The sequence below is a fragment of the Prosopis cineraria genome, unplaced genomic scaffold, assembly GCF_029017545.1.
Source record: "Prosopis cineraria cultivar Desert tree isolate PC_DT_omini unplaced genomic scaffold, ASM2901754v1 PC7, whole genome shotgun sequence".
In the NCBI taxonomy this organism is placed as follows: Eukaryota; Viridiplantae; Streptophyta; class Magnoliopsida; order Fabales; family Fabaceae; genus Prosopis; species Prosopis cineraria.
The window spans coordinates 35,613,761-35,753,856 of NW_026555338.1; the positions used below are offsets into that span (position 1 = coordinate 35,613,761).

Genomic DNA, 140,096 nt, shown 5'->3' on the forward strand with positions numbered 1-140,096 from the left:
GTGTGTGAGGGTTTTTGTCATCGAATAATATGCTAGGGTTAGAACACACTAATTACAACAAGAAGATATTTTATTTCATTAAGTAGGGTTGATTATATAAATTGTATGATATAATTATATTTTATTATTAATAAAGCTTTTATGAATATTATTAACGTTCAATAATTTTGATCAGTACCCTCTTAAAGATATTATTAACTGACATGATTATTAGATAGTATTTCACTATATCCGTTTAACAGTTATATGCCCAAAAAAATTTCCACTTGCATTTTTTCCCTTGGTGGTGAACTTCACTTGCATTTGACATTCAGGTATCCATTCGTAATGGTTGTATTAAAAATTTAAATTATTCAGTAATTTTTGTTACTTTTACGAATAAATAATATATCATCTCAAATTGGAATAATTTAATAAAGAGAAGCATGTTACAGAAGGCTGAACGAACGAACGAACGAACGAAATAACGATAAGGCTGAGCTAATGAATGAAATAATAAATAAACAAGTAAAAACCTATCACGTTATATCACGCCGGAAACACAAAAGGCATGTCATCCATGTCTAACACAGCAAACACGTGAATAAACTCCACTAGTCCAGCAGGGAACAGAAGCACAGTGAAACATAGGCAATAACATAAACTAACATTGCAGTTTGAAAATCATTTCATAAAGCTCCAAGAGTTCCCTCGCTGCGACTCTTGCGAATGGAGAGACTGTGTCCTAAGTTTAACAGCTTACCCACAACGTCGAGATGATTTCGGCCTTGGGAGGACACTTTGGCTCCAGTTGGTGGGAGGTGGACTTGTTTCCCCTTGGAGTGTTTCCATGATTCCACCGTCTGCACTCTACGAGCATGAGTGGAGGTGCTAGGGGTTGATGGCCTCCGAGATCCTCCGCCATGGTTGCCCTTCCTTGCGGTCTTGTGATCTAATCTAAGGCTGCGGTCGAACTGATGAGCGTTTATACCTAAACGCACTGACCGATCTGCACCATCTTTCAAAGTGCCGGCTTTCACAGGCTGCCGATTGTAGTAAGCAAGATAGGGAAGAAGGCCTTGTAGATATTTCTTCAGTTGTTCGTTTCCAACATTTTTCTGGGCTGGGTTTCCCTCCAAGCTGATTGCTTGCAAGGAGTTATAGTTAGCAGCAAGCTGACCTAGACATTTTGCTGTTGATAATTTATTGAAGCGAAGATCCAGTACATTCAGTTTCAAGAGGCGGTGTAGACCCTCTACTTCGCTGATCTTGTTTCCAGCCAGGTACAGCTCCTTTAGAGATGAACAAGAAGCGAGCCCTTTGATGTTGCAGGAAAAATTGACACGCAACAAAGCAAAAGTAGATGAAGAGTTCAGTTATCAAAATTTAAAGGTCATATTAGCTAGCGCAGAATTTATATTCTAGAATTGATCCTACCATGGCCAATTCTCAATATACGATTGTAGCTCAGGTCCAAAACACGAAGTCGCGTTAGTTCGCGTAGTCCCTCAATTGTTGATATATTGTTTTTCGACAAATTCAAAATGTGCAGTCCTCTAGGAAGAGCACCCGCTGTTATCCTGCCTGGAAATATGATTAAAACAGAGATCAGCAAAGATAACTTAGCCGTGTTTGCTTCAAGAGATTGATAGAGTTAAATGTAAGAAGTAACCCAAAAACAAGATTGTTACTAACCGATAGCATTTCCAGACAAATTGAGCACCTTCAAAGTTACAAACACACTAAGAAGCGGGATCACAACCAAACCGTAATTAGCAAGATGGGCCGTTGTGGCATTAGGACTCAGAGAAGAAATATATCTTTTAACAGCTTCCATGCTAGGAGTGACATTACCATCCACTCGGGTAGCAGTCACATTCTCTGGGGTACTAATACAATCACCGTTTAAGGGATCAACAAATTCAGACGACTCAGTTGTTTCCTCCAGAAGTCCATCATGTTCCAGACCTGTCACCCAATCCTCAATGCGCTTAATCCTAAAATCCTTGTTATCCAAGTCATCCAAATGCTGAACGGAGGACTCTCCTTCAAGGATTTTAGTTACATTCATGTCATCCATAACAGGCATTACCCAGTCTCTTGCTGAACCGCAGAGTGGATGAGCATCATAACCATCATCGAAGGAGCTATCCATATGATTTTCTTCAATTGTACCCATCTTGTTTCCTCTTGCTTGTCCCCGAGTAACTTCAATATCAGACTCATTGATGAACGTATCTTTCAGCCTCAAGCTCAAAACCTGAAGATCCTCAGAAGATCTTGACCTTGAAGCTGCAAGTTCATCGTAAGAGCATATTCCTGAAGATAGTGCAGAAGCCATGATATTAGGAAAAGAACAGGACTTTAGCATCAAAGCTGAGGCACTGGGACCAGAAGTATGGTCATCACCAGCATATCCACCGGATAATGGAGTGTCAGAATTTTCTGGGGCATCTTTTTCTAAAGGTGTTGGATCTTCAATTGAAAAAATCGAACCATTATTTCCTGGAACCAAGCTGTCATGAATCTTTGAGTATTGGTTTGTTTTCCCCTTATCAGCTGTGATTGTGTCACGATCCATTCTACATCCCAAAATCGCGGACTCGTTGTGGCTTTCGGGATCATTACAAGAAAATACAGGATCTGAATAATCCTCGGTCAAGTTGTCAGTGTAAAGTTTCCCCTCATGGTAAAGTCCACTTTCCACGGAGAGACTTTTCTTAAGACATCCGGTATGGAAAATTTCGTTTTCACAGTCATTGACTAACTTGCTTTTCAGATCCTCTGACCTCCATCCACACTCATTTGAAATCAAATTGCCACCCTTATCATTCAGTGAAATTAACGGGGTTGAGACTGCAGGCACACCATTACTTGTAGAGGCCTGACTTTGGGAAACATCTCGTAGAGTCTTCGCCATAGATTCAATAGACGGTTGAGCTACTTTCTGTTTGAAAAAGGAAAGCACGATCGACCAAAAAAAAAAACCACAAATTATAAAGAATCATATGATATCAACTGCGTGACATTGATGGCAGCGCAGAGTATATCCCACTTACCTTTGGCTTCTTGTGAAGATCGGAATGGAAACAGGAAAACCTAATCGTCATAGCACTGGTCTGAAGTGCTACATCTAGACGCCTAAATTTCTTCCACGCAGATATACAATATCAAGGACAATCCACACTGCTCATAAATTTTGCAGAAGCCAATTCCGAAACCCTTAATTTCTTCACTCAGTGCAAGAATAACGAAGAGCTTCTGGGAACACAAGAACATGTAATCTTAGCCATAATCAAGTGTCAAGCCCACAGTGACGCGGCACAATCTCCATATGTCAGATGATCTTGATCTCCGTAAAACACAAAGCAGAATTACTCGCTCATCATCGCCCCACACCCTCCTGGAGGTGCGAGAATAGTTTGACTGTTTTAGAGCGGCCAGAGTGAAAGAGATTCCTTTTCGACAAGTAGAACCCAGAGGAAATTATGCATAAGAGACGTATGCCTGGTAAATAGAACTGTAAGGATCAACGCGATCTGATATTGCATCCAGAGTACCATTTAATGATAATAACCACAAAACAACATGAAAAAATTCTAGCACAAAAAAAAAAAAGAACAAATAAATTGCGATTTTAATTACTTGCTTAAAGAGTAATATGATGAAACGTCTATCGATTATTTTGGTTCCAAATTGAAAGCTTTGGATAAATTGTTGCAATATTCTAAGAGTTTCTTTCTTTTTCAACTTGGTTATTTAGTGAAAATATTTGCGCAATCAATTTATGGAAATCAAGCGATTGTATATATGAAAAGCTATCATAAAACCTGCAGAGAACATTCCACCAGGTAAGAAGAGATAGAGTTGCTAAATTTTTAAAAGAACCAAAGCATGCAATTATCCATTATCTATGAGAGTTGATCAATCTCATAAAACCAAGGGTACATGAATGACGAACCTCAACCATGTCTATGTATTTAGCGAAGATTTCAAAACACCGGAAGAGCATTAACCAGAAATAATCTATGATTTTCAACCGACATGAATCTTCGAGCACAAACAAATATGATACCACAGTAGCCGCCTAGCCAGCATCTTCATAATGCGGCACTAATTGAAAGCAAATGTTTCATCGGCACGCAGAAACAACGGATGATTCAAAGCCAGAACAAAAGCAAGAATTACCTTTGGTAACTGCTACACAGAACAAAAATGATCCCGAAGGGGGGGGGGAACGGATCGCACGTAGGCTCAGAAAAAAAGAACCCGGGAACATAGAGGGAAGACGAATAGAGATCTGACCTCTCTCCAGCCAGATTGCGACGAAGGAAGCTGTTATATGGAGAGGCGTGCTTCTTCGTCTCGTGACTCGCCTGCGAAGACTCTCGTGCACAGAACCGGCCTTAATTGCAATCATTATGTTACTTAATGCGCATAAATACTCTCCAACGAAACGCTAACGCTTGGGTCGCAGCCGCACCACAGCATTCTAAAATGTGCGGCCCTGATTTCGTTTTTTGTTTTTGTTTTTGGTCAACTAAAAAACAGGTTGCAAAATTTTCAACTAATGTGATAACAGATCATAATATATCTATATATATATATAAATAATAATATTAAAAAAAAGTGAAATACTTGTGGTAGGTGAAACCGGGTAATGTGATGTGAACCGCGGTTGAAAATTTAAATATCAGCCAAAAAAACTAAATACCTCGCTGTTATTTTATTCTCGACATGAATTTTGTACTACCTTTCAATGTTTTCTTTATTCCTGACTTTTTTACTATTGAACAAGTTTCAAGCACCCATGCAATGCAAAATAAGGTTATTCTAATTTGATGCAATTGGTTGGTAAAAGTATTAATTTATTCTTTTAATTTTATTTATAAGTCACTTTTAACTACCTCCTTGACATAAAAAAAATTTAATTTAATTATTAATTATTGATGTTGTCCCAAAAATAAAAAAACAAAACTCTCAATTCATCATCCTTAACTGCATCACTTTTAAGAATAGTTTCTTTCTCCTATGGCATTTTATTCTCTATTCATTAAAAATTGTGAAAGAGTGTAATGGAAAGAAAATAATTAATGATCTTTTTTTTTATGCAAAGTGACTTATTTAAAGAATAACTTATAAATAAAATTAAAAAGAATATTTAGAAAACAGAGTGCGGAATAAAAAGAAGGGAGACACACAAAGGACGATCCGATGAGTAATGAGTGGGGCAAAAATGTGTGGATTGCATTTCAGATCGCCTCAACGCGATGACGTTCATTAACCAATCTGGACCACACACAATACGGGGTAAAATGTTCAATTTTTTTCGCGTTGTTAAATCTCGCGCATTATCATGTCGATCTCCCACATCCTTCCAAAAAGTTCCATCAATGATTTTCTCCCGCCGATTTCTTTCCTGACAGGGATAAAACCAAGTACCATTAAAATTAGAAAAGATTTTTGTTTAGATTCAATACACCACATTATTATCTTCTTTCCAATAAAAATGTATAACATTATATCATTTCAATTAAATAAAATTTAATATATTATTATTTTTAATAACTATATTTTTAAAATAATAAAATATTATTTTAATTTTTACTTGTATGTTCAATCTGTTTATTATTATCAATAATAAAATTAATTTATATTTATATTTATTGATGTGATATATTTTTATTAAACAGAATATAAATATTTTTTCAAAAATTTCTCTGAAATTATTTTGTTTAATAACCAAAGTGATAGCAATGCTTGTTGTGTACTCTCCTAACTATACATGCATCAAAGTGCACCCAATAATATTAAGACAAATGATTATAATGGAATTTTTATGTTTGGATTGTTTTTATCGTAAACAGAAGTTTTTTGAAATTGTTTTTCAGTAAAGTTTTTTAATTGTTTATGCATGTCGTTTTTTTCCCCCAAATATGATTGCAACACGATAAGTTTCACACATTATTATATGTATTATTTTCTAAAATCCTTTTTTTCTTTTGTTTTTGGTCAAATAAGATATTTTTCTTTTGTTATTTAAACATTATTATTTACCTTGCTATGCTATCCGTTAGAAAACACTTGTGCCATCGAGGGGGAGGACTACCCCTCCGATTTGAAAACATTCTGATCAAAACAATCTGTGCCCCAAAAACAAGGGAAAGTCTATCAAATGAAATAGGTTGATACATTTAAATTTTATTTGTATCTGATTTGATATTAAGATGAGAGTTATATTATATATATATATATATATATATTACTTTATTTTATTTTATGTAGTGAATGGCATCCAATCAACATTTTTAAGATATAAAAATAAATTCATTGAAACGTCTGGTTGGTCGCGCAGGTGAGGAGGTTTAAAGGTGCGATCAGAGCATCAAAGTATATAAAGAGCATAAATGATATGGATCCGTATTATGACATTACAATGCCTCCCATCAATTGCAGGCCACAACACAGCACAATAGAGCTATTAATAAGAGAAACCCACGATTAATGGGATTGAGTATAGTGAAATCAGTTAATCTCTCATAACGATTGTGTCTATAATAAAATTGCTTCTGATAAAAAAATGCCTGTGATAAATAAAAAATTGATAGATCCCATAGACTTTCTTCATTTGTTGAACGGTCATCAATAATCACCTTCCTCTTTGACAATCACATATACCATTGCTCTATGCGTCTAATGCTGAACTAATTCCTCTACCCCCAAAAAACAAACTAATTTGATGTTATAGTAGATCACACCATGCCTTAGCAAAAAAAGGAACATAGTATTTTTGAAGCAGATACATTTTCAGAGATAATGAATATCATTAATAATCATAAATCAATTGATATCAAATCCACATTAAATACAGGACCAAAAGCTTAGGGATCAAAAAATGGCAAGGAAAACAAGAAGGACTGACAAAAGGGAGGGAACAATTTATATTATCAAGAAGGGGCGCACAGAAATGGAACGATGTCTCGATCCTCTTTCAAACGTACCATGTGACTTATAACTACTAGCCACTTTCATGTGGGGGGTATTATTTGTGTTAAAACTAAAACGTTGTTTACCATGACTATAGCAGAAAATTGACCTAAAAACTAAAAAGTCAAGTCCAATAAGTGATCCAACAATAGGGCCAACCCAAATCATGATGAATAACCTAATTAAGTCAATTCAAGTTTATGAATCCCTTATGACTCGAAAACTTTAGCTAGACCGTTACCTCACGACAAAATATGATCTCAACAAGCCTCGAATTTTGCAAAATTATGGCCATTATCCACAAATCCTGATCTCAACAAGCTTTTGTTTCATCACTAAACGCTTAAAAATATTGAACAATGATCTCACGGTCAATCACCACTCATGCACTCACTACTCCATGCCCAACAAATTGATTGGCCACTAGGGGTGTGCAATATACCCGAAAACCCATCAACCCGCCCAAACCTGCCCAACTCGTTTATAAACGGGTCAACCCATACCCATTTAGTGAGGGAAGGAAAAAGGATAAGGGGGGTAATACCCGTATAAGTATAAATAGGTAGGTAACGAGTTAGCCCTTAGGTGGCCCATACCCGCCCGTGTATATTATATATATATATTTTTTCAAACTTCAGTTATCTGCTACCGTCAATTGGCAAAAAAAGAGCCAAATCAATCCAGTCCAAGATGGTAGCTCTAGAACCCTCGTCTCATCAGTCTTTACTCTTCATTCGTCTACCCGTGACTCTGCGAGATCATCTTCACCCGTGAGACCGCTTCAGCTGTTATCGGCGCCCTTCACCAGTGCCTTAGCTCTATCATTCCGTCCGACGTCCACCACTTTGCAAGTTCGCCTGGCCAATTTCTCCATTATTCGCTTAATCTTCATCGCGCTTGTGCGAGATTCTTGTCCTTCCTCTAGCTCCAGCTAGCAGACGCACGCTCTAGGCTTCCACCTCCAGTATCAACCTCAACTCTACTCTGTTAGCAGCCTAGCAGACACACGTACGCAGTAGCACGCTCCAGCTCCAGGTTCGACCTCCAGGCTCCTCTATTATATATAAATATTGTTTTGATTCTTAACTAATGGTCTAATGCTTTTGCCTTTTGGTTCTTAGTCTTACTGAAAATTACAAAATTAATGGAATGTATGAATATGAGTAGTGATGCAATGTATGATAATGAAACTCAAACGCGCTTTTCAGTATTTTGTTCTAGTGTTCTGAGGTTAGAGTTACGGACCTTATTTCTTGAATCATGTAAAAACCCCTTGCTTCGCTGCTTTGTTGCTTCTTCTTGCGAGCCCAGATATCCATATATATAGCCTTTAAGTTCCAACCTTGTTAGAAACTATCAAGTTTATACTTTGTTTAAACTTTGAAGTTCTGATTCTATCATGATATTGTCTGGATAAAAGAATTCCTTTAATGTATTTAGTTAATTTCTGCAATCAATTTTGAAGTTATAGTTATTGTTTGGTTGAAGGTGAGTGCTTGTGCCATTACTATTTAAGTGTTTAGATTTTATCTATGTTGTTGAAAACTTATAATTTTGTTTATATTTTAGTTAATGTGATATACCTAGTACCAAAAGTGTTTGTGATTGATTTGGTTTGACTGCTATATAGTTTTTACTTTTAAAGTTACTATGGAAAATGTGCAAGCTATGGAAGGGGCACATGAGTCTAAAGCTCTCAATAACACCACCGTCCCAGCAACACCTACTGAACCTAGAGCTTCATAAGCGGAAGATGCTCCACCTGTTAAATGAAAAAGAAGCACAACATCTTAAATGTGGAATCATTATGAAAAATTTATAAATAAAAAAGGTGAGCATCGAGCTAAATGCAACTATTGTGAAAATGATTTTGTTGGCCATTCTTCTAAAATTGAGACTAAAAACCTTTGGCGACATTTTGATTGTTTGAATCCAAACAAAGCCAAGGCGGGACAGTCCTTATTCTTTGCTTCTTTTAATAAATCAATGACTCATCACCCGTATAATGCACAATGATGCAAAAAAGCAGTTGTTGAATTCATCACTTTGGATGAGATGCCATTTCGAGTTGTGGAAGGGCAAGGTTTTAAAAAAATGTTGGAAGTGCTTGAACTAAGATTTACATGCCCTTCTCACACCACTATGGCTAAGTTATGCTACAAGATATATCTAAAAGAAGCAAAATGTTTGAAAAGGTATTCTAAGAAATCTAAAGTTCGTATGTCACTCACCATAGATTGTTGGACTTCAATTCAAAATTCCAACTACATGTGTTTGATAGCTCATTGGATTGATGAGGAATGGACATTACATAAATGAATTTTGAATTTTTGTATGGTGGAAAACCATAAAAGAGATACCATTGGAAATAAAATTAAGGGATGCTTATTCTATTGAGGTATTGAAAAAGTATTTGCAATTACAGTTGATAATGCTTCTTCTAATAATTCTGCCATTGTATTTTTAAAAAAGCGTTTGAAGGATTTAGGAGGTCTAGTTTGTAATGGAGAATTCTTGCAGATGCGGTGTGCTGCTCGTATTTTAAACTTAATCAGTTCAGAAGGCCTTAAAGATATGAATCAATCCATTGAACTTATTTAGCATGCAATCAAGTTTGTTAGATTTTATCTTGGTAGGCTTAAAAAATTCAAGGAACTTGTTGAAAAATTGAGAATTGATACAAAGAGTCTTCTTACCATAGATTGTCCCTCTAGGTAATTTACATTATTATTAAATTATGATTGTTTGCATTATGATATGTAATTTTTCCTAACATTTAAATCTTTTGCTTGTCTTAATAGGTGGAATTCAACATACATCATGTTGCAGAATGCCGTTAAATTCACTAAGGTCTTTGATAGAATGGAGGATGAGGATCAAGATTACAAGAACTACTTTAAAAAGAAAATTAAACTGTCTTCCAGCTTAAGCTTTGTTGATAGGATGGAAGAAAATGATGAAGATGAGCTTGGTGATCATGATGGTGATAAAGGTACAGTTAAACCTCCTAATGCCTATGACTAGAGTATGGAAAAAGAATTTCTCACCGTTTTGAAAGCTGTTCTATACTATGGCTTTTCAATTTTCTAGATCAAATTATGTCACATCAAACACATACTTTCAAAATATAGTTGCAATCAAGACACGATTGGATTCAATTATAGCTGAATCTAATTCTTTGTTTAGTGAGATGGCAGAAAGGATGCAAAGCAAGTATGACAAGTACTGGAGAAAGGCAGAAAACATGAATCCATTATTGGTGATAGCTGTGATTCTTAACCCTAAATACAAATTTTCTTATGTTGAAGTTGCTTTTAAACATTTTATTGGTGATTACATGAAAAGGGAAATGATGAAAAAGAAGATTATGGGGTTTTTGCATTGCTTATTTGATGAGTACTCTGCAACTCTTACAGCCAGTGGTAATGAACCATTTGAAACTGGTACAGAGGTGGGGGATAGTAGTGCTAGTGGTAGAGGGAAGCAAGTTCCTCTATCTTCCAAAAAAATTATTGATGTGGCAATGCAAGATTTCTTAGCCACTGTAATGAGTAGGCGTCTAAAGAAACTAATTTCAAAGATGAAAGAGTACCTAAATGTAGAGTTAGTTGATGCTTGTGATGATTGTTTTGACATTTTGGCATGGTGGAAAGTGAATTCTTCCAAGTATAAAGTTCTGGGTTTGATTGCACGTGATTTGGCTATGCCTGTCTCCACAGTGTCTTCAGAATTTGCTTTTAGTACTAGGGGTTGAGTACTAGATACTTTCAAGAGTTCCTTATCTTAAAAAATGGCTGAGGCACTTATTTGCACCTAAAATTGGCTATCATCAACATTATGCACCCTATTGGAAGAGATTGATATTGACTATTTTGATGAGACTTTATGTGCTGTTGATGATAATAATAATATGAATAAGTTATTTTAATTATATTCATTTTAATTCTCCATATTATATAATATATATTATTACTTACTAATCTAATTGTCTTAATTTGTGTTGTAGAGGAAGAGTCAATAGCTCAATATTCTGCTGTATCAAGTGACTCCGAAAAAGATAAATGAGTATTGATGAGAATGGGTTTTTACTTTAAAAATTAGAATTATTGATCCTTATTTATTTAGTATTTGTTGTTAAAATATTTGTCCTTGTATTATTCAGAGATTTAAACTTTTAGAATGATGTTACTCAAGTACTTATATTAAGTTATAGTGGAATGAAAATTATATGTTTTGATTTTTTTCTTTTTTTTAAAGAAAATAGGTGTTGTAGGTAAATGGGTGGTCTAGACCCGCCCAGACTCGTTTGCACCCGTTTAAAAATGGGTGTAAACGGGTATAAGCGAGTATGGGTGAGTGGCCACCCGTTTACCCATAAATGGGTGGGTAACGGGTACAACTACGGGTGGCCCGTACTTGCCCGTTTACACCCCTATAATGGCCACACTTTTAAGCCATATCTTACTCTAATTGTGCGTTGCTTAGCCAATCCTCCATTGCTACTCACCACGACGTCGTCTTGTTGTCTTTTTTATTTAGGGCATCTCTTGATCATATTGTCAAGACGGATTAAAAAAATAATGATAATAAAGGTATTGTGGTGCGGAAGAATGATGAAAATGAGTAAACAGCTTTAGAGAGTGAAAGTGGCAAGTGTAAATTTGAGTTGATTGATAATGGAGCCATAGAGGGGGATTAGAGGCGTGCTTCCTTACAAAATAAAAGCCGACATAGCTTGATTTCCACCTTCATTGCCATTTCCACCACCCGTACCTTTTATTCGAGCTAGCCCTTTGCTGTTGGCTTTCCCCCTCTCCTATTATTTACAAGCCACCTTTTCATTTTATTCCCTCCATCTCGCTCTTGTCCCATCTTTTTTATTTGATTTATTCCTTGCGTTTTAATTTATTTAATTTCTACATCTCATTTACAAGGCCGTCGTCTTTTTTACCTCATTTATAAACATTTAAAAATTATTTTTCATGAAAAAAAAAATTAATATGACATTACATTTTAAATTTGTTATATAGGGACATATTTAAAATTTTATACACTTTTATTCTTTTTACTTTTTTTACATTAATACTGATAGAAATGACTTATAAAAAAGATTATATGTATTGTTAATAAAAATTTATTTTATTTATATTTACTGTTTATTAAAATTTATGTTGTTTACGTTTAAGAAATATTTTATATTTATTAAATATTGTTAGGAAATTTATTAATTATTGTTAAATTCATTTATATAAATTTAACTCTTCATATCATGAAAGTACTGTAGACTTTCCAAATTCTTTTATTTTTTTTCCTAACTTCTTTCATTAATTAAAATTACATTCCTCTTAAATTTATACACCTAATAAATATTCTGTAATCTTATTGTTCATAAAAAACAAACAATTAATCAGGCGTGGTGTTGTGTCGTGAGGCTTGCTAGAGACGCGGGGTTTCAAGAGGATAGAAGAACCTGACTTTTAATCAAACGTGGGGGATCCGAGGTCTCTTATCACAGTTCACCCGATGTGAGAAGGTGAAATGAAGAATACTAATGTAGATGCAAAAAAGTATAGATGCATTAATTAAAGAAAAAGGGTGGCGAGCTATGCCGGCTGTACAATGAAAAATAAATACTAAAGCTACATGATAAAAAAATAAAGTAACAGACGTAGAGTCTGAGACTGATAATTTGTTGATGCTGATGATGATCTAATGATGACTGTTGAGAGAGAGCTCCTCTATTTATAGATAATCCTGGCTTGGTGCCTAAGCCCCATGATCGCCACTTTCCTTAAATTTAGGAAGTACTTCCTCCATCATGTTCACTCATCATGGGTGATGGTCTTGACTTAATGGCTAAGACTTCACGAATATTCTTTTTTATATAATTATTTTAAAGCCAATTAAGTTGAGTTAGGTCAAGGCTTTTAAATTCATAATTTGGGCAATAATGCCCCTCGCATACAAATTGGCTGGAGTTTTTGTAGGCCAATTTTGTATGGATATATCTTGAAGGACCGGCTCATTCTCATTCTGATTAATAGTTGATCTGATACTTTTCTTGAAGGACACCCTTGTGATTGAGAATTAAGGACCATGTGGTCCAGCTTAGGATCAAGTTTCTCAAGGTTTAGAACCTCAAGAGCTAATTTAGGAATTAGCCCTTCGAGTTTTTAGACTGTAAGGACTGATACTGTAAAATCTAGCTATTGCGAGGCCCCTATAAAGAAAGCCCTTTAGGAGAGAGCTCTTGTGGAAAGGACCCTTACAAAACTTGCTTTTCTGACTTTGGCCCCTATGGTGCCAACCCTTATGGTTGCGGCGCTTGTGACTTCAGCCCCTCTAATTTTGGCCTTTATAGTTGCGGCCCTTAGGTGCTAGCTTCTTGGTTGCGACCCCTATGACTTCCACCTTTGTGGCTTCGGCCTTGACAGTGCTGGCCCCAATAACTCTAGCCCTTGTGGCTCCAGCCTCGATGGTGCTGGCCTCGACATGGTATTAAAAACCGGACCGGACCGGACCGGCCGGGTCAACCCGGAAACCGGTGAACCGGTCCCCTGTCCGGTCTGGGTTTGCTCTTAACTCGGTGAGGGAGTAAACCGGTGTAACCCGGTCAACCCCCGGATAACCCGGTGGGTTGACTGGGTTAACCGGGTTAATATTTTTTCAGACTTTTACCCTAAAACGACGTCGTTTTTGATTTTTTTTTTATTTTTAATTTTTCAGAGCTCTGAGTTCAGAAAAAAGATAACAAAAAAAGTAAAATTGAAGTCAAAAAATGAAAAATTAGAGATAGAGCATGCTAAGTCCAAAAATATAGTATTTTATTATTGTTAGACTTTTGAGTGGTTAGATTTGATTAAATATTTTTATAATTAATGTCATTTTATTTAAATTGTATTATTTTAATCATGACCGGTTTGCCACCGGTTCAACCCCCGGTTCAACCCCGATTGAACCACTAACCCGTGACCCAGTGCCATGACCAGTTTAATGACTAGTCCGGTTTTACGTACCTTGGGCCTCGATGACTTCGGCCCTTGTGGCTCCAACCCCTCTAGTATTGGCTCCGATATAGATGCAGAAAAGCAGAGATGCATTAATTAAAAAAATAGGTGACAAGCTATGCCGGCCATACAACGAAAAGTAAAGACTAAAACTATATGATAAAGAAAAAGTAAAATAAAGTAGCAGGAGTTTGAGATTGCTAGTTTGTTGATGCTGATGATGATTTGATGATGACTGTTGAGAGAGAGCTTCTCTATTTATAGATGATTCTGACTTGATACTCAAACCCCATGATCGTCACTTTTCTTAAATTTAGAAAGCACTTCCTCCATCATGTTCACTCATCATGGGTGATTGTCTTGACTTAATGACTAAAATTTCATGAATATTTTTTTATATAATTATTTTAAAGTCAATTAAGTTAAGTTGGGCCGGGCTTCCAAATTTAGGATGCAAACACTTATAATATAATTTTAACGGACATGTGGTCGTAATTAATTTAGCTGAAAACGGGTAGAAAATATTTTAGGGTAAATGTCAAAAAAGGGTAAATTCCGATGTCGTTTTCACGGGTAATTTCAGAAAATCAGGAATGATAAAAATCAGGCAGCGATGGGAGGGAGGGGTATCCGTGCATAGCACCGCTTGTATTCTGTTCTTTAATTTTAATATTCCCTTCACTACCTCTTCTTTGCACCACATAACAAAATTTGAATTATTTAAATTTAATCTGACAGTTTAAATTTAAATTTTTTACTGTATATTTATTAAAATAAAAATTATTAAAAAAAGTTTAATAATTTTATTAGATCACCAATCTGGCTACTTAGATTTAACATTGCTGATCTAAATTTAATAGTAAATTAAAACGCACAGATACAATCTGTACTGTTGAAATTGATAATAATTTTTATAATTATTATAAATTGTTATTTTAATAAAAATAAAAAAAATTATCTGAAAACTTCAGATCTCGTTATGTGATTGTAAAGAAAGGGTAGAAGAAGGCAAACCCGCGCGGCACAGCGATGAAAGAAAATAAAAAATAAAGGAAGAAAGGAGCACCACACAAGCTCAGCGGCCCAGCGAATGTCCGCCACAACCACAGCCTTCTCCGTGCTTTTCTTTTTCTTGCTCAGACCCGTCCCACACTTGTTTAATCATTTTCGCTCTGCTCCAGCTGCGTCGGTTCCATCTCCGCGCTTCTTAAATTAAAATAATGTGATTAGACTCGCTTGCTCTCTCCTAACCACGTGTTCTCACCCCATCGTCGAGACCTGACATTGCCCATTCCTGACACAACCTCCCTCGTCCACAACCTTTCCTGAGGTCCATAAATCTCGCACGTATCAGTCATCACTGCTCTATTAAATTCTTCCTCTGAATATTTTCACAAAGCATATTTTTAAAAAAATATATTTCATCTCATTTATAAATTATTTCTATCAGTTCTATTTATAAATTATTTTTATTAATCTTATCAATATCAATAAAATAAAAATATAAAAAATAAAAGTAAATAAAATTTTAAATATAATCTGCTAATAAAAAATAAATTAATTATATAATATTATTTTTTATCTTTCTCTCTCCCATTTTTTAAAGATAATTTGAGAAATTTAAATTAAAATAAAATAATTCTACCAACAAATAACTTACAAAATGGATCAAATTATGCTTTTAGAAAGTAATTTATATACCGAATCGAAAGAGTATAGTATAATTTTTTAGATAATATTTAAAAAATATTTTTTATAAAAAGAAAGAAAATAATATAACATCACTTTTTAAATTAATTATATAAAAATATGTTTAAAATTTTATATATTTTTATTTCATTTTTTGGATTGATATTTATGAGAAATGTGAAAATAACTTATAAAAAAAATTAAAATACACATTTAGTACACGTACAGTTTCGTGATTGATTTATGCTTTTAAGGTTCTCCCCTCGCTTGATTGTGATGCCCGGCCAGCCGGTGACTTTTAAAGTAGCGATCATGCAAATCATTCATTACTTTTCTTCAATTAACAATCATAATTATCCAACCTAATCTTCTTCGGTCAGGAGGATAAGCTCCCAGAAATGTGCTCAGGAGGTCAGATCAATAAACAAATGAAAATCTCTCTTAAAATAAGCCGTAAATGATGCGAGATGGCGGACTGGCGAGTCAAGTTGCCAAATTAAAACGTCCTCCTAGGACTCTGAGCGTGGGACAAGCCCGTTGCATATGAATTATAAACTGCAATTCTTCTTCTACAAACCTTCCAGCTCTATCGTCCTATCTATTGTTCTCAGCCTCTGGCCCCCCATCCTCATTTTCTGTCTTCCTTGTTTCAGAATTGTTGGTTGCATCCTTTGACATCTTAATAGTTAATACAACTCAAACCTTTCACCGCTCGATAAGTTAGGAGATAATTTAATAATTTGGTGACCCTGGAATATGTTTGTTGCGCTGGTTCACCATGTCACATTAAAGAGCAACATCATTTCACTCGTAATGCCAGAGGTTTTCATAAAGCTTTAATTATTTTGACAGGAATAGTGAAGTATAATCATAATCAAAAACAAATCAAACCAGATTATTTGATTGGATGAAACGCAGTCAGGTTGCAGTCTCACTGAAAAAGAGTGCCATTTCAAGTAAAAATGTTCGTTCTTTTTTAAAAGAAAAAACGATTCACACTAAAAATGAAAGAAGGCAACGAAAATTTCCGGTCACTGCAAGTATTTCTTCATTTCTGGGAAGGATTGGGACACGAACGTTCATTAAGAACACAATCAATCAAATGGTCGAAAATTAAGACTGTAGTTAGACGAAGTTAGTCAATAGTTCAGTAATAATATATCATGCTACCGTTTCGATCCTGCGGCTATGATACTCCGAATTTCGCGATCAAACGGCTTCCGGCGTTTTGGCATCGCTAGATCCCTTCAAGGTCGCCGGCGCGATCTCTCTACCTCTCGGCGATTCCTTCGACGTTCCTTCACCGCCTTCACATTCTAACCATGCCACCCGCTTTCTCAGCTCCCCACCTTTCCGATCTTTATTACACCACCAATTGCAACCATCCTGTTTTGGACATCAGACATCAAAATACGCTACCCATCATATACGCCAAAATCTTTTCCCCAATCCATGAAAATGAATTTGAAATCGAGGAACAAATCTAAAATCTAAAATTATATTAAAATTCAAACCAACAAATGAAAAAGAAAAGGAAACCTGAAAATCAAGATCCGGTGCATCCTCACGCTTTCGCTTCAACGATATTGTACTCGCCGTTTCAGAAATAACTATATTGCTGCTATTACATCTGCTGTTTGACTCTTCGCTACTCGAGGAGTTTGAAGCCGGCGGAGGCGGCATGGAGGACAAGGGAACTACCTGATTATCTCCATCCTCATCGCCGCCGTTGTCGTCTCCGTCGTCGTCGAGATCCTCCTCTGTGTCTATGTCGTCGTCATTGCCACCTTCGCTCTCTTCCCCTTCTTCACCGTTATCCTTCATTCCGCTGGCACAACTCTCGCAAAGAGAAAAAGTGTTTCCGAGCCTAGCACCGGAGGCTTTCCATGGAGTCAGGGACTGACACACATGGCAGAGAAGAGTCCTGGAGTGCCTGGTTACCAAGAAGTTAGCTCCGTGGACCTTAGCGTCGCAGTCCCAGCACAGGCTAGCCTGGTCGGACTCGCAGTAGGTCCTCGCCGGGACCTTGCACAGCTCACAATTCTTCATCTGCTCCCATTAAAATTAAAACTAAGATAATGCTTGGTCTCCTGATTCTCTCCCTGTCTCGTTATTCCGGAATTCTCTCTTTTCTTTCTTGACGGGTGAAGCTTGAGAAAGGAGGAAGAGAAGGAAAATACAACGTTGCTTAACCTATAAAAATAATCCCTGATTTTCCGCTATATCTCGAAACTGCCCTTAAATTTACTGTACTTGATATTTTTCTCGGCAAAGCCAAATTAGCCAAGCACTCCCTACCCACCAGGAAGCCTCCCTGAACTGAACCATTAGATTCGCGACGTAAGGGGTGTGAAACTGTTTTTATTTTATTATTTTAAAAATTAATATTTTACAAATATATTTTAAAATAAAAAAATACATAAAAATAATAAAAATATATTTTTTTATTCTTTCTTATTTCTTAAATTAATAATTTCAGAATATATAAAAATTATTTTTATTTTTTTCTTCAGAATAATATTTTATTTTTTAAAATATTTGTTCAAAATATGTTATTGAATTGATTTTTTAATTCTCTTATTTTGTAGAACAAAGAATTATTTCTAAAATATATTTACAAACGGGCCCTTAATCAACATTTTTCTTTTTTTTATTTTCCTTACAAGAACAGTGGTTTATTTAATGTATTCCCTGTAAAATTTATTTAATCTTATTTATAAGTTATGATGTGAATTTTTAATATTTTAAAAATATTTTTAAAATTATTAAAAAAAATGATATAATATTATTTTTTAAATTTATTATATAAAAATATATTTAAAATTTTATATAATTTTATTTTTTAATATATTTTTTATATTAATATTAATGAAATTGATAAAAATAATTTATAATCAGGATTTGAGGAGTATAGCTGATCATGCTTGTTTTCCGCCTTTATTTGTCCTGACATCCTATCATCTCTGTTATTGGAAAAGATAGTATGGAAATAATGTTTTATTTTTTGAAAAGCAAATAAACTTTTTTATAAGTAAGTAAACTTTTTTATTAATTAAATTAATTAAATTAGAAAATTTTATTCATTTCCAAACAATCCTCGTCTTTCCCTCCTCGCTTCGCTATTCTTTAGACAACTACTGTATACTGGTATGGCCTTTAAAAGTTGAAATAGAATAATGTGCTGTCCGACTTTAACTCTAGGCATGATGATGAAGTTGAGGGTGAAAGAAAAAGAAAAGAAGGAAGAAATATTTTAGGGAAGTGAAGGACTTGCATTTAACTTGAAGAAAACTGTCTAGTGAGATGGAAAACGCATCATAGAAAAAAGAATCTTTCAAATACAAGAAGAGCCATTCATCCATAGTTTTGTGATGGCTGACCACGCGGTCTTCCGCGGATTATCTTTAGTTTTAAAGATTACACAATCTATCAGCACGGAAAAATTAAATTTTATATAATATTTCTAAACTTTAAAAATAATTGCTGAAAACACATTAAATAAGACCATGACTAATTAAATTAAGATAAAACAGAAAAAGAAAACAAATAGCTTAAGTTAGATGAAAAGAAACCAGGAATACAACTTACATCTAAACTAAAATAATAAGGTAAAGATGTATTTTATCTCTAAAGTATTTTTTAATAAGTACTCAGCACCCTAATGTGTTTGTTAGAGTAATTTTATTTTAAAATTTATTAAAATAAAGTATTTTTGTCCTTTTTATTGAATTTTTTAACTGTCAATGTTTGATATTAATGTTGAAAATTTGATAAAAAGAGAAAGAATGATTTGTTTTAGTAACTTTGAGAGCAAAATTGCTCTAATAAAAATGTTAATGAGTTGGATGCTTCTCAAAAAATACTTCATAAACAAAAATGCACCTTAACTCTAAACAATATACAGGCAATTTTATAAGAGTTGTTTTAATTGTGAAATCAGTAACTAATACTCCTCTGATCTTGTATATTAATCATCTTTTAAAAGTATAACATGGTCTACTTTATAAATCATTAATTGATAAAATTATTTTATTTTAAATTAAAATTCATAAACTACCCTCACAAATAGAGAGATAAAAAAATATTACATGATTGATTCACTTTTTATTTTTACTTAAAATTATATTTAAACTTACACTTACTATTATTCTTCATGCTTTTATTTTATTAATATTAATAAAATTGATATAAATAATTTATAAATAAATTCGGAGGGAGTGAGTTTTAAAATCCAACCCACCGAAGTTGTACTTGGCAAGGAAAGGAAGGAAGTGAAAGGGGTTAGAATTGTCATTTCATTAGAGGAAGGGCGGGCGTGGGGAGGAAAGGAGCAGAAAAGCGATGGGCGCGGTGTTTGTGGTGGAAGGGGACGCCAGGTGTCCGCTGGCGAGGGAATAAAAAGCTGTGTGTGGTCTATACTCCATACCGAAATCCTTTCGGTGGTTTCGATGGTTCGCGCAGGATATTTTTTCTAATATTTATTTCAGGCGATCCACGTGGCACATAAGCGTTGTGGAGATTCCGATTTGCTCACGTGGCAGGATTTCATTGACGGACGGAGACCAGGCCATCTGGGCGTCACCTGATCGGGACGCTCATCATTTCCACCCTCCAAACTCCAAAGTCCAAAGCGGGAGGACCGGGGGAGATATCATGCTTACTTTCTTTTTCCTTTTTTTTTTTGTTTTGACCAACACGTATACTTACTTATTCACACAACGCTGAAAACATGCTCAAATTTGAATCACACGCGCTCCCATCGAACCTGTCCTCCTGCCCTCTATTCCCCTTCCAACTGCCCTCTCTCTCCTGCTTGTTTCTCCTTCTTTTCGAGAAAATTAAAAAAAAAAAACTGTTTAAAGATAATCGAGCTAACACCCTGTCGTTTAAGAATCCTAACCTTTCATGTAACCGTCAGAAGTCTGTTGATCCATTAAATTTGAAAGTATATATTGTTGCGCCTGTGTTTGTGTTCTGCCAAAGCATGTAATAGTCTTCATTCAAGTCGCACAGGGGTTGTAAGAAGTGGACTGGGCTCAGGTTTGGGCTTTGACTGCAGGGAATATTGACCACGAGGAATCCCGAATGCATATGGATCATTCCCTCTCCAAATAAAACATCCATTCAAATAAATAACTGAATAGTATGCGTGTAGCTGATACGCTTGCACAGGAAGTGAATTTTGTTTGAGAGGCGACTTCCTGGAGATCGAGATTCCAGATATAGCAGTGAAGAGGTTGTCGCAGGTGTTTCCACGGGGGTTAAAGGAATTTTAAAATGAGGCGATTTTGGTTGCCAAAATGCCAGACTCGAACTCCGAAACCTTGTCAAACTTGCCGGCTAGGAAACAAATGTAGTTTGCATTTGCAAAGCGAGAATTTGAAGGCTTTCCTATGAAAAAAAGAAATCTACTGTCGAAATTTTAATTTTAATTTTAATTTATTAAAATGAAATATATTTATAAAGAGTATAAAAATTTAATAAATTTGATCAACAATTTAGAAAGTCTAGATTTGTATCACCAAATTAAAAATTCATAAAAATTTTAATATCTGAAGGTCAGTTTATTAAATTATAAAAAAATATTAATATTAAAATAAAATTGTTCAGATTAGATCAATAATATATGGATTGATTATTAGCAGACTTATTTAATTTTTTTATTAATTGATATTTTAATGAATAAAAAAATGTTAAATCTAAATTGATTACATCTGCATGGGATTAGTGGAGGTGCAGCGAATGAAAATACGGGGGACTAGGAAAGCTTGGGAGGGGTCTTTCCTTTTTTTTTCTTTTTTTTCCCTTTATCTCTCAACTTTTCCAATCTTCACCTTTTATTAATTTTATAATTAAAAACATTATTTGACAAAATGGTGTGAATGGTAAAGATCGAGTAAATGGAGAAAAAATGAGGGAAAGAAAAAGGAGAGACTCCTCCCTCCCGGAAAGCCAAGTCCTTTGCGAGGGAAGGGCTCCACGGGGAATATCAACGATAATGCATGATTATGGTTTCGGTGAAATGGGCTGGGGGGATAAGAGAGGCGGAGAGCACCTCGACGGAAAACAGGAGTTTGGAGGAACTTCGAGGGCAGGTATGGAAATGCATTCATATCACATGGGTTGCGTGAGGGAGCGAACGTTGGATGAAGCTGTCGCAAGTCATGAAGGTGTGAAAGACAGGTTACTCCATAATGAAAAAAGAGAGAGGGTTGGTCGGTGGAGGTGGAAAGGCACGGCGGTGACGGTGCTTTTCGGATCCAAAAGGAAGCCTCCGATTTGTTCCGCCACCAGTCAAATGCTCCTTGACCTCATCTTGTTTAATCCCCATACCATCATCTCCCACGTTTTTCTTTGTTGTTTAATTATTAAAGATCAAATAAAATTTGTTTGACTCAGAAACAAAAGCTTGCATGGAAGCAGGGAGGCAGGTGCGGTCGGTCGAGCAGAATCAAAGCCGAGGAGCTCATTAATTGCGTGTTTCTCTACTGTCATCCCCTCAGGGTTCATTTCTTCACTGTCGCTTCCTTCCCCCTTCCCTCCTTCCCCTCTTTAAGTATCACTCTTCTTCCCCACCACCTTATCCCATTTTTCCATGGCTGCTCTCCATTTTCAAGATTTCCTTCCCCTCATCGCCCACAAACGCGGACGCCACGGTCTTCTCCTCGAGCTCTGTAACGGGTTTCGGCTGCTCATGGACAGGCGCAAGGGACTCATCACCTTGGACAGCTTGAGGACCAACTCTGCTCTCCTTGGTGTGCAGGATTTCACGCGCGATGATCTCCTCTGCATGATCGCCAAAGCTGATCTCGACGGCGACGGCGCCCTCTCTCTCTTGGAATTCTGCGTTTTGATGTTCAGATTAAGTCCAGATCTAATGCAGCGCTCCTCGTTTTGGCTCCATCGCCCTCCTCAACCTCACCTCCCCACCTCTTCCTCTTGACTTCCTGTCCCGTCCTTGCATTTTCCTCTTTTCTCAATGTAACAGAGACGACGGCAGACCACGTCGTCTTCATGCTTGGTTTCCTGAATGCTAACATTTTCTTTTTTTCTTCATTCATCATCACCGGGTAAAAAACCAGAGCATCGCGGTAATCAAATCCATTAAGTGAAATCAAACTCAATTTAGTTAGTGGGATTACTTAAAATGAGGTCATCGTCCACAATCTAGATTAAAATGAACGGTCTTTAACATCCATAAAGAGTTCCTTTCTCAACTTGAAATGTCTCGAGACTGAGAAAGCAAAACAGAATTAAGCAGGCTCGAAGTCAAAGACAGGTTAGGAAGACGAGACGCAGAGCAAAACTCTTCAAAAAATTCGCGTAAAGTATAAACGCCATCAGAAATCATCCGGCACGTGGTTGGGAAATAGGTTATAAAACACGATAATCTAGTGAGAAAAGGCCGTGCTTGAACTCAGTCACATTTGGCACCTGGCATCTCACAAAAACATTTGCAGAGTTTGATACTTTAGGGATAGAACATAACATGATGGGAAAATATTTGCAGTCAGCATTTCTAAGTAAATGGTGTGAGGGTTTTAAATTTAAGGTGCTCTTTTTTTTAATAAATTAATTTTTTAAAATAGACTCTTTTTTAAAATTTATATTCATTATATTAATATTTTTATTGAGAAGTCGGTTTTACGAAAAGAGCTATCTATAAAGAATTTTGATCTATAAAAAATTGAGTGAAATGCTGTGAGGTGAAGTCAACAAAAACGTTAACTTTTTGATAAGGTGATATTACCATGAGTCCTTAAAAAACCTCATAAATAATATAAAATTTATAAATTTAAAAAACTCTCATAAATTAATTTTTTAACATAAACTTTCTCTTTAAATTTGTACTTACAAAACATTTTAGGATTCCTCTCTGTTTAATCACGTGTGGACGGCATCTATACTTGATTACGTAATGTACGGTTGGCAAAGAATATTTTAAAAAGAGAAGAGAAGAGAGAAAGTTGCGTTGATCCAGATGATGTGGACGTGACGGGCCAGAGTTGAAATGGAGCAGGACGTCTGGATCATAATCATGGTTTAATGGATTGTGGATAAAGGATGCGGGAATTGGGGTTTCTCTTTTTTTTGGGGAGGGGAGTTAAGTTGATTTTAAAATAAAAAAGAATTACAATCAACTCCGCTCACAAAAGAATTACGGATAAAGATTAATGTAGGAGGGATTATTAAAATGCAAAATGTAATTTTTTTTAATAAAATTTGTTATTGATTTTTGTTGGTGATTATTTTTTTTTTTGCGGGAGCGATTACTGTAATTCTCCCTTAAAACAACCAACTAAATAGCTGTTCATCATTAATTGGTGAACGTGTGAAATGGAGCGTGGACGGAACTTTCCCTGAACCATTAGCCCTTACCACGTGTCGTCTCCCTGTCTCGTTTCTCATTCTTTTATAAATCCTTCCATCGCACAGAACCACACGTGTACTGTAACATTATAACCTTGCAGGATTTACCTATCCATTCTTCCTTGCCAAAGGCTCAAGAGCGTTGTCCAAGCAGAAAAAACTTTTGTGGACCAACCGTCATAAAGCCCAAGTTCTTTTTCGGGGCGACGGCCCAATATTAAAATCAGTCGAGGGCGCTGATCCTCTTTTGAGCTGATTTGTTGGGGGTCATTCTTGTTCATGGCATGACAGATCCCTTCTCTATCAGCAAGTAAAGCTGTGGAGCATTGCCATTACAAACAGGGTAAAGCTGGGGAACAAAAAGCACTCGTGTGTATAAAGAATTAAAGGCGATGACGCTTTCAGTTCCATTACATTCGCCCTTTTCCGCCCCTCATGATGCAGTACTTTTCCTAGGATCTTACGCTGACAACTACTAAACCATGTTTTATCATTTCCCAGTGCTATACCCACATCTAAGAATAATTGGTTCTATTAATTATGTATGTATATTCCAGCATAAAAGTGCTCTAGCCCCATTTATAAATCACTCTCAACATATTTCATTAATATTAAAAAAATTTTAAAATTTATTAATTTTGTTTTAAAATTTCATCATTTTTAACTTTATTTTTATTAAATATACATACTTCAATAATATATTTTTTGTCTCTAATATTTAATGGAGGATAAAAAAAATTTATAATAAAAATTTAATGATGTGATTTATAAATAAAATTAATTTTTTTTTCACTTTACCCTATAAATAGCACGAGAGGGAGTACTTTTTTTTTTTTTTTCAGTTTCTTCCTTTCTTCTGTCTCTCTCTCCCTGTTTTTTTTTTTTTTTTTGGGGCCAAGCAGTACGATAGATTTAAGTATATTTAACATGCTCTATGCGCGCCCATTTTTTGCTGGTTTAGTGTGTGGGAAGAAGATCGGAGAATAAATTTTTGGATCTGTATGGTGGGCTAGAATCCTATTCCCACGAGTTTTGGGAATCTGATCCCATAATACACGATGAAGTTTCCTGAGAATCTCAACAAATTTACGTATTGAAATGTTCTCGTGGGTTTGTTGCCGGTCTCTTCAATATAAAGTAGCCTGTGAAAGGTGTGACTCGTAAACATAAAATCAAACACGACTTAATAAACTTCATTCACCTCCCTAATTTGAACCACGGGTGTTGTCATGTCCATTTTATTAAAGAATCATTGTTCTTCTCAAAGTATGTTATATATTATGAAATATCAGGTCATTCTAATAGAGTCCTATAAAACGAATCGTATGGTACATTTATCATATCATAAAATTCTATATGAAATCGTTATCAGTCATAAATTTCTTCAAAATAGAAGCTCGAATTAGTGCAGGTGGGGATAAGAGGAGTTTGTTGATGGGGGGGGGGGTAGGGAACTCGCAGCTCAACTCAAGCCGACGTGAGTTAGAATAGCTGATCCTGTGAAGTGGTCCACAGTTCTCATTGAAACAGACACGATACAGAGACAAACACATGCAGTTGGAAAATGTTGATCCCGTCGATCGATCAGAGGCCTATTAGAATACCCTGTATGCCATGAAGTTTTATGATCCCTTGTCCCACGTATTTATTCGGAGACCTAGATGAAAGAGAGAGAGTCGCTCCACACAGTGACTTCATAATCAAGTATGGGAAGTTGAAGACGTGTAAGATCAGTGTAATCATGTTAACCACATAATAAATTAAAGTGGCTCACAAAACTCCATGTATATATTAATTTCCTTTCTTCACGAAATTGCCCAAAATTGCACTTCGATCATTGTGATAATGTGGTCCAGCGGAGAACGAAAGATCAGGTCCCCTACCCTGATCATCCCTCTAAATTCGCAGGCTATGACAAGCGCATAACATACGCGTCTTTATAATTTGATATATCTGGATTGGGAATATACATGTGACTCGTATCCTGTGACGTGAATTAAGCCTTACCCCTTTGGTGAGATTAAAATTTGCGCAAGGGACAAAAGGGTACCACAAAGAAGAACATAATAATGTCTCTTCCTTACCTTTCTCTTGATCGTGGGGATAAAGATCAGGTAGACATAAACCCAGGTCTCTTTTTAAATCAGTGTGCAAAGGGACCCATTCCCTGCTACGCTGTGTCATCTACTTTTCATACCATTTCCCTATACTTCTTCATCATGTTCCTCCCCATTATTTTGTTTTCCTTTACATTTTCCAATCATAATTTCAACTTTTCCCCCCGAGTTCCCGAGCACTGTTGTTTCAACAAGCTATAAACATCACATGGCTATCTGCAACATCTGGGGATCGACACATGCACAGTGATGAGTACTGTTTGTATTGGAAAATTGGGTCATCCCTCACACCTTTAGCATCTGGAAAACAGACTTTGTTTTGCGTATGGCTACTCTCTCGTGTCGTCAACTTAATATGTGGTGCTCCCCATATTTCCTGGCCTTCTTTATCTATCTTTCTTGTTCCTCTGGAAAGTTAAGCCAAAAGGAGGAAAATCCTTCGGAAAAGTAATCTGGAAACGCAATGTCTCGACCATTTCATCATCTTTAGCAAGACAGTAAGTGACACTTCGAGCGTGCTTCTTGGTCAACCAGCTGAGGTTGGTTATGACCAAGAGCGAAGGTCCCACTTGTAAGCCAAGCTCGTTACACGAAAAGACGGGCAGAGTGGCTCAACGCTTGGCACAACTTGTCATCAACAAATTAATGAAAGGAATGATGAACCTATTTTTGTTCCGTTTGGTTGGATTCGGCGAATATTATTCAGTAACAATGGCCTGAGTTTTGTGCTTTGTGACGAAAGAAAAGATCTATAGGGATTCTAGGTTGGTTAACACACAAGTATCTAATCAATCTCTAGTCGTTCCCTTTTTGTCGATATACATCACACTGCCTCTGGTAATTGTTGATCTGTGACTTCAGCGCCATCATCACATTATCACAGAAAATTCAATCAATGCCGGTAAATAACCTCATGTGTGTTTCTGACATGAGCAGCTAAGCCTGCGAGTACCATGCCGACACTTGTGTCCTTTTTGTGAAACTACTACTTTTGAAGCCATGGAGTTTTGCACAACCCTGAGGGAACACGAAACTATATATGTGACTTTATCGTGCGACTGACTAGCTAATGGGTGCAAAGAAACCACAAAATATATCGATCATTCCAAGTTTGTTTGTAAGTAGAATAAATCATCACTAATGGATCAGGAAAACCAAACGCCGTACTCCATATATAATTGTTTACATATTGTGTGTATGCGCGCGCGCGCAATATAATTATAGGTTGGTTGCAGGAGTTGCAAATGGTTTCCGGAGTGCTCTGCACAGACATTTGTGGTGCTGTCTATTCTTAATAGTAATTAAGTACGGTTAGTGGGTTAAGTGAAGTTTCATTAACAGTATATAATGTTTTAGCAGCTAAAGCTTCAGCCACATGGGAAACATCTTTTTGTGTTTCCACTTGTAATTAGCTTCTAAATCTAGAGTCACTTTCCTAGCTACATATAGTTTTCAACGAACCGTAAACACGTTTACAGAGACGATTCTATCCGAGAAACGATAGGTTAGCGTGTTGTTTAGCCGAAAATGGGAACATGTATAGTTAGTTTTAAGATCAAACTAGGCTTGAGGGCACGCAAGACGACGAGCCTGATATTAAAATGAAGCGATGATATCAGCACACAGTATATATTATAACAAGTACTATTCTGTCATATCAGAAGGCTGAAGAGTTATGTTTTCGAAGGTTGAGGGAGGGATTGAAGGCTGAACGCGCAGAGCAATAAAGAAACGGTAATCCCGTAGTAATAAACATTCTTCAAAGTCAGTGAGTGAGGGAGACGTGAGAAGGTGGAAATCTCCAAAGGAGAATTACAGCCAAATCTTATATAAAAAAATTAATTATTATAAAGTTTATTGATAGTTAGACTAAACATTATATTAACATCTAATTATGTTATTAGTACAGTTTAATTCAATTATTAATAGACTTTATAATAATTAATTTTTTAATACAAAACTCCTATGTAATTCTTCCAATCCCAAAACCCCAAGCACAAGGCAAAGTCCCTGCCTCGGTGCACCCTCCTATGAGTCGCAAATTTGGAGCCCAAGAAAGCTTCATTCTTTAGGGACTTTGACCGAAGGAAAAACGGGTGAGTGTGTGGGAACATCTCACTTCTGTAAAACACGTGGCCTCTGAAAGTGACTCTACCACGCGCGAAGCAGACAGCCGGAGACATGGCCGCTCCGGGACCACCCTAAAGTCAACACCTCACTGTAACTCCCTAATCCTATACTCTCATCCTTCTCATAGACCCTTAAGCACTCCCCTCTCCCCCTATGTTCCATTCAACCACCCATTGCTCTTACTGTCTCTCATCATGCTTATTCGCTAACTCATTCTATGTACTGTTTACATACTCTCAACTAAAGTGTCATATAAGGATATTTGTACATGTTTGCAACTGACATTATCAGATAAGTTACACGTATCTTTCTACCATGTGAACACGATCAAAGGTCATAGAATTGAATATAACATGATTGGTTATATATCTGCATGAGCTCCTTACAGCTGCGGTGTTTAAAAGCATGTAGGTTAGGTTTCATAGGGCCAAGGCCTTTCTGGCCTTCTCCTCCTTCCCATCCTTCTTGCCTCCTCATTTCCCCCCATTCTTATTTTCAACTCAAAGTTGGATAACTCGTGGGAGATGCCTATATTATTCGTGAATATCAAATTAATTTTAAGAATTATGTCAAGTTTTGAAAATTCAAAACAACTTTATTATGAATCAATCAAAATAATTGAAAAAATTGATGGCGATTCTAATGATTAATAATTCGATATACTCAGGGTCACAAGACGTACGTGGCACATGACATTCATGTGGTCGAGTCCTCTTACAAGGTCGTAGTCCTTGCAAGAATTTCAACGAGGAGAAAAAAATAGTGGCACATGACATTCATGTGGTCAAGTTCAGTATGAAACTATTCTAACAGTATTGCTTGGATCGGAAAACAATGGTTCTCTGTTTCCAGTTTGATCCTCGTATCGTGTAGAATAAAAAAGCAGATTATTTGATAACATGGTAAAATATATAGCTGTCTTCCTCCTTTGCTCGTGTGCAAACCTTTAGTTTAATTAAGTTTATATAGATAATACTCGTCGAGAAGAACTGGACATAATGTCCCCTCGACTGCAACTCAAGTCAAAACCAATATATATTGGACTCCTCAAATATTTGTAACATGGAAGAAAGGATCGTTTAAAAGACGTGCAAGTAATAAACTATAGATTGGAATATATAAAGAGACTTAGCCCTACAGCTCCCAATAATTAATATGCGGGGAAAAAAGCTTCGAGTATTACGTACAGGCATGAACCTAATTTGCACCCACATTTCCGACCTCAAATTTCAAAATCATCGAGTTCGCCTGAAGCCAGCTTAGCCACGCGTAGCCATATAATTTTATAATAATATGAAACCTTACTGCACTGTCAAAACCAAAAAGCAGAGAGAAGAAAGGAGTGATAGAAACACGGACTTGCAAATTCAAAATGAAAGTAACCCCACATAGCAGTGGACAGAGAGAGTGCATGATCAGTGATGGCTGCGCAATGAATATGCAATTACTTAAAGTAGCACCAGATACCAAAGCTCTCATATCCACCCTCCTCATCCATCGCTTTTCTCATTGGAAAACTTTTTCTCATTCATTTCACTTGTATGTGTAGGTGTCGCTTGAACCCCATAGTTAGGCAGTTATATCGAGTGAAGCTAAAGCAAATACAGAAAACCCTACGTACAAGCATTCTTTTTCCGAGCCTTTTTGGGGGGAAAATATCACACAAAAAGTACTTTTGCAGAAACATCGATCACTCATTTTCCACTTCAACATCCTTGTATAATTAATTGCTCAGTTTGGATCAGTCTATGTTGACCTCACTCATCCTCCACCACTTGATGTATACATAAAAAATTCAACCTCTCGAGGGCAGAATTCCGACCTTCAAGAATTAAAATTTTTCCAAGTACACCAAAATGATTGAAATTATGAAACATCATTATTTACGTCTTTCACAAAACATATGTATGACGAAATTATATGCATATATATGGATTTAAGTGACGTTGAAGTTTGAGTATATAGAGAAGAAAGTTGGAGCCTCGGGTGAGGAAATTGGGGTGTTGGTGAATAAAAGGCGCGCGAGAGAGAAGCCGAGCAGCCGATTGGTTTTAATAAAAAATGAAATCAACTCACGGAAGCCGCTGCCGGTTTTGTTAACAACAGCCGTCCTACATGCACCCGTGTACCCAGCTCTCCCACCCTCCATTCCCTACGGTTCCCCCTCGTCCAGTTACTCTTTTTACCATTTCACCCTCTTCCTTCTTCTAACCTGTTCCCTCCCTTTGTTCCCTATATATACCCTCCTTCTTTCCCCTTCTTTTCCAACCCACTTCACCTCATTCTGCTTTCCTTCCTCTTCCTTTCATATATATGATTGTTGATTTCTCTTACAGTATACCCACCATGCCCGAGGCTCCTAATAACCCGAATGGCCTTGAACATGATGCCGCCAATGCTCATAATAACGCCGCCCAGGCTAGCCGTGAGAGAGCCCTGAAATACATCGAGGATGTCACCGGCAACGCCGATGACATTCAAACCAGTGTCCTTGCTGAGATCCTTTCTCGCAGTGCCCGTGCTGAGTACCTCCAACGCCATGGTCTTGATGGTCGTACTGACGCCGACTCTTTCAAGAAGCTCATACCCGTCGTCTCTTATGACGATTTAAAACAGGATATTGATCGTATTGCCAATGGTGACACGTCCCCGATTTTATGTTGCAAACCCATATCAGAGTTCTTGACTAGGTCAGTGAAAAAAAAAATATATATATATATATACTTTTTCCTTGCCTCGTTCAGTACTTCTTTTTTCCAGTTGCTTATCATGTAATCCGTATGGTATGCGGATGCTGCTGTTGTATTTTATGCAGCTCTGGAACATCTGGTGGAGAAAGAAAATTAATGCCGACGATCGAAGAGGAGCTGGACAGGAGGGCGTTGCTTTATAGCCTTTTGATGCCGGTGATGAGCCAATATGTTGAGGGTTTGGGCGAGGGCAAAGGGATGTATTTTTTGTTCGTAAAATCAGAAGCTAAGACTCCGGGAGGACTTTTAGCTCGTCCAGTTTTAACCAGCTACTACAAAAGCTCTCATTTTAAAGACAGGCCTTTTGATCCCCACACTAACTACACCAGCCCCAACGAGACCATTCTCTGCCCTGACTCCTTCCAAAGCATGTATTCCCAATTGCTTTGTGGCCTTTGTCAAAACGATCAAGTCCTTCGCGTTGGGGCTGTTTTTGCTTCTGGGTTTATTCGTGCTATCAAGTTCCTCGAAAAGCATTGGGTTTCCCTGTGTAATGACATCAGAACCGGTACAATAGACCCCAAAATCACTGACCCTTCAGTGAGAGAGGCCGTCATGAAATTACTCAAGCCAAATCCCCACCTCGCGGCTTTTGTAGAAGCCGAATGTGTCCAAGACTCATGGAAGGGTATCATTCCTAGGCTATGGCCTAACACCAAGTATGTTGACGTAATCGTCACAGGAACCATGTCTCAATACATTCCCACTCTGGATTACTATAGTAACAGTCTTCCCCTGGTGTGCACCATGTATGCTTCTTCTGAGTGTTACTTTGGTCTCAACCTAAACCCTTTGTGTGACCCAAGCGAGGTCTCTTACACCCTCATCCCTTCCATGGCTTACTTTGAGTTCTTGCCTCTTAACAAGAAAAACGGGCTTGCCAACTCAGGTTCTCACCCAGACCAACAACTAGTTGATCTCGTAGATGTGAAGTTGGGTCAACAATATGAGCTTGTAGTTACCACCTATTCAGGTAATAACTCAATTCTATACAGCAATGAAAGATTATTGTGGATAAAATTGATACTTTTCTTAAGCGTTTTGTTATCAAGTTTTTCAATAAAATTAATTTCATGCAGTATTATTCAAGAACTGAGATAATAAACGCACAAGTTAAAGTTTGGTCCTACTTTTTGTTCTTGAGGTTCTCATTGAATATTACCGCACTATCACAGGCCTCTATAGGTATCGGGTTGGGGATATACTGCGTGTGACTGGATTCAAGAATAAGGCTCCTCAATTCAACTTCGTATGTCGAAAGAATGTGGTTCTGAGCATAGATTCTGACAAGACGGATGAAGTTGAGCTCCAAAATGCTGTGAAGAATGCAGCTAATCACCTTCTTCAGTTTGGTGCATCGCTGACAGAGTACACAAGCTGTGCGGACACCTCAATTATCCCAGGCCACTATGTTTTATACTGGGAGATTGGCCCGAGTGAGCAAACCTCAATCCCTCCTTCTGTTTTTGAGGATTGTTGCCTTGCAGTTGAAGAATCACTCAACAGTGTGTATCGCCAAGGCAGAGTTTCTGACAAGTCCATTGGGCCTCTAGAGATTAGGATAGTGGAGAATGGGACATTTGACAAGCTCATGGACTTCTCTCTGAGCATGGGTGCATCCATTAATCAGTACAAAACTCCTCGATGTGTGACATACGCTCCTATTATAGAGCTTTTGAACTCCAAAGTTGTTTCAAGTTACTTCAGTCCGAAATGCCCAAAGTGGGCTCCAGGGCATAGGAAGTGGTGCACCCTCGACTGAAAACAAACGTTAACGTACGTTTGAGAAGGCGCGCGAGCTTAAATTAATAGACATGTTGAGCTTGATAATTGGTATTTAGTTGTGTGATCGACCGAGCAGTAGAATATCATATGTAGGGGCATGCATATGTATGCAGCCAGTGCTGTCTTTCAAGTGTTGATTTAAAATTCAGTTGAAGGTTTAAGGGGTTCGCGTGCAGTATATATATATTTTTTTAATTACTCTGCATGGATGAATAGTAACTTCATTCCATTTCAATCAGCTAAATTCCGCGTTTGAAATTAAAGCACAATTAGATTAGTTTAGGGATCTCTCTCTTTGCCCATCGCCTTTTGGATTGATCGAAACTCTAATTTGATTGTATTTGTGGACTCTAGGGCTAGATCCATGGTGAAGGTATGAGATGAACTTTTCTTCGCACCTGCTTCTCAATTAAACTATGTAACCTTGATAAGAGGATTGATAAAGGTAGGGTCAATTCTGTATCTTTCTAGACTCGTTTTCTTGGTCATTCTCCCAATACGGGACAGTGCATGTATCAAATCTGAATTACGTGTCATTGTTATGTATGGCAGACGACACCTTTAATTTTCATCGAAAGTCAATCGTTGCATGCGGCAAAGTAGCACTATCCCACTGGAGGGTTCGGTACCTGCTAATTCTCTCTCTGTTTTTTCCCCCCAACTTTATATGTGTTTGCCAGCTAATCCACATTGAAAGCAGTGTAAAATGTGGACTGTTTGGGACCTCATCAACTTACTGTACACATACCTCAAACCTTACTATTGATTGGGCGCATAGCTCCATCTTCAAGGGTTGGGGAAAAAAAATACAGTCTTCCCATGTTTCAGGGGCAACTTCCTCATTTAGTTTAATTTTTATCAGCCCTTCAGCTTATTGCTAATGAAAGGAGTCATCATACGCATCTTCCATGACTCGAATTAGCCTATGATTTTTAGTTGAATAAATAATCTGCATGTAAAAAGGCTTTCAAACATTTTTACCTTACACTCGGCTTGTCGCCATGAGTTAGTTATACATTCACAACGTACAAGTACTAAGAAATTACGAAAGCCTAGTTAAAACTTCCTTCTATTTAAACTCTACAATTACAAGAAAAGGCTCGAATTCGTGGAATAACAAATATATTGTTTGTTTTGCCAAAAAAAAATTATCCCCGCTTCATTCCGTGGGATCTCAAATGCAAAGACTTATTGAAAGAAAAAAGTTAAACTCTAACAAAATCAGGAGCACAAACCGAGAAGACAGCTGCTAGTGAAATGCCAGTTTCGCATTAGAAGAAGCCCGAGAAAACCCCATCATTTGCGACCTGATTTTCTGTCGTCTCAGAGAATCTCTGGAATTGCAACGTCCTCCGCATAATATCATTTCTTCTAAGGCCTTTCCGTGCTTGAGCAGAAACTTTGCTAACGTAACTTCATCCTCACATTCTAGAAACCCGTGAATTTTCACCACTTTCAGGTGTTGTAGAAACGACTTTAGTGTTTGGATCTGAGATTCCCAGAATTGTTCTTCTTCAGTGCTAGTCACGTCCCACAAGTCCCTATTCCATTGCTGAAATTTATAGTCGAGAGGCAGCATAATTAAACTTCGCACCAGCTGTGTACTTAATATGAGCAAGCATTTATTAAAACATAGAAAAAATTATGCATGAAATAATCAACTCACTTTTCTTTCAGTCTTATAATCATTAATGATCCTAAGAATCAGAGTATGCAGTGTAGGACAGCTTGTGAATACGCACGCTAATCCCTGGACGTTACTTTTGTTGAGAACAGTTTGCAACTCTAATGACTTAAGATTACAAAATGGCTGAAGATGCATCGCAAAAAATTTATTGTTCGACAAAATCTGCAATCAAATTAAAGAGAGGGACTCCAATTGTCACATGAATAAAGGAATGTAAGAACGTTCAAAAAAAAAAATACAATGGACATTGGCCAAACAAAATCTAAGGTTCTCAGTCACTTTGGCTAGCTAGGTGTTCATGGTCTCTTCAATATATATGTCGTAAATCTTGTAAGTTGTCATAGATGAAGCGCCAGTTTTGTCAAGACAGGCTAACCTAGTTTTGAAGCAATAAGCATAAGGAATATATATATAGGTTTACAAGCACACACATGCACTTAGATGCATACGTATAGAAGAGTTTAGAAAAATAGGAAATTAAGACTTGACTAACTTTATACCGAAAGAGACTGTTAAAAAATTACCTCAACGGACTGGCTTTCAAGAGTCAAGGAATGAGCTTGAGATAGTCCAGACAACAAATTGTGGACACTTAAAAGCTTGCCCATGCTAAATTCTTTAGGTAATATGAAGAAACCGATGGAGGCCTCACGCAAAAATTTCGAATGCTCAATAATCGTATTGTCAGTCACTCTATTGTAATCCCAAATGAAATGTTGAAGCTTCGGTGCGTTAATTCTGACCCAACTCTTCTCACTGTACGAATTAAAACAATCTACTACTCTAAGCCTTTCCAGTTTTGCACATGACACGTCCAAAGTTTGCAGATGAAAACAGTTTTTTAAGCTTAAATCTTGGATTGCTCGACATCCAACATGAAGGGATTTCAATCCAACGCACGCACGAAGGCGCAACTTCTTCAGGGAAGGAAATGACAAATCAGAAAACAGATCAGATAGAAATGGCTGGTTGTACAAAATAACGAGAGATAGAGACAGTGCTTGTAGAGACTTGAAGCCATCCCTCATAACAGAAGCCGGAGGCAAGCGAAAACCTGGATAACGTGATTTTAATTTCAATGTCCTTAAACTTTCACTACTAATCACACACCTGGGAAAGTTGAAATAATCTTTTGTACCCACCTCAACTTCAAGCTGTCTAACATTCTGCCTGATGGCGTTACGAATTAAACAATTTAATAGAGAGAAACTTATGGTGGCGCGAAAACGGAGAACCCTAATGTCCGTGTTTTTGTCACGAATAGAGAGTACTTGGTTGATGATTCGGGATTGTGTCGCGGTCAATAGATGAGGCTCTAAGTGTTTGATTGAAGAAACGAGCAAGGAATCGAGAGTCGTAAAATCGAGATCGGGATAGGTGATCCAAAGGGACCTCCATCTCTTGGATAGAACACTGGTTTGCGCGATTGTTTTGATTGGAAGGAGGAGAAGGATGTGATGAAGTAGAGCATCGGGTAGATCACTGAGACGATCGATCCTAGTTTCGACGTTGTCATTTCCGAGTAACTCTGAAATTTTCCTGCGTTTCGTGGATCTCGTTTCCATGGATCCATCTATCGCATTTCCTCCACTCTATTGCTTCCTTCCTTCCTTTATGCTTCGAGTCTCTCAGATTTGAACTTTTCAAGGAGAAAACTCGGTTTTGGGCACCAAGTCTGTTAAGACTCGAATATTTCTGTTTTGTGGATCACGAAACTCATCAAATCACTCTGAAGACTCGGCACCTCGATTTCTTAACTTTTTTTTTTTAAATAATTCATTCCCATGTGCCGGTTCTAGTTAAGATTAAGAAGGGCAGAGATGCAAATACGAGTTTCCAGATCCTATTCTAGGGAGAATTCCATTGAATGCTTTTGGACGTGACATAATTTTAATTTAGATTCAAAAAAAATTTAAAATTTTACCATGAGATCGGATGATTAAAATAAATTAAATTTTCTTAATTAAATAATTAGAATGTCCCTTAATTATAATAAGCATTTGATATAACAAGTCAACTTACATTTTCACAAGTAACTTTATTAAAATAATAAGTTAAGTTATAAATTTTACAAGTAAGTATCACTTAAATAAATATAACTTTTTTGTTTTTATTATTTTCAATGTCTCATAATATTACTCATAAAAATCGTAACTTAATTTGTTATTCTAATAACGTTACTTGTAAAAATTATAATTTGACTTGTTATTTTAATAATGTTACTTATAAAAATCGTAACTTGACTTTTTCTTTTATTAGTATTAGTATTGCTTGTAAAAATCATAACTTAATTTTTTATTTCAATTATTTACTTGTAACAACTGTAACCCACTCGTTATTCAAATAATGTTACTTGTAAAAACTATAATTTGATTTATTCTTTTAGAAATGTTACTTGCCAAAATTGTAAATTAATTTGTTATCCCAACAATATTAACTATGTAAAATTCTCCAAATAACATGTAAGGTTATCATTATTAATCCACATTTAACTCAAAAATTAAGGTAATTAAGGCACTAACCCCAAAAGGATTATTAAGTTTGTACAATTCACAGAAGTGAGATCCTGAGTTTTCAAAATTAAAAACACTCTCAGTAACAATTTATATCCAAAAATTAAGATTTTTACGACCATAATACTAACAATCACATAGCAAGGCAAAAACATTATTCATAGCACAGCATGTATTAACAATGATGCTTATATGAGGTCAAAATAATAACAATCATGTGCCTTTATCAAATCATGCCATCCATAATAATAACAACAATGTCATCAAAAATATTAAATGCATGATCAATGTCATCCTTATACTCTACTGATATTTTTTATATGAAACCGGTGGCTATTTAATGGTTATGTCCATAACTCGGATTAATCAAGCATTTTACTTGTGAGAAGCTACTTGGCCAAAGCTAACCCACTCATTTGTGATCCACAATTTTTTTCAATATTAACAATCATGGAGTGTCATATTCCTAATCTAGCCTCCTTATAAGCTGGTGGAAAACTTGTTAGGTTTAAGTCTCTCAAAGAATAAGTGAGACAGTCCTTAATCAATCACAAAATAATAGCTACCTCTCGATTTTAAAAATTGATAGCTAGTTAACTTTTGATTCTAATGGTAATAAGTTGTCATTGCCAAGTGGAATTTATACTACTCCTCTCTCAAGGCGAACTCCTGCCAAAATGATCACACCATACACACATTAGCACATGGTATGCAAAAACTAATGGCAACATCACATCATATCATAACAATCACAAATAATCTCCATCATACTCTCTTTATCTCAACATACACAATATCCCATGCTATTCATTTTTATATGTATTCAAATTCTCATTTAACGCCATCAATAGCACGTATACAACATACATGTCATTTTCTTGTTTTCAAGCACATTTCTCACGCAATATATAATTTGTCACAATTTGCATCAAGTGGATTTACAAACACTCAATAAGTTTTCAAATTATTAATTCAATAGTTAATTAATTAATAAAAAATTATAGAAACTAAATTTTTCTTTGGTTACCTTAAATTTTTTAGAGATTATAGATTTACCTCTCAAAATACAAATTTTTGGAGGTTAAAGGTTTACCTCTCAAGCTTAAATGGTATCAAAATTAATTAATCTACAATTCTATCACAAGGATAATCATTAATATCCTTATTAGAGTAATTTCAACACTTTACTCAACCTTTCTAACTCATAAAATACAATTTCTCACTTTTCAACATACTCATTGTATTTACTAGGTTCTTATAGCTCACATTGTTATTAATGAGCCATTAAACCACCTTTATAAATGCAAAATTTAGTCATTTATGATACTCACCAACCAAGCACTTATAAAATCTTTAATACTATGTTTAAACAACTTAAACAATTCTCATTAACGCTATTTGACTCACTAGGTTTAGACCCATAACTTATATAGATCGAAAATTACTTTTTTTCATTTTAACCCTAGCTCAAATTCTCATGAAAATGGAAAAGAAAGGAGGAAAGGAGTTTATGAACCTTACTTTAGGTATAGGATGGCTTGAAATTGGTCTAAAACCTACAAATTGCAAACCCTAACAGAGCGAATCCTCAATCCTTCATCCCTCCCTATTTCTTCCTCTTTCTTTCCCACTTTATTGCAATCTTATTTTTGCATATTTTCAACCATGCACTGTGACACATGGTGCAGAGAGGTCTCTCATTTGTGGATGGGCACCTGTGTCTCACAGTAGATGTGTTGCACATTACATTGTAACATGTGGCACAAAATACTCATTCCTTAGATGTCTCCTTTATTTGATGCCCAAGGGACTTGACTTCAATTTGAGCCCAAATTTAGGGCTAAAACCACAACCAAAATCATTCATTAAACCCTTTTGATCACACATCACATTAATTAACTCATTTACTCTCTTTTACTTTATTTAATCCGATCTTTAATTTTTGGAATGTTACAAATTATAATTGAAAGGAATTTTGGTCATTTCACTAAAAAAATTCATTTCAATCATTTGTGCTTGCAGTGAACATTCATAATTTTTTGGGCTTCAATTGAAATTTCGTTACATCAATGGCCTTTAATGAAATTCTCTTTTTTTTTTTTTTTTACTTCTGAATATGAATATGATATGAGCCAATTTAAATTTGTTTAACAGTTTACATTTCTTATTCTAAATTTTTAGGCCAACTTCTTCCTCTCTTTTTTGGCAACAATTCTGGTAAGTGGTAACATGAATGAAATCTTCATTTTCGAGTAACTCGAATAATTTGGGATCCATGCCTCCAAATGCCCAACATTCCCAAACCCATTCCAATCCCCATGGCCCATAGGTTACAACGAAAATTGTTGGCCCCAAAAGGTATGATGAAATTCGATCGAAGAAGTGAGCGTGGCAGAAGAGTTCTTCTTAATAAGATCATTCATTGCGTGTCCAATAACAAAACTAGATGGGCCAGGGTGTCTTTGATCGAGGACGAAACTTGATGCCCAAACTTCGGCCTGTTGAAAGGAATTAACTCTGTTGGTTCAAGCTCAGCGATTCTTCGACTATTGAAATGCTTACAGTTGCAATCGATATTAATCGCTTTTCCCTTGATTACTCAAGAGAACTTGATCTAATCTAACCTAACTATCCTCAACCAGGAAACGTTTCTATGAATTGAAAATACACATGTGCAAAGCAGAGAGTCGATTTGCTTTCCCTAGGTATTTGAATTTGCAAAGACATCTTTGCCAACTGTTGACCTTTTATCTTCATGTAGTGGTAAGCTCGTCCATTTTCAAAGCTTCAGCAATTCCATGAATTACGAACTTCTCAGAAATTGAAATGTCGGGCGCCACGATTTCCACGCCGTCAACGACCAACATTGACATGAACTCTGGAACTCCTTCAATTTCAAGATATTCGTCAGACATGAGTGTCTTCAACGAAGTCCTAGCCGGGAGAGAAGTGAGTTCTTTGTATGTAAATCTTTGTGGCAGTACATGTACCCTCACAGCTCTGTCAAGCAAAAATGATGGACATCCAATCAATGGCAAATCTGGAGGAGCCAAGATTGTGACAGAATCATAGCTCATTGAATCTGTTAGTATCCTGTCAAGAACAGAATGCAATCCGATCGAAAATGAAGCGTATCCATTTGAACTGAGCGACTGAACAATCCGATTCCAGCCAATCGTGTTCTTGAATTCATAAGAAGCAGAATATTGTCCAGAGTTCAAACGACAAGAAACTGGGGGAACAGAATTCCAGCCCTTACGCAGATCTTGAAAATCCAAGGAAGAAAACGGTGCAAGAACGCCATGAATTGCAATTTGGTTTCCCAGGTATATGTCAGGGCTTGATATCAACGCGTGATCAATCTCAACTAATCTTTGTCCGGGGTCTATCTTGGTGATGGCTACATTCTTGTGACGAAACAGGGTTGGGATGCAACTTCCTTGGGTCTTCTTTAAGAGGTCTTCCATCGAAGCCATGGAGGTAGAAGTATGGAACAGAAGCATCTTCTTTAATAGCAATGGAGGGAGAGAGGTGTTTCTGATAGCAGAGTCTTTGAAGGCAAACAAGGTTGAGTTTTGTGGAGGAAGGAAGAATGGAGGAGACCGCTGGAAAAGGTCGGCCATAACATTGAATCCCGCTCGGCGGAGAGCATTGGGGGCATTCACCGAGACTTCATGGGCAAACGAGATGGCATCTTGGTCTGACTTGCTGGAAATAAAATGCTCCGCCAGGGAAATTGCCATTATTGCCAATGTTACAGAGACGACAAAGTAGACTGAACACCAACGAGTACAACAGGACCCCATTGAACCTCAATGAAGATACTATCAGGGACAGAAGAAGCTGCAGGAGAATATAATTGTGGGATTAATATTCTGATTCTGATGTATTGTTCGTTTCTCTTTGGCGGGAAAAGAAAAACGAGATTCGGTATCTTGCTGGCACCGGGAGTCTGAAACGGAGAGTAGTATACAAATGACCCCCCCCCCGGTTAAGTTTTATTATGTCAATGATTGTATTGAAAAGCCATAATTAAGTCATATTAAATGTTTTAGGATGAATATTATTAAATTTTAGCGGTGGTTGGTTAGTGCAGAAACGGATGCTTCAACCGTCAGTCACAACTCACCATGGCCAGCAGCTGGCCGTATTATGAACTTGTAACCTCCTGTGCTTTACCAAAATTTTTTTTTTGCTTTATCAGAAGCCTCCCATTTCCTAATTCCCGGCATCTGGAGAACTAAAACAAAGGAGAGGGTTGAGCATGTAGTAGCCAAAGTAAATATTGGATGAGAGCATACTAACTCGCAGATATGAAAAGGGAAGACAGGGAACATGAATCTTGACTTCATATTAACATCAACAATATATGGGGAAGACAGTGTTTTACTTCCTAGACTAAATGTGAAGAGCGTATACACGAGCCAAGGTCAGTGAGCAGCGTCCCTTCTTCTGGTGACCCGTATATAGCAGAAAACAGCAGCAAAAATGGCAGTAACAAGGCCACCTATAATGACACCTCCACCTGCCATAGACTTGTCCGTGGAATGATGCTTTCCCAGCCGTCTAAAAGCCGGAGCCTCAGCTGCTTGGGATGACTCGGCAGCTACAGGAACCGGCTGATCCGCAATTTTATCAGTCTTGTAATGTGGTTGAGCCTCTGTCTCTGTTTTCAGCTCCAATGGTTTGACCCCAGCTGACCCACACTCATCTGCCATGGCTCGAAGCACCAAGATCAGAGCAGCTGGAAGAAATACCAAAGCAAGCCTGCTCCTCATCATGGAATTCGAGCTGAAAACGTATATTGGTTATGTCTGATGCAGGCTGCTGCTGGACAAACCTGAGCTTTAGGTTTTGAGAGGAAGAGTCAGCAAGGAACGAAAGTGATGCCCACCGTTAGTCTGAGGCGGTGAAAGGAATTTAAATGGAGGGCTTCAAAGTTTTTGCGTCTGTTGGGGTTAGCCTCAAATTTCTGGTGGAGGTTGCGCCTGTGTGTGCTTTATAGCAGAGAAATAGGTCCCATGCATTATTAGTGAGCTGTGAAAAGGGCAGGGTTTGGTTTTGGGATTAACTGTGACCAGCAGCATCCTCACTTGCCGTGTCTTCATGTTCAAAAACTTGAACTCTTGCTTGGCTTTTCAACTTACGAATCCTTTTTTTTTAAAAAAAAAACATAATAATTTTATGAACTTTTGCTTTTAATATTGTTTTTTCTCAATATTTTTAGTTGCTATGATTTTAATAAGATTGAGTGATGTTAACTCTTGAAGTTTTTAATGATGTTAAATTACAGGAATTATATAAATTAAAAATATTGAAAACAAATTATAAAAATTAAAAATAAAATTTAATAAAATTATAGACACTAATGATTTTGTTTTTCTTTAAAAAAAAAAAAAGTCTCACACACCTTGTAATGCATGTGTTTCTTTCCTATGGAAGGAAGTCTTTAAATCGCCCCTTTCAAAAAGTAATAATAATGCAGGCTCAAAAAAGAAGAAGAAGAAGGGATCCACTCCCAGTTTCCCCGAGTTCTAAGAAAAAGGAGAAATGCTTTCGCTACGAACTACATTGCAATACAAAGCTGGCAATGAGCAGGTGCATAAATTGACGTATTGGTCTATTCCTTACTCAGCAGAACAATTGTAGATGTTGATAAGACTGGATTTCGTTTGAACTCGTCAAAGCTAAAAGGCTTCAAAAGAGACATGGGATCTGTTATTAATTTTCAGGAAAGTTGCCTGCAGTCAATTCCGAAGTGACATGAGGTTACCTACTTACCTGCCACCTGCCTCTGTAAATTTTAAGAAAAATTGTTATTTGAGTAAGAACTTAAATGAATTACGTTTACAAATCATTTTTTAATTCGGTGTGAAAAATTGAAAAAGTAATATGCTTTTACTGAAATATCCTCTGTGAATGCCAAATTTGTTCATTTATCCCTCTAAAATTAGTCGTTCCAATTTATTGTTACCTAATTTCATTTAAACTAAACTATCTATCACTGTTTCAAATTACCAGATTTTTCCTTTAACAAAAACTGAATTTTCATTGTAATTAATAAAATAACAAAATAGAGCTTTGGTTTTCTATGGATTTCCTGGAAGAAATGGATCCCATGATATCCGGCAGCCTTGGCACCAGATTTAAGAAGCTTTATTTGGAGTTCCATGGCAGAAGGGATCCAAGTATAAATCACCGTATTTGTTGTCTTCAATCCAACATGGAGGAGGCGAGGCCAAATTGCAAATTTCTAAAGCTGAGTGGACGCTTTTAGGACTTTGAAACCTGAGGCGGCAGAAGCCAGCAGGTGAGCTATAATGAGGGGTTACGAGGGTCAACGAGGATGAGGTCCCAACAAATTAGAAGAATCTTTCAACGAACTTCGAGTTGTAAAAATGTCAAAATACCATGCAACCAAACTCGTATTCGACGTCGGTGGTGAATGTTGACTGGTTCACTTCCGCTCTTCTAGAAGTTGCCAGCCATTGTGCACTCAATGATTCGATAGTCAAGACTATACACTCGCTTTAACTGAGTCCCACGGTTCTCTGCAAAATCACCTTTTCGTCAAGCTTGCCGACAGTGTCATGCGAATCTAATTACTGAAGCAGTTACACTAAAAAAACAAATAAGGCTTGGATAACCTCGGATCATGCAAATGCACAATGATGGTGCTCGTGATTGTAAACCAATCTGATTGCTCTTAGCATTTCCATGTCTTCTAAGCAATCAGTTGCTTTTTCATTCATGATAAACTGCTCAGATGCCACCTTGTGATGCAAGTACTGGTTAGAATCTTTTTTCTCTTTTTACCAGAAGCAATCAAGTTGCTTGGACTGAGGTTTGGGGTGATGCAAGTACTGATTAGAACCTTTTTGTTCTTTTTACCAGAAGCGATCAAATTGCTTAGACTGAGGTTTGTGGCCAAGTTGCCCAAACATAGCTAATTGGATTCAGATGGTGACTGTCTCCTTAGGTGCCATTAATCCCTTTTACAAGCTGAAGGTGAGAGCATATTTTCGTCGGGTAAAGAATAGAGAAAGATTACACTCTTATAAGTTTTTACAAAGATAATTCATAATTAATACTCCCCAGGCACAAACACTTGCACGTTCTTACTTTCCAGCTTCTGGAGAGTCTTCAAGTTTCGTGGAAAAGCCAGCCGAAACCACCACCTTATGTACACTTCAGCAATTCACTCTTCATATCATCCCATCAGCAGGACGAAATCAATACGAGGCCAACGTTATCCAATTCAAGTAAAATAGATAGCTGCTTGAGAAAGTAAATTATATTTCACGTTAAGAAAAGGAGCTGGAATCCAGTGTAGCTTAGAAAATTTGGACAGTTTACATTCCGCAACAGCTAATTCCAGGTACAAGCACCAAATCCCAGTCATCCTATGTTAATCACGAACGAGTGGAGAAGCTACGATTTCTAGACACGTCCAAATAAAAATGTGCATAATATACATCATGAAAGCGTGGAGGAATTGATCCTCAATTCAACTTCCCCTTCCTCAACTTTTACATTCAAGGGATCAGGTTTTTTGTCGGTATCATCTAACTCATCTGAGCCAGAGTTCGTTGGGGACATCACAGACTCAGTGGGCACTGCAGAATCAGATTGATTTGCAACTTCATTTGAAAAATTGGAAACTGAAACATTGGGAAAGTTGAGGCGAGCAAAAGAGCCATACATTGCTCTTGCTGCATCATCGTAGGCAAGAGCAGCTCCAATGGCAGTAGGAAATGTACCCAACCAGAGCCTACTTCCTCTGTTTGGCTCTCGAATCTCAGCAACCCACTTGCTCCATGTCCTCTGCCTTACGCCCCTGTAGTTACAACGAGAGTTCTCAGGCCCTCCTTTGCCTTTCATGCATCCCTTCTTGGATCCTTTGGCAGGAACTTTCCGAATTGGCTTGTCTGCATCACTGCAAGAGTCAAGCCGGGCATTATATTCTTTCCATTTAGCCAGCGTCTCCGCCACGGACTTAGATCCCTCCCTTTTATTATGGCCTTTCTGTAATTTCTGCATGCAAGTTGCGCTCCTTGTACAAACAAATTATCAGATAACAACACCCAAGTAACAACCTGCCAAAGTCAGACCAGGCCTTCTGTTCATTTCAAATGTTATTGTAACCAAAATTTGCTTATCTAGCCATGATGGAAAGCATGGCAAATGGCAAAGAGGAGGTGAAAAGGGAAGCCCAGCATAAAGTGACCATCAACGCAGCGCTCTTTCCAAAAACAAGTCACATTACTCCCATTCCACCCAAGAACGAATACAATTTAATCGCCTACTGATCTAGTTAGTCCTGTTTAATTCTTCAACCACCATTTTTTAATGCTGGTTTAGAATATTTCCAGTGGAGAACAAATTATTTCCCCAGCTTAGTTGAACTCACCTCAAAACTGAAAAATAATAATGAATTCAAGTCGATAAACCAGGAGGAAAAAGGGACAGGGACTCAGAATAACGAAAAGAAAGCGCTGAAATTAACAGGGCGAGGTTGAAATGAGGCATCTGAAAAAACATGACTGGGGGATGGAAGATTACCTGTGCCTCGATGGAGCCAGGAGCGTTGACTCCCTAGACGCCTGTGTAAAAGTCAGAGTGAAAAGAAAATTGAAATTCAGAGAGAGAGTCAAAGAAAGAAGAAGAGGATGATACCTTCGTAAAATTCGCCGTCGTTGTGTTCAGTGTTTAACAAGGATGTCTGGGTATTCTGGACTGGGACATGAGATGAGATGAAAGCCGCGAAGATTGCCGGGAGTCTAAAATTTCGACATCACCGATGTTGCCGACTTACAATACTGCACCACTTCAACCCTAAAACAAAACACCGATTTTTTTGACTAATTGCCTGCTTCACACATATTTTTAAAGAAAAAAAAAATCTATCAGGAAAACTCAGAATCTGAGCAGCAACGGAAATACTTTTGGGCCTCTGAGAAGATTCCTTTTATTCTCTTAGGGCTAAGGCCCAGAGTAAAATTAAAGGAAACGGGGCTCTGGTTTTGGAGGGGTTTGCCATTGGGTTGGCGTTGCTGTTAATCGCACCATTTTTATTTGGAGTTTTGGACTGAATCTAAATGAGTTTATCATTTTATCGTCAAATTTAACCCGTGGCATGTGTAAACAAGAAATAAAAAGGTTCGACCATGGAATGTGAAGACTTGAAAATCATGTGATTTCTTTTGAAAATTAAGACATGCCGTATCATAACAAAATTATATATCATCGTGAAATTATTATTAGAAAATCGTGTACTATTTTTTTATTTAAAAAAATTGATCTGATAGGTAGAGCGAAAACAAGCGTCGTCCAGGATGGCCGCGCAATCACATGCATTGTGACTCCTTTGGTGTTATATAACAATAACAAATATGATATACAGCCTGTTTGGATAGATTATACAATAGATTTTTGGGATAAAATAATTGATTTTAGTAAAAGTTAACTAAACAGCTAAAAAACTGAATAATTGATTATTAAACTAGAATCCCATTTTGAAATAAATTCTGAAAGATTACTTATAAATTCAATTTTACTGTTAAATAATATATTTTACTGTTTTAAAAAAATTTAACAAATTTAATAATATTAAATATAACTTTATTAATAATTTAATTGTAAATAGCAATGTCTTTTATAATAATTTATATGGCTAAAATTAATTTTAAAAAAATAATACTTTATAATATAATCAATTATAATTAAAATCAATCATGTTAATTAATTATTTCTGTAATCAATTATATCAAACTGAAATTTAAATCAGCCAATATATATAGATTCTTGAAGGGAGGGGGGGTAAAAAAATGATCAATATTCACATACATGTGAAAGTTAAAAGTTGGGTTAACTAACCTTGAGGATGAATTACCCATTTCCCCTGCTACATGAAAAATAGTTTACCCACGTTGCATTTTTCAGTGATCCATGATTCGAGATTTCTTCACTTTTGAATGTATCTCAATTCCATTTTCCATTATCTTTACATATATTCTAAACCTATCTAATGATATACTTGCATGCATGCATTCTCATTCCGTGAAAACAATAAAAAGATCCCGTATTATATTTCTTTTATTCCGTTCCAATTATTTGATTTCTGGATCACATAAATATACAATTATTTGGTATGGATTTATTAGACACGCATGACTGAATTTATTTCAAGAAATTATTAGATGAATCGGGTACATTATGTTATCTATGATCTATTCAATCAAAACATGTATTAAATATAAATTAGTTCTGATATCGATAATAATAAAGAAAGAAAAGGCAACAAATTAAGTAAGTAATCTAATAATAAAATCATGAAAAAATGATGACACATAAAATTTTATTTAATTAAATTAATATAATTTGATTAGATGAATTATAAATAATATACCGCACTCTGTTCACTTAAGAATTTTTCAACTGAATCCTACTGAAGTTGGCGGAATAAAATACCAGGGATTATTTAAAAAAAAAAAAACTTTGAAGGACCATTTGCATTTTCATTTTTTAGTATTTAAAACAGATATTCTTCGCTTTTCAATTATGGAACAGCTTATCGCTGGCTCTCAGTCTCATAGTCATGCTTGGTAAAAAAAAAAAAATGTCAGCTTTATGTAAAAAGTAAATTACCCTCTCAACTAAACCGAAAGGCAAGGCTCCCATCATCATGGCAATTTCACCAGCCCTTTTATTTTTTTTAGTGAAATTTCATATCCTTTTTTTCGCCGACTTATTGTCCTGCTCCTTTGAACCTGTCTGCTTTATCATTAGGTTTAACTTTTGAGCGTTATGCCTGTCCTGTTTTGCTTAACTACAATCATTGGCTTTTAAGATACATGTTTTCTTTATGGGGAAAAAAAAAATCTCCTTTGGCAAGTCATCCTATGAGTATATATTTATTAATTACGTATAACATAGACTTACTTAGAGATGCCAGCTCTGAAATAATGATAACCATTGCTTATTAAACAAAATAAATTATTACGGAATTTGATTACATAGCAATTAGAATACATTTGAGTGGCAATCAGAGCTCAGTTAACATATGTATATGGCATGTTAACAACAAGACATGTATAGTTAAGTTTTTTAACATTTAAAAGAGAAAATACTCTAAAATTGAGATAAGAACAGCAGATGTCCCTGAGTGAATATCTCAAAAATAAAAATAACCCTTAACTAACATATAATGTGTTGCATGTACATATTTTGCCAAAAAAAAAAATTGACAGACACATTAATAACATGATAGTAACAGGACGGGTTTTTAAACGATTGGAAACAAAAAAGACTGTCAAATTTAGAACACCCATTGATCCTGCATAAATAATTCGAGGTCAAAAATATCCCTAACTAAAAAAAAAAACCTCCTTTGGCAAATGATCCCATGAGCACATATTTATTATTTACATAATACTATAACCTAGATTGGACATGCCACCTTAAAAATAATAATAACCATTGCTTATTGAATAAAAAAAGTTATTACGATCTTTGATTGCATCGCAATTAGCATACGTAAGAGTGGGAATCAGAGCTCAATTATGTGCATAAAGTCTGGTCTTTTGGAAGCTTTTCCCTCCTCTTTTGTTAATAGAGAATCCACCTTCCATCTTTTGATCTTGCTAATCGAACCTAATAATAAGCCTGGCAACAAAAAAAGGAAAAAAAAAAAACTAATAACAAGCGTCCGCGTAATTGATTGAAAAAAAAAAACCGTGCACTAATCAAGCGCTTGTGACACTGTGTCACTGGTAATAATTAACCCTGGAGGAGGGGGGGTCCGGTCAATGTCCACGTCAATTGATTGCTCCCCTGGCCCTGTCTTGCTTTCAATTTTGCTTGCTCTTTCAACCCCAAGCAACTTTTTCACCGATCTCTCCCTCGTTCCTCCTTTCTGGACGATAGAAGTTGAAACTTCATTTGTGTGTCTTGGACTGATTTCCCCAACTCGAGCCCAAAACTGTGTCTGTAACCTCGGCTTTTGTCCTCGTGTGCTCTGCCTTTTGCGTCATCCATGGGGATAACATTCTATTCTTTGATGTCTGATCTCTTCCTGGGCACAAGGCACAAGCCTATTCCCTTTGATAGACTTGGATGAAACATTGCTAGTGGCAGACACGAATTAGATAAAAGAGATGCTCGCTCCAATATCTTATTCATATATCCTGCTACACGCTCTGCAGATCTGCCCATGGATTTCACTGATCGCGAATGATGCCATGTCCACAAAGTAATCAACATGATTAAAGTTCACTTTTATAAATTTTCTTCCCCGGAACGATTCCAAGGTCGAACGCATTGTATGAGTGAAAAAGTTAATCTAAGTCGTCAAAATGGATGTGCCGATATGATAAGTTTCTTTTGGTATTTGCAATACAAATCAGTTCCCCTGCTTTTGCTTTTCCTTTAGAAATTCATCATGTCGTGTTATCATAGTCATGCAATGTAGGACCCACAAGTGAATCATTCGAATTGGCAAAAGGCTTTTAAAAAAAGGGGCCCAGTCAACCATTCCGCCATCACTCGTTGAATGAGGTCCATAGTTATAACCATAGTCTTTCCAGTGTGTAAATCCATAGTCACCCTTTCAGGTCGGCCTTATTAAAGAAAGAAGACTTCAATGCGTCAAAGCTCCGCGCAGTGGAAGGACCCAATCTTTCTTGCAAGGGATTAATTACGTGAATTCACATGTTTGTTGTCAAAGTTGAAAAAGTAAAACGCCTGATTTTAAGAAACAGTGGTCTCGAAATCTCCCCGTTCCATCACGCAAAACAGAGAAGGGTGCGATACTATTTCATAACTTGATCGACTACAAAAATCAAGGGGAGATGACATTGAAGAACTACAGGATCGAGTTACTCTTATTTAAGGATACAAAAAATTAAGAAAATCTCAAATAACAATGAAAGATATCCTTTAATGATTTGATTCATTGATTTATAAATGTTTTTACAGTAAAAATAATGAATCACAGTTGCAACTGAACGATTACAATTTTTTTTTTTTTACAAATCATCATATGTTTAAACAAGTTAATTTTTTCCATAAATTGACTAATCTCATTTGTAAATTAGTCACCACAAAAATTACAAATCAAGGAAGAGTATTATCATATCAAACCACTGAAAATAACCTTAAAGTTTTGCATTTACAAATCATTTAATTCTAACACTGAAGTATAATTCGATATTCTGAACTCATCCAAGCGGTACGTTTTCACTAATTTTTATTGACAAAGGAAGCAGGCACACAGTAAATCAAAGGCAACGAACGTTTCCTGAGTTCAATCAGCGCTCTTTTTCGTACTTTTCACTAATTTTTATTGACAAAGGAAGCAGGCACACAGTAAATTAAAGGCAACGAACGTTTCCCCGAGTTCAATCAGTGCTCTTTCCCGTTTATCTAAATTTTCGTAGCACCAAAAGATATCTTCTCTCTTCCTGGTCCCCAGGGCAACCCGTGAGCTTCGTGGTACCCCGGCCCCAATTCCCATTCGGAGGCATGTGTATTTGAATGTTTGATCGTGGAACCCACACGGTAAAGCGATTTCAGAGACCAAAGGAGAGTAGTAAAATTTACGAATTCAGTAGGTAGATTTAACAGGAAACGACTCAACAAATAGTGCCCATTCACAAAATAGGAGGAAAATATAATACACGATACAACATGAAGAACATGTTGGAAGATTTGGGTGATTTCATCAGTGATAGTGACGGTGGTGGACACATTCGGCGGGAGTGGCCGGGAACCTGGCGGTGTCAGAGCAATAGTCATAGACCATATGGTTGGCCTTCACCCACTTGAGCTGATGGCTCTGATGAACACTCAGCTCCGACAACGTAGGCTCGTCCCACCAATACTTCTTATCCTCGCTGCTGCTGCACCTCTTCGAGTTATCCGCCGTCGCCACCGCCCCTGGACACTCGCATGCATTGATTTCAAACTCCTTGTACGTCGCTACGAATGGCGCGTGGCTCCAATCCGTCTTCACTCGACCCCCCTGAGTCGCCCAGTCGTCTGCGTTCCAAATTGAGCTGTACACTCCCATCGCTTGGTCCTTCGGGAATGGAATGCCTTTGTGTTCCAAATTTGTGTGCACCCTTATCGGGGTCTCGTCCACTAAGAATCTGGTCACATCAACCGCAATATTAGAATTAGAATAATGGTAATGGTAACCGTAACCAAAATAATGGTAAAAGATACAGCTATCTCCCAATGAAATTGCCAGAAACAAAGGAAATAGACGTCTGACTCTCCCCCCTTTCTCTGCAATGTCCTGTAACCATCAGGGCATTGGCTTAAAATGTCCTATATATTCCTTCTTATTCAGGAGCTTGTTGCTATGTGACCCGATGGGGACACAACGCTCCAAGCCATGTCATGGCTGAAAGACCAATATTTTTTTTTTAAAAAAAAAAAGCAAGCATATTATCATTACAGCTTTCTCATCCGTATCCATGTGAAGATAGCCCCTTTTCTCTTTTCATTTATGGAACACTGGGAACACAGCCCATCTTCGTCGCAAACCAGAACGCACAACAGAGATTAAGATCTCAGTGCTTACACAACTTGGCGCTGATTCCAGAAGACAGAGTATGAATGGAAATCCTTGGTGGGGTCATACCAGAGGTTGAGTCTCTGCTCTCTATTACCCACACCATTCACGTACACGTTCGTCTGAACTGAGTATGGTTCACCCGTCGTGTTGCCCAAGAACTCGAAATCAAATTCATTGTGATTTGGGCCGTCCGATGACATCTGGATCAACCGAATAGGTCACAGCTGGGTCAGTCATTCAGCTACTATGGTCATTGACAAATGACAGAAAAAGGTCTATTGAACAAAACATTTATGCGAATCTTAAACAGACTACTTAGTTAAATTCGAACATGTATCCAGTCCGGGACTGTAGCTAGCGACAAAACTGATAAATGCTTGATTAATTGGATATAAAGTCATTCACGGGTCGGAACGAGTAGGCAGATGTATCGCGCTAGTGTAGGATAAATCCGAAGTTTATTTTGTCTGTTCCCGGTAAATGTTCAATGCATGCAGCTGAATAGTACGTAAGCTATTTAAATGATCGGTCCAAGAGCAATCAATACGTTGGTAGTGCGGCAGTAATAATCTCCACATAAAAATAGAAAAGGATTAAGCGCGTATTTTGAAAAGAAAAATATTAGCTGCTGGCATTCACTTACATAGAAAGCAGTCACAGTCCCAGCAGAGTCGCCCTCCACGAGCTTGAGCTGAATGCTCACTCTCCCAAACATATACTTGCTTTTAGAAGCAAAACCAGCACCTGAAATGTGCAAACTAGGAATATTATGAGATATCGATCCGGCAAAATTTTTTTACCAAAATAAAAAAAATACAAAAAGCACAAACACGCACGCACGCACGCACGCAGTTCGGCATTCAGGGATGATTTGTATCGGAGTGTTCAAGCCTCAGAATAGAGGTGGGTTTTTGTTTTCTTTATTTGGTCCAGGAAGGAAAAGGAAAAGGTAGATAATTACCGGAATAGTTGTCAAGTTTGAGTTTGACAAGGTCTCCTTCATACATGAAATGGTCTAAAGCCCAGCTTGGCTGGAAAAGTTCATCAAACTTGGCAGAGGAAGCCATCCCGGCCAACAGAAGACCCACCAAGAATCCCAAGAAACCACACATTCTAGACATGAATACAGAAAAATGCAGAGAGATGGACTGAGAAGGAGAATAGACGAATGGGAAAGCTTCTGCTGTATGAGAAGGAGCAGGGAGTGCCGGGTTTTATAGGCACCATCAAGAACTTCAAAAAAGGATCTTGTGCCGGAAGCCCCTATCCCAATAGCCACGTCATATGCCACGAGGGACAACAAATTCCGAGGAAAGAGAGAAAAAAAATAGCCGTTGATGGGGTGACCGGTGACCACAGATAGCTGGCGAAAGCTGTGAAGTGTCAGAGGTTGAGTGGGGGAGTGGTGGGGAATGAGAGATGATGGCAGCGAATAAAAGGAGGACACGTGGAGGAAGACAGCTGGAAGGTGGGAGTGTCCAGTTGGCAGTATAAGGATGAGGCGTACAAAGGTCCAGCTTTTTTGTCCCAAGCGTTTGAATCCTTAGAGGTTATGCAGATCCAAAGCCCATGAATGCTCGGTGTCTTGTTTTAATGATATCGGGGTGGCGTGGGACGTTCCCTTTTACGATTTAGATTTATGTGCTTTCATCACAGCATTTCCAGCTGGACGCCACTAGTGCTAGGCCCCACTGTTGCAGTGCACCCTTTCCCTTCACAGTAAATGCCTTGCAGGACCTTCCCCACCTTAGTACTTGATACGTATGAAATTAATATAATAATCATGGAAGAAAATAACATGCAAGACGTTAAACAAAGTTTTTTACTCTAATTTTGAAAAAGTTTAGCTTACACTTTATAGGAACATTCAAAAAAGCAGGGTTGAATTTATTTATTTATTTATGAGTTAAAGGATATTTTTATTTTTAAATTATTTTTAAATGAGTAATGTTAATATTAAATTATTCATCATAACAATAATATTCTTAAAATAATTAAATTAAAATAATGTTATTTTTGTTATTTAAATATTTGTTAACTGTAACTAATGATATCACTTTTTATAAAGTAAAGTGTAATTTTACTTTTAAATTATTCTCAAGGAATATCCTCCCAAATTAATTAAATCAGGGCAATGTTGTCTCATTATTTAATAGTCATAAATGTTTGTTAACTAAAAAAATAATAATAAATATTTTTTATGCTAATGTTATTCCATTCACATCCTTCCTAACATTCAATGTTCATGTGAAAGTATTTATTTATGTCATAATATTCTCTATCAACATTTCAATAAGTCATGAACTATATATTGAGAAGAAAGTTTAATTTTTATACTAATTTTTTTCAATGATAAACATGAAGATAGTTAGCATATAAATTTATGCTGACAACATTACAAAATGAGCTCTTCATCTAACAAAAAGGCATATAAACAATATTCTCAAGGTGAAAAAATCATTTCTCATTATCTTAAATGAATCAACCTATAAAGTTGACTATCATAAATAAACACATTCTCTCATATGCACTATAAACAAAAAAGCATATATGTAGGTCATCATAAAATGATTACCTAAAAACTAATTTAGCAATTGAAATGTCATAATCTACTCAAAATCCTGACTTGATTCAATGTTAATTGGAGAAAGATATTGAAAAGTAAGTTTCATTAGTTATAATTAATAGACGTTTATGATTTTGAAATTATGAGAACAATATCACTCCTTTGAGAGTAGTTTAAATGTAAAATTACATCTTAACTCATAAAAAGTGAATCCCATTAATTACAATTAATGAACATTTAAACAACAGGGGCAATATTATTTTGATTTAATTAGTTTAGAGGTAAAATTGATACGATAAGTGGTTTAAGAACAACATTGCTTATCTAAAAATAATTTAAGAATAAAATTATACCATGGTCCTTTATTTATTTTTGGCTTCATTTTATATCTTTAAAAGGCACGTGTGCAGTGCATTGTACCCTATATTGTACCCTATATTGAATATTAGGTTGATCACATTATATGTAATTAATATTGTTTATATAAGTGACGACGTCTATTCATTTGTGCACCTGACCATGAATAGATGCTTGTATTTTATAAATTTCCCATGTAATACAAAATTTATAAAAAATTGTAATATTCATAAATGATAAATAATACTCAAGCGTCTCACATTCCCGAATCCGGTCTTTTTGTTTGAAGAAGGAGGAGGAGGAAAACACGGACACCTGCGTGGATGTTGGGCAATGGAACAGAATATACAAACAAGCAGAGAACGTTTTGCATTTAAAAGGCATATCATATTGGATGAGATCTTAATGGTGATGGGCAAGTGGGTGTTCGCACATTTGGGATTTCAGAAACCATTATTATTTTTTTAATTGGACAGACAGAGACCCTTATTTTGGTTCTATTTTTATATTCGAATCCTGTCCCCCATCCAATCTCTTCTGTCCGGGGTTACAAATGCAGCTACTGAGATGAATATTTTCATTTAAACTCCTCGCCTACATAAATATTTCCCCAGTAAAAAGAGAATTAAAGTATTCCTAATTGATTGTCATCATTATAAAATAAACTAATTCTATTTAAATTAGCATTATATTTTTATACTTATTTTTATTTAATAAAATATTTTATTTTAAAATAATTATAAAATAACTTACTTACTTTGTTAAAAAAATATAAGGCATTTTTAACCAAATACTACATCAATAAAGTAATTATTTACTTTCAAACTAATTTTATTTTTTTATATTTATTTTTATTAAATATCTTATAATAAATATAAAGTTATTATCAATAGTGACATTTTAAAAAAATAATAATTATATTTTAAATAATTTAAAAATATTTCTAAATATTTAATTTTTTAAATAATATTTTATATTTTTTTAATGAAGTGAGTATTTTGCACAGACTGAGTATAATTTGTTGATGGGCGTGAAAATCCATGAATAAAGGAGAGAAGCAGGGCGGAGACAGTTTGCTATCCTTGATTCCGAATGCGTGTCGCAAAAGTTTCCCACAGTATCGGCTGTAAAAATGTGGGAACCCCAGACCCCAGTTAGATTGAGATATTTCTGTGGGGTTTCTCAGTGCACCTAACCTGCCAGAAAAGTGAAGCCATTTAAACAAAGTGAGGTGTGATGGACATCAGAGAGAGGGCACCCCAGTTCTGCAGCTGCTGCAGTTTCATTTCATGATGGTTTCTTGCTGCAGTTTGTGTTTTGTTAAAAGCTTGGAAGCCGGTGGCTTACCTCACTCCTCCCAAATGCCAAAATTCAGTGGGGGAAAAATAGGAGTGATCAAATCAATTTCAGTTTCATTCATTAGAAGTGGGAACGCACTGCTTTTGGAGGACCTCGAAAACAAGGTAAGCATTGCAAAAGGTTGGAGGCACCATGGACATCTCAAAAATAGGTTAGGTTCGCCTCAGACACTGATAATGCTGTCAATTTCATCCGAGCTATAATTTGTCATGGAATTAGAAGAGATGATAAAAATAATTGAATTAAAAAATTTTTAAATATCTCAATTATCAATTAAACACTGCAACAAAACCCTTAAACATTTTAAAAGAGCTTCAATTTTGTTAGAATGCTTGGTTTAATAAAATCAACATATACTCTGATTCTGCAGAAGCTTTCTCACTTATCCAATATAATTTTCTTGATAACCATTCTCTCTCTGGTATTATCAACAATGTCAGAAAATTAATCATAAAAGATTGGATTATTATCTTCAAACACATGTTTAGGAAAACAACTAGATGTGCGGATATGCCCGCTTATCAAACCTCTCAAAATAATCTTAATCTCATTGTCTATAATAACTCAAGCATGCAGATCTCTTATAAAATTTGATATGATTTAATTTTGTCCATCTTTTATATAGTTTTCCGTATTCTTATATTCAAAAATAATAATGATAATAATAATAAGGCGAGCATTAAATCCCATCACAGCAGGGAGACGTGAGTGTATAAATTCATTCATGGAGTTGGAAGCTGCACGGACTGGCATCCAAGGAAAAATGATCACGTGCGTGGGGATGGAGTTAAAGAGCTAACAAACCCACAATGTAGTAATATTGCATTATTTATTGATCACATCAACTAATCACTCTTTCTCTCTTTATATATATATATATATAAATCTACATACACAATTTTAAAAAGTTAATTAACTATAAAAAAATATCTGAAACTAAAAAATTCTATGTTAATAAACATAAGTATACTTTAATTATTTTTTTAATGTAAATTATAAAAGAGAATTTAAAAAATTAAAAATATATGCTTGTTAAAAAATTAAAAGTAATAGTTTCCCTACTAAATAGAAACGAAGGGAATACTATTTAATAATAAATTCCTTAAAAATTGTGACATGGGATTACTGTAATGTCTCTCTCTCTCTTTGCTTTTTTTTTTTCCCCTCTTTCCAGGATTGTCTTTATTTTTATACGATGTGTCGGAATTTTGCTTTCCAAGATCTGTGATTTCTTTTCTCGGTTCAGTCACGATGCATGAATATGGATAATAATGCAGAACATGTTTGTAATAGCGAGGCATGGGAAGGCACGTGCGACGGGCGTTTGAAAAATTGGAGTAGGTAGATGCTTGGTGTCAGTCACTCTACTCGAGCGAGTTTAAATATATATGTATATATAAATAATTAAAACAATAGGAAAAGATTCTACGGAATTAATAAAAACGAAAAGGCAACATGGGTCCTGATTTAGATCGAGCCGCCCCTCGCGGTGCTACCTCATCCCACGCACAAAAACGTGAAACATTGACATAATTACGGTTGAAAAGATCAATATTTCTTCATTATTAATTTGTTCTCCCAGCTACTCCAAGTTTCGCTGGCAATAATTCTAGCCCTGGGCTTTTGCGTCAGGTGACTGTTAATTTTTCCACTTTTGGCCAAAAATATAGCCTTGGGTTTGTTAGAAATCTCAAACACACACACACACGAATGTGAACCGGTTTTCTGGGGGATCTTCATATCTAAATCAACTTAATTTGTTCTCGGCATTTAAAAAAAAAAAAACTTAATTTGTTCTTCAATCGAAAAACTGAAACGGACACCCATTTGTTCCTACGTATACGGTCCTGTTCGCGTTCAAGGGTCAATTTTATCAAAGGAGAAAATCAACAGTAGGAAAAGATGCCATCGGACGCGAGTGGAGTGTTCATCAGGCATGAAGCATACCCAAGATGTTGATATTTTTTTCACACATGATTTGTTGGAACTCTTAAATTCTACATCTGGGCTTTCCGGACCTAGTGAGGTAAGATGGAGAGAAGCTCTTCCTTCTATCCTCTGAGAAACTCTTAAATTATTTAGGCTGATGGCTTTTTGTGCACACCCCCATCTATGAGGATAACCAAAAGCTAAACTAACTAAATTGAAGCGTAACTAGCAAGTTAGGTTGCACATGCATTACATTCTCAACACACATACATGACTAACTTCAACAACCCAGTTCTGTTGGATTAGTGGAGCAACCAACCAATTTCTCTACAGGCTCCTCTCCAATCCAAGCTGTGTCACCGTGCTAGCTCTTCGATTTGATTTCATAGCACCATCAGAGTTGATCTTGACCCAGTTGAGCGTTTGTCCCGCTTGACTGGTTTTAGGTCCATTTGTTTAAAATTAAAAAATAAGTTATTTTTAGATAGTTTAAAGATTTTATAAAATGCTTTATTTTGTAGAAATTTTATAAAAAGTATATCTTCTTTTATGTTTGGTTACAATAATAAAAAATATTTATTAGTGAGTTATTTTAAATTTTATAATGTCTTGATTTTTGTTTTATAAAAATATTTTATTATATTATTTTAACATTTTGTGATATTTTCGTGTATCCCACCTCTTTAAAATATTTTTTCTCATTTAGTACATTAAATTATTTCTAGATATTACTTTTAGAAGCTACTTAAAGTAACTTCCAAAATAATTAAAAATAATTTTTTTCAAATTCTGATTATTTTTAACAATTTAAACAAATATCATAAAAACTCATAAAATATTTTTAAAAAACTGATTTTTTTTTTTGAAAAAAGCTAAAACAAACGGCCATTACTCATCCTTTCTGGCTCAGGGCAGCTAAGATTGATTGGAGACATCTTTTATTTTTCTGGCCATAAAGACAACTTGGGTATTTTCAGTGGCAACTACTGGTTTTCTTAATTGATAAAAATACACTATGACAATCAGAAGCACTATTAGAGTTTACACGTTTTAATTCAATATAGGGCTAACTGAATTAGAATATTGTCTAACAAATGTAGTGCTCAAAGTTAGTTGTGGATAATCCAAAATTTTGAAGTAGATGTGACCAATAACCATGATGTTGAGTTAGACCAAAGAGCAGAGGAGGACGCAAGAATACAAGATCACAAGTAGCACCAAACAGACACAAATTCCCCAGCGTTCGTCGCATCATTAATAGAACAACAGGCTTGGTTGTAAAGCCCATGATAGTACTTGCAGCCCACAGTTTGAGAGAAAGCCTGTTTACTTTTAACCACTAAAATATGGTTAAATAAATAACCTGACCACTGATGCATTCGGAGCCCGTAAATGATTAGTGAATCAATCAGATAATTCGGATGCTTAATTTCTTGGTTGCCTCAGATATGGCCTCCGGGGTCAAATAACCAAGAAATTGACCAAAATTCCTCATGACCGGAAAGACCTTAATATGTACACACTCGTAATCTAATTTATGGAAATTATTCTCTAAATTTACTGTAATTATTTTCGTCACGAGTATTCACACACACACAGCCCCCTGTATTTATACACTCTGTATCTTTAGCACAAGTCTTCATACTCACTGTTTAGAAAAATGCTCATACTGTAAAAGATAGACCGCCCTATTGTCCACATGTGGAGTGCCTAGGTACTGCCGAAAGGGTAAAACTAAAAGCAATGTCTTATTAAAAACAGGTTAGTTGTTTTGAATAAAACTAACTTGAAGCCGACGTTAATCTTGTCAATTTTCTTACTTGAGACGTCTTGTAATCGGTGAAATGCCATGCTTCTATTGAAACTTTAAAGTAATCAATTGACTGTATTAAACAAGAGTTTTTGACAAGTTGTCAACAATCGAATCCGCATTACTCCTCAGACCCTAAATGTTATCTGTTTGCATTACCTGAACAATCTTTTACTATTTTCCTTTATTTGGATTTTCAATTCATCCTTATTGATTCAAGTATCTACAGCCTCTTTTTAACGGCACATGCTCATCATCTCCACAGAGCTGAGCCAAGCAAACCTGAACGTTACACCAGCCTTTCTTCATGACGAGCTTTGTGCATCTTGTTTTTCTGCTGACTTCAAATATACCTATAGCTAGAACGCCCATCGGTTGATTATTACTTATCTTATGGGAGTCAAAAGATTCAGAACATTTAGAATTACGAAATAGGGAATCATGTTTTCGTTATAGCTGCATATAAAGAAGAGATTAAATTAAATACTAAGTGAGATCTGTTTTTTCTTAAAGGACACTTTGCCCAATGTGTGGAACTGTGGGGCAGGGATCTGAATCCTCACTAGTCACTACTAAAAAATAAATGTCTCTAGATAGTGGATAGTTTTGCTTTTCTAAATACTTTCACCATCTATGGGTTCTTCATTATGATGGCCATAGCACCGAACTCGTTCTCTGCGCGGCTAACCCAACTTCAGGCAACTAGCGATGGGGTTTCTCTCACCAACATGAGTGGCCAATTTGGGACCTCTAGATCTAGTTCTCTTCCTCTAGGTGAAAGCCTGTACATGGTCGTTTATTTAATTTTAAACACTGGCTACTCCGACTTTTTACTCCCTCAGCCTTTAGGAACTAAATATGTATCCTTTTAAGTTTTAAGAACTAAATAATTGAGGATGCATCTTTTAGAAACGACAAAATACATTTCTTCTCAAAACTATCAAGAAAGGGAAGAAAACATTCACCACAGCTCCACTATATTTATTACGATTCCAGTTGCTTCCATGCTTAGCCCCACAACAGCATGTGCTGTGCGAATGTTGGTCAGACTAAGGGAAACAAAACAATAAATTTCAATCAGTTGTCAAAGCATCTATTCTAGACAATGTTTAATGTGGTCAAACTGAGTCCAATTGTTACGATCACAAGCCATATGAGTAAAACTCACTCTCAAAAGGCGCTTCATAGGAGGAGGGTGTCTAGTTAACTTATAAACCACACTCCACTAATGTGGTCTCCCAATATGAAACTCATGATATAGTCCACCCCTCAAGGGGATGTCTGCAATGGCTCACAATCCATGGCACTTCATTTGGCCTTCAGCAGGTCAACCCCTCCGTGAGTAATCCTTTTCGCGAATGGCAACTCTCAACGAGAACACTAATGTCACGACCACAAGCTATCTGGGTAGAACTGACCTCCAAAAAGCACCTCAGAGGAGGAGGGTGTTTAATTGACTTATAAACCACACTTCATCAATGTAGCTTCCTCATGTGAGACTCATCACACCAACCTCATCCACTTCCTTTCAGGTGGATTAGTCAGAAATTTGTTCATGCCTGTTACTGCAAGAGTTCTCTTTTAGTGACATTTTTTATTATTTGCTACTTAGGTCGTCGATGGACAGCTGCACTTCTTCTGGAGAGGTTTGGAATCTGACCTGACTCAACTTGAGCAAATCCTTAATCCCAAAGGTATTTAGGGTCAGTTCATATACTATAAACAAATTTGTTCATGCAATTGTTTATTGAAAGTCCTCAAGGGGGCAATCTCTGATAGTGGAGGTTGGTGATTACCTTAACGACGTTCGTGATCCTCTCTTCCTATATTACACACTTTATAATGATGTCTACCTCAAGAGAATGAATCCAACTACTACATTGTCTTCATCTTGTGGTAAGCGAACTAACCATAATTTTATTAGTTCAATAACGGCTGGAACCATCTGGCAGCTCCTCTGTTTGCTCATCAGCTGAATGGAAGTTTAAGTCAAGAGTGACCAATTCAAGAACCATGTTGAACATTGAGAAGGACAAATGTTAACATTTTGAATACATCAAATGTATCTAAAACAATAGACGCTGCCTATATGGGGGTGTTATCTATTCGTTCCTGTTTTTATATGTTCAAACTTAGTGGGAAAAAGAAATGCTGAGATATAGAAAATGCATTGATTGAGAATTAACTGTTGCTAACATGATATTCTTGCAAACTTGACTCTTATTTCGTGACTGTACAATCATTAGAGATTCCCTAAGTAAACATGATCATAAATATATATATATACACACACACACACCCAATCAACTTCAGTTGTGCAGGAAAGATGCATTAACAAACACAAGCCTCATTCCTCTGCTGTACAAATTTGACATTTAAGTTAGAAAAATAATTCAATCCCAAAAGTCTCTGTCACGAACAGAGCTTGGGCAAGGATCTTGCATAACTATTCCCTGATGCTCTTGATTTTGATATTTTTGCCATCTGGGTTTGCATCTTCCTACAGATTTTCTCCAATTCCATAACTCTCCACTGCATTCCTTGCAAACGTGCTCCCAGTTTCTCATTATCTGCTGAAACATCAAATTTCCCAGAATACAGAACAACCTGTTCGCCAGCTTTGTCCTTCCTTCCCTTTTTACCAGCATCACTAGAACTACAAGGCGAATCAGTGAAAGAAGTAGAACATGGAGTTGTTGGTGTACCATGGAGCAAGTTGTTGAGCTTGGACTGCTGAGAAATGAGAGCCTGAACAGCAGAATTTGAGGGGAAAATTGTGTTTTGAGAAAGGTGTAGGCAAGCCTCAACTGAAAGCTTCTCGTAATTTAGACCACAACTTATTCTCATCCTCTCTTCTTCACACAATCCAGCGTGAACCTATAATAAAACTCATTTAGTTCAAATTGTTCAACTAGATTAAATTTCTAAAGCAGTCCAGTCAACATTTTCTGAATATCACTAAGATGTCACTTTAACATGTCAGGCGAAGAATAGAAAAAGATCCAAATCTCTCCCTTTAATCAAATAGCTAACGATGTGACAGGAATTAGAGACTTCAAATTCAAAACGAAATTTGGAGTATGAATAAAGAAAGAATAAAAGAAGAAAATTTGGTTACCTTTAGATACATGTCCATTGCATGGTAGAGTTCATCATATGAGTCTCTTGCATAATCAGGCAGTGCTGTGGCAAGGGCCATGAACTTGGAAGGTTTCAAACAAGGATCGGGGGCTATTTCTGCTGCATACAAATCTACCAAGGCAGCTACCTTCTTCATTCGAATGGGAGTTACTAGACAGGTTCCCCCTTGACGTAAGAATGCTTTCAGAAATCTCAGAACAAGATTCACATCATATAAGTAGCTTATTCCATAAGGAGATGGAACGAGCAAATTGTCCAAGGTCGCCTGATCCAACTGGGAACCAATCATATTCTCTAACTTATTCCTTCTGCACTTGTTTATGTTCAAACCTAATGTGAGTCGGAGAATCCCAAACAAGGTCTTGCAGGACACAATACTCTGATCCATATTGCAATGCATATCTATCACCATTTCTATGATCTTGCGCTTCTCATCAGTTGTAGCAGTGGAAAACTTGGCCTTTTGATAAAACAACAAAAACCTACTTATCACAGCTTGGTCCAATTTTCTCACAAGCATTGATTGCACCAACTTTTCAATGTTCAAGGGGCTCAAAAATACTAGATCTTCAAACCACCACGTTGAATGAGAGAAATTTGTCTTGATACTCTCAGTGCTTTTAGAGTCGCATGAAAACCGAAACCCAAAACTGTCTGGAGAACAAGTAGATGGGCATGGACTTGCCTCGCAGGCTAAAACCAGCCTCCCAACAAGTGAATCCAAGCATTTTTCTAGCATCAAAGAAGAATCTGACACTAACCCTATACTCTGGCACTGCTTCAAGGCAATCAAAAGGTCAGACCATGTCCAATAGCTAGTCTCCTGGAGTGATTTTTCAGTTCGCGCCAGTAAATTAGAACCCCCAGGCACAGAGTCTTTCATTTCCATGAACTCAGCAGCACAATGAGCGAGGATCGAATTGGCAGGAGTTATGTCTGTTGTTCCATTACTATAACAGAATCTTAACATGAGCTCAAAACCTTCTGCACCACCTGGAAAGTCATGGAATATTACTTTAAGCTTTCTGGTGCTGCCACTGGTAGATTTGCCAAAAAATTTTGAGAATTTACCCGAATACTGAGCAATGACATCCTGCAAATTAGACCCGTTCCAAACAGAGTCACACGTGAAGGGGAGAAAATGTACGCAATGTCAAAAAATTGGATCAATGTCAAAATAACCCACCAGAAACATGGAATCGCTGAAAAGCAGACACACGAGAAAGAAAACGAGGGAGGAATATGAAAAGTAAGTCCACAACTAAAGGTCTTAAATCATCAAAAGAATTAATATGGTGATAGAGAGGTGGTTAAATTATACATTAGGGCAATCAGGAAGGATCACCATCGAATTTTCTCGCATAGCATCGTGGAGCAGGCAAAGAAATTTTTTGAAAGCAACCCTTGGCCCCTCTTAAAATACGTGAATAAAACAATTGAAAACTAAAACCATTAAATCCCCAGGACCCCAGCCAACCACGGCAGTAGCAATTAATATGATGTGCACCCAAAACAAAAAAAGAGAACCAAAAATAAAGAACACAAAGTGCCTTGTGCTTTGGGGTGAGCCTTTGAGATGATGATAATTGCTATAGCCAGAGAAATGATAAAATAGCAGTTACTGGACCCATACCCCACCTCCCACCTCTCTGCAATGTAGGTGCAAATTAATGATGAGCAGAAAAGTACGAGATGAAATTACCAAGGACAACTAGAAAACATGGGATAAAAATTTGCGGAAAAAGGAGAGGTAGTAAATCATTGGACCGTAATCATTTTCAACTTTCAAGAGTCTAGTCGGAACATTCAGCACAAAGAGAAATCTTCAAACAAAAAATTGAAAAAGTTGGGCCTTGTGTGCGTTCACTGTAGATCCTAAACAAACGAGAGAGAAAGGGAAAAGATCCATATTTTTACATTAGAGGACAAATGAACAGATGAAGAAAACCAGACCGTCTTGATAAAAAGGCAAGTTTGGCAAAAGGGAAAATACAATTTCAAAGGTGGAGCCAAAGGTCGGATTTCAAAAACAGTGTTGGAAGAGAAGAGGCTCACCTTGTCCACCATGAAGGTTTCTTGTCCATTTACATCCACTTCAAGAATAGAGCAAACTTCCATGACTAAAGCAAATAAAGAAAACCCGAAACCCACTTCAAATCAAGAGTCCCTTACTTTTTGAAACCTGCATAAAAAAGATTCAAGGAAGAGAGAGACGTGAGAAGACCATAATGGGCGGTGAGAGTGAAAGGCGACCCAACAGACCATATTCTTGGATTAGCAAGAAGACAAACAAAATAGGGACAGACAAGTGCCCTGTAAAGAGGGTCGTACAGTAGTAGTGAATTGGCGCACAAGCAATGCGATTCTCGCCACTGGAGATGATACGAAGACGAAGCTCGAAGTGTATTGGAAGCAACAAGGCATATAAAGACAGAGAAATGGCATATAAAAATGTATGGCCGGACCATGAGTCAGAGAGAGAGGTTCAGAGAAAAAGAACCAGAAATAACTCAAAAAGAAATTAACAGATCCTCTAAAGTTTAACAGCATAGCAACAACACTACCTCCTTCAGTCCTTCTGACATTCCTGCAAAAATAAGAGTAGGCGCCTCCTATAAAACTATGTAGTTATGTGAATAGAATTATTCACGTTGAGGGAGTCGTGGAAAAGACTTGGAATTCAAGCTATATCACAATTTCATCGCTGCTCAAGTCTCTAGATTTCTGCGCCCACCGCTTCCACCCACCCCCCGTTATTTTTGTCGCCTTCATCCTCCTTCCCTCTCTCTCTTTATTCCAAATTTAACATTTCGACCATTTTTCATGGGCAGGTGGCTGCGGGGACCAATACTCTCGGCATCCCCACCTCAGTTCTCCGCTGTAAGGTCTGCCCCCTCGTCAATTTTATGGACCATCAAAGATTTAATCCTTAAAATGCCATTACTCGGATTATTTTACAAGCTGATTCCTATAATTTTTTTTTTCTTATATTCCAAATTACTCTGCTCCCTAATTGCAACAGCGCGATTCTTCCACCGTCAAAGTAGCAGCTCCTCCAAGAATTGCAGGAGCTCATAATCCTGGAAGATGGTATTGACGAATATAGATGCCTGCGGCGCCGCACTTTGCCTGTAAATCGCATGATTAGATTTATGAAGGGGTGCCTGCCTTATTTGCTTAACCATAATGAAACTCTGATTTTGTAATGATTGGCCAGTCATCTTCGTTAAAAAAAACTTTTTTAACAAGGGGTTCAGTCCTTTTTTTGTTTTTTGGTTAATTGTTCAATAGAGTTAACCTTCCAACTGATGCTCAATTTTTTTTTATCAACATTTTGATATTTGCTATATTTATAGTGGATCACACATGCCTTGGGTCTAAGTGTTTACAATATTTAAGCCTGGACTTTTGTTTTAGAGAGTTGTACGTAAGTTCTAAATAAAAATTTGACTGCTTGTAAGAATTAATTAATACTTATAAATACTGAATTTTGACCCGTAAATACTGATTTTTTTATAAATAATTAAGCTAAAAATATAATTATTGTTTATCTGGGATCTAATTATATTTTTTTGGGGTGAATAATTAAGCTTGGACATTATTCAGAGTGTCTCTCATTATCTTACGTTGCCTCGGCGTTTTTCTACTTTAAAAAAAAATAAAAAAAATTGCTACTTCACATTTTTGTTTGCAAGATGTCGAGCATGCCAGCCTAATTTATACTTGTTACTTTAAAAAATATAAGATATTTTAAATTAAATTTTATCATGCAATAAAATGATCATTTATTTTTAAAATAATATCATCTTTTCAAATTTACTCCTATTTAATTAAATATTTTATTTTAAAATAAATATAAAATAATTGATTTATTAAGAGCACTTTTAAAAAAAACATAATAATTACGTTTTGAAATACTAAAACTATTTTATATTTCTTAATATTCAATCCCTTACATTTTTTCATAGAGAAGAAGTACTCAATATGGATATAAAATTTATAATAAATTATTTTGCTTAGGACAAACATAAACAATCGATTTTGTTTAAGCTTCTATGCCATACATAGAATATTTTTAATCAATACTTACACCTTTAAAAAATATAAAGTATTTGTAATTAAATTTTATTTCAATAAAATAATTTATTTTTAAATTAAAATTATTTTTTTATATTTATCACTATATAATATAGCGTTCACTTTAAAATAAATATAAAATAATTATTCAATAGAGATATTTTAAAAAAAATAATAATTACATTTTAAAATATAAAAAATATTTAATCACTTAAAAAATATTTTATATTTTTAAATGAAGAAAGTCATGTACACATATAAAAATGACAGGAGATCTCATGATTTCATTTTTTAATACTTTGTATTTAAAAAAGTGTTTAAAAATACTTCCAATTGAACTGGCAAACCGTGCAGCGCGCGGCAGCACCATCCTTCAATCAGCAGCGGCATTTTTCTTGGGGGACAAAAATGAGGGATATACGAAGACGGTAAAGTATTTCTAATTCTCAGTATATTATTATTTGACAGTGGTTTTTATTTTCCGTCATTTTTCAAAATCATAAAACAAATTGAATTCACTTATTTTATGGGCATACAATGTATTATTTTTTAATAATTATAAGACACTTTTAATTAATTTACATTTTTAATAAGTCAATTAATGATATTTAAAATTATGAGTACATTTTTTTCGTTATCAACAACATTCCTAATTAAGTGTATTTTTAAAAAATATTATTAATTAATTACATTTTCAAAACCCAAAAATATGTTATGCTGTTAAATATAATACTATTAAAAAAATGTTTATAATGCTGAACAAAGGAAAAAAAAAAAAAAAAGGGAGTGCTCTATAAATGTGACAATTCATAAATGCACGCGATGGGAACGTCATAAATGTGACATACATTCACGTTAGTTGCATGTGGGGGAGGGGTAAATCACGACACGGGCATTTGAGTAACAGAGTCAAGTTACCCCTGCCTTTGCATCAGGTCCTGCATGTGCTGTGTGCAAAGATAATGGATTAAACTCACAAGTGCCCTCTCTCAGTGTGCAAATAATGTAAATGACAGCAACTTTGGCCAATGATCACGATTCTCATTAACAGTAGCCTGTATTTATAAGTGTTTACCTGATGTGGATGGTTAGAGTTGGTTCTAAAGTAAAATAGGAAGACTTTTGTGCGGTTGTTACTGTGAACACCGTATTTTATCCGGGCATTTTTTTTTAATTTTAATAATAAAAAATTAAAAAAATATAAAAATAAAATTTAATCCTTTTTAGGATTATATTTTCAAAAAAAATCTTGCTTAATTTTTTAAAAAAAAATCTCTCTTAAATTATCCTAACCATTCAAAGATATTGGGAATCAATTTTTTGAGACTCAACTTTTTTAAATTTCTCTCCTTAAATTTTTTGTTTTCCATTTAAAAATATGTATTTTAAAACTAAACTTTTCTTTCTCTCCCTCAATCTAATTAACAAAAAAAAAAAGCATTAAAGAATGGCTAAAAAAAAAAAGAGAGCATCAGAACACACGCACACACATACTCTTTCGGCCATGTGCAGAAAAAGAAGAAAACAGCAGAAAAAGAGACACAAAACGCAGAGACACGAAATGCAGACACAGCACCCACACGCGAGTAGAAAAGCACAGCAAGGAGAACCAAGCATGCACAGAGCGCGCGCGCACATGCAGACGCGACAGAACAAGAAGAAAAGAAGCAAAGCCCAGACGCAGCAGAGAAAGAAAGTAAAAGGAAGCACGTAAACATACAGCCACACAGAGAAAAATGCAAAAAGAGATTAGACGCATGCATGCACAGTAAAACAGAGCACAAGGAATAGCAAGCAACTAGCATACGTACATACACTTTCGGCCAACAGAAAAAGGAAACAGAACCAGAAATGCGGCATGCAGAGCAATAAAGGGAGGAGAAAACTGAAAACAAAAGAAGGGGGAGCATAGGAGAGACCGAAAAAGAAAAAAAAGAGACTGGGATGGAGGAGGAAGAGAGGAGATTTTCTGCCATACATAAAAACAGAGAGAACCGAGAGGGGACGAAGGGGCTGAAAAACAGAGCAAGAAGGGAAGAAAAAAAAGAAAGACAGTGACAGCGGAGAGATGACCGAAGGTCGTGAAACAGAGAGCTAAGACGAGAAGAGAGGAAAGCTGGAAGGGAAGAGAGGAAAACTGGAAGAGAAGAGGAAAAAAAGAGAGGACAGAACGAAAGACCGAAAAATCAAGAAAAACAGAGCACGAAACACGGATAGGTTCGAGACAGAAAAAAAGAAGAGAACCGTGGGAGGAGACTGATCCAAAACTGGAAAAAGAGAGAGCCAAGGACGATAGGGAGGAGGAGACAGAAAGAAAAACACTGGCAAAGGAGGAGGAGAGAACCGGAGGAAAAAAGAAGAAGAAACAAAGACCAGAAGAAAGTAGAGAAGAGAGCACAAAAAAAATGAACAAGAGAGGGAAGGAGAAGAAGTTGGAGAAAGAAGAGAGACCGAGGGTGAAAGAGCACCGGTAGAGGGAAAGAGAGAGATCTTACATTTTATTACTCTCTCACGACAAGATCTATAGATAGAGAGGGAGAGAGATTCAAATGGTTTGGGATCCTCACCGTCATGTTCCTGATCATCTGGCTGCTACGTTTTCACGAGAAGATGGTGTATGATTCTCTCAATAAATTCTGAGTCTTCAACGTCCACTTTCTACTGATGTTCATGGGTTATATCTTCATGTCTGGTCAAGCAACGATGGCATACCATATGATACCGAGTGGGAGTCTGAACTGATGTCACACAAGTGCTGGATGTTTTACAAGCAACAAAGAATCAAAAACACGTTCAATACTTGAGGTTGAGGTGATGAAAGTCTTGTCTTGAGAAGAAGAAGAATGCAAACCTAGAATCACAAGTTACTCAGGTGATATTTAACTCGTGTCATCTCCCTTAATTTGGATTTGATTCATTGATGAATATGTATATATTGATAGATGCTAAGAGTGTAGACTGATCCATATATATATGTTTAGGCATTAGAAATTCATGAATCAAATATTTGTTTTAGAATTTAGAACATACTTGAGAGGTGTTTGACAAAATAAAAAAAGAAGAAGAAGCCTGTGAGAATATCGTTGATAATTTGTTAGGTGATTGTGGTTTGAAGCCGTATCTATCATGGTTATGATCTTGCTAAAGTTTATACCAAATATGGATTTTTTAGAATATATCCCCAGGTTAAAAGAATAGTGAACTGTCAAAATAATTTATTTCTCTATTCTTTCCATTGCTTTCATCGCATGAATCGTTTAGCCAACCATAATATTATACACTGCCTGCAAATGCAAATATCTTAATTACCTATTTGTTGTGTGAGATTTTAAGAATCTCCATAGGCATTTAGAATGATCCTCTATCGTGTAAATCAATAAGATTTCGCAGGTATGAGAATCAATCTTGTATATATTAATATAGGTTCGAAAGCCCATTATTAAAATTAATTCTCTCTTTATAATAAATATTTAAGTCTCATGTGAGATTTCAAGAATCTTCGTAGAGACTTAAATTAATCACCTTATCGTGTGAGATAATAAGTCCTCGCAGATATAGCGATTATCAATTTTTATAATATAATAAGTGATATTTGTAAATAATCATATAATAAACAATTTAGAAACTTAATTAACCAAATTAATGTATTTAAATTGTAACCATATTTACCGATTATATCTTTTAGTCATGTGAGATTTTTGAATCTCTGTAGGCTTCTAAGATCATCGTATTGTCGTGTGAGTCAATAAGACTCTGCAGATATAACGATTTAGTTTTTAAAAAATATATATATATACATATATATATATATAATTAATTAAATTTAATTCCTTTATCGTGTGAGATTTTAGAGTCTCCGCAGATATTTAAGATAAATTATATTACCGTATAAGCCAATAAGGCTATACAGGTATGATGATTAAAATCCTTTAAAAAATATATACATACTTAAGTAAAATTATTATTAACACTTAAAAATATACATAAGAATATAAATCAATAAATTAAATTGCCATACTCTTTTATCGGTGAGATTTTAGAATCTCTGCAGATATTTAGAGCAATTGCATTATCGTATGAACCAATTAGGTTCTGCAGGTACTGCGATTAAATCCTCAATCATAAAAAAAAATAATTTTAAACCCTTTCCTTTCTTTATTCCAAAAATTCAAAAATGAAAAAAATAATTAAAATTAAATTACCTTTTGTAATTTAAAACACACATATCAAAATTTAGAAATGGTTTTATTTGCAAAATGGTGAATTATTTCTAATTAATTTCTCTTCAAAAAATATTTTCATCAACAAACTTTTGAGCCCGAACTACGTGGACTTTGATCCCCATCATAGGGTACGTAGGCCTCAGAGTCAGATTCTGAGTCAAGTCCGTCCTCCCTCATAAATAAATAAACATTTCTCACTCAATTATCATCATTTTTATATCAAACACATGAATATAAAAGGGATAATTAAAATAATTTTAAAACCATATTAATAGAGCACAACAAACTTCAGGTAACCGTTCTCACGAACGGGTGTTGTGGGGTGCCTAACACCTTCCCCACACTCAACCGACTCCCGAACCTATTCTCTGATTTCGCAGATCACCCTTATCTTCCATTAATCGGTTTCCTGAGATTTACCTCAAAATCTTGGTGGCGACTCCTCGTTGATTCAGTTCCCGCCGCGAAGGTCGGGACCTCCACTCGCGCGCCGTCCGCGTCGCATTTTTCCGGGTGCGACAGTTACAATTTTCTCCTCTCCTGTTATAGCTACAGGGGTGCTTTAATTGACTCTCTATTTCGAGATTTCGCATGGGGTTTTGTGTTTTGGAGGGTTAAACGACAATGGTATGAAGGAAGGGAAGATCAAAGGCATGACGGTGTGTGGATCATGGACTCCGATGCCTCTTCTCGACTTTATTGGGCAAGCATGCACGTGATTTGCTTCTTGCATATTGTTGATTTAATTTGGATGCATTGTTGGAGCTGTACATGTCCAGCGCCGTTAAGAGGTGTTAGTACGTTATTGGTATAGGCGGTGTCGCGCCCGAATCGTGATCTCCCCGAAAAGAAGGATTAATAAATGTAGGAGTCACCACCAAAATTTAAAAGGATAATTTTGAAAACCTTTTTTTAAAATAAAATAATCTATAATAACTAAAATAGGGTTCGGGAGTCAGTTGTGCATAGAGAAGGTATTAGGCACCCCACGACACCTGTTCATAAGAACGATTACTCTAAGTTGATCGTGTGTAATTAATTGATCTTTTAATAATATCTTAGTTATTCTTTATTGCACATGAAAAATAAAGGTAAAAAATAAAAGAAAATAAATTATTTATTTATATAGAAGGACTTGACCTAGGATTAAAGCCTAGGGCCTACGTACCCTGTGACGGGAATCAAAGTCCATGTAGTTCGAATGTTATTATTTAGGTTTTTTAATTTTTTTATTAGTTTATTTAATGAAGAGAAGGTTATTTTGTGTTATATAATTATATTTATTTTTAAAAAATATTTGACATAAGGAAGTACCTTTGGATAAAAAGAAAATAACCAGTATCGAAACTTACGGTGATTTAGTATCACTTACAATTTGTTGGTTGACACTCTAAATGTGTACGGTGATTTAATATCACTTATGGCGAACCCTAAAGGAAATTTCAAGGTGAATTTGCTATAAAATAATTTAACTTTGAAGCTTTAAATATGAAATTAGATACTTGTGATGACTTAGTGTCATTCATGGTATTTCATTTGATATTTTTAGGAATCCATGGTGATTTAGTATCACTCTTGGGGTAACCTAAAATATGCTAAAAGTTTTATTATTTCATTATTTTAATAATGCATAAGAGAGGAAAATTTAACAAATATTGGAACTTACGATGATTTAGTATCACTCGCAGTCCACTAGCTGATTCTCTATATGTACATGGTAATTTAGTATTACTTATGACAAATCTTAAAGAAATTTTCAAAGTGAATTTTCTATAGAATAATTTAATTTTAAAATTTTAAATATAAAATTTGATACCTGCGATGACTTAATGTCATTCATAGTTTTTTTCTTTTGATATTTTTTAGGGATTTAAGGTGATTTAGTATTATTCACAATATATCGAATACTCATAGTGATTTAGTATCACTCATGGATCTTTCTTTGTTTTAAAGGTTTAGAAAAATACATTATCATTGAGACTCATTTCTCTTCTTTTCTTTTTAAGAAAATAAAAGTGAATGATTATCTAATCTAAAATAAGGATTGATACAAATAAATTAATGACAAACTCATTCTACCACATAATAAACTATCATCAAATAATTACCTTGACAGCCCACACACCACATGCTTAGTAGAATTGAACAGCCATACTAAGATCAATCACAATGATATCAATTACTACGGGTACAAGAACGCACGGGTAAAAGAAAAGTAAGCTAAAAGGAAATTATGAGCGGTATCAATTGAAGGAATGAGAAACGCATTACGCATAGGGAGAATTGACTAAATTGGAGCATGACATCACCGAGAGCATTGGCTTACCTAAGCAAACGTTTTGATCAATTCCTAAATGCTTGCACTGGAAGGATAATGAATTTTGATTGTCAATTTCTTTCCTTTCTTTCGTCCCCCTCTCCAATCTCTTCTCTACCTTTTTATAGGTGCTAATTAGAGTTCTCTTATTTAATAAGAGGATCAAACAAAAAAGGCAATTTTTATTTTAAATATTTTTTTATCATTTGAGATTTTAGATTAATTAAAAACAAATCTTAGTCAAGGCACAATTTTCTCAAATCAGATTTTAAATATTTTAAATTTTCATTTTTAAAAAAGTCAACTTTAATGGGATCATAATTAAGGAATTTGGGGTAAAAAAGTATTGTTATTATTATCACAAAAGTCCTTCCTTTTTTTATTCCTTTATTTGATTTATCATGTTTTGATTAAGTTTTAATTTATACTTGAAAGCCTAGACAAAATACAGTGTTTACAGGCGGTGATGCTTTTTTCCCATGATCATGGCTGTGTGGACTGTGAAGAATGAGAAGTTGTTTCGTGGTTAGCAGATATATGATTTTTTTTTTTAAGGGATGAGTTTGACGGGATGGTTTAGCCGATCGAATGTTTGTCTTCCTGATGCGTTGCCGTCGCTGATTAACAAACAGTTTGACCTAATCTCCAAAATCCGACAACACAGCGTGTGATGGCCGTGCAAGGTTGATCGCAATGCTGCTACTCTCTTCTTTCGTGCTCCCACCAAGCACCACCACTCATTCCTGCATTTTTTATTTTTATTTTCAATGCATTCATCTCCTCCTTCTCATTCTTAATTTATTTTTTCTTTTTTTTAACCTCCATTTCTTTTTTCTTTTCTAAGAAATCAAAACAAGGCACTACAGGTGAAGTTTACGTGTTTGCCCACAATTCAATATATATAACCTAAAAAGTCCTGAACCATAGGCAAGAACGAAGAGAAGGCTTCGAGGCGAGAAGGGTTTTCTGATTTCTCTTTTATAGGACTGAGAAACGAGAGGGAGAACTTTTGAGTGATGAGGCTGCTTTAATTCATTTTTTCAGAGAAGAAAATAATAACAAGATGTAGGTATTCAAGACAAGTCCAAACATATTCGAGCTTATTCAGAATTTTGTTATGTTTATTTGAACAGCCCAAATAAACTCAAGTATAGGGATTTTTTAAAATACTAAGCCAGCTTTAAAAATTTTTTGATTGACCGGTCGAGCTTAGCCTAAGTTAGTGCCTCACTGTCCTTGTTTTCTAGTGTGTTTATGGGTGTTTTGTCGCTGTTTGGCAATAGCAGTGTGGTTAGCTCTGTTTAATGGCTTAAGCTCGTGACATGCTTTGGTGTTATCATTTTGCTTTGCTTTGGTTGTCGTCTGTATTAGGATTTAGGGTTGTCATTTCAATTCATGTTGTTTAGGTTATCATTCATAATTTATGAAAAATATTATACTAAATCACACTTCCTTTGTCCCAATTTATTGTACACTTTGGATGTAAGTTAAACATTCTAATAAGACATTTTGACAAAATAAAATTTTATTAATGGTATTTTTTTAAACATCAATCTTCATATACATCCTTACTCTTTAATATTCTTTTATAATTGAAATATTAAATGAAAGATATCTTTAAAAATTTATATTTTTTATCTTAAAAAAGTAAGGTTATAAAGTGTATTTAATAAATATTATTGATATGTGTGAAATTATCTAAAAGTATCATGTAAATTAAAATGAAATGAATTTTTTTATATTAATGCTGATATATCTTCTTATATATAATTTTGTCGATTTATTATATATGAATGAATGCACACAATGAATAGAATTATCTTATAACATGATCTAATTTTACGAGTCAGAAGAAAAATATAAACTAATGTTGTCTTTTGTTAAAAAAAAAAGATAATATTCCATACAAACTATCGAACCTGATTTCTCTTTTTTGAAATTAATCAGACCGTACTATTGGATGATATTCTTGAATTTGAAAAGAAATAATATCTATGACTGTAATTTATATTTATTAATTATCATGCATGCATGATTTTATGGTAAAGTGTCTTTCCTCTTTCCTGTTTTTGTTAGGCTTTTTAAATATTTATTAGATGGCTTATTTTATCAGGAAAATATATCATTTTACCGAGACTCTTGAAAGGGAGATAAATCATATAATGACAAGAATAACACCACCCGACCTTAGCTCAGTTGGTAGAGCGGAGGACTGTAGTGGTTTCTGTCGGGTATCCTTAGGTCGCTGGTTCGAATCCGGCAGGTCGGAAGCCTTTTCTTTTTATCTGCTTATTAGCATAACAACATATATTATTATTATTATTATTATTATTATAGAGTGAGAATTATCTTTCAATACTCCTGTTTAAAAATATAAAATATTTTTAATTAAATTTTATTTTTAATAAAATAATTATTTATTTTTAAATTAATTATATCTTTTTATATTTATCTCTATTGAACACCATGTAATAAATATGTAGTGATTCATTCAATATGAACACTTTTAAAAATAAAACAATGATTATATTTCAAAAAAATAAAAATGTATTACATTTTTAAATGTCAAACTCTTAAAAAATATTTTATATTTTTAAATGAAGGAAGTATCTTAGCATAACAACATATTATTATTATTATTATTATAGAGTGAGAATTATCCTTCAATACTCCTGTTTAAAAATATAAAATATTTTTAATTAAATTTTATTTTTAATAAAATAATTATTTATTTTTAAATTAATTATATCTTTTTATATTTATCTCTATTGAACACCATGTAATAAATATGTAGTGATTCATTCAATATGAACACTTTTAAAAATAAAACAATGATTATATTTCAAAAAAATAAAAATGTATTACATTTTTAAATGTCAAACTCTTAAAAAATATTTTATATTTTTAAATGAAGGAAGTATCTCTGATAGTTTTGTGTAATGGAGTCGTGTTTGTTTTCATTTGTTTATATTTTTTTGTTTTTTTATTCCTGTTTTTCGTTTCAGCCTACTTGTATTTCCTGTCCAATCACTTGATTGGGCCATCTTTTAAATATATATGTAGTAATATTGTGGTTGTAATAAATAAAATTGTCTTTTTATCCCAAAAAAAAATGAATCCTGTATAATCTGTAATTCTGTATGCTTCAATATTGAAGATCACTAGTCAGCACTTCTCCATATACATATTTGATCCAAACCTTTACTTTTTATTCTTGCTTATTACCAAAATTAAGTGATTAATCATGTTTTAGCTTTTAATAATATTCTTTTTTTGAATTACAAAGTCACGGTAAAACTGTACAAAAAAATTAAAATTTAATTATATATAAAATCATGAGGTTTCTACATTCGCACAGTGGTACATAAAAAATGATATCCTTTCATTGTAGAGAGTATAGGTGACCTATCCACCCTCCCTTCTCATCATGATCATTGTATTTTATTTTAAATTTCTTGAGATATTTCATTCATTTTCAGGAAGTGAACATGCCTCGATATTATTCAATTAGTACGAATAATAAAGCTCAAGGTAAAATAATAAAGCCCAAGCACGTGACATTTAATTAAAGCCCGGTGCAATTAAAGCAACCTTCTGAAGGAGGTTCAAGATATGTTTTGATTGTTTTCAAATAATGATGATATTAAATGTTCTCGAATCCTCAAGGGCCGTAATCCCTGGAGATTTCTTGAAAAGGGTGTGATGAAATTTAAATGTGATGGTACCTTTGATTCTAATAAGGGTGTTGGTGGTACTGGGATTGTTCGCGGGGACAATGAAGGGAGATTCTTAATGGGTATCGGCGAAAAAGTGTCCGGCTCATCTGCAATAATAGCTGAGGCTTTAACTTAAAAAAGGCATAGCAGTGGCAAAAGATATGGGAGCTGCAAAGAATGTGCGTGGAAGGAGATTATGAAGTTTTGTTTAATGCCATAAACAGTAGTTATGTTGCAGGTTGCTATTGAAAATGCTCTAATGCTATCAAAGACGTTCAAAACTTTAGAAATTATGTGAAGACTTGTTCTTTCTCTCTACTTAGTAGAGATTGTGATAAGGCTGTGAATTTTTCTATAAATAAAACTAAAAAGAAAATGAAACTAGTTAGTATGATGTTTTCACATCAATCTACCTTGCATTGGATGCTGGATCTTTATAGAATTGAAGCTTTGAATTTTTTTTGCTAATGCCGGCACTGCTAAGTTTTGTAAAACAGGGGGATTGACATAATATATTTTTTATTGTTTTACACACACACACACACACAAGTGTAGATTGTTTTTCCTAATCGTCTTGTTCGGATACAAGAATGTGGACGAAATGTTTCCTCGTCGTTTTGGCATAGTCGTCCCGTATTCTTCTTTAGGTAAAGTCGAGTGGCCGAACCAAATTTCCTTGGGCTCCCAAATTTTCGTGAAATCGTCGTCAAATATTTTATTAAATGACATGACTCCATTTTAAAATATTACAAATTTATTTTATAATTAATAACTTTCAAAGAAGAAATCAACTGGCTGCTAAAAGAAAACAATTTATAACTTTCAAAGAAAATCTCATGCCAAAATACTCCATTTGTTTCATTATATTCTGTTTTAGAATTTTAAAAAGACTGATAACATAACTCCTAAACAATTGTTTTTTCCCCTAAAAACATGAATACAATAAAGGGGTGGGTTACTCCTGTTTTCGTGGTGCAGTTCTAACCCTCAAGGCTCAGGTCTCCACCCTAATGTATATTATTAAATTCAAAATACTAATAAGTACATTTATAATCTCAACAAAAATTATTATACATAAAATTAAGTCTAAAAAATAAATTTAAGTGAGTCTACAATAAATTTATAAAATTTAAACATTCAAAACCAATATCACAATAATATTATCAAAATTGTGTAATCAATTACAAGTATAAACGATAACCTTAACATTACCTGAAAAAATGAATCTTCAATATTCTGTCAAAACACACGAACCAGTATTAAAAATTAACTTACTAGCTATAGCAATTATTGAAATGCTAAGAATATCAACAATCACTCTTAAAATTAAAAATTGATATTAATTGTTCATTCACTAGTTTAATATATAATTCTTTTAAATTATGAGACCTAGTATTGATTCACCTAGACATCGAGAAAAATTATATACATTTGTATAAAAACCCTAATAATCTTGCATTATAATATGTAAAGAATTAAACAAATATTACTTAAATACTAATAAAATAAAATAAGATTAAAAACATTAATGAACTTAATTGACATGATATTTAAAACATAAATCAAATATATCATCAAAGGTAACTGTACTTGTCGATGAGATAGAAGTATAAGAAGCATTTGCTTTTTCTTTTTTTTTGCCCTTCTTACCTAACTTTTTAAAAAAAATATCCAGACTCAATTTTAGACTCACAGCTGATCTTTTTACACATGAAAATTCAGGATTTACATTCTATGCTCGTGACACCGTAAAGGTGATCTTGGCCCTTCATTTTATCTCAAAATAATCTTTACCATTAATTTAAAATAATTTATAAATATTATGTTTATAAAAATAAAAATTATAAAAAATATTATTAAATCTTGAGTGTCTAAAATATATATAAAGAGTCAATTTATAAAAATTATTTTTAATATTAAATTAGATTATTTAAATTATATCTGGACTGTCCAAAATATATTTGGATAATCAATTTATAAAAGATAAAAAAATTATATTAAATTGGACCATCCAAATTAAATATAAACTAATGAGATTAGTTATCAACAAATTTATTAAAAATTTAATCTTTTTTATGCATTTTTATCTTGATAAATATAACATAAAAATAAAATTTTAAATATGGATTGTCTAACTCTTATCAAGATTAGTGTGTATGAGTACTCATCATGTAATGAGCATCACGAGCAATCCAAATTTAATATGAAAATTTGTTATAGTTTTTATTTTCACAAATATAATATTTAAAATATTTAAAGATTAATTTAAAATTGATGACAGTGATCATTTTGGAATAAAATAAAGGATTAGGATCACCATTGTGGATGATGAGCAGGCCATGCTCATAAATGCGAATCCAAAAATTCATTTCTACTCTCTGATTCAACAATCCGGCCTTAATTTTTTTAGAGCTTTTTGTCACGGATGATATCTCCGTGACCGTGTAAAAACCAATATAATGAACGATCCGTTGGTTAGTCTAGCACAATATGAGTAAAGGGGGCGACATTGGCATTGGGTGCGTTCTGCCTTAGTCTTCGGACTAAGTGCACAACTGGTCGGGGGCTAGTACCGCCTCCCTGATGAGCCCATGGCAGGGCGAAACCAGTGTGATTCACATGTGGCAAGACTTGTCCTGAGGATTATGGGGTCCTCCAAGACGCCGCATGGGCGCCGTGTGCTGCGCCAGACTCTCAGCCCATGACAGAGTGGTATCAGAGCAGGACGTACTTTACTGCCATGTGCTTGTGGAGTCCCATGTTGGGACTAGTTGATCTCGGCACCGCTCCATAAAGGCCTCCGAGTAGGTGGGTCCAAAAATAGGGACTCAGGCGGAAAGGTTGGCCATGGTCGACTCCACTCCTGTTGGCTCGTGGGTGCGAGTGAGTCCAAAAAGTGCAGGACTCGGGTGGTCATTCAGTAGTAAGCTGATGTGTTTGTGGCAGTACTTGCACGTACGATCCTTGGGCGGAGTCTTTCTCCCCTAGCACGAGGGCGTGCTAGATTGGGTGTGGGAGAATGTCACGGATGATATCTCCGTGACCGGGTAAAGACCAATATAATGAACGATCCACTGGTTAGCCTCGCACAATATGGGTAAAGGGGCGACATTGGCATTGGGTGCGTTCTGCCTTAGTCTTCGGGCTAAATGCACAACTAGTCGGGGGCTAGTGCCACCTCCCTGATGAGCCCATCGCAGGGCGAAATCAGTGTGATTCGTATGTGTTAAGGCTTGTCCTGAGGATTATGAGATCCTCTAGGACGCCGCACGGGCGCCGTGTGCTGCGCTAGACTCTCAGCTCATGACATTTTGCTGGTCTTACTCTGCTGGCTCATTTAGCGGAGATTTGCGGATGATGTTGATGCAATCAATGACCAAAAGTGAAATGATAATAATAACACTGTTAAACATTCACTGCCTGTTTGGATATGTCATTATTATTGATTATCTGTCTGGAAACCACTTTTCCATCAAAATTATCCAAACACTCTTGTTTTTCCACAATTGATTATCTCACCTTAAACTACGTTTGGGCTTAAGCTGATCTCTCTGGCTTTTCAATATCAATTATTCAATAATACACGTTCAAGTATTCATTATTTGCCAGAATTTCTAAACTACCAAATACACCCGTTGCATTACGAGACTCATGGTAAATGGTGCTGTGTGATTTGTAGTGTCTTCCTCACATCCAAATATATATCTTTAGTCTTCATTTTGTTAAATAATCTTATATATGTCTGTTTCAAACATTTATCGTATATGTGATAAATAAATTTATAAGTATTAAATTATCAATATTATATTTTTAAAACAGATCAAAATAAATATGATAACATGGGAAAATTAATCACTTAGTTTCTATAATTTTAATCTAGTTATAATCTAATTTTTAAACTTTAATTTATTATAACTCGATTTTTATAGTTTTAACTCTATCGTAACTCAAGTCGTTAGTGTTTGCCCCTCTAATTTTAAAAAAAAATGGATTAAATAGAGCTTGAGAAAGATTATCACATCGATTAATATTTATCCTTACCATCATCCATAGAATTTTCATTAGATATGGTTGGTCTTCACATTGTCATTAGAAAATAACTTGTATATTATCAACCAAATATTTAGTTGTTGCAAAACCGATGTTTGATATCTAATAATTATTTCTTTATGCTTTATTAAATTAATTTAAACTTAGATATATTGACTTAATTTTTACATACATTAACTTATCAATGTCAATGTAATTTAAATTTTTATAATTAATCAAGTATATAAATTAAATAATATATTTTTCTTGTTAAATAAAATTGAACAAATTTATCAATATTAAATATATAATTTTATTGATATTTTAATTTTCAAACACAGTGTTCTCTATAATAATTTGTATATTTAAAATTAATTTTAACAAAATTATCTAAACATTTTTAATTTTATCAAAATTAATTTAAAAAAACAGTTTTCAAACGTGATAACATTATAATTATTATTATAATTAATTATATTAATTATTTTTTAATTAATTATAATCAATTGAAACCCAAACATACGCTTAAACCAATTGGATCACTCTGAACCTGAGGATAAGGACAAACGCTGATTGAGGACAGAAGTGGACAACCCGCCGACCCATCAGCGTTTTTGAGAGCCAGTACCCCTTCGATCCTTCTTATCCCACAAAATTCCTCACCAATCTATCTCCTCTCGCCCCGCCCATTGGATTTCACTGTTATGAAATTGTTTTCGGAATTTAGATCTTGTTACCGTCCGCATAACACTCCGGCATCGACGGCGCCGCCCTCCGACACCGATAGCCACCGCGTTCTGGATCCTGCTTCCCCGCGCAGCAGGCTCCAGCGCTCGCATTGGCGGCCTTCACTTTCGGTGATCATGGAGGATTCTGCGGATCAGCATCGCCGCACCAACCTTGATAAAAATAACAAGTCTGGGAAGAAATTGTCGGCTAAGCCCAGATCATCGCTTAACACTAGCTGTTCCTTTCACACCGACATCCGCCCGTAAGTGTATCGGTCGCTTGATTTCCCCTCTTTCGCTCGTCAGTAGATATGGTTAGTTGTTCTTGCAAATGATTTACTGTTTATTTCGTCGGGATAATTTTCAGGAGGAACTGCATCATGCCGCCGGTGATAGTAATCTCTCCATTCTCGGCTACACCGTACATGTTTTGAGCTTTGCCTCTCAGCCTTGTATATTCCTGCCACGCTATTTACTCACCGAATTTAGTTTTCCAATTTTGTTTGTTGGATGGAACATTGTTCTTGCCAGGGAGCCTCCCAATTGTGTGAATTTTTCTCTGAACAGTTCAGATCACTTTTTCAGTCTCTTTTCTTCCGTATCACTTTTTTTTTTTTTGGGGAAAAAAATATTTGAAGAACTTATATGTGCCCACTCTTTCTCCATAGACAGGAAAATCAGCCTCCCTTACCTGAAATTGTATGTATGTGTATTTTGTGAGTCATGATGGCTAAAGAGAGGTACTACTGAGCTTTAAAAAAAATTAACAATGTAACATTAAATTAAAAAATCTCTAAATAGTTTAAACTTATGTGAAAAAATATGTGGTACTGAAAAAATGATTTTGCGAGACGAATAGTTAAAAAATATTATCCTCTTGTTTTATGTAATTAATTATAATTAGATTTAATATTTCATTGAGTACGTATTCATTAATTAATTTGCGGTTCTTAAGTTTTAACTTTCTTATTGGGTAACCACGCCAATCCCTCCTCACTTTTACTTGTGTTCTCTCTTCTTTGTCTTCTCCGTCAGCACCAAACAACAACAACAACAACAACAACAAGCCTTTATCCCACTAGGTGGGGTCGGCTACATGGATTGCAAGACGTCATTGTGCTCTATCATTTATTAAGCTTTTAGAAATATTATTAATTAAGAGATCACGTTCAACAACTTCCAAGAGTGTTCTCTTAGGCCTTCCTCTACCTCTCTTAATCGGACTCAAAGTTATATGTTCCACTCTTCTCACTGGTGCCTCCCTTGGTCTTCTTTGTACATGCCCAAACCATCTCAACCGATTTTCTACCATTTTTTCCTCAATAGGTGCCACCCTCACTTTTTCACGTATGTGCTCATTTCGAATTTTATCTTTACGTGTATGTCCGCACATCCATCGTAACATTCTCATCTCTGCTACTCCAACTTTATGCTCTTGCTGTCCCGTTAGAGCCCAGCATTCACTACTATATAACATTGCCGGTCTGATAGCAGTACGATAAAACTTTCCTTTAAGTTTATTAGGCACCTTACGGTCACAAATAACTCCTTTAGCTTTTCTCCAATTAAACCACCCAGCTTGAATTCTATGTGAAATATCTCCACTGATTTCGCCATCATTTTGGATAATGGCTCCCAAATATCTAAACTTTTCCACTTGAGGTATAATTTGATCTCCCAATTTCACTTCCAAATTATTTTCGAATAGTCTTTTATCAAATTTACAATATAAATATTCCGTCTTACTTCTACTCAGACGAAAACCTTTCGACTCCAATGTCCTCCTCCATAACTCAAGTTTGCAATTAACCTCTTCTCTTGTCTCTGCTATAAGAACTATATCATCCGCGAAGAGCATACATTTCGGGATTTCCTCTTGAATATGTTCCGTCAAAACATTTAAAATCAAGTTGAACAAATAAGGACTCAGAGATGATCCCTGATGTAGCCCAATCTTTATAGGAAAATCCTTTGTTTGACCACTAGGCGTTCTTATACTAGTTTTTACCCCCTCATACATATCTTGTATGGCTTTAATATAAGCAATTCGTACTCCCTTTTTTTCCAACGCTTTCCAAAGCACTTCTCTTGGTATACGGTCATAAGCTTTTTCCAAATCAATAAAAACCATGTGTAGATCTTTATCTTTACAACGATACTTTTCCATTAATCCCCTTAGTAGATAAATCGCCTCTGTAGTTGATCTACCTGGCATAAAACCAAATTGATTCTCAGAAATACTTGTCTCCAATCTCAACCTGTGCTCAATTACTTTCTCCCACAATTTCATTGTGTGGCTCATGAGTTTAATCCCTCTATAGTTAGTACAATTCTGAATATCTCCTTTATTTTTATAAATAGGAATTAATGTACTTCTCCTCCACTCATCAGGCATTTTCTTGGACCGTAAAATCACATTAAATAACTTAGTTAACCATCTCACCCCTTCTTCACCTAAACATTTCCACGCTTCGATAGATATACAATCAGGTCCGTTAGCTCTACCATTTGCCATTTTCTTAAGAGCTTCCTTTACCTCCTTATCACGTATTTTTCGATAGAATGACAAATTTTGTTCTCCTTCACCAGTTACTAAATCCTCCAAGTTACTAGATGAATCCTCTCCATCATTGAAAAGTTTAGAAAAATAAGTCTCCCATCTATTTTTAATTTCATCATCTGTAACTAAAATTCTTCCCTCTTCATCCTTAATACACCTTACCTGTTCTAGATCTCTTGATTTTCTTTCCCTACTCTTGGCAATCTTATAAATATTTTGCTCTCCTTCCTTCGTCTCAAGGTTCTTATAAAATTCTTCAAAAGCTTTAGAACGAGCTTCACCCACAGCTCTCTTAGTTTCCTTTTTAGCCATACGGTACCTCTCCCAATTTTTCTCATTGTTACACAAATGTATGGCTTTAAAACAGTTCTTCTTATACTTGATTTTGTCCTGTACACTATTATTCCACCACCAAGACTCCTTATCTCTTGGACCAGGACCTTTCGATTCTCCCAAAACTACTTTTGCAACCTCCCGTATCTTTTTAGCCATATCCTCCCATATGATGTTAGCACTTCCCTGAGAATCCCAAATTCCTTTATCCAAAAGATTTCGCTTGAAAATATCTTGCTTCTCACCTTTTAATTGCCACCACCTAATCCTTGGTGTTACTACTTGTCGACGTTTTTGGATTTTACTCATAATACACACATCAAGGACTAGGACCCTATGTTGTGTCGTTACAGCATCTCCAGGGATCACCTTACAATTTTTACAAAGTTTTCTATCTGTGTTCCTAACCAAAAGAAAATCAATCTGCGACCTTGAGGCTCCACTTTTGTAGGTGATGAGATGCTCATCTCTCTTCTTGAAACAAGTGTTGGCAATCTTAAAATCATACGCCAATGAGAAATCAAGAAGAGTTTGCCCTTCATTGTTTAGCTCTCCAAAACCAAAACCACCATGCACCCTCGCATATTGACCAGCTTCCCTCCCAACATGCCCATTAAAGTCTCCTCCAATAAAAATCTTTTCATTCTGTGGTATGTGTCGAATCAACCCCTCCAGATCCTCCCAAAATAATTCCTTAAGACTGGCTTCTGTCCCGACTTGCGGCGCATAAGCGCTAACAATATTAACAGTCTCACGTCCAATTATCATTTTTAAAGAAATAATTCTGTCTCCAATTCTGCTAACTTCTACAACGTTCTTCTTCCACTCCTTATCTATAATGATGCCTACTCCATTGCGTGCACTTACTTTTCCTGTATACCAAAGTTTGAAACCTTGAATATCCTTAGCTTCTTCTCCACGCCATTTTGTTTCTTGCAAGCAAAGGATATTGATTTTCCTTTGAATCATAACCCCTACAACCTCTACAGATTTACAATTTAATGTCCCAACATTCCAAGTACCAAATCTAATTTTGCTCTTATGGACTAACTTCTTTAGCCGCGTGCGTCCAGAATGACGCGGTAGCCCTTGCTCATTTAACACTACATCCGGGCGCCGATGCAGCGGCTCTAACTCACTTATCACTGTACTCGAGCCATGCAACGCGTTACTTACGGGCAACGACCTAGCATTAAAAGGTGTTAAATGAGACGCAACAATGGGTTACATCACGCGGGTCTCAAGGCATGCTTAAACTGTTGACCATTTTGTGTAAGCGTGTTTTAAGAGGCGAAGGGAAGAAGTTCAAATATCGCTTATCTCCTGAACTGTCGCGTAGGAAAAGACGCGAAAATATTGAATGCTACAAGAGATTCTCTTTGTGAAGGATTCATTCTACGCGATAAATGTAGAAACAGTGTTTCTAAAGTACCCAGTTAAACCATGGGAATTAAACCCCTCGAAATTCCCATGCTTTCTCATCAACCGCATCTACGTATAATATTCAACCGGATCATCGAGTGATTGGGCTTTTCCCCTCTGCTTTAAGTAACTCCAAGAACCGCGTCGTCACTCCAGACTAATCAAAATGTAACAAAAGACTAGCAAAGCGTCATTCTGGGTTACCATTTCAAATGGTTCATTCCAAGTTCAAACGAGGTTTTAGAATCTATTATGAATATTGAAGGAGTCAATATTCACCCTGGTTCTTTCTGATCTTAATACTCAAGTCGAGCACCTCTGAGAGTTGGAAAGGAAATTTCTTCATTGGCTGCCCATTGACTGAGAGCTGACCATCCAGTTAGACTCTAACCAGGCAGAGAGTCTAACTGGATGGTCCTCATATTTTGTTATTTCATTCACGTGTCTAAAGTATCCTGCATGTACCGATGTGCTGTGACATTGGATTCCGTGAAGGAAAGACATGATTGAATGATCAAATCCCATCTATAGACGAACAAAGCTGCCGTTGGTACGCAGTGCGCCGATCAAAAACAGATTGAGTTGATGTATTTGGTGATAAGTGGTGAAATTCAAAATAAACATAGAGAGCGTGAATGGAGCGGAGGGGAGACAGAAAAATAAACGCGTTTATGACTGAGTGTCCTGGACGTGAAACGCCAGAATCATAACAGCTGTTATCTTTTATCCATTTTAATTCTGACCTCAATTTCTTCTCTGCACTTTGCATCTCTTTCTTCGAAGGCAAGGGGCATATATCGAGCCAAGTGAAAAAAAGAGACAGTGAAGAAAGGGGGCCGTCGCAGGAGTTAGTAGCGAAATATTATTGCCACATTGTCGGTCAAACTGTGAGGGAAAATGACACGTGGGATTGAACATGAATTGTTTGGTCTCTATTTTGACGGAGTTAGCAACAAGGAAAAGATCGAAACTAAAAATAAAATGAAGGACAAAAGTAAATTCTGGGGGTTCTGCTGTCTTTCTTTATAACCAGAAGGACCACACGGAGTATCGAAGCATGTTCAGCCCGGACTTGCCCAAAATAAAAGCCCGAATCAAGATTCTCGATTCCAAGCCCATGCATGCTCCCCAACACGAAGCTTTCGATTGGCAGACCCAATGGATCCTCCAAACTAGTTGGAACTGTAAGAGGAAGGAACTGCAACGGACTGCATGGCTTTATGGTCTATCCTTGATGCTCAAATAAACTTGCGTTACCTTGAAGGGTCCGTTTGATATGAATATTAGGAGACGCCTTGTGAATTGTGATCGGCCTCCTTCTTGCATGGATTTTAAGACAACCTCGGGGGGGGCTGTTATATATTTCCCTCATGCCTCGTTAATTATTTATGGCCCTGAGCTTCAAGAAAAAACGAGAGGGATGATTAGAAGCCGTGTTTGGGCTTCTCTATCTCAGAGCGTTGTTCTGCAAAGAGGTTCTCGGGAGCGTAGTTCCTCCGATCCTCTGCTTTTTAACCCCCCAACCCGCCCCCAAAAATAGTGCTTCTAGGTTCTAAATTCTAACTGCACACTTGTTCTTGAATTCGTTCGGCATTGTGTCTTGGTCGAGTGAATTTAATAGTAGTTAATTTTAAAAGTTTGCAAACGTTTGAATTGTAAATATTAATTATGACAGTTATAAATATGGGAGTTTTAATTGTAAATCAGTTTTTTTGGGCCAAAATATGATTTTATCCCAAATACAATTATTTTGGCTAAAAAGAATAATTTTGGTTAAGTCCACTAATGTTATAGTTGGATACACATGAATTTGAATTTGAATTTACCCCAAATTCAAATTCAAATTCTCCCTCAGTTTCTTTAAAATTTAAAATCTTTTTTAAAAATCTATTATTTCAAATTCTACCTTAAACTCTTTTATAATTTAACCCAAATGCATGAAGGTTTGATCAATCTACCAATGATAATTCGACTGAATTGCTAAAGTTGACGAAAACAAGTTGTCATTGTTGATTAGGGACCGAGTTGGCAGAGACCGCGGGGACTAGACGACCAACTTCCACTAGGACCGAACTGGCAGCAATAATGGGGACCGGATGGCTGACTTCTGTCAAAATTGGACCGACGGTGATGACAGGGACTAAACGGCTGACTTCTATTGGGATCGGATCTGCCGCAACGATGGGGATCGAATGACCAACTTCAATTGGGATCGAATTGATGGGGATTGCATTGAGGGGGACAACAGGAATTAGATAGCTGACTTCTACTTGGACAAGACCGAGGGGGATGACGAAGATTGGATAGCTAACTTTCATTAAGATCAGATTGAGAGGGATGACGAGGACTGGATAGTTGACTTCCAATTGGGACTTGATAGATAGTGATGATAGGGACCGATCAACCGACTTCCACTGTGATGAGATTGACGGCGATGACCGAACAAGATAATTGACTTCCACTAGGACCAAAGTGATGGCGACGACTGGGATCGAACTGACGATGATGAAGATGACAATAATTGGACAACCAACTTCTATTGGAACCGTATTGATGGTGATGATGAGGATCGAAAGTCTAACTTCCATTGGGTGAGGACTAAACAGCCACCTTCTGTCCTTATCGCCTTCAATCTGGTTGCTGCCAGTTCAATCCTATTAGAAATCAACCGTTCGATCTCCGTCGTTGTCATTGGTCCGGTCCGTGTGAAAGTTGACCGTTCGGTTCTCGTCATTGCCGTTGGTCAGGTCTCAGTGGAAGTTAGCCTTCTGATCCTCATCTTCCCCCTCGGTTCGGTCCCTGTGGAAATCGATCGTCCGATCCTTGTCGTTCCCCTTAGTCCGACCCCCATCGTCTCTGTTGGTCCAGTCTTTATTGTTGCCATCGAGCTAGTCCTGGTGGAATCCAGAGGTCTCATCCTAATCGTCATCGCTATCACAATCCTAATTGACTTTGTTTGTCTGATCCCGTTGGAAATTGACCATTCAAATCATTGAATTTGACCAATCTTTTAAATTCAAATATGATTTTAAAATTTAAAATTTTACTTTAGATCTAACCAATGAATTTTAATATTGTAATTTGAAATTTTTTATATTGTCCAAATAAAGAATTTAAAATTCATGAATTTTAAAAGTGATATTTCAAATATGAGATTTTAAATTTAAATTCCCAATTTCTCTACTAAGTGTGAGTGGGAGATGTTGGGTTATCCATTCTTAGTGAATCAAGTTCATGTATATAATAAGCCCAAATTGAGGAATGAGTTTTTGTCACAATTATAAAAAATGCTTGGATTCAATGTGCAATTTACTTAGGGTCTTAAATGCATTTTTCTCCATTTTTAACCTTTGAATTTGAGAGGGAACAATTTCTCAATTGCATTAGCACACATTTCTCATTTGGTTATAGGAGTAGTTCAAAAACTTCTTGGTTAACAAATTGAAGCCAATAACTCGCACTCTCATACTTCCTTCATTTTCTCATCCTCTCTATGTGCATTTGTTGTGCATCCAAACAAAGTTCAACCTCATATCTTTGTTTCTGCATACGTCCGTGCAAATCAACCATTGCAAGTATGTATTCCTTCTTAGTTTCTTACACTAATAAACTCAATGGTGAACTTTTGAACAAAAGTGGAAGTGTGATGCCAGATAATGTATAGCTAGACAAACATCATAATGAAATGGGGATATTGTTATCATTCTCTAAGCCAAGGCTTCAACAATCAAACAGTTTTTAAGGATATTTTAAACATATTAAACCAGTTAACATTTTTGAAAGTCAATTTAATTTAAATCAAATTACAATAAATCAAACAATCCAATAGATAGTAAACACTAAACCTTATTTATAATGGTTTTATCTACGTTCTTTTAAATTACTCAATTTAATTAGTTCTATCATGTTTTTATGAATATCTTTCAGCGTTGCTTGTGAATTAGCTTACAGAAATCAAACCACTTAAATCTCAATTTTGTAAAGTTTGTACCATGACGTTGATTCAGCTCCAGTGCTCAAGATAGTACGGATTGGTTTGCTTTTGCTTCACAAGACACAACTCATCCGCATTACGAGGAGACGAGTACATATATTCATTTATGCGCGGACTTTTTGGCCCATACTCAGCAATATAGTTATATGCGTTCAAAAGCCATACAAGCTAAATTGCGCGAGATTCATGTTCATTCTTTCCATGTTCACCCAGTTTGCCTAGAATCACATAATAACAACTTCTGTTCTCTTTGCTTTTTGTTTGCTCTGACTTTGTTGAATGGCTGCTCAGCCTTCGCCAATATGCGCGTGCGCGTTTGAATTGAGCTGAACTAACAATAATAAATAGACCAGCGGGAGGATTAAGGGGGGCCAAGTTCCATGCTAGTGCTGTCTGGACATGACTGACTGATTAAGCAGCTCCCTTGGGCCAGCTCTGCGACTCTCGCTAGAAAGCCTTCTCTCAGTTCGAAGGGCATTTTCGTATAAGCGGGATTATTTCTCGAGTTATCAACAAGAAAAACACCAACTATACGTAAAGGCGGAAAAAAAATTTGACACGAAGGTCGCCCCTTTCAATAACAAACCAAAACGAGAACACACATATATAATATCGCAGGGAAGAGGCGCCACAGACAAGATGTTCTAAAACGTTTAGGGGGGGGAGTGACACAGGATTATCAAGGACTATAACTTTTTATGCGATTCGCGATCTGGGCTTGCTGAACTTTCTTCTCCTGTTGTTCAATTTTCAGCGGCCGGGATTTGTCGTGCCGATCTGTTTCTTCACTTCGCTAATTTTCTTGGTAGTTTTCTCGTCCCCTCTTCCTTCTTGCTTTCAATTGTATTTCCTGATTTTTAATGGGGCTGCGTCCTGGGTTTAATTCAGCAGGTTTCATTGCGCGGGGTTTCATATTTATTCGTATGCGTCTGTATCCACTTTATCTCTATAAACCCCGCATTTAATTTGGTTCAGATTTGTGTTCTATGTTTTCTTCTGAATTTTTGGACTTTAGGGTTTTGAACTTGGGCGCCAATTGAGGAGAGCTGAAGCATTTGCAGTATGAGCATCGACAGCCCCGGGACAGGGGAGAATTAGGGTTTCGAGCTTCCAACAAGACGTGAGACTTCCATGGGCGATGGAGGCGTCGCATGCATGCCTTTGCAGCAGCAGCATATTATGGAGAGATTGCCGAATGCAGAAAAAACGCTTTGCGGAGGCACAAATGGGAATGGTTTCAATTCTAAGTTGCTCAAGTTTGCTGACAGTGATCGGAAGAAGAAGATGAAGGCGAAGAAAGAAGAACCAGCAAAGAAATTTCAGGTGGAAAGAAGTGAATTGGTATCGGATGGGGGAGACAAGAGCAACGATGAACTTGAGAATGACGAAACATACGTGGAAAAGGTACAAAAAGAAGAGATGGAAGAGGGTGAATTGGGCACTATGAAGTGGTCAAGAAATGACCTGGAAAATGGAGAATTTGTGCCAGAGAAGCCACGGAGAGGTGAAATGGAGAATGGAGAGATTGTTACTGGGAAATGTAAAAAAGGAGAGCTGGAGAAGGGAGAGATTGTTTATGGAAAATGGAGAAGAGAAGATGTGGAAAAGGGAGAGATAGTTCCGGAGAGGAGCAGGAGAGGAGAGGGTGATAAAGGGGAATGTGGCTTGGGTAAAGGTATTATAGACGACATTGAGAAGGGAGAAATTATTCCTGATAGATGGCATCGAGGAGAAGTTGGAAAGGATGATTATGCTTACGGCAGAATGCGCAGGTATCAATCAGGCAGGGAGAAAGGGTGGAAAAGTGAACGTGAACGCACGCCACCTTCTGGAAGATATACAGGAGGTGATTATATTAGAAAGAAAGAATTTAATAGAAATGGGAGCCAGCATGCCAAGAGTGCTCCTCGATGGGAGAGTGGGCAAGAGAGGAATGTAAGGATTAGTTCAATGATCGTGGATGAGGAAAAAAATGAACATAGCAATGGGAGGAACCATGCTCGGGAATACTCTGTGAGTAGTCGGTTGAAGCGGCATGGTAATGATTCAGACAGCAGTGAGCGCAAGCATTATGGAGATTATGCTGGCTTAAAAAGTCGAAGGCTTTCTGATGAAAGCTGCCGCCCTCTTCATTCAGAGCACCATTCTCATCGCTCTGTCGAGAGGTCTTTTCGAAATTCTTCATCAAAAATATCAGCAGACAAGTATTCTCGGAATCATGAATCTTCTTTACCTACCAGGACAACTCATGACAGGCATGGACGTAGCCCTGGTCATTCTGAGCGATCTCCACGTGATCGTTCCAGGTATTATGATCATAGAGATCGTACTCCAGTTCGTCGTGACAGATCCCCACATGGGCGTGATAAATCTCCATATATTCGGGAGAAATCCCCCCATGGCCGTGACAGATCTCCATATATTCGAGAGAAATCACCCCATGGTCGTGAGAAGTCGCCATATGAAAAGATTTGGGATAGAAGCCGGTACAATGATCATAAAATAAGAAGTCCAACTCATGCTGAGTCCCCACAAGACAGACGTCGGCATCATGATCGTAGGGATCAGACACCAAATTTGGGTGAACAACCCCCCTTAGATCGACCTAGGCTAAATAGCATTCGAGAAAACAATTCTAAAATGATATCAAGTGAAAAGCATCACTCACCGCATAGTTGCAAAGATCATGAGGATAAGCACATGCATAGGGAGTCAGATTGTTCTGGTACAGATTCTCATGGTGAAAAGAATTTGCCTGATGTAAATGGGTCTATTGAGAGAGACAACAGTGAGAAGCCTGGAAAGGAAAAGCAGTCCTGCAGCCCTACTGTAAGCTGCAAAGAATCTCCCTGCATTGAGCTACTTCCAGAAGAGCTGCCTTCAATGGAGGAAGATATGGACATTTGTGATACTCCTCCACATGTTCCTGTGGTGTCTGATTCGTCTTTGGGGAAATGGTTTTATCTTGATTATAGTGGTGTAGAGCATGGGCCTTCGAAATTATCTGACATCAAGGTTCTTGTTAATGAGGGCATACTGATGTCTGATCATTTTGTCAAGCACCTAGATAGTGACAGGTGGTTAACAGCTGAGAATGCAGCATCACCATTGGCAACACATGGTTTTCCATCCATTGTGTCGGACTGCATAACTCAGCTTGTAAGCCCTCCAGAAGCTCCTGGTAATCTTTTGGCTGATACTGGAGATATCCTTCTATCTGGACCTGAGACTTTTCAGCAGATGCCAGCTCCTTTGCTGCGGCCAATATGCCCTGATGACATTGTGGTTTTATCTGAAACTTTAGAGGAATTCCGCATTGATGAAAGGGTTGGAGTTTTGTTAGAGGGTTATGATGTAATTCCTGGGAGGGAGCTTGAAGCAATAAAAGGTATTTTGCTCTTTCAAAAATATTCTATGCGGTTTCTCTATGTATGAAGTTTTTCTTGAATACTACAATTTATATAATTTTTTTGTTTTTTCAGAATTTGATCTTTCTCAACATGTCATATTTTATTTATTGTCTTGCAGAAGCTTTGCAAATGAATTTTGAATATGCGAATTGGGAGGGATTGGGTGACTATGAAGGTACGTTATTGCTATACATTGCTTGCCCCTGTTCACTTTTTAGAAATGTTTTGTCTTTATTTGTCAATTATGAATTCTGAGTTTCTGATAATTTATATTTATTTGAAGCTGATATCTTTTTTTTCCAAAGGAGCCATATAATTATTAGTTTGAGTAAGCCACGTTTGAAGAGTTGCTCTCTCTCTCTCTCTCTCTCTCTCGTGTTGTATTCAAATGGTTTGTTGGTCCTTTTTCCTCCTGATTTTTTAACTCATTTTAGTAAAATTCAGTTGACCTCTAGTGATATTGAGGTGGTCTTGTTGAAGTTTTCAGTTATGGGTGTTTTGACTTGGTCTACAGAAGTTTCCTTTAGTAGTTTTGAATATTGCAAGTTTTTACATGTGTTTTCTTGATGTCGATGGATCTTGGTTAGGTGGTCAATGAAAATTGGAACTTGTATTATCTGTAATTTACGTGTATTTTAATGAAACACATGATTTATTCATATGTAAAATCCAAATTGTTATTGTAGGGTGTTGATCAGTGATTGTTTATAATTCATTTAATATTTCATAAATCATTTTAGTTTTGGAACTTTCATCCTTATGTTCTTTGTGCCTGAATTTTCCGTTTGAGTCAATCGCTTTATTCATAGTCAGTCATTTAATCTGGCTTAGTATGTCATGTTGGCCTTAAATTGATGAAGTGACATTATAGACTTCAATGTATTTGAAAATGGGTTTTGCAAGCATATTAGATGAATAATATTTTAAATCATACATTTGGACCCGTGAGTATGGAACTTGTGATTTTGCTCATCATATTATGTCTCAGAACTTAATTTGTAAATTTACGTTTACTTTTCATCTGGAGAATTAAAAGGTAAACATGGTGCACCTAGAGGCATGCACCTCATGGAGAATTTTTTCTGTATGTTTAGGCTTTCCTTGGCATGATAATTTTCCGAGAGAAGAATGTGATTCAAGAACTGATTTTGCATCAAGGGACCCTGACAGTCAGTCAAGCGTGCTCTTTGACAAGGACAACGGAGTTGCCTTTGGTGATTGGTTTTCTGGCCGATGGTCATGCAAAGGTGGTGACTGGAAGAGGAATGATGATGTTCAAGATAGATCTTCTAGGAAGAAACTTGTCCTAAATGATGGGTTTTCATTATGTGAAATGCCTAAATCTGGATGTGAAGATCCTCGCTGGCCTCAAAAGGATGACTTGTATTATCCTTCTCAAAGCAGGAGGCTTGATCTCCCTCTTTGGGCCTTTTGTGCTGAAGAGAGGGCTGACTGTAGCACTGCAAGCAGAACAGCTCAAACTAAATCCTTTTTGGCTAGAGGAGTAAAGGGAAATGTTCTTCCAGTGGTAAGAATAAATGCTTGTGTGGTCAATGACCAGGGATCATTGGTTTCTGAGCCACGACAAAAAATCCGAGTTAAGGACAGACATCATTCAAGGTCTACTCGCCCATTCTCTTCAAGCAGTGATAGCAAGAGATCATCAATTGAAGAGGATTCTCAGTCAAAAGCCATTAGTGATCAAATTTCTTGCCTGAACACGGAAATTGTCAACACTTCCAAAGACCGTCTCTGTACAGTCCATGACTTACAGTTACATTGGGGTGACTGGTATTATCTTGATGGTTCTGGGCGCGAAAGAGGGCCTTCATCATTTTCAGAGCTTCAGGCTTTAGTAGATGAAGGAATTATAAAAAAACATAGCAGCGTTTACAGGAAATGGGATAAACTATGGGTTCCTGTTACATCTGCTGCAGAAACTTCTGATGCCAGTCTCAAATGCCACCAAGAAAGTAGCTCAACAGCTGGAAAATGTTCTGGACTTCCATTGTTGCAAACTCAAGTTGTGTCATTCAATGAACCTTGTACAAATATCAGTTTGTTAGACCGTCTGCATCCTCAGTTTATTGGTTATACTCGTGGGAAGCTACATGAATTGGTAATGAAATCATATAAGAGCCGGGAGTTTGCTGCAGCTATAAATGAGGCTTTGGATCCCTGGATCAATGCAAGACAACCAAAGAAAGAGAATGAAAAGCAATTATATTGGAAATCAGGTAATGGCTAATTTGTTTTATTAGTTTACAGCCATCCTGTGTTCTATTTAACTGCAATGTTGGCTGCGCTGCCTTGCACAGTTATGCCTTGCCCTTTTCCCCCAAATCATTTGTTACCGAATCTTTATATCATCTCCCTTTTTTGTCTCTTTAGTTTTGCTTTTGAGAAAACTTGGGGCCTGTTTGGTATGGGGAGGGAAATGGTCAACTGGAATCCATTTTCCTTGAACCAAAAAAAAAATAAAATTTCAATTTTGTTTTGGTGGGACCAGGAGTATTACAAACTTATTATCTTAGCAGCATCCATCCATTTATATTACTTTTAATTTTTTGACGCAGTGGCACATTTATTTCTTATTTGCAAAATCACCCTTTTCAGTTCATCTTTCTCACCATTCTGTGTATTGCCTTTTAGCTATTGTTTACTTAGTTGTTTGTTCACATATATCTATGTGTATATGATAGGACCAATTCCAATAACAGATGAAAAAAGAAAATAACAGCAGATTAATAAAGAGAAATTCACTGGGTATCCTCTACTGTGAAGGGAAAATTTAGAGAATACAACCATGAATAAGGTCTCGCTCACAAACTCCTATCTCTAACCTTCAAACAATAACGGAGAACATAAAGAACCCTCCCACAGCCTGGTTTTCGAGAGACTAGGCCCTCTCTACTAAGATTATACTACTGCCTACCTCTACTCTGTCTTTCCCCGCCCCTTTTACATCCTCCACTGCCCTGACAGTGTCAGGTGTCGTTATTTACTGTGTTTTCCCCATTCTGCCCTTACCCGCTCTACTCTTGGGTATTTCCTTTGGGCCTCCTTGTGTAAACACAGCCCCACTTGTTGGGAAGCCCAACATTCCCTCCCTCTGCAAGCGACACCTTGTTCTCAAGGTGAAATTGTGCCTTAATCATTTCTGCATCTTCCCTAGTATTTTCATGGTCTAGTAAATCTATCCACTTGATTAAAAGCTGAAGCTTCCCATTGCTGGCCTCCCTTATTTCCTTGATCTCCTCCAGCTGAGCTTACAGTTCCAATTCTTCTGTGAGATCTTAGGGAGGGGCTGTGCAGTAACTGAGGTTTTTAGAGCCTTTTTCAGCCGAGAGATGTGGAATACATTGTGTATCCGAGCTGCTGCAGCTAACTTCAGCCTATATGCCACCTTTCCAACCCTCTCCAAGATCTTGTAAGGCCCGTAAAACCTGGGTGACAGCTTCTTGTTTGGCTTTTTAGCTAAGGATTTGTACCTATATGGTTTCAGCTTGAGGTAAACAAGATCCCCTACCTTAAATTGAACTTGGCTTTGATTCTTTTCCGCTGGATTCTTCATCCTCACTTGAGCCTTTTCAAGTTGTCTCTTGAGTTCATGCAGAATCAGATTTCTTTCCTGAATTAACTCATCCACTGCTTGAACATGTGAAGGCTGGTCCTTCCATTTTGATAGTGTAGGAAGGTCCCTCCCATATAGAACCTTGAAAGGAGTGGTCTCGGTAGTGCTGTGATAGGTAGCATTATACCAATATTCCGCCCAAGGTAACATCTTAGACACTTCTTAGGGGTATTTCCAGCCAAACACCTCAAGTAAGTCTCTAAAGTTCTATTAACCATCTTGGTTTGACCATCAGTTTTGGATGATAAGAACAACAAAACTTGAGAGGGAGAGGGTTTCCAGCCAAGCTGAAGAGTTCTTTCCAAAACTGACTTGTGAAGACACAGTCTCTATTGGATACAATGGAGTTTGGGATCCCATCCAGTTTAATGACCTTTGATCAACAAATCAGCCACTTCTCTTGGGCTTTAGGGGTGCGAGAAAGAAGGAAATGCCCATATTTGGTTAAGCGATATACCACCAAGATTGTGTCAAATTGGGCACTTTTGGGTAGCCCCCCAACGAAATCCATACTAACATCTTCCCATGACGCTTGAGGAATCGGCAAAGGTTGCAAAAGTCTGGCTGGACTGAGTGCTGCATATTTGTTGTGGTGAATATCCATCCTCATACCTCCCCAAAATACCGTTGCAGCAAGACACTTGTAAGTTCTCAAATGCCAAATGCCCTCCTGTGGGTGAATCATTAAATTCCTTTATCAACTTTATGAACTCTTTGAATTTTCTGGGAGTTTTTGGATAGCACAAGCCTCCCTTCAAAATAAATTACCCCTTGCTTTCACGGCATACCCCTTTTGGTGCTTCCTTCCCTTCTATAAGTTGCAACATAATCTCATGCAGGCGTGCATGCTCTGAAATTTCAGCAACTAACTCATCATTTCCCTCATATTGCCACATGGATATGGCTCTCAATTCCATGCCTACATCATGTTTGGACAATGCATCGGCCACATGATTTTCTCTACCAGGCTTGTATTAGATCTGGAATTTTATGTCCCATAAGTTGGGTCACCTGCTTTTTCTGATCAGGTGCTAATATTTGCTGGTTGAGGAGATACTTGAGGGCTTTCTAGTCCGTTTTTATAATAAATGGCTAATTGGACAGGCAGTGTTGCTACTTTTTGACCACTAGAACGGTTGCAATTAACTCCCGTTCATAAACAGAATTTTGCTGGTATTTTTCAGATAATTTCTGCCTCAAATATGCTATTGGGCGTCCCTTCTGCATCAGAACAACCCTTACTCCTTTTCTCAAAACATTTGCTTCTACCTTAAGTGATTAGCTAAAGTCAGGCATTGCCAAGACGAGTAAAGTGGTTGTGGTAGCTTTGAGATCTTTAAAGGAATCTTTTTTAAGTAGATGAGTCAGTGGAGCTGCTATCCGATTGTACCCCTTCACAAACTTTTGGTGATACCCCGTGAGACCAAGAAACCCCCTCAATGCCTTCAAGTTTTTTGGTTCTGGCCATTGCTACATTGCTGTGATTTTTGAAGGACTTGCTTCCACTTCTTCAATAGATATGATGTGACCCAAATACTTGATTTGAGTCCATTCGAGCACTTTTTTTTGAGCTCATCAATTGATGTTGCTCACGCATGACTATATCTGTATGGCGTTGTGCTTGCAGGTTGCGAACCCTCTTTTATCGTGTTAGCATGATCTTGGGTGCATCTTGGTGGTAGCCCTTTGATAGGATTGCAAACTATAGGGAACTCTTTTAAGTTTCTTGGCCTACTCTCCTTGCACAATTGGTTGAGTCACTTCCTCATGCTGCTATAGTGATGCTAATTCAATGATGTATCCCGCCCCTGTCTTTCTAATTGTCTTCTTGATCGATCTAAAAGAAGCTTGGGATTGAGTCAAGGAAGGGTCCCCCTTGAGGCATGCCCATTGTCGCCCCACCTTGACCTTCATATGGAGTTGTCTCCAATTCGTGCGTGTTTCCGCAGGTGACTCCAACCACTTAACTCCCAACACTAAATCCACGTTGCCAAGATTAAATGGATAAAAGGATTGTTTGATTTGGATGCCCTGTATATCTAACTCCATTATAGGACATTTTAGGTTCAAGACAACCTTCCTTCTATCCCCAACAGTGATTGCATACCTCCTAACGAATTGAGAGGGAATTTGGAGTTCGTTGACCAGTGTAGTAGCCATGAAGTTATGTGTGGCACCACAATTGATGAGCATCGAGATCTCATGCCCTTGTGTCTTCCTCTTCATCTTTTGCGTTCTTTTGCTTATCAATCCCATTGCTGGAGTCATCGACAACTCAAGGGATGTGGGTTCCCCTTCTTTGTTGGTCTCCTCACTTTTGGGCACTGTTGCCTCCTTCACATAGGCCCTCCTCTTCTTCATCCAACACAATAAGCCTGAGTTGTTTTGCATTTATGGTTTGGGCCAAACTTCTCACATTTGAAGCATAGGCCCAATTTGCATTTGCTGTTGATTTTTGCCTTTGAGAGTCTTTTTTGTGGAACCACGCTACTACTACTGCTGATCGATGAGGTATTAGGCCTCACCGTCTTTAGCTGCGATGTCTTCATTTCTTAACTAGTCTTTTCCCCTTGCGTTTTCATCCTAGCAGGTGACCCCAAGTTTTGAAGTGTCTCGACAACACTAAATTTAGGGGTTAGGATGTTGATGTCGCTCTATTGATTGCCCAGCATTATCTTCACGGATTTGCTTCTCTTTTCCTCTATTACCTTTTCCTTAATTCTATTTCTACCTCCACCTGCCTTACGTAATCCATGAGTTCCTTTACACTCTTGGGATTCATTAGTCGTATATGAGCCTTGATTTCTTCATTGTGACCATTCAAGAAGGCTCCCATTAGCATCTCTTTGGGTACTATGGCTATGTGAGACAAAATTTGTTCAAATTCCTCCTTGAATTTAGCCACTGTTCCTTCTTGCTTGAGTACTAAAAGACACTCATGTTCCCTACTGAGTTGTGTACAATGAAACCTGTTAGTCACTTCCATTTTGAACTCCTGCCATGAATCCACAAGGGTGGGCATTTCGAGTTATTGGAACCATGCCAAGGCTTTGCCGTTCAAACTCACCATGTTGGCATCTAATTTCTTTGTTTCTCCAACACCATTCACCGTGAAATACTGTTCCACCTTGAAAATCCATTGTAACGTGTCCTTGCTGTCAAGCAGAGGTAGCTTGAGTCAACGGTGCTTAAAGCCTTCGTTCTGTCCTATCTCTTCATGTTCCTTGGTATTGAAAACCTTCGTGTCTCTAGTTTCATTCCTTGGCTTGTTCTTTGATAGTGGTGAAGGTGGTGGGTTGGCAGCTTCATACGCCTCCTTGAACTCCTCCAATTGCCGTAAGATGAGCGTCGTAGAGGTTTCAACATTGGTAAGTTTTTCTGTGTTTTCCTCTTGTTTCCTTTGCAGCTCTTTAACAGCTTGTTCCAAATGCTCAACACTCCCCTCCTTTCTAGTATCAACTATACCCCAGAGCAGCCCGCTCTAATACCAAAATGATAGGACCAATTTCAATAACAGATGAATAGAGAATAATAGTAGATTAATGAAGAGAAATTCACTGGGTATCCTCTTTATGAAGGGAAGATGTAGAGAATACAACCACTAATAAGGTCTCACACAGAGGCCTATCTCTAACCTTTGAACAAGAATGGGGGAACATAAAGAACCCTCTCATAGCCTGGTTTTTGAGAAACCACGTCTTTGTCCACTAAGATCATACTACTTCCTTCCTCTACTGTGTCTTTACCCACCCTTTTTACGCCCTTCACTGCCTTGATAGTGTCAGGTATTGTTATTTACTGTGTTTTTCCCATTCTACCCTTGTCTACTCTCCTCTTGGGTATTTCCTTTGGGCTTCCTTGTGTAAACACAGCCCTACTTGTTGGGAGGCCCAACAATATACATTTTTTTGTCGTGTTTGTCGTTATCCAAATTTGAAAATTTCCACATTATGAAAAAAATCTTAAGAGTGCTTGTTCACCCACGATGTTTCTAAAATTGACTAATGATATTTGGTTTTACTCATGATTATCATTTTCAATATGTGATTGATAATAGAGTACTGTGCTGAGTTGCTCTTTGTGTAAATTATTCATAATTTGTACTCTCTCTCTGGTCCATAGTATAAGGCATCTTCTGAAAAAAAAAAAAATTGGTGGCCCTTAATACAAAACACTCAGTAGGGTATTAATTACATTTCTCCAATATTACCCCTATTTAAATTCATTAATTGTGAGACATAATGTGATGCAAATTTGAAATTTTTTCATTTAAATATGGGTAAAATTGGAAGTTTATTCTTTTTTTGAACTAAGTTAATGACTTAACCACTTGTCTTTAGTAAGGTGGTTAGAAATGCTTTATAATAAGGGCCAGAGAGAGTATATGTTTATATTCTATCTTCTTGCATATTCTGGTGTAATCTATTTATTTATGTTGCATTAAATGCTTGGTTTATGTCTTTAAAACTCTTTTAGTTATAGTGTGTCGGCTTTATTTCCCTTTAGAGTATTTTTCTATCTTGACCTGTATGAATGCAGTTTAATGGCTAGCAAATTTGCCTCCAAGGCTCAAACCAATATTTGTGGCTTCATTGTCTCGCACACTTATGGGTTCTATATGTTGTAAGGGACTATCCTAGATGATTTCATTCACACAGTCTCTTGATTAACTTCATTTTTTATTTTTCTGGGTGGCATTGTGTTTTGGATGCTGTAAACTTCAGAAGGTGATGCACGTGCCGCCAAAAGAGCTCGTATTCTGGTTGATAGTACTGAAGAAGACAGTGATATGGAAGATGGTTTGACTGTCCTGAGGAATGAATCCACTTTTGATGACCTATGTGGTGATGCTGCTTTCCATGAAGACGAAAGTGGTACAGCTGATTTTGAAGTGGGGAGATGGAGCTTGTTGGATGGTCATGTGTTGGCACGAGTTTTCCACTATTTAAGATCTGATTTTAAGTCCCATGTGTTTGCTTCGTTGACTTGCAAGCATTGGAGAGCTGCTGTCATGTTTTACAAGGAAGTTTCAAGAGAGGTCAATTTGACATCCTTGAGTCATTCTTGTACTGATTCTATACTGTGGAGCATTATGGTATGTTGCCATACATTTCCTTTACACATCTTAGAAACAGTTTAAATTTCTTCAATATCTAATCTGTTACTTGATTGCAGAATGGATATGAGAAAGACAAGATCAAATCTATGATTCTAATTGGTTGCACCAGCATTAGTGCGGAAATGCTTGAGAAGATTCTTCTTTCTTTTCCTTTTTTATCTGCAATAGACATTAGAGGATGCAGCCAGTTTAATGAGTTGACTTCTAAATTTCCCAATGTGAAATGGATCAAGGGCCGAAGTTCACGCATAAGCAAAACAGCAGAAGAGCCACATAAAACTAAAAGCCTTAAACAGATCGCTGAGCTAACTGCATCTGTTTCCAAGACCAGCAATCTAGGTGCCATGGATGATTTTGGTGAACTGAAGGACTATTTTGATAGTGTGGATAAGAGAGACACAGCAAAGCAATTATTCCGTCGAAACTTATACAAGAGGTCCAAACTGTATGATGCCAGAAGGTCCTCTTCCATTCTATCTAGGGATGCTCGTACCAGACGATGGGCAATTAAGAAATCTGAAAATGGTTATAAAAGGATGGAGGAATTTATTGTTTCTAGTTTGAGGGAAATTATGGAGGAAAATCCCTGTGACTTTTTCGTGACCAAGGTACCTTCATATATTCAAGCTGCCATTTTTCAGGTCTTCTATATTATTCCCAAAGTTTTATGTCTAATTTTGTCTTTTGTTAGCAGGTTGCCGAAATCGAAGCTAAAATGAAAACTGGTTATTACAGTGGTCGGGGGTTGAGCTCTGTCAAGGAGGACATCAGCCGGATGTGTCGTGATGCAATAAAGTAAATTTTAGTTCTATGTTCTTTTTAGTTGGAAGTTGATGAATGTTTCTGTGCTCTGTTTATATGATAAGATTTGACCCTTAACAATGAACGTTATTGAAATATTTCTGAGAAAACGTAGAAAGAACCCTGAATTTTGTTATTATTTTGCTAGTATCCTGATTGAGCACTAGATAACACGGCCAAAATTTAAGTTCTTACTGGAAAAGAAGTCATTGACACCGATTCTTGTTGTCATGAATGTTCCTCTGTTTGACTCTAATCTATATGCATGCTCTATTCCTTTTACATTTAATTATCTTCTATCCATGTACATCTGGGAGGCTTACGGTTGCTATCATCAAGTTCTTCTACATCCTGATATTATCCCTGAAATTTTGAAAAGCATAGCTGTGGTTGCCTGTGTTTATGGATTTATATTGTTAAACTGGGTATGATTCATGGACATTTCCCTCCTTCCAGTTTTTAATTTATCTATTATGTGTTCTTATGCTTAATGTTCACAGAGCAAAGAATCATGGTGATGCTGGTGATATGAACCATATTGTTACGCTATTCATTCAGCTTGCAACACGGTTGGAAGGAAGTTCCAAGTCTCTGAATGACAGAGATGCATCACTGAAGCTTGGGGAAAATGACTCACCATCCTTGTTTAGTTCAACTTCCTCAAAGTATAGGAAGAATAAATTGGTCTCTGAGAGGAAGTATAAGAGTAATGGGGCACGTAGTAGTTTAGATAATGGAGGCTATGTCTCTGATAGAGAAATTAGGAGACGTTTATTAAAGTTGAATAGGAAATCTTTTGATTCAGAAGGTGAAACATCTGACGACCTTGACATTTCTTCTGAAGACAGCAAGAGTGACAATGAAACCACAACCTCTGACAGTGAAAGTGACCAAGAAATCCATTCAGAAAGTCGAATTGCGGAGTCAAGAGGAGATGGACACTTCATGCCTGATGAGGGTTTGGATTTCATAACTGATGATCGTGAATGGGGTGCTCGTATGACAAAAGCAAGTCTAGTTCCTCCAGTTACCCGGAAATATGAAGTCATTGACCATTATGTCACTGTAGCTGATGAGGAGGATGTGCAGAGGAAGATGCGGGTTTCATTACCAGATGACTATGCAGAAAAACTGAATGCACAAAAAAATGGCACTGAGGAGTCAGATATGGAACTTCCTGAAGTCAAGGACTACAAACCAAGAAAACAGCTTGGAGATGAAGTTATTGAGCAAGAAGTTTATGGAATTGATCCTTATACGCACAATCTTTTGCTCGATTCTATGCCAGAGGAGTTAGATTGGACTCTTCAAGAGAAGCATGTGTTTATAGAAGACATGCTCCTTCGGACTTTGAATAAGCAAGTTAGGCATTTTACTGGAACGGGAAGCACTCCAATGAGCTACCCTTTGCTGCCTGTTATTGATGAAATTAAGAGGCTTGCTGAGGAAGACTGTGATGCGAGGATGGTTCAAATGTGTCAGGGTATCCTAAAAGCCATAGATAGTCGCCTGGATGACAAATATGTAGCTTATAGAAAGGTATGTGCAATTTTTTTGTATATTTCAGTTGTATTTTTTACCATTTTCTCAAGTTATTTCCCTTCTCAGTTTTTTTGCTCAGTTAATATTCCCTTCTGTTTTGTTACTACCAATTGGGTTGAACTGAGCAGGGCCTTGGTGTTGTCTGCAACAAAGAAGAAGGATTTGGCGAAGATGATTTTGTTGTGGAGTTTCTGGGAGAGGTATGGCTTTGGTTTTGTGGTAACTTGCTTTCTTTTTCTAAGGATTCATTGATGTGCATATGATGCATGTGTCTATCGTCTTCAATTAGATCTCAGGTTTCTATGTATCTGAACATTTTTTTCTACTAGTTAGGAAAGAACTGGAAGCTTCCTGGGGATATATAGTTCTACGTTGTTTAACATGATCAAAATAGCTATGATCTCTCCCCCCCCCAAAAAAAAAAAAAAAAAATAACTTTGACATTTAAACGTGAAACTAAATTGCTAAGCAGGCGATTGCATGGACATAACATATGGTTTTAAATGTTTATTCCTGTGAGGACTTTTTCCAACTGAGCCAAATAACATGATGATGTGAAAAAGGGAGAGGAATGGTGTGAGAGAAGAGAAAGAGGGAGAGGTAGACAGAAAGGAGGAAGAAAAATAGAGAGAAACTAAGGGAGAAAGGAACTTGAGGGAGAGAATGAACACAAATTCTCAACCTCTTTCAATTCATTAAAAAGCCTGCAAATGAAGAAACTCGGGGGCTATTTAGAGAGCCCTATCTTTAATCCTAAAGAGCCCTATCTTTAATCCTAGTTAAACTAAACTGCTATCACCCTAAAAGATAGGATTAAATCTTGTTCAAATTTAAAATAAACAAGATCCTTGATAAGATATAATCCTAGATAATATCAAATAATCCTAACCCAAACTAAATTTATTTAAAAGATAATCCAAATCCAAAGAAATATAAAATAAATAAACTAATAAGACAAAAATCAATCTGATCAAATCCTAGGGTTTCCTACTCCTTGCAGGAGTCTTCCATTTTTCATCACATGTAGCTAGTGCTGTCTGCTGTTCGCCTGTTCCCTGAAATTTTAGTGAAAACCATGTGCATATAAATAAATCTAACTCATTGAATTTCATAACTTTTATGCAGAAATGGTGCTTCAAGATTTCTCCAATGCAAATGCATGTGTCGATTTTTATGACATTTTCAGTGTTTTTTCTGGTTTGGGTTTTCTGGTTTTCCTGAGGGATTCGTATAGGAAGAGGAACCAACTAAACTTATGAAAAATACTCAAATTAATACCCATGTAGTAGACAAAGAGGAGATGGCATATTCCTTGGCTCAAATGCCTTGTCTCAAATAATCCTGATTTATTTTTAAATATCCCAATTAGTTAATTACAGATACATAAATCCCAGACAATAATTATAGAATTAAAAATAAAATAAATGACAATTTCACCATCTTGTAAGGGATTGTTAATTCTGGCTTTCACTAATTAATTTTTTTTATAGAAAGTCTCATGGCTGACTTCTATTACAAAGGGAACAATTAGTAATGCGCAACTATCATGAGGTGCTAGTTCAAGTTAATTGATGTCCGCTATGGTTTAGTATATCTTCTATGAATAATCTTGTCCAGTATACCTAGTCTTCAACATAATTCGCTTGCATGATATTGTGATTGTGAGGCATAATTCTCCCCCTTAAATTCCTTTTATAGGTTTATCCTGTGTGGAAGTGGTTTGAGAAACAAGATGGAATACGTTCTCTGCAGAAAAATAGCAAAGATCCAGCTCCTGAGTTCTATAATATTTACCTTGAGCGGCCAAAGGTGTGCTTATTACTTCAGACTAGAATTCTTTGATATTTATGTGTATTGTTCAATACTTTCTTATACTTCCAGCTCTCTGTACAATCAATATTGTGTTGCACATGGCAGGGCGATGCTGATGGGTATGACTTAGTTGTTGTTGATGCCATGCATAAGGCTAACTATGCTAGTCGAATATGTCATTCATGCCGGCCTAATTGCGAAGCAAAGTAAGCTGTTATTGTTTGCATTTTTTGTTTACCCGTAGTTAAAGCACTTGATTTTATTTTTCTTGTAAAAAAAATGCTTCTTATTTTAGTGCACTGCTTTTGTTTTGGGTTGTTGCACCTGTGTAAGAGATTCTGTTATACTTCGCCAATTGAATTTATTGTGCTTCTTATTGTACGCATTTTATCATTGTTTCCTTTGTTTTTTCTATTTTCCATATGAAGTATGGCACAGGCAACAGTCAATTGTTTTCTAAGTCTGAGGGCCTTGAAAATTGTAGTGCCTGCAATCTGCTTGTGGCCCAAAAAGGTTCTAAAGCAAGTAATTTTCTCTTGTGACTAGCTAATTTCTTATTGAGTAAATTTTAGTTTAGTTTTGGGAAGATCACTCTCTCTCTTCAAATTATTGACAAAGCAAGGGTTACCTAATGACATTTATGGTCTTAGAAATTTGGTTATAAACTGGACCATCAAATTAATGAAATTGATGGTGAAAAAGTGACATTTTGCTTCCTTGATGCAAATAAAATTGTGAGGCTGCTTTCTAACAAATTGGAAGTACTTGCTTTTTTTAGATTAGTTTTTTTCTTTGCCCTGGCTGTGGCAGCAAAGATGCTGTAGGACTAAAAGTTTAATCTAACTGATACTAAATTTTGTATCTGCATGTTTTAGCCCTCTTTGTAGACATTGATATTGACTCTGAGATTAAGCAATTGACAATCTGCCCCCCCTCTCAAAATGTCCATTTTTTTACTGTTTCTGTCTCGAGTTCTTAATGTCACCTGACTTTTTGTTACATTGTTGAACTACTTTTTAATTCCTGGTAATCATTTCCTGCCTTTTCCTTTCTCGTCCAGAGTTACAGCTGTTGATGGTCATTATCAAATTGGAATTTATACTGTTCGTAAAATACAACATGGTGAGGAGATCACTTTTGATTATAATTCTGTCACAGAGGTTTGTCCTCCTTTCCACTACCTTTTTCTACTTTAAAGAAGAACACTATCTATTGCATATCATGTCTGATAAATACCTGTTCATCTTACTGTAGAGCAAGGAGGAATATGAGGCTTCAGTGTGTTTGTGTGGGAGCCAAGTTTGTAGGGGAAGTTATTTGAATCTGACTGGTGAAGGCGCTTTCCAGAAGGTTTGGATTGTTGGGAACCTTCTTTTACTTAGGGTCACTAGCAAAGATGTGTGTGTGTGTGAACATCGCTGGGTTTCCTGCACACGTTTATTATCTTGCTAGTGTTCACATCCGCACTAAGCCTTTTCCTGGAGTTAGCAAAAATAAGTTGAATAATATTTGTTCTTTTCTAATTTGAAATCTTTGATAATTTTATCTGTCAACTGGGGTTTGTTGTCCATCCTCTTAGGTGCTGAAAGAGTGGCATGGAATTCTTGATCGTCATTATCTGATGCTTGAAGCCTGTGAATTGAATTCTGTTTCTGAGGAGGATTATAATGATCTGGGAAGAGCTGGTTTAGGCAGTTGTTTGCTTGGTGGCCTGCCAGATTGGCTAGTTGCATATGCAGCTCGCCTTGTAAGTGGCTTTCTTCCTTTTTTGTCCTTATTTTTCAAAAAAACATTTGCTGTGATTTTTAATTCTGCTCCAATGATGCTTGCGGTGAAGGTGAGATTCATCAATATTGAAAGAACTAAACTTCCTGAGGAAATTTTGAGGCATAATCTGGAAGAAAAAAGGAAATATTTTTCAGATATATGTCTTGAAGTTGAGAGGAGTGATGCAGAGGTTCAGGTGTGCTTGCTGTCTTTTTTCCTGCTTTGCTTTATTTCCTAAAGATATACATATTCTGGCAACCAAAAAAGAAAAAATTTAAAGGCAATTTGGAATTTCGTATGCCCAATTTTCCAACTCTTTTCCCATCAACCTTTTTTGTATGGCTCAGGCTGAGGGTGTGTACAACCAAAGGCTGCAGAATCTTGCTGTCACTCTTGATAAGGTGATGGTGCCTCCCCCATCTTTCTGTTTGTGTTTGTCAAAATTTTTTCTGGTTTAGAATGAACATGAGTATTAATGCTTTGATGCTAAACTGTGGACCCAAAAGATGGTAAAGGCTAACTTTTTTTAAAAGAATTTTTAAAAACTGTAGGCTGATATCCTTGTATATTGGAAGCTGGTTGGAATCACAGTTTATAGGTTTTTTAGAATTCCACGTAGCATGTTTTTATGTTAAGTCCTTCAAAATTACATGATTCCATGTGAATCAGAAGTTCATGCATTATGTTGCACTCTGCAGTGTACCAGGGGATCTCAATCTAGAGTCATGGTTTTGCAATTATTTTACTTTATGTAATTTTAGGATGATGTTAACCTTTAATTGACATTACAGGTAAGGTATGTTATGAGATGTATTTTTGGTGATCCACGGAAAGCACCACCTCCACTTGAAAAGCTCAGCCCTGAAGCAGCTGTTTCCCTCCTCTGGAAAGGAGAGGAGTCATTTGTTGAGGAGCTTCTTCAGTGCTTGACTCCTCATGTTGAAGAAGATACTTTGAATGATCTCAAGTTGAAAATCCACTCTCATGATCCTTCAGGTTCTGGAGATATTCAAAAAGAGCTCCAGAAATCTCTATTGTGGTAAGTGAATTGCCCCTTTCGTATGAATGTATTTTGCCTGAATGAATATGCAACCCTTACCATGTGTTTACTCCCACTTTTTAAAGGTTGAGGGATGAGGTCAGAAATCTTCCTTGTACATACAAAAGTCGGCATGATGCTGCTGCTGACTTGATTCATATTTATGCTTATACCAACTGCTTCTTTAGAGTACGGGTATGTTTTTCTACTGCAAATTCTGAGAACCTGCGGTTATGATTAAAAGTTTATTTTTACCCCTTGAATTCAATTTTATTGTCTAAAAAAATTTACTTTTCTCCTTGCAGGATTATCAAGCTATTACTTCTCCACCTGTCTATATTAGTCCACTTGACTTAGGTCCCAAGTATGCTGACAAGCTGGGAACAGGATTTCAGGAGTATCGAAAGACATATGGTGAAAATTATTGTTTAGGGCAGCTAATTTTTTGGTATAACCAAAGTAATGCAAATCCAGATAGTAATCTGGCCAGAGCTCGCAGGGGTTGCTTGTCATTGCCAGATGTGGGTTCCTTTTATGCAAAGGCTCAGAAGCCATCACGGCATCGTGTCTACGGTCCTAGAACTGTCAGATCTATGCTGGCAAGAATGGTTAGTTTCGTAAGCTTTGTCATCAAGTTCTCTAGTTACGACCTGCTCTGTGCTTGTTGCATGAAAAACAACTTGCAGTACACGTTTATCCATAACATGTTGCCTGAAAACCAATTGGTAAGCACATTATTTGGTACAATGCGTTTATGAAGTATGGATACTTCCAAAAAAGTAAATGCATCTGCATTCGATACAGTACTCATAGGATACTTTAGCATATGTATGGCATATTCTAACATTTGTAATGATTTTTTTTTCCAACAAATTTTTTCTGTATCACTTAAAAGCTTGAAAAAAAAAACACTTAATATTTTGGTTGATTGTTATAAATACCTTATATTATTTTAGAAATCCTTGTTTAAAAATCAAAATACCTATACCTATATCATAAAATGTTGAATTATATATTGTAAACATCCCCGTACCCATATCTTAAAATTTTGAAAAGTTGCCATATTGCCTTATCATGTGGTATCGTATCAAATACTCGTACTCATATCTGTGCAACCTAGAATACAACGTAGTAGAAGTGGATGACAAAGGGTATAAGTTCGGAGAGATTGCCTGCAGCTAGATGACAATGCTTGGGATTTTGATGGGTAGTAGCTGGTTAATGGTTTATGCTGGCTATTGTAGAATATTTTATTTTTTGATAACTGCCTATTGCATTTGAAAGAAGATATTGGATTGTGGGTGCTTTTTTTGAATAGATGTGCTTGTTCAGTTGTTCTGTGAAATTACATTTTGTGGAGGCTGGAAGAGATTGGACGTTTTCTTTCCTTTTACAAGGTGTAATTTTTTAATCTTGATCTTTTGTAAACTGCTTGTGATATACTCCTCTGATTTATTTATAAAGCACTTTCAACATATTTTACCAAAACTAAGAAAAACTTTAAAAAAATTTAATAATTTCTCAACTTTGTCCCTATTAAATATACATAACTTAATAACATATTTTCTGTCTCTAACATTCAATAAAACTCATATGGGAAAATTTACAATGAAAATTTAATGAAGTAACTTATAAATGAAATAAAAAAAAAATCTCTCTCGACTCTATAAATAGGACCACAGCGAGTAGTCAAAAGGATCAAAAGACATGATTGTTGTGGTGTAAAGAGGGGAAGTGGGCCCTGGATGTAATCTTCCTCATAGACTTGCATGGTTGTAGAGGATTCAATTTGGTGATTTTCATTTTGCTAACCAAGATGAGATTGATGGAGTTATTTAAATTTAATGAATAATGGAGGACACCAATGTCTTGGTTATAGGAGGGACATTTTACATTAAATGGTAGTGTGTTAAGTGAAAGCTCATGAATAGTTGTTGTTATAATTTCTAGCACGTTTTGTCATGAAAGTCCTTGGGGTCTTGAGCTGGGACAAAACACATGCCTACCATACCTTGTCCAAGTTAAATATTTAACAGAATTGATGGTGCACTTTGGTCATAGAGGCTTTGATGCCATGCCAAAGATCACTTCAATTCAGGAGTGAAAGATTTTTATTGATTTATTTATCTAGTGGCCAATGAAGAGTTTATGGTATCAAGTGAAGGCCACTTGTTTTTTCTTTCCTTTTTTTTGAAAAGGAATCTGTTATCTTTCATGGTCATTTCATCTCTCTAGGTACAACTAAGTGTTACAAGTCTTGAAAAAATTTTATGACAATGTCATTTGTGGTAGACTGGTAGTCTAGATTTCTGTAAGACTGTTGATATTAGTGGACGTATGCATACTAAGTTGACTTGTAAAACAAAAAAAAAAAAAAATTCTCATTTTTTTTTTTTACAAAATGTATAAGCTACATGTCCCTGTATGCCTTTCTGGAGAACGTGATTGCTATTGTTTGAATAGTTTTTTGATCTGACCGTTTGCATGCTCTAAGGCTAGATCAGACATGTTCTTGTGATTTTTAATTTAGTTGGACTGGTGGTTGATCATCTGCTTTTTATCTAGGAGAAGCAGCCGCAGAGACCCTGGCCGAAAGAAAAGATATGGTCATTCAAAACTTCTCCGAAATTTTTTGGCAGCCCAATGTTAGATTCTGTTATAAATAACACTCCACTGGACTGGGAAATGGTTCATTGGTTGAAGCACAGAAGAGCCGTATTCCATGCCATGTGGGACAGATGAAATTTTGCGTAAGGTTTTGGGGAAGCTGACAGAGCCTTCTGGGCGGAACTCTTTAACATTAGAATATGGAGTGGTACATTCAAAGCTGCCTGCCTCTTTTAGCGTGGGGAGTATGTAATTATTGAATCCAAATCATTATTTCTCGAGTCCTCTTTCTCCTCATTCTTGTGTACAGTTTTTCTTGACCTTTGATTTGTAATTCATTTGGTTTAGGGCATTGTTTTACTCTTATCTAATATGAAATGAAAGGTGAAAAAATGTCTATTCCAGGCACTACCGTGTTTCTCAATCCTGTCTTCTTTCCCCTATGTTGAAACATGTGGAGCATTTCATTTTCTGTATGCACCATCCTTGAGTGAAGGCATAGCACAGATTTTTGAGAGCACGTGAATTGGAGTCAAGAGTCTTGCAAGTACATGTCATGATATGTACAGGAGAGGCTACCAGGGCATGCAGAAAGAGTTTGCATGCTGATGTGTACGAGCTCCTAATAACTTGGACAAGGCAGGGATACCGGAACCTCTATTGCTTGCTGCTGATTATCAGCGTTTTGGGTGTAAAAAATCTATTATTTGCCTGTGACGTAATTTCAACGGCTTCCTTGGCAGTGAGATTGTGGATGTCGCACCCGCATTTTAATTTCCAAGATGAAAATTCAAGTCAAATCCAAAAAATCTGTGCAAGTCATATCTGTAGGCTCAGCAAGAGTTAAGACATGGACTAGAGTGAAGAAGTAAAAGGAATGCATTGTCTCCAAAATATCTACCTCTTTCCATGGGGATAAGGACGTATGAGTTCTTAATTAGCCGCCTTTATAATTCCGATGCGTCTTGATTTTGACTGCCTTGCTATTAAACCCTCTTCTCTCACTATGCCGCCCCTCTCCTTTCTATTCCCTCCTCCAACGTTCCTCTCCTCTTTATGATTTTTGTTGCCTCTTAATCCAATCTCTCCTCTTGATTTTTGTTGACTCTCACGTCTCCACCACCAAACCCACACACCCCCCCCCCCCCCAAAAAATAATAATAATAATAATAATCACATTCCTTGCTTTATTCTTCCCTGCTTTTCCCCATTTTTTCTTTCAATTTTTCTCCTTTGCTTTATTCTTCCCTGTCTCGTATTGGTAACGACTCAGTCAAATCCTAATCTTCATCACCAATTCAAAATCTTTCGTTATTTGTTCTCTTGATATGATCATTTATTTTATGCACATTTCCGCTAATGTCTCGCTTTAATCACAATCTTTTGAATTTTGATATGGTCACAATGAGAGATTTGAGAGCTGCAACATAGAAGGGCAAGTCTCAAGTATGTAGTATCTTTGAATTTAATTATTATTTTATTTTAAAAAAAATTAAAGCGCAAGGCACAATTAATTAAAATAAGGGAAGTTTTTTTTTTAGTATTCTTTGTTTTTTAAAAAAAATTTAAATTAAATACGTATGATAAGAAATGTATTTTTAATGTTAGTTTTATTTTTTTAAAATCAGAAAGCCATAATGCCCCTTTATTTTGGACGTAAAATTGTATGATACCCGGTTGTATAGCCCAATGAATGGAAGAATGGCAATAGAGAGAGTGGATGAAATGAAAGTTTATCCGAGAGAGAGAGAGAGAGAGAGAGAGAGAGAGATGAAAAGGCTACCTCGCAGAACCAACGGTAACGGGTCAGTGCTTGAGGGGCGATCGGGGAAACATCTGACACCTCACCTCAGTGTCCGATGTCGGAGCTGTTCTCGCCACAAACACAATCATTGCCTTAACTGCATCACTACACACTGCATCTGCTTCCGCTATCGCTCACCGCCATGCCATTTCACAGCTCTCTCCTTCACTCTGCTTTTGCTTTCCTCGTTTTCTTTATGTTATTACTTCCCAGTTCTTTTTATCTCAACCCAGCCTGTGTTCCTTCTCTACCTATTCATATTTACTCTTTCCGTACATATATATAAAATATTTTTAATTAAATTATATAAATTAATAAAAATTAGTTATCTAATTAAAAATACAACAATATTATAATTTTATTTATAATTATTATAAATAAAAAATAAATTTCTTTTTTAAAGTAAATTAATGACGATACTTATATTTTATTCTCTCTAATTTAATAAGAATATAATGATCCATTTATTAAAAAATATGCTAACAATATCTTATATTTAGAGATAAAAAAAAATTTTAAATAACCCCTTATATATAAAGATTGAGTGAGTAAATTTTAATAGACTTGCATTACCCTTGACTACTCACGAGTTGCTCTAACTAACACTCTCGGTTTGCTTTAATATTGGAATGCCCTCTTATGTCTCAACATGCATGGATTTAGAGTTGTGCAAAAGTTCTTCAGTTTAGTTTGGTTTGATCCAACTTGAGATAAAACCAATTCTATTCGATCCAGATAAACATTAGCCTTTTAGTACTAAAAAGATCAAACTTTCTTTAAATTGGACTGGACAAGAGATCAAGTATTTGAATCACTTGGTCTGATCCGATCCTATAAAGTATTTAATATAATTATAATTAAGTAATATCACGATAAGTTAATTTATAATAATAATTAGTATTTTGTGTGTGTTTTATACTTGTGATGCTATGAATATTGAACAAAATTTTAATATTGACCAATATTAGGCTTCTCCTTTTATTAGTGAAATTTATTGTTAGCCTAACGTAATGAACTTTAGACATGTTGAAGGTTGCTCAATGATGTTGAAAATTGTTTGATTTGAATCATTTGTATTGTAATTAAAATAGTTTTTGTTGTTGTTTGATATTGCTGTGGATTTATAGTTGTTGTTGTGATAAATTTTATATCACTATAAGTAATTTTATTATGTTAATTAAGTTTATTATGTTAAAATAAATTGTTACCTCTCATAGATGAAAAAGGAAAAAAACAAAATGAGATACTACATAAGATCGGGACCAGTCTCTTAATACTACTGGACCAATCTAGTCCTATCCAAATTTGGGTTATATTAGGATGAAATCGGACTACGAGTTGCTTAATTCAATTCTTTTTATAAAAAAAATATACCTCAAGTTAGGTCGAAGTCTTATCAAATTTATCTTGTGTGCAACCCTACATGAATTGAAGTTGAATTTTTCCTTTTACAAAAAAAAAAGAAAAAATCAGTAAAGATTTAAACGATTAAATTGAATTTAAAAATTTAAATTTAATAATTTTTAAAAATATAAATTTAATTTAAATAATTTAAATTTATAATGAAGAGACAGTAAAAAAAATAAAGAGAAATCCACCCCACATGGATTAAAGCACATATCAAGAGAGTGACAAGTAGTTACTATTTATTATCCCCACACACATGCCCGTGGCAGAGCATATCAAACCCGCGCGTGCGTCAACCTGTGATTACCAATAGGAGCTAGCATTTAGCAATACCACAACATTAAGCAAAGGCTTCCTGCTTGTATGCTCACTGGCTTGGGATTAATGTAGGAGTTATCTTTTCCAATTTCCATCAGGCTGCGCAGCCAACAGATCAAGACGATGAATGTAAAAAGAAATAATTAACAATAAATTCAAAAAAGAAGACAAAAGGACAAAGCAGCAGAGCAGGGGCGGTTTTCCAGGGAGGAGCTGAAACGGCCAGAAAGCAAAAGCAGACAAAAACAGCCACCCCTCTCTCCCCCCCCCCTTCCGCCACCTCGACGTACCCTTTACATGTACGGACCCAATCATCCTCGACCTCCTCACCCTCTCTCTCTCTCCCTTCCACGTCTCTATTCATATTCTTCTCGTAACCTCCCCTCTTCTTCCCTATTTATTCCTTCTTCCTTCCACCCTCTCATTCTCACTCCCTCTGCCTCTGCGTCTTTTTGATCGCTACATGGATCCTAACTTTGCCTCGCCCTATTCTGCCGCCCATGACTCTCCTCCTCCTCCTTGGACCCTATGTTCTCCGGCGTCAGCCTTCAGTCCATTCTCAGCCTCAACCCCTCCGTCTTCTCTGACTACGCCGCCAGCAATGGCCTCCCTGGTCTCGCCTTCCTACCGGATGATTCCCTGTCTCTGAATCTTCCAGGCACAGTCACCCAGGACTTCAACACTGAACACCACATTCCAGAGACAAGGGAGCCTACTATCATTCCCAAGTCTGAGCCCGGTCTCTTCGAATACGTTGCTCTCTCCGGGACCACTACTCACCCCTTCGACTTCTTCTCCAGTCACTGCCCTCCCAGCTTCTACGATTCATCAACCTCCATCCTGCTCCCTCAGCTCCATTCCGTCGAGTCCTTTTCTCACAAACGTCCCCGCTTCGACTCCCTCATTTCTACTCCCAACACCGTGCCGCCGCCGGCGCAACACCACCCCGACCCTGCCACCGTAGGAAATAACCTCTTGGCCGTCGCGCCTTCGCTTAACACCCAACCTTCCTCTTCTTCGTTGGATGGCCCCGCCGGTGAAAAATCCTCTCCGGTGATCCCTCAAAGCAACCTGGCACGTCAGCGGCGGCAGAAGCTGAGCGACAAGACTCGGTGCTTGCAGAAATTGATGCCGTGGGACAAGAAGATGGACCAAGCCACGCTCCTGGAGGAGGCGTACAAGTACGTCAAATTTCTGCAGGCTCAGTTCAATGCCCTCCAATGCATGCCCCCCGATTCGCCCTTCCTGTCCCTCCGTGGCGCTTCGCATTCCCAATCCTCCCTTCTAAACGGTGACGTTTTTGGGGATTTAGAGAGGTTGAATCGAAACCAGGTGTTGCAGGTGCTGGTGAACTCGCCCGTTGCTCAAACAAGGCTTTACTCCCAAGGCTTCTGCGTGCTGTCCGTGGAACAGTTAACTTTGCTGAGCAGCATGGCAGGGAGGAGGCTTCTTCTGCCGCAGATGATGTCCGATAACGCTTCGTCAAAATCCTTCTTTAAGTGACGCTTGCCTCTATAGGTCGAGGGAATGCTTCCCTCACCGGCGGCTGGTGGAGCGTGTGCTAAACGCGCTTCCTTGGAATGCTCACTGTTAGGCTTAGTTCACAATGGCCCCTAGGCTCTAGGTGTTTAATTCCCAATTATATATATGATTTTGTTCTATTTTCCCTTTACTTTTTGAACCTGTTCTGCATATAACGTACGTGTATGCGCATCTATAGCTTCCAAGGGTTACTACAGAACACGTGTTTGAGCGTTTTACGGTTACAAATTCAAATCTCTTTGATTCCCCTTCCTGCGCATCACATTGTTCGAGTTATGGGTTCTTGGTATGGTGTGTATACTTCTTGTCACACTGACTGTTGGCGAAGGCGTTTCCTTTGAAAACCATTTTCTTAGTTTGGTGTTTACTCTTAGGGCTCTACAATTATTATGTCACTCTCCGAGAGTGTTCGCTTCTTCATGCATCTCTCTCTACATGATTATGATTCTTTAAAACTAGCCAGACGCTAGCTACAAGCCAGAACGTCGTTTTGTTTGTGCGCAAACGATTCCAAAACAGATGACGCTGGGCTTTGATGCGACCACTTTTAAAAGTCGTCTTGGCACATTTTGTAACCTCACATTATCCGACGCATATTTCTGAAAGCCCGAAACATTTGGTCTGTCTCATGTTTGCGTTGGGCCATGTACCATCATAACAAGATCCCTATCTGACCACATTTTGGACCTTCCTTGAAGTTGGTTGTCATAATTGAAAGAAAATAGCAGGCGATCCAAAACATGAAGTCAGCAAAGCCGAGCAAACCCCCACGGGCAACAAAATAGGTGCGAACAATAACAAAATGCAATAATGCACAAGATGAGCTTAGGATTAACAACTTGAAGCTCAGAGATACTTTAAATTAAAGTAAAGATGATGTGTTTTTTTTTCTTTACTTTTTGCAGGTTAAATCAATGAATCTGATACGCGCACCAGATCAGTTAGTTTTTACTGTTTTTTTTTTTTTGGGGGGGGGGGGGGGAGCTCTGCTTTAGGGAAAGGGTTATTGGATTTGCACTTTGCAGCTGCACTTGGGAGGAATTTTCATGTCATAAACAAGTTTTGCAAATGCTACATGATCATAGAAACAAAATCTTGGACTTGATCAGTCCACGTTCACTGCCACGTCACCCTCATGTGTTGTGTGAAAGAGGATATGTCTTGTGTGTGAAAAACAATTTGGGATAGTTGCACCCAGCTTCTACGCATGTTAGCTATTACTACTATCTAGTATCGGAGTGATTTTCGCGGAGTAGAGGTTTTCTTCGCCTAGGCTTCCCTAGACTCTAGACTAGGGACCAAGGGTCTTGGTGTCTTCTCTCCAATGAATAATGCTTCGAAACTTTAATGAAAAAATTACTCACAAATTTTAAATCCTGCACATTTTATGAATAAAGGTGAGTATTTTATAAATTTTATAAAATTTGTTAATAAGTTCTTTTATATGTAATTTTTTCAACTTTAATTTGTCCGGTGATTCTTAGACTTTTTTAGGGGCAAAGAGACGTTAGCTTGTTTTGCCGCGCGAGGGAGGGAGGGAGGGAGGTTCGCTTGATGTGCAATGTCAAAAAGATGCTCACTTAATGTTGTCAAAAAGAGGGTCACTTGATGTTGTCGCTTCTCAGTTTGAAAAAAAAAAAAAACTACAACCATTTCAATTATGTTTGAATCTGCTCGTAAAGTCCGATCAATTTTCCATTATTTCGTTAAATATTAATTGTCTGTAGGCATTAGCAACCACGACAATGGTTGTTAATTTTTTTGCTGGAGTAATAATACGAATCTTTCATTCAAAAAAAGGGAAGATAGTCAATAACTATTTATCTTAATAATAACGTTACCTTTCTTTTTTAAAAGAGCTTTTGAATTCGAACCCACCATAAACTTGTATTGTATGTACGTTTGTGTGCGCGTTTTCCTCTTCTTTTCTTTTCTTTTTTTCCATGAGGAAAGATTGGATTAGAGATTTAAAAAAAAAAAATGACGTTCCAGGGAATAATAGTACCCCTCTCTTCATGCTCCACCACTCATCTATTGTTCTAGGTGACAACAGTTCTGAAATTATATTAGCAGAAACAACTGATATGTCTGTTCCCTGTCAGAAAAAAAGACAAGAAAATTAGTCAAAGTTTTCGCAGTTGGGCTTTTATGTAAATGTGCATCGCCACTACTTCATGAGCTGGTTTACACTGAATAGTTTAATACCCAACTTTCTCCTCTATCGAGGAAATCAGAGAAAGTGTAGAAGTAAAAACTGGACAAATTAAAGTTTGCGGTTTGCACTGTGGACAAGAGAAACTTTCACCCACTTTTCTCACCACCTCCTCCATCCGATCTCATTCTGTAAACCTTTCCTGTATTCACGGACGGGCGGGCACCTACATATATGCCCGCTTCTTCTTTTTTCCCACGCTCTATATCTCTTTATTGAAACTTCACGGCAGCAAGCAAACCAGAAAACGAACTATTCGCAAAAATGGCAAGAGGGGCAGGCGTTTTTATGTGTTTCTTGATCCTAGTCATGGATGGAGCAGCTGGGTATCTTGGCATCAGGGCTGAAATTGAACAAAACAAGGTATGCTTGAAGCTCCCTCTCTTTCGAAAAAACACACATACTACATCACAGTACATCTTCAATGCAGCAAAGTCTATAACTAATTGCCGAGATTGTTTGAACAAGCAGGTTAAGCACTTGAGATTGTGGATATTCGAGTGTAGAGAGCCAAGCCATGAAGCTTTCCTTTTGGGGTTAGGCGCAGCAGCACTTTTGGCTATAGCCCATGTTATGGCCAATTTGCTTGGTGGCTGCAATTGCGTTTGTTCTCAACAAGAATTTGCGAAGGCTCCTCCCAACAGGCAACTCTCGGTGGCTTGCCTCATTCTGACTTGGTATGTATCTTTACTGCTACTGGTTTTTAGGGATCAAAACCATATCATTGCATACTGAATAAGATAACTCAGCCCCTCGTTTGTGTGTGGACCAGGATTGTAATGGGTGCTGGAATGTTCATGCTGGTGATAGGGGCATTGTCAAACAACAAGTCAAGGGATTCGTGTGGCATCTCACACCATCATTTTCTGTCCATTGGAGGGGTTGTGTGCTTTGTTCATGCCTTGTTCTCTGTAGCGTATTACGTTTCTGCAAATGCCTCTGTTGATTAATTAGTGACTGACTAGGATGCATCTGGACTCCACTGCTATCTGCTTTTGGGTTTTGGCTTTTTCCCGACTCTTAGATGTTTATGTTACTTTATGGACAGTGCGCTTCTATGCTACTTTCACCGAAAGAAAAGAAACATGCGACCGTTCTTGAGACGACCAAACTCTCTTTCCGATGTAAATGTATGACTATTACAGACGTTGGTCATTTTCCCCCGCAAATTTCTTTTCTTTGCAGTTATAGAGATAGTGCTTGCCTTACCTCCCCCCACCCCCCTTTCTTAACTTTTTGAGTAACTACTCAGTCGGTAGAATAATATTTTTCAGCAACTTTAATCTCTATAATTTGTTTGTAATGAACATTAAAATGGAAATGTGAATGGGAATAGGTGTTTAATGAACATGGAAGTTGAATAACCATGTGCGCACAAAAGTATCCGTTGGAATAGGTCAGCTCCTTAAATGGAATCCTATCAGCTCAAGGATTAGTCTTAGGCTGGGGACATCATGGAGAAATCAAAAAGAAATCGAATAACCTGGGGCGCTGCTTCTTTCCAAATGTGAGCTTAACTAAGGCTAATTTTGAAATCAAAAATTGACAAAACCTCGTAATTTCGATACAAGTAATGTCCTGTACGATTAACTCCCCTTTTCTTCTTTTTTGCCCTATCAATTATAACACTCTCAAGCCCACTCATTTCCCAGTTCAAATCCAGAAAATAGGAAGGAGCTCTTGCTTTTGTCTGCTAAATCCTAAAGGAGAAATCAAGGTTGTCTTCGATGTCTTGTGCATTATCCTCCTTTTATTATAGAAGTAGCGAAAACATGTCTACTAATTGATCCAAGGCAACTGTCAATGACCTTTGAAATTAACATAAGAATATAATCAAGTAGCAGAATTAGGCAAGAGATTAGTTGGTTTGGCATCTGGCTTAAAACGGAAATCTTCAGTTCTGGAAAGTTCATTACCATTCAGAATGGGGAAGAACAGCTTCCCACGATCTAGACATAAAAGTCACACCATCCTGAAAGCTTATTATTGTTCATAGCAAATTTTGTCCACCATCACTCGTGCTCCCTTCATCTGCCTCTCCTAGTCCATTTCAAATGTCATGAACAAGATTAGAAGATTCTCATCCAGACACAACACCCTATTGAACAGCTTAGAAACGATATACAAAAAAAACAAGAAAAAAAAAACTAGCTTAGAAACTCGTTCATAACAAATAACGCCCTCCATAATTCTCTCTCTTTATCGCAGGCTATTCCGGAGGTCATAAACAAAGAAAATGCTCATTCAAGTAATCAGATTATTCAAACTAGATCTTACTCCCCGTCCGTTGAACGGATAATTCATGTTTTTGAAAGTGAAGCAACGTGTGATTGAATGGAATTGGGCAATATTGTTGGTATAATTATATGATGAGTTAGAAAATGAGAGGGACTTAAATTATTAAGAAATAAATCATCAGTAAAATTTAAATTTATTATTAAGAAATAAATGATCAGTAAAATTGCTCTTATTCTCTTTGTTGAGCTTGTATGAGTAACTGACGTTTTTGAAGTGAACTATAGTTTTTTGGGCCAAAAAAAAAAAAAACTCCAGTCCATATGAAACAAAGAGTCTTTATGCATATACATACATATATATATATATATAATAAATTAAGTTATACTGAATATTGGGTGAGATACTTAAATGATATATTAATAATGAATTAATTGTAAAAATTTATAATAGAAATTATGCACATTCACAGTCAGCTAACATGAATATAACGTTGAAAATGGAGGAATTTTGTAAATTGATTGATGGCAAATTAATTTGAGAGAATAACATATAAATCTTAAAATGATCAATTAATTCAAATTAAATCACAACTAATTTTAAAAGTGCTAAACTCTAAAAACTTATAAGTTTAATTTTCAATTTAATAATTTCATTGTGATAAACTTTTTATTTATTTTTTAAATTTTAACATGATTAAAAACAAACAAATTTTTTTTTCTATTAAAATTTAAAACACAAATTACAAATTTATTACTCTTTTAATCTTAAATTATAAGATACTTTTTAAAAAAAAATTCAACGTCTTAAAATATAAAACACTTTTATAAAAATAAAATTTTATTAATAATAATTTTTCAATATTACCCTTTTCATATACTTTTTCTCTTCAATATTCTTTCATTAATAATGTATTAAATGAAAGACATTTTTTAAAATTTATATTTTTATCTTAAAAAAGTAAAATTATAAGATGTATTTAATAAATTTTATTGGCATATAAAATTTTATCTAAAAGTGTCTCATAATTTGAAACGGAAGGAATACAACAAAATTGTCAAATTAAAAATCAAACTTGCAAACTCCTTAAAATTTAACATTTCAAAATTGATTAGAACTTAATTTGAATTAATTAATTCCTTGAAACCTATCTCTCATTTTCCCAATTAATTTCCAATAGTATAATGTTTTACTATTTGCGCTGTGAATATAGCAATTGGACAACAGAGCTGTGCAAGTTTTTAACAATACAAGCTAAGCTGTACCTATTAAAAAAATCTCCTAAACTTTTTTCTATTGTTTTCCTATACAGATCATCGATAGATTTCCTACTGAGCAAATTTGACATTTCAACAATCATCATCTTAAATTTGACGTTCCAAACCTGTAATAATTCACTGAGCTTTCAATAGAGTTGGACTCATTAACTAGAAAGAAAATTAAAATAAGAGACAATTTCCACTATATAAATTGAAACATGTATGTATTAAAACTTTCAAAAGTCTATACCAATTCTAACATGAAAGTCTTTCAGATCTGAAAAAATAGCAGGACAATGGTAACAAACAACTATATCACATTCTCCCGTCTTCATTACATGGCTTATAGAGGAAAGACATCACTTTCTATTAACATTTTAATAACTACCAGAATACTCTATTTCTTAGAACAAAGTGCCAATTAGCTGCTTGAATCAAGTCATTCCATCTGACTTGAGATATTGAACAAAGTAAAGAAGTTAGTAAAGAAATTTTTAGTAAAGTGGCCATATTGTCTATCCATGCAGAATTATAAAAAGAATGTCACAGCCAAAATAAAGAAAAGTCTGGATGGCCAAAAAAAAAAACAAGAAGAAGAAGAAGCCAAAGTAAATAAGTTTTCAAAAAGACGAGAACGCAACCATTTATTCTTCCACCTCTTGCTCCCTTGACATCTAGAGGCTAATTTATTGAAAAGTTCAAGTATCGAATGTATTCTTTTCATCCTAGATTTCTAATCATTCCTTATCCATTAGCTTGTAGCCTCAGCTACAATTTGAAGCCAAACTTCATTATCCCAAAAGAATTCTGAATTAGTTGACTTTGAAATATCGCATTATTTCCAACAGGTTAAAACTGGCATAAGATTAAGTTACATATTCAAAAAATTAGATGTCAGCTGTTAAATATATTTAATCCTCTAATGAAATTTGAATCACGCCAAATTTAAGCCTTTGTAAGATAAGTCGTGAATCAATCCTGGCTGGAATGGGAGGGAAAAAAAGGAAAAGAAAAAAAAAAAACCCCTCTAGAGAGAACAGGGAGATATTGCATAGGCAGTCATTATATAATGTATATGGGCACATCTACATCAACAATCATGCTTCTCATAATTATATGTAATGCATATAATGATGGAAAAGATTTAAGATATGTTCACAAAATTATACAAGCAAGAAAACCACGGATTAGCGTGTAAGCAGTATATGAGTCACATGCAATAAACTATCCTAAATGTAACAAAAGTTTAGAAGATTCTAACTACTACCCTGCTGCACCATAGCATGAAGCACAGTAACTCTGTGACTACACACGTCTGCTACCATGTGTTTGCAAAGGCCTGTCAATCTGCATCACAAAAGAAATCCAGGGAAAAAAAAAATAACATCATTCAAATGAGCATGCCTTGAGCTCAAAGAAACAGATATCAAAAAGACATTTGTGTTTTGACAATAAACTTCTCCAGCAGGATTTTTGCATGTCATGATTGTAATCAGATTGAGTAGCAATATTTTATTCAATTGAAGTCAATGAAAGCATCATGAAATAACATAAAAATTACTTAATACAGAGTAACATTTTCATAACAATAATAGTAGTTGCCCCATGTCCTTGTTGGAATGTGAATTAAAGTTGCGATAAAGCACACAGGATTAATATTGTAACAGTAAAGTTTAAAATATGAACATTTCAAGCTATTATTCACAAATAAGGGCATAATGTTCATACTTAATACAAAGCATATATAATTAAAAGTCAAGAGTTTAGGAGTATTTCAGCTAACCTTCGGTACATAAATTCCATTTTGCTTTGCTGTCTACAAACAGGAACAATGTACTCTATAAGAAATCGATAAGAAAGATTAGTATTTTAGCCCCAAAAAAATTAGAAATAATAGTATCAACGTGAGACTGAGGAAAGAGAAAAACAGTAAAATACATGTATCGTTGAGGAAACAGGGGACGATGATAATATGGTAAAGAAAAATGACAAAGACACAAATTACCTGATAAAAATCCCCCAACATCTCTTCCCATTTACCTGATAGGTAAAAGAAAAAGAGAAAAAAATATCCTCAACATCCGCTCCCATTTTCCTGCTGCTCTGGTACGTAACAAGATGAAGCAGAAGAAAATAAAAATTATAACAAAGACACAAATTGAATTGTGGGAGCGCATGTCAATCAGTATTAGAAAGCAAGTGAAGAAACCAAATAGCGCCTTATCAAAAGCTACAAGAAAGGAATGTGTTATTCTCTAGAGTTGCACAACAAAAATTCTGCATGGCAAACCTGAATAGCAAATACTTAATGTTCCTAATATCTACATCCTTAAAGAAAAATTATGAATTCCATGGCAAACGTAAGCAGGAAATAATTATTAATTATTAATATTTAATAAGATAAAACAATAACTTTGCAAGTGTATGTAAGGGAAGAGAATTTAACTTCACGTCATTATTATATATCAGAGTTGTTCTCATGCTCCACATTCATATCAAAGCACCACCAAAAATAAACACAACACTTTGTAGGAGGGATGTAGACTACACATGACAAGGGTTAGCAATAACCTAAATAGAAATTGAAGGGTGCATAAAATTTCAAATAGCATATTATTTACTACATAAAATGGCAAAGAACGTTGTCAGGTGTTACTTTGGTACCATCTACTGGAAATATAAGAGCAATAACAACACGGTGGAAATAATTATGGATATTAGCATATTGATCATTTTTATTAAGATTACATTAAAAAACTAATAATACCAAAAATATTCTTATGCTTCTGCAAGTAATTTCCATAAAGTCACTGAAAAGATGAAAAGATGGTTCAGGGTTTTTGGATTGAACCAAGGCCTTTATTTCCCATACCCAGTGACTCCAGCTTCAAATCTTCAAGACTTCAACCGCATCCAAAAGTTTCTCCCTCACGTCCCCTTGATACAATTTTGTCATGCTATTCACCTCCAACATCATTTTCACTCAACTGGAGCTCGAAAGGTAGATGAAGAGCAGAGTAGAGAACTGACTTGATGCTTGATCCTGAAGGAAACAATCCCTTCTTTGGCTGCCTATATATCGATGAAGTTAAAGATTGGTGAGTATTTTATTCCACATAACTGTTGAAGTTAAAAGCCAAAAAAAGTATTTAAACTGTTGAAAGATAGATGAAAAGCATAGTTAAATCAACATTTACCTGAGCATAGCCCCAAAGTTTGCCCTTCTGAACCTTATCATGGTTAGTTCCAATGTTAACAAGTTATCAAAGCATCATGGTTAACTCACAACCTTTCCTTGAAATGGAAGAGGCACAGTAGCTTTACTAATAACACAATCTAAGGTAGACGAAAACGTCAAATTCGAACTATTGACAAAATTCACAGTGCAATTATCAAAATATTCCCAAAAATTGAGTAAGAACTCTCCATACAGCCTAGTCACCACAGCAAGCAGCAACATGATCATCTCATCACAGCACATCCATCTCCTTTCCAATTAAAATACCTTAAAGTGGAGGCATATTGAAAGCTTTAAACATACTATGCACAATATGTAACAAAAGGAGTTCAAGCATACTTGCAAAATAATGATAATGATAATAATGTCATAGATATAAGCAGCGGCTTTCAATCCTATACACCTCCTAGCCCAATTCCAAGGTTGTGAACAAGTCCAATGGGTCCATGAGGTATCTGGAAACATTATTAACTTAATTAATGCACTGATTTACTAATTTACCCTCCATAAATTCATTAATCCGGATTAAAAATTTGGGATGTTACATCAAGAACATTTGTAAAATACAATATATAAATTCAAGTTTTACATCAAGATAGGGATTAGCCAAAATGATGTCTTAACTTCAATTCAATAGTAAAACCCCTTCAATGATCTGTCAAAGGCAAGGTCAACTACACTATCTAAGACACAAATTTTCCAATGAATAACATTCCAACTCAGGGTATTATTTCTAGAAAGTAAAAGCAAGATCAACAATGGTCCATATTATTAATAGTCATATGTAAAAACTAAAAAGGAAGGAAAGCCCAACTGTATGTCCCTTGACCCACCTCAGATGATGCATCTCCCCCAGATACCACAGAGATATGCTACATGAAGGTGAAGTTGTCATGTTTGAAAAGTGAGAGGCAAATGGTCGATTGAAAAATAGCTAACTACCCGAAATCTTTTGAAGGCAATTAAAAAATTACATCAGGAGTTTGTTTGGCCATTTGAAAATTTAGTCCTTGCACCTGCAAGGAGCAGCCAGATCCGAAAGAAAAGGACAACCTGATAGCTAAAGCAAAACTTTGAAAATTGAACATTATATATGAACGCATCCCCACATTATACTAATGAAATTGAAGTATTAAAATAATTAAAAAAATCATCTAGGGGTTTAAAATCATAATATTTTTTTCACAAAGACTGTATATAAAAGTTTTGGATATAATCAAGTTAAATATATTAATTTTTAACTCATAAGTACAAATATAAGTTTTGGATATTATTGCCGACCCCTCTGTGAAATATAATTCATGGAATTCCAGCCCCTTTTCATATAATTTATTTCGATATATAAAAATACGTCTTCATTCATCCTAGCCGGAACTATTCATTCTCCAGTGATATGTGATAGGAGCCATTGTGTGAATCGGCTGGGCACAACGACAAATGAATAAAGAGATTGATGATGATGTTATCAAGACCAATTGATTAGACAAACCTGGTGAACACATCCATGATGCAGAGAAGGTATTTGTCTGTCACAAAAGAGGGATTCATTTCTTCATAACAAAGCATTCAAAAATGGATCCATAACAAATAATCAATGCAAACGAATATAAAGCAAGTAAAAGTATCAATCCATTAGTAACTCGAAAACCTATGTCTGCCTTGAAAATTCCAACAACAAAGTAGATATCTCCTCTGCCAAAAACCTACAATGGCTACTCTTCATCCAAAAATCCTATGGCACCAAACTATACTTCTCAGAAAGTCATAATGGACCTCACCGTTGCCAGGATAGTTACTACACCGAAGATTTCATTACATCCACTGCTACTTTTGCAGTATCATGAATCAATTCGACCCTCTTAAATACAATAGGAATTCATCCTTCTGCAATTCCTTGCCCCTTCGTTCTAACTCATTGGCCTTCGAACTCCCGATCAAGGGCATTGCTTCCTTCACAATGTCCATGGCTGATTCAGGTAACGAAAGCTTCCCCGAGACCAGAAACCCACCCAAAAGGGATGATTTAGAGAATGATTTCGCTGGCATAGCATTCACATCACCATGTGGCTCATATTTATCCTCAACCATATCCCGCTTCGGCGATCCTAAAGTAGAAGAATTCTTGCCTTTGCTCTGGCCTGGCTTTCTCTGATCCACTCCATTAGCAGCTTCAGATTCCCAGACTTTCTTGGAAAGCTCGAAAATTTCGTGATAACACGGCTTAGAGAAAACAGGGTCCTCGCCATTTTCACCCTTTTTTGCATTCGTTTGGAACTTCCTCTTCAGACTCCGGATTTTGTTCACTAATTGCGCCTTAGATACATCAGCATGGATCTTATTCTTCATGTATTCATGAAACAGCGACATCTCGGAGCATGGGTCAACACCTCTCTTTGAATGGTAATCGATCATTCCCTTTAAGATCGCGATCTCATCATCCTCATTCCAAAGGCGTTGGACACCAGGCTCTTTTTTCACATCTTCATCCTGACTTTCCGACAGCTTCTTCTTTTTGGACTCTTTCTTCTCTGTGTTGCTATCATTAGCGCGCTTTGAGCCTCCAGCAGCGACGATAGTTGCAGGCACGGGAGCCGAATCGTTGTTGGCTGCATGCTTCAGATGTTTCGCGGAGTCACTGATTGGCTTGCTCACAATGGGCTTGATGGTGAAATCCGACACGGACGGCGAGGGCTGGGTCTTGTCAGACTCGGTTTCGGATTCCTCCACCGATTCATCTTCAGCATTGCCCTCAGACTTTTCATCTTCGCGCTCTATGCCGTCAGAAACACCGTTGGCTTCCTCTTCAACGGCGTCGCTCGCCGATTCTTCCACTTCATCTTCAGTTGAAGAAGCAGCAGCAGCAGCAGCAGGAGGAAGAGGAGGCGGGTCTTGGAGGCGACGCTTTCGAGCCATTTTAAGCGGAACGGAAGGTATAGAGATGTTTTGGGATAACGGGACGGCCAGCCGAATATTGTAGCAGGGGGGAGGTCGGCGCCGTTGCACTGGGTTTCTTAGGGTTTTAATCTTTTCTCCTTTTCTTTTCGCTGTTAAAAAAGGAGTCTCTTCACTTCTTTTTTATTTTATGCAATTGAAAAAAAAAAACTTTTCGATTTGGTAAAATTAGTCTGTAAATTTGTGTAAAATTTTTACTTTGAATCTTTAATTTTATTAGTTTTCTTAATTTTAAGTAATTTTTAAAAAATAATCAAGAGTTTTTTACTAATTTAATAAAAAAATTTATAAAAATAAAATCACTATTATTTTTATTTATTAATCAGTCATCTAGCACAACTAAAATTTTCACTTTTAAAATATTCTTCAAAATTTAAAATTAATCATTACAACTTAACAAAAAGCTTAAAATTAAATATGCATGGGCAACAACTTAAAATCGTGAAAAATTAATTGCTGCAACTATTGGATGGTTGGTAGTAAATAACTTATGAATTGTGGGAAACGCTATAAATCTTAAAAATTTAGTTACAAATTACAAATTATAAATATTATAATCGCAAGACGTGGATACTTAATCGTATATATTTAATATACTTTTATTTAATTAAATTAAATAAATTTTAATATAATCAAGTAAATTTAATGTATTAATAATAATAATATTATTAATAGTAAGAGTTTTTAGGAAATAAATCATTTATAGAAAGATTCACATATCTTAATCTTAATTTAATTTAATTGAAAACCAGCATCTTAAATATATAAAGTTAAATATATATAACACTTTTTCAATTATAATTATAAATATAAATTTAATCTAAACACTGCAGATTTTAACCAATTGATCAACAGACTTTTATAATTAGGCGTTTTGGTTCCTACAATTAAACTATTTAGATTCATGGAACTTCCACATTCTACGAAGTGACGTGCAATTAACCTTTTTCTTATCTACAGGTGAATTTTCAATATTTGTAACTAAACTTCCAAAGTTTACAAAGTTGTCATAATTTATAACTTATTTGTGCTGGCTAAAAAAAAATCATAACTTATTTGTAATTAATTTTTTAAAATTTGTAATTGAGTTTTGCAATTTACAATTCATCTTTTGCAATTTGTAACTGAGTTATGTATTAATTATATGAGGGTATTTTTCATCCATTTATTTCCTTTTTAATACCTTTATTTATAATCTTAAAAATTCGTTATTCTTTATAATACTTAATTTCCTTCTACTATCCTTTTTCCTCACTTCCTCTTTTCTTTTTTTAACTAGTAAAGGACTTACCTAATCATTTTGAATTAGGAGTATATGGGGTGATCAAAAAGGCAAAATACATGGAAGTAGTTTGCAAACCTTGTATCACATGTTACGCCTCAAGTTGACGGAACACAATGAAGGCTAGATTAACTTGGATTGAATTGAACATTGACAAACCTTTTCTGGTGGAGGGTTCTACTATAGAATCTTAATGCTGTTATCTTTTTAGAATCAAACTCAAGACCAATAATCAAGTGGGAACAATTCCTTATTAGTTGATCTCAAGGGTTAGACAATGGATTCTAGTTCTTTTCATTAAGGAATATTTCAGGAATTGAGCCCAAACTGATCCTTTGAGATTTTCTTGGCTAAAAGGCTAAATATGATATGGCGATTTATTAATGTAATCGTGCGTCTTACTGTCACTATTTTATTCTCCCAGTTCTCTTAATTCTACTATTTTTTAATATTTCTTATTTAACTTTTGTTACCAGCTTAAAGTGACAAAATCACATTTTTCATGTATCATCTCATTTTTATTCTTTATATAATGGTTTCTTCTGCTTGATTTCATTACATAGCATTGCAAAATTTGAAAGACACTGGTATTCATACAAGCAGTAAAGTTCTCCTTGTGTCATCATGAAAAAAGCTTTTTGGACTCAACACAACTTCAAAGTAATATAATTTGCGACATGTGACGCACTGCTATCATCAATATGTAACTATATATTATTACTATTTCCCGAATGTGAAAAAAATTACACAATCTTCACGAATCCTTATAACAAATCCTTGTGCATAATGTTGCAAGATGAATGTTGCTCAGTACAATATGATTAGCAGTCAAATGGGATATTGAAGAAGCTTTCATCACACCAAGCAAAGTATGAGTATAGCTCAAGTAGACACACATTTATACTCAACTTCAGTTCAAGGTTCCAATCCTGTGCAAATCAATCAACCAAAAGAAAAACATAGCTCTATTCCTCAATGTGTTAGGAGGCAAGTTGTAAAGAGAAATCCCATACAATTCACAGCTTGATGAGGAGCTGGCATATAAACATAATAGACTAGGCATTACATAGCTCGCCCATATTACATGTTACCTTATAACACATGTCCCTTCGATAGTTTTTAAGCACTGAACTTGTTCACTAAGCCACATTATTTCCCTCGACTTTGCCGAAGCAGAAGAGCAAAGGAGAGTCTCAGAGTCAAAATGACTATGGTGACAAGCTCTCATCATCAGAATCAGAGAAACCCATGCGCCGCTCTGCAATTGTTGGAAATAGTCTCTGATGAATATCCTGTAGTTGCTGAGTCCCTACAATAGATGACACAGTCGTTGGACTCTCTCTCTTTGAAGCCTTTGCTGATTTCGTGGTTGTATCTTGAACCTCTTTACATGCCTTATCCAACATTATCAAGAAATCACGTACCACCACAAACAAGCGCAACCCTTCGTCCCTTCCTGCAGTACCGTGGAAATAATCGGCTGTGCTCTTTACCAAAGCCATTATCCTCTTCTCTTCGTCCAACAGCCATGTGATATCTGCCTCTGCTTTATCCACAAAACTTTGCAGAGAACGATGGAATTCCGAATCTTCATCAAGATTCTTCAACTCATTGCTGAGGAATTCTTTGGACTTCAATAATGACTGGCCAAGTTTTGAAGTTGTGGCTGTTAGACCTTCACCATCTACAACTGCTGCCTTTTTGACATCTTCTAGCTCCTCACCTAAACTTGAAACCACTCGAAGGCCAAGTCCACGATAATGCTCTACTGTCGATTCTTCATCAGTGTCATCAAGGAAATCCTCAGTTTTCACACTAGACCCGCTAGTTTGGTTAGCTTTCTGTGTTCGTACGGCTCTTATACCCTCAGATCGTATAATCTCCTGAACCACAAAGTGTAATAGAGTTGTTTTGCCATCAGTTCCTTTTACATCGGACAGTTTTAATAGTGTGTCTAGCTTAAATGCCTGAGCACCACCACGATAGGTACCATCATTCATCCGGTTGCCGGTTTTCAGAACTGCTTCTAATAGTTTCAAGAATAACCTGCTTTTTCTAAGGTTGTTGCAAGCAACCTGCCATTCAGATTCAGCAAATAATAAGCTTATATTACTCACTATTCTAAGTTCTTTTTTGAGATAACTACTCAATATATAAATAGATTGGATTCCTTGTGAATGTATAAATCTCACTTATACCTCTAGTGTTGCGAAGGACTCCTTGAGATTCGCGACATCTTCTGTAAAGGTAATCATGAACATCAAAGATTCAAGACGTTTGAAGGCAAATGGAATGTCAACCATAACCTTGAGAAATCTCTCAGCAGGGCCAAGTTGATTAAGATCACCAGTGAATAATCTAAGCTTTAATTCCTCATCTGTTGTTAGTGTCATCCTTAGTAATGAGTGGATGATCTCAACCGGAATCTCGCTTCCTGATTCAAATTTAAATCCACATATTGAAAGTGATTCATGCTTTGAAATATAAGAGTGTTAAGTGAAGACCCAATATTAATAAAAAGTATGATATGAGGAGGTATTAAAGAGAACCACTCCAAATTAAGTCCTCACTTGGTATAAAATGACAAATCACTGCAGAGTGGCCATTTGGTCATTTGTAGTGTTTAAAATTATTGGCCTGAGTTGCCTGATTTAACATAGCCTACTCAAATGTATGTGTTTTGAATTTGCAATTTAATGTTGGTTACGTGAATAATATCAATTCGGTTAGATGTTAGCAGTGGCAGATCATATTTTCTCGGGGAAATTGCAATATGGATCCTTTTGATCACTCTCAATTAAAAAGAGAGCCACATAAAGCTCTGAAACTTGAAATTGAATGAAATTAAAATGTTAAAAGAAAAAATAAAATTAACCCTCTTTTAATTTTTTTTTAAAAAGCTTCTTCAATTAATTACGTCCAAATTTCGCGATTAATGGAAGGTTTGCATCGTCAAAATTCCCAAGCTGGCGAGGAGCAATCGGTGTTGGAAGGTTATTAAACGATATTTTTTTACCAGGAAAAAGCTACCAAATGATTCAGGAGAGCAAAAATGAAGAATAATATATGGATGAGTTGGAAATTGAAGGGGAAATCAACAAATTTCGTTAACCCTTCTCGGCTCTGTATCGCACAAGCTAATAAGATTTAAAGTTTTTAACTTTTGCAGGTCTCTCTTTGTATCTTAGGTTTCCCCTGCAACTATGGAACGAGGTAGTGTGTGGGTGTATTGAAATGTGAGTTTGATTATCTATATACATATAAAGGAAAAGGTAATTGAATCCCAGAAATGGAATCATTAGACAAGCACACGAGCACAGAAGATTCCAGCGATGACGAGGCATCACCAAGAGGAATACTGGAAATCCCTGTCTCTGGGACAGAGTTGAATCACAGCGGAAGCAGCAGCTGCAGCCCAAGCTTACTGGAGAAGTCATCGGAGGCAGAGAGAGGGAGTATGAGGGAAGGGGTGGAACAGCTATGGAAGGCGATGATAGAGTTTTTGAAGAAGAAATCGGTGCAGAGAATACTGGCGATTTCATAACTGGCGGCGACCTAAAAGATGTCAAGGAGCTTGCGGGAGAGGAGGAGATTGCGCTGAATAACCTTCTCTTGAATTTTTTTTTTAAATTTAATCTTTTTCAACATTTTAATTTCAGAAGTTTCAAAGTTTATGGAGCTCTCTTCTCCTTTTTTTTTTCTCCCCGGTAGCATGCTATGCAAATCATAAATGAGGATTTCATAGTTATTTTACTATTCGTTGACCTGATTGTTCATTTAGCTTTTAAATTCTCATTAATTTTGGGGAAATTTGAGGCTGGTTCAAAAATGAAACTGGTGAAAATTCCAACAGAAGCTTATGATTGTATACTTATAAAGAATAAATCACTTAATTGGAGCTCAACTATTTTTAATTGGAAATTATTTTCTTCATGCAAATTTTAAGATTGAAGAAAGTCACCTTCTTTGAGGGCATCAATGACCTCTTCGGTTGTCACATTCAACGCTCGCAAGAGAATTGATAGATTCTGTGCTTTTCTAGGGTCAATAATCTGAACGTATTGAATTGCAGGTTCAAGGGATGCATCTTTCTTGCGTTCATTTTTTTTCTGGTGGCCGCAACCAAATAAAGACTCCATCATTTCCTCATTGAACCTGAAAATTGTTACGAGGATCATCAGTAAGCTAAATATATTGGCATATTACTTCAGTTATTCATACATAATGAAAAGTTAATTTGTCGGGACTAAGTGGCCTTACTGGAATGACCCTTGATTGATCTGTTGCCAGACCATTCCTTGATCAGCTTTATTAACTTTATCCCAAAAAAATGGCTTCAATTTGGGTTTCGGAGCACCTAATGCACCTCCCTCGCTAGAGTTGCCCTGTTCAACACTTTTTTTGCCTTGAATTGGTTTCCGAGGAACAGGTGGAACCTTAGCTTTTGGAGGTGGAGGTGGCGGGGCACGAGGAGCAGCTGGCGGCGGCTGAGGGGGTGGAGGAGCTGATGGTTTTCCCGGAGGAGGTTTTAGAGGAGGCTCTGCCACCATTTGTCTCGTAGACGATGCTGTCTCAGTCACTGAGCAACCTCCAGAGTTTGCGATCACATTGTCGTTGGTAGTGGATTCTTTCTTGTCAGACTTTTCCAGAACAGCAAACTTCTGTGAACCTGAAACAAGAAATGAAAAAATAATGATAAAAAGATTAGAAGATCCATGTAAAAGGGATTCAATGGGATAACGTTGAAAACCAAACATAAAGTTACCCGCGAAAACATCAGATGAGGCTAATGTGACTATAGGCCGGTCGCCTTTTAGTGCCTCTTTTGGGCCGACGTTATTGTTGCTGCTGGCGCCCCAGCAGAGGCAGATTAAGAATAATGCTGCGATTACACAAACTGTTATTGCAGCAATGAAAATTATTTTTAGCGGCTGATTGTTGTCGTCACGTTTAGGAGGAGGAGGAGGAGGAGAGGCTAAAGGTTTGGGTGGGGGAAGTTTAGGAAATTTCGGAGGTGGCGGCGGCAACGGTGAAAGAGAACCCGAAGGGGAATCATCAGATGAAGAATCAGGAGGGTTTGTATCATGATTCGGTGATTCCCCTGCGAGTCCAGGAGCCGGGGACGGGGACGGGGATGGGGACGGAGATGGGGATGAAGATGGAGAAGAAGAATGAGGAGGGGTAGTGCTTGGCGGGATTTGGTCGTCTGGTGAATGGGCAAGCAAATGCCTTTCACAGCCACTATTCCAGTACTTGGTAAACAAAGGCGGAGAGGCAGCATTGTCTAGAGAGACGGGCGCAATATTGGAAGTTTTGGTTCTGATGCAATCCAGAAAGTTTTGTTGGGACTGGGGAGGCAGAAACTCTGTTGCTTTGTGTAGAATATTTTCAAGTTCTGCTTCCGCGGCTGGACGCGAGTCATCAGAATCTTGATTCCCGTGGTGCCTCTCTGCCAATTCTTTCCTACAATGTTTCCAAGCTTGCTCCAACTGTATAAAGCCACCCACACAATACCCCTGTTAGTTTTTTTTTTTTTTTATTGATTGTTTTCTGCCACTGCTAGGAATTTCGCGGTATATCACACATGGCAATCACAAGTACGAACCTACCCTGGAGTTTATACTTTACATAGCATGCACACCTATACCGTCAGGAAATGGACGCAGTATTCTCCACTCTTTTTTATTGAAATTGCTTTCTAGTCTAGTCTCTTTAATTTCTACTTAAAAACGTTAAGAGATATCTGCCTGTCCAAAAAAGGAGGGAGATACTTGGTACCATCAATTTATTACATGCCCTGTCACATATTTTGGGGCGGGGGGTGGGGGTGTCATCTTAAACGACATCTATTTTGACGAATTCGTGCCTCAAGCCCACAACTGAATAGTCAGACAGAAATGATTGATGGTGTGCATGTTAATCAATGTTTATTTACTTCTTGAAATTTCAAATACGTCCTTTTTAGAAAAAAAAAATTATATGTCATGGAAGTAACATTGTTTTACTATTTTGGAATAAAAATTATAACATTAAAAAAGTTATTGTATAATACATTCCCTCTGTTGTTCTTAAATGGATGAGTTAGAAGGTTACTTTTTATAAATTTATACTGTGTATTAAGCTTTAATTAAATGCTTCCAAATTTTTATAAATATTTCTTGTGAAAAGTAAATAATTATTAATAGTGAAAATTTGAATTAGTAACTTATTATGAAGAGTTTATTGCATCCACAGAATATTTTAACTCACGAGTATAGATTTTTGTTTAAATCTAATATAAGCCTCATATGCATCATATAGATTATAAGAAATATATATAGTGAATCATGCTGTGTTTAACTCAAAAAAAAAATGTGATTCATTAATTTTTATATTATACATAAATATGAGACTGAGGGGTCATGCTAATGTCACTATTTCACTCAAACCAAATATATATCATTTATAGACATAGTTATAACTTGCTAACAAAAAAGAAAAGAAAACAAAGATAGTTATAAATTATATTCTTTCCAGTCAGAAATATAATAGTACATTTTGAATGAATACAAAATAACTTATTTATTAGAGGCACTTTTGATAAAAACATATTAATCATATCTTAAAATACTAAAAATACTTTACACTTTTTAATATCCAAACTATACAAAAAAGCTTTTTTTTTAAGGGAGAAGTATACCTATGTAAATAATATATTCATACTAACAGTGAAAGTTAAACTTTGGAAATAAATGGAATGATTATAAACTGGATCAGCCTTTGGACCACTTCATTTATCAGTTTGTTAACAAATAAGTAGCCTAAATACTGATACCTAACCTCAGGCCTCCAATATACAGCACATGGATGTATCAAAATTACAACCTTGTACATGCCCCGCAAAATAATAGCAGGCTAGCAGTACTCCAAATTTCAAACAGATCATTCTCCATAGATCGTACAAATTCCATATGTGTACGCAGGCATGCATCATATAAGTATAACAAGAATAACAAATAATGTCCAATAAGACGAAGAAAGCTGTATCTATCACTACCAAAAAGTTCAGAACTACATTCACAACCATGCACAATGCTGGGCATGGTGTTATTAGCAGAAGAACAACGATTTTTCATCTCAAAGACACATGTCGTCCATTTATTTAGATCGAAATAAGAATTTCTCATCACAATCACGAAGAGGGAAAAAAAAGGCTCAGATCGAAATTTCAAGGAAACGGTGTGGAAATGAATCAAGAAAAGAATCGATTTTGAAACATGCATGCAAGCGTACCTTGTTTCTGTCTTCAAGAAGTGACGACGACAGACGACATTCTTCTTTGAGAATCTCGTGCAGATTCCACCTCTTACCTTCGGAGCCGCCTTTAGCCAACGCACAAAGAAGAATCACATAAATAACTGCATAACTGGATCTGGTCATGTCCATTCCTTTTCATCCCATTGAATTTCAAAATTCTCCCACCTCTCTAGAAATGAAAACGCCCCTCCTCCCTGCCCAATACCCTTCAGGTCTTAAATGTCACGCCAGATTCAAACACACACCTTGTTGCTGGATTTTGTTCGAACCTTTGAAAGCCTCACGAAACCTGCAGGGGAACGCCTCTGGGTCCTTAATTAGAAACTCAGAACCAGGTTGAAACGCAATAATAATCGCAAGGAAACAGAATGTATCTACAAATTTGACAGATCAGAGGATTAACGTCTTCTCTGGTATATGTTGATAATGCAAGCTAGGCGTCCGGCGAATTAAGGAAGCAATGAAATGAACATGCGCCTGAGCGCAGAAATGAATCAATGCAAATGGAGGATATCGAGTACTCGAACCACAGCCAGAAACTTTGCTGAAACGTTCGAAATGGATCCAGCAAATTTTTTTCCTGCGGTTTCGAGTGCAAGATATTCTCCTGCAACGGAGGGAATTTGTTCATGCCAGAGTTTCTTGTCCTTTGGTGCGCCCGAGGAGAGAGAAAAACAGAGACGCGGTGAGGCGTGAGGAGAACAATGTGGGACACCCATAATGTCTTGATTGTTGTTATTGTTATTAATTTATTATTTATTTGGGTTCCAGTCCTTCGTATTTGAAGATTTTTTAGTTTTTACGATGCTTCCCCAATATTATTTTGGTTTTACTTCCTTGCCTTTACTGTTATAAATTTTAATCCTTTTGGCCTATAACCATCTTACATTGAAAAATAACAATGAGTGTTTTTTTGTGGGGTGCGTAAACTTTCTTTTCTCAATTAATTATGTTAATTCCTTTTTAGTTTGAAAACAATATGATTAATTATAAATTGCATGCACTATTATATTATTTTATTGCAAAAATTTAATTTGTTCAGTTTCTCTCTCTCTCTCTCACATATACAATTGACTGCAAGACATAATTGAAAGGATTATATATATGTAAAAATTGATCACATCTCGTGCAGTTGTATAATTGTATTTAGAGGCAGCAGGAGAATTATCAATAAGTATATGTGCCATATTGTAAATGGCAGTTTTTGTGACAGAAAGTTTTCAAGATTGATGGAGGAGTAGGAATAAAATGCATATTTTAAGCATGCTTGTTAGCTGACCGAAAGGACGGTGACCATTAACTAATCTCAATAAACCCTGCCACAGCTTCTGCGAACAGCGAACGAGGTCTCGTAGTCATCTGTGAAGCGCTCCTCAAATAACAGTAACAACGGCAGCAATATTAACCTTTTCATCATTCCAAATTTTAATTTATTAGATATGAAAAGCTTCATTCACATTAAAATGTTATATTTTCAGTATCTTATTTTGAATGCCTAGATTAGAATAATATTCAATGTGGCGGTTCGGGTAGAGTCAGCATGATTTTCTTTTGGGAGAATCACAATACAGGCCCTAAAAAAAGAAAAAACTTGCACTACAAGATTGAGACACTATGATAATGCACTGCAAGCCTGATGACCCTTGTTGCAATTTTTTTAAATATAGAATATAATTTTACTTTTAATAAAAAAAAGAGAGAAATTGAAAGTGGTAGAATAACCAACTTGATACATATGGACATTCAATTGAAAATTTACGAACATTATACTGTGTATCATAAATATTGTGTTGTACATTATCTGCATGACTTATATATTTTATTAAATGCACTAATCAATTGAATATACGTGAACATTGTGTTGAGAATTCATGAATATCATGTTGTACGCTTATAAACATTATGTTGTACATGCTCTGTATGATTATTTTTAATTAACTTACAGATCAATTGAACACGCATGAATATTATATTGAGAATTCATAAATATCATATTGTGCATCCATGGACATTGTGTTATACATTATCTATTTAAGTTGTACATTTTATTAAACCTACTGATCAACTTGATACACATGGACATTCAGTTAAAAATATATGTATATTGTGCTGTGTATTCATAAATATTTTGTGTAGCTTGTACATTTTATTAAATCTACTGATCAATTGGATACGCATAGATATTGTGTTGAAAATTCATAAATATTGTATTGTACACTCATGAATATTATATTGGGCATGCTCTATATGAGTTGTATATTTTAATTAACTTACAGATCAACTAAATACATGTGAATATTATATTAAAAATTCATGAATATTGTGTTGTACTTTGTGGATGGGAATTTCGTGTAGGTCTTGAATTTTCAAATCACACAAAGATAAAATTATATTCTTACTCTCAAAAAAAATTGCAACGAGAATTTTTGAACTTGCAATGCATTATCAAAATTTATTAGACTCATAGTGTAATTTTCTATCTTCTTAGGACTTGCAGTGCGAGTCATTCTAATTTTTTTCAAGATTAGTAGTGAATAAAATTTGTCCCCACCCCCAACCTAGGTAGATGTTGAATTCGAGAGAATACATAAAAAAAAATATATCAATAAAGATCTTTTGATTAGATTTATTTTAAATTAAATATTCAAAATTTTTAAAACATTATTG

The 140,096-nt window shown here is 36.3% G+C and overlaps 15 protein-coding genes, 1 long non-coding RNA gene and 1 other non-coding gene across 39 annotated transcripts; 8 read left to right on the forward strand and 9 right to left on the reverse strand.

Annotated features, from left to right (window-relative positions):
* Window positions 1-500: 500 nt before the first annotated feature.
* On the reverse strand, window positions 501-4,402 carry LOC129315489 (uncharacterized). 3 transcript variants are annotated; one of them, XM_054959208.1, is made up of 5 exons: window positions 4,285-4,402; window positions 3,039-3,486; window positions 1,675-2,926; window positions 1,417-1,563; window positions 501-1,297 (listed from the first exon to the last, which is right to left on the reverse strand). In XM_054959208.1, the coding sequence occupies exons 2-5, from the start codon at window positions 3,087-3,089 to the stop codon at window positions 669-671; spliced, it is 2,079 nt and encodes a 692-aa protein (XP_054815183.1). In that variant the 5' UTR covers window positions 3,090-3,486; window positions 4,285-4,402; the 3' UTR covers window positions 501-668. The 3 variants fall into 3 exon arrangements, with proteins under 3 accessions (XP_054815183.1, XP_054815184.1, XP_054815186.1); XM_054959209.1 differs by having other exon boundaries at window positions 4,168-4,322; XM_054959211.1 differs by lacking the exon at window positions 4,285-4,402 and having other exon boundaries at window positions 3,039-3,501.
* Window positions 4,403-16,686: 12,284 nt separating this feature from the next.
* LOC129316068 (zinc finger protein CONSTANS-LIKE 1-like) lies at window positions 16,687-17,864 on the reverse strand. The gene is made up of 2 exons (XM_054960318.1): window positions 17,202-17,864; window positions 16,687-17,048 (listed from the first exon to the last, which is right to left on the reverse strand). Exons 1-2 carry the CDS (start codon window positions 17,709-17,711, stop codon window positions 16,872-16,874), a joined length of 687 nt encoding a protein of 228 aa, XP_054816293.1. The 5' UTR covers window positions 17,712-17,864; the 3' UTR covers window positions 16,687-16,871.
* Window positions 17,865-22,096: 4,232 nt separating this feature from the next.
* Window positions 22,097-22,718, forward strand: LOC129314917 (calcium-binding protein KRP1-like). Its single transcript, XM_054958396.1, has one exon. The coding sequence runs from the start codon at window positions 22,258-22,260 to the stop codon at window positions 22,603-22,605; it is 348 nt and encodes a 115-aa protein (XP_054814371.1). The 5' UTR covers window positions 22,097-22,257; the 3' UTR covers window positions 22,606-22,718.
* A 7,844-nt stretch (window positions 22,719-30,562) lies between these two features.
* On the forward strand, window positions 30,563-33,693 carry LOC129315289 (indole-3-acetic acid-amido synthetase GH3.5-like). 2 transcript variants are annotated; one of them, XR_008594433.1, is made up of 4 exons: window positions 30,563-30,969; window positions 31,095-32,002; window positions 32,205-33,259; window positions 33,367-33,692. XR_008594433.1 is itself a non-coding variant. In XM_054958894.1 (3 exons), the coding sequence occupies exons 1-3, from the start codon at window positions 30,593-30,595 to the stop codon at window positions 32,789-32,791; spliced, it is 1,872 nt and encodes a 623-aa protein (XP_054814869.1). In that variant the 5' UTR covers window positions 30,563-30,592; the 3' UTR covers window positions 32,792-33,693. The 2 variants fall into 2 exon arrangements, 1 of the variants encoding a protein (XP_054814869.1); XM_054958894.1 differs by having other exon boundaries at window positions 32,205-33,693.
* A 179-nt stretch (window positions 33,694-33,872) lies between these two features.
* Window positions 33,873-36,173, reverse strand: LOC129314810 (putative F-box/FBD/LRR-repeat protein At4g03220). 2 transcript variants are annotated; one of them, XM_054958242.1, is made up of 3 exons: window positions 35,026-36,173; window positions 34,481-34,663; window positions 33,873-34,366 (listed from the first exon to the last, which is right to left on the reverse strand). In XM_054958242.1, exons 1-3 carry the CDS (start codon window positions 36,064-36,066, stop codon window positions 34,064-34,066), a joined length of 1,527 nt encoding a protein of 508 aa, XP_054814217.1. In that variant the 5' UTR covers window positions 36,067-36,173; the 3' UTR covers window positions 33,873-34,063. The 2 variants fall into 2 exon arrangements, with proteins under 2 accessions (XP_054814217.1, XP_054814218.1); XM_054958243.1 differs by lacking the exon at window positions 34,481-34,663.
* Window positions 36,174-39,391: 3,218 nt separating this feature from the next.
* Window positions 39,392-41,250, reverse strand: LOC129316360 (fasciclin-like arabinogalactan protein 21). Its single transcript, XM_054960742.1, has 2 exons — window positions 41,144-41,250; window positions 39,392-40,857 (listed from the first exon to the last, which is right to left on the reverse strand). Exon 2 carries the CDS (start codon window positions 40,818-40,820, stop codon window positions 39,768-39,770), a length of 1,053 nt encoding a protein of 350 aa, XP_054816717.1. The 5' UTR covers window positions 40,821-40,857; window positions 41,144-41,250; the 3' UTR covers window positions 39,392-39,767.
* Window positions 41,251-44,293: 3,043 nt separating this feature from the next.
* LOC129315513 (putative dehydration-responsive element-binding protein 2H) lies at window positions 44,294-45,871 on the reverse strand. 3 transcript variants are annotated; one of them, XM_054959256.1, is made up of 3 exons: window positions 45,691-45,871; window positions 45,577-45,617; window positions 44,294-45,110 (listed from the first exon to the last, which is right to left on the reverse strand). In XM_054959256.1, exon 3 carries the CDS (start codon window positions 45,052-45,054, stop codon window positions 44,491-44,493), a length of 564 nt encoding a protein of 187 aa, XP_054815231.1. In that variant the 5' UTR covers window positions 45,055-45,110; window positions 45,577-45,617; window positions 45,691-45,871; the 3' UTR covers window positions 44,294-44,490. The 3 variants fall into 3 exon arrangements, with proteins under 3 accessions (XP_054815231.1, XP_054815232.1, XP_054815233.1); XM_054959257.1 differs by having other exon boundaries at window positions 44,294-45,431; XM_054959258.1 differs by having other exon boundaries at window positions 44,294-45,431; window positions 45,577-45,871.
* A 4,737-nt stretch (window positions 45,872-50,608) lies between these two features.
* Window positions 50,609-52,785, reverse strand: LOC129315512 (xyloglucan endotransglucosylase protein 6). Its single transcript, XM_054959255.1, has 4 exons — window positions 52,554-52,785; window positions 52,236-52,336; window positions 51,599-51,792; window positions 50,609-51,161 (listed from the first exon to the last, which is right to left on the reverse strand). The coding sequence occupies exons 1-4, from the start codon at window positions 52,711-52,713 to the stop codon at window positions 50,735-50,737; spliced, it is 882 nt and encodes a 293-aa protein (XP_054815230.1). The 5' UTR covers window positions 52,714-52,785; the 3' UTR covers window positions 50,609-50,734.
* A 9,002-nt stretch (window positions 52,786-61,787) lies between these two features.
* LOC129316425 (BTB/POZ domain-containing protein At3g22104) lies at window positions 61,788-65,520 on the reverse strand. 8 transcript variants are annotated; one of them, XM_054960846.1, is made up of 4 exons: window positions 65,319-65,520; window positions 64,810-64,936; window positions 62,732-63,847; window positions 61,788-62,490 (listed from the first exon to the last, which is right to left on the reverse strand). In XM_054960846.1, exons 2-4 carry the CDS (start codon window positions 64,870-64,872, stop codon window positions 62,026-62,028), a joined length of 1,644 nt encoding a protein of 547 aa, XP_054816821.1. In that variant the 5' UTR covers window positions 64,873-64,936; window positions 65,319-65,520; the 3' UTR covers window positions 61,788-62,025. The 8 variants fall into 8 exon arrangements, with proteins under 8 accessions (XP_054816821.1, XP_054816822.1, XP_054816824.1 ...); XM_054960847.1 differs by having other exon boundaries at window positions 65,086-65,520; XM_054960849.1 differs by lacking the exon at window positions 65,319-65,520 and having other exon boundaries at window positions 62,732-63,747; window positions 63,826-63,847; window positions 64,810-65,020.
* LOC129316426 (uncharacterized) lies at window positions 65,501-66,217 on the forward strand. Its single transcript, XR_008594795.1, has 2 exons — window positions 65,501-65,639; window positions 65,777-66,217. It is a non-coding gene; the product is annotated as an uncharacterized LOC129316426 (long non-coding RNA).
* Window positions 66,218-75,552: 9,335 nt separating this feature from the next.
* TRNAY-GUA (transfer RNA tyrosine (anticodon GUA)) lies at window positions 75,553-75,640 on the forward strand. The gene is given in 2 exon segments: window positions 75,553-75,589; window positions 75,605-75,640. It is a non-coding gene; the product is annotated as a tRNA-Tyr (tRNA).
* Window positions 75,641-81,685: 6,045 nt separating this feature from the next.
* LOC129314788 (uncharacterized) lies at window positions 81,686-82,420 on the forward strand. Its single transcript, XM_054958213.1, has 2 exons — window positions 81,686-82,107; window positions 82,212-82,420. Exons 1-2 carry the CDS (start codon window positions 81,821-81,823, stop codon window positions 82,276-82,278), a joined length of 354 nt encoding a protein of 117 aa, XP_054814188.1. The 5' UTR covers window positions 81,686-81,820; the 3' UTR covers window positions 82,279-82,420.
* Window positions 82,421-90,561: 8,141 nt separating this feature from the next.
* On the forward strand, window positions 90,562-112,295 carry LOC129315599 (histone-lysine N-methyltransferase ATXR3). 5 transcript variants are annotated; one of them, XM_054959435.1, is made up of 21 exons: window positions 90,562-90,958; window positions 91,169-93,541; window positions 93,682-93,738; window positions 94,658-95,800; window positions 101,922-102,292; window positions 102,373-102,924; window positions 103,008-103,111; window positions 103,618-104,656; window positions 104,788-104,859; window positions 106,358-106,468; window positions 106,577-106,677; window positions 107,532-107,631; window positions 107,726-107,821; window positions 108,051-108,218; window positions 108,309-108,434; window positions 108,586-108,639; window positions 109,030-109,277; window positions 109,364-109,472; window positions 109,583-109,691; window positions 109,777-109,885; window positions 111,843-112,295. In XM_054959435.1, exons 2-21 carry the CDS (start codon window positions 91,285-91,287, stop codon window positions 111,925-111,927), a joined length of 7,011 nt encoding a protein of 2,336 aa, XP_054815410.1. In that variant the 5' UTR covers window positions 90,562-90,958; window positions 91,169-91,284; the 3' UTR covers window positions 111,928-112,295. The 5 variants fall into 5 exon arrangements, with proteins under 5 accessions (XP_054815410.1, XP_054815409.1, XP_054815407.1 ...); XM_054959434.1 differs by having other exon boundaries at window positions 90,567-90,958; window positions 101,925-102,292; window positions 109,583-109,885; XM_054959432.1 differs by having other exon boundaries at window positions 90,568-90,958; window positions 91,129-93,541; window positions 109,583-109,885.
* A 3,550-nt stretch (window positions 112,296-115,845) lies between these two features.
* LOC129314920 (transcription factor bHLH117) lies at window positions 115,846-117,484 on the forward strand. Its single transcript, XM_054958400.1, has one exon. The coding sequence runs from the start codon at window positions 115,942-115,944 to the stop codon at window positions 116,914-116,916; it is 975 nt and encodes a 324-aa protein (XP_054814375.1). The 5' UTR covers window positions 115,846-115,941; the 3' UTR covers window positions 116,917-117,484.
* A 1,710-nt stretch (window positions 117,485-119,194) lies between these two features.
* On the forward strand, window positions 119,195-120,357 carry LOC129316394 (protein VASCULATURE COMPLEXITY AND CONNECTIVITY-like). The gene is made up of 3 exons (XM_054960801.1): window positions 119,195-119,530; window positions 119,639-119,844; window positions 119,940-120,357. The coding sequence occupies exons 1-3, from the start codon at window positions 119,432-119,434 to the stop codon at window positions 120,115-120,117; spliced, it is 483 nt and encodes a 160-aa protein (XP_054816776.1). The 5' UTR covers window positions 119,195-119,431; the 3' UTR covers window positions 120,118-120,357.
* Window positions 120,358-123,745: 3,388 nt separating this feature from the next.
* LOC129315915 (STOREKEEPER protein-like) lies at window positions 123,746-128,917 on the reverse strand. Of its 2 annotated transcripts, XM_054960070.1 has the most exons (6): window positions 127,678-128,917; window positions 125,859-126,354; window positions 125,534-125,733; window positions 124,667-124,759; window positions 124,445-124,499; window positions 123,746-124,008 (listed from the first exon to the last, which is right to left on the reverse strand). In XM_054960070.1, the coding sequence occupies exon 1, from the start codon at window positions 128,810-128,812 to the stop codon at window positions 127,745-127,747; it is 1,068 nt and encodes a 355-aa protein (XP_054816045.1). In that variant the 5' UTR covers window positions 128,813-128,917; the 3' UTR covers window positions 123,746-124,008; window positions 124,445-124,499; window positions 124,667-124,759; window positions 125,534-125,733; window positions 125,859-126,354; window positions 127,678-127,744. The 2 variants fall into 2 exon arrangements, with proteins under 2 accessions (XP_054816045.1, XP_054816044.1); XM_054960069.1 differs by lacking the exon at window positions 125,859-126,354.
* Window positions 128,918-131,077: 2,160 nt separating this feature from the next.
* Window positions 131,078-138,126, reverse strand: LOC129315044 (formin-like protein 3). Of its 5 annotated transcripts, none has more exons than XM_054958554.1 (6): window positions 137,833-138,126; window positions 137,406-137,718; window positions 134,394-135,622; window positions 134,095-134,288; window positions 132,332-132,567; window positions 131,078-132,208 (listed from the first exon to the last, which is right to left on the reverse strand). In XM_054958554.1, the coding sequence occupies exons 2-6, from the start codon at window positions 137,556-137,558 to the stop codon at window positions 131,342-131,344; spliced, it is 2,679 nt and encodes an 892-aa protein (XP_054814529.1). In that variant the 5' UTR covers window positions 137,559-137,718; window positions 137,833-138,126; the 3' UTR covers window positions 131,078-131,341. The 5 variants fall into 5 exon arrangements, with proteins under 5 accessions (XP_054814529.1, XP_054814528.1, XP_054814530.1 ...); XM_054958553.1 differs by having other exon boundaries at window positions 137,808-138,126; XM_054958555.1 differs by having other exon boundaries at window positions 137,406-137,734; window positions 137,808-138,126.
* Window positions 138,127-140,096: the final 1,970 nt, after the last annotated feature.

Coding starts and splice junctions, on each gene's coding strand:
- LOC129315489 (XM_054959208.1), bottom strand. CDS start 3,089: ATGACGATTAGGTTTTCCTGTTTCCATTCCGATCTTCACAAGAAGCCA. Junction 2,927..3,038: donor ATCTTCACAAGAAGCCAAAG/GTAAGTGGGATA, acceptor TTTTTCAAACAG/AAAGTAGCTCAACCGTCTAT. Junction 1,298..1,416: donor TATATTGAGAATTGGCCATG/GTAGGATCAATT, acceptor GCAACATCAAAG/GGCTCGCTTCTTGTTCATCT.
- LOC129316068 (XM_054960318.1), bottom strand. CDS start 17,711: ATGAAGAATTGTGAGCTGTGCAAGGTCCCGGCGAGGACCTACTGCGAG. Junction 17,049..17,201: donor CACCGGATCTTGATTTTCAG/GTTTCCTTTTCT, acceptor TGTCCAAAACAG/GATGGTTGCAATTGGTGGTG.
- LOC129314917 (XM_054958396.1), top strand. CDS start 22,258: ATGGCTGCTCTCCATTTTCAAGATTTCCTTCCCCTCATCGCCCACAAA.
- LOC129315289 (XM_054958894.1), top strand. CDS start 30,593: ATGATTGTTGATTTCTCTTACAGTATACCCACCATGCCCGAGGCTCCT. Junction 30,970..31,094: donor ATATCAGAGTTCTTGACTAG/GTCAGTGAAAAA, acceptor TATTTTATGCAG/CTCTGGAACATCTGGTGGAG. Junction 32,003..32,204: donor TGTAGTTACCACCTATTCAG/GTAATAACTCAA, acceptor GCACTATCACAG/GCCTCTATAGGTATCGGGTT.
- LOC129314810 (XM_054958242.1), bottom strand. CDS start 36,066: ATGGAAACGAGATCCACGAAACGCAGGAAAATTTCAGAGTTACTCGGA. Junction 34,664..35,025: donor TTGAAAGCCAGTCCGTTGAG/GTAATTTTTTAA, acceptor ATTTGATTGCAG/ATTTTGTCGAACAATAAATT. Junction 34,367..34,480: donor ATTATAAGACTGAAAGAAAA/GTGAGTTGATTA, acceptor TATAAATTTCAG/CAATGGAATAGGGACTTGTG.
- LOC129316360 (XM_054960742.1), bottom strand. CDS start 40,820: ATGGGGTCCTGTTGTACTCGTTGGTGTTCAGTCTACTTTGTCGTCTCT.
- LOC129315513 (XM_054959256.1), bottom strand. CDS start 45,054: ATGCAGAAATTACAGAAAGGCCATAATAAAAGGGAGGGATCTAAGTCC.
- LOC129315512 (XM_054959255.1), bottom strand. CDS start 52,713: ATGTCTAGAATGTGTGGTTTCTTGGGATTCTTGGTGGGTCTTCTGTTG. Junction 52,337..52,553: donor CAAACTTGACAACTATTCCG/GTAATTATCTAC, acceptor TGCACATTTCAG/GTGCTGGTTTTGCTTCTAAA. Junction 51,793..52,235: donor GGACTGTGACTGCTTTCTAT/GTAAGTGAATGC, acceptor CGGTTGATCCAG/ATGTCATCGGACGGCCCAAA.
- LOC129316425 (XM_054960846.1), bottom strand. CDS start 64,872: ATGGAAGTTTGCTCTATTCTTGAAGTGGATGTAAATGGACAAGAAACC. Junction 63,848..64,809: donor AAACCTTCATGGTGGACAAG/GTGAGCCTCTTC, acceptor TCTAATTTGCAG/GATGTCATTGCTCAGTATTC. Junction 62,491..62,731: donor CAATGGACATGTATCTAAAG/GTAACCAAATTT, acceptor GTTTTATTATAG/GTTCACGCTGGATTGTGTGA.
- LOC129314788 (XM_054958213.1), top strand. CDS start 81,821: ATGAAATTGTTTTCGGAATTTAGATCTTGTTACCGTCCGCATAACACT. Junction 82,108..82,211: donor TTTCACACCGACATCCGCCC/GTAAGTGTATCG, acceptor GATAATTTTCAG/GAGGAACTGCATCATGCCGC.
- LOC129315599 (XM_054959432.1), top strand. CDS start 91,285: ATGGGCGATGGAGGCGTCGCATGCATGCCTTTGCAGCAGCAGCATATT. Junction 107,632..107,725: donor ATTATAATTCTGTCACAGAG/GTTTGTCCTCCT, acceptor ATCTTACTGTAG/AGCAAGGAGGAATATGAGGC. Junction 108,435..108,585: donor GGAGTGATGCAGAGGTTCAG/GTGTGCTTGCTG, acceptor TGTATGGCTCAG/GCTGAGGGTGTGTACAACCA.
- LOC129314920 (XM_054958400.1), top strand. CDS start 115,942: ATGTTCTCCGGCGTCAGCCTTCAGTCCATTCTCAGCCTCAACCCCTCC.
- LOC129316394 (XM_054960801.1), top strand. CDS start 119,432: ATGGCAAGAGGGGCAGGCGTTTTTATGTGTTTCTTGATCCTAGTCATG. Junction 119,531..119,638: donor CTGAAATTGAACAAAACAAG/GTATGCTTGAAG, acceptor TTGAACAAGCAG/GTTAAGCACTTGAGATTGTG. Junction 119,845..119,939: donor GCTTGCCTCATTCTGACTTG/GTATGTATCTTT, acceptor TGTGTGGACCAG/GATTGTAATGGGTGCTGGAA.
- LOC129315915 (XM_054960069.1), bottom strand. CDS start 128,812: ATGGCTCGAAAGCGTCGCCTCCAAGACCCGCCTCCTCTTCCTCCTGCT.
- LOC129315044 (XM_054958554.1), bottom strand. CDS start 137,558: ATGGACATGACCAGATCCAGTTATGCAGTTATTTATGTGATTCTTCTT. Junction 135,623..137,405: donor TTCTTGAAGACAGAAACAAG/GTACGCTTGCAT, acceptor GGCTTTATACAG/TTGGAGCAAGCTTGGAAACA. Junction 132,568..134,094: donor CATTGATGCCCTCAAAGAAG/GTGACTTTCTTC, acceptor AATTTGAATCAG/GAAGCGAGATTCCGGTTGAG.